Raw genomic sequence first — 144179 nt, forward strand, 5'->3', positions numbered from 1 at the left:
GGAAAAGACTTTAAAGATCATCAACTCCAATTGTACCTATATTACCACTTCATGTCCCCAAGCACCTCATCTACTCGCCTTTTAAACACCTCCAGGGATGGTGTCTCAATCACCTCCCTGGGCAGCCTCTTGGTGAACAAATTTTTCCTAAAGTCCAATCTAAACTTGAAATCAAAGTAATAGTAATAGTATCTACTTCTTGTATCAAAGTATTAGGGAAGATGCAGATAGGAAAAACCAAACCAAACCAAAACCAAAACAAACAAAAAACTAAACCAAACAAAAAACTAAACCAAACAAAAAAACTAAACCAAACAAAAAACTAAAAACACCCTTCCTGGAGGTGTTCAAGGCTAGGTTGGATGGGGCCCTGGGTAACCTGATCTAGTGGGATGTCCCTGCCCATGGCAGGGAGGTTGGAACTAGATGATCTTTAAGGTCCCTTCCAACCCTAAGTTTTCTATGTTTCTATGAAACACAAAACTCCATCAAAAACACCCCAAAACAAACAAAGAAAAAAAAACCAAAAAACCAAAACCAAGTCCTATTTGGTGTATATATAAAGGAAGAAATCCAAATGTGCTAAAGGGCCGCTTTTCCAAAATGCCACCTAAGGCTGGGAGATGCAATCAATATTCACGTCCTGGGCGTCTTCCCAGTTCGCTTTGGGGCATTTCTCGCTACGTAGCGGAAAAGCAAAGGCTTTAATGCACATCTTACCCTCCTCCCCAGGGAATGAGGCATCCCTGACCGGGCGCGGGGCTCGCCCCGAGGGGAGCATCCCCTCCCGCATCCCTCCCCGGGGGGAGCATCCCCTCCCGCATCCCCCCCGGGGGGAGCATCCCCGCCCGCATCCCTCCCCGGGGCGAGCCCCACGCCCGTTCGGAGGCGTCCCCCGGCTTCCCCCCGTTCTGCCTGGTCCCCCCCCCTTCTCCAAACTCCGCCTCTGCGGGCAGTGCGCATGCATGGGGCGGCAGCTCCGCTCCTGACTCACCCTTTCTTCACCCGGCCGCTCCCGCGAGGAATCCCCCACCCCCGCCTCCCCCTTTCTCCTTCCCCTCCCTTCTCCCACCTCGGGCGAGGAAGAGAGGAGAAAAGCCAACGCCATGAATCGGTTGGGGAAGAAAGGGAATGAGACCCTTATCGAGATGGCTTTGTCCGCGGATGGTAGGAGGCAAAGACGCGGGGGGAGAAGGGGCAGAGCCGCTTTGTTCCGCTTGGTCCCGGGGAGGACGGGGTTGGGTGCGGCGGGGATTCCTGCCTGGTGGCGACCTGGAACCCGTGGAAGCGTTGCGGGTGGGAGGCAGAGGGGTGTCCCAGGGGTCGGGAGGTGGTCGGGGGTCCCGCACCCTTCTAGGGTTCCTCAGGCAGGCGTCTGGGACGGGGGGTGGATCCCTGGCACCTCCCGAGCCCGGCTGGAGTCGTCCGGCTTCTACTGAAAACGGCGAGCACCGAGCGCGTTTGAGTTACCCTGAGCGCTGTTTGTTGACGTCTTTATAAACCCCAAATAAACCTTGGGAAAAATGGCTCCTGCGTGAGCACACAGCTCAGAACAAAAACTAGAGCTACCACTTTTTTCTTACGTCTGAACAGACTTCAAGTGCAAAGGGTTCCTTAGCCCAACAGCAAACTTTTAGCCTTGCCCCAAGCCCTAGCTGGGTTCAGGGGGTGAAAAACCATAGCCTTCCATCAGCCGAGACTGTCATTACAAGGAGGTTCAGTGCAAAGGGAGCCTTAGCCCTACAGCAAACTTTTAGCCATGCCCCAAGCCCTAGCTGGGTTCAGGCGGTGCTAAACTGCAGCCTTGCATGAGCAGAGACTGTCATCACAAGGAGGTTCAGAGCAGTCGAGGTCACCCCACTTTGGAAGGTGGGAGCATCCCCTCTCCTGCCTCGCTCCATCCAAGATGCCCCGGTACCCGGTGGGTTTGTGTTGGGGCCGTGCCTGTTTGTAATAGCCAGGTTACTGTTTCCAGTTCATGTCAATATGTAATGGAATTACTTATAATAAATGTGGTAATAGGATGATTTTGTAAACCAGCATGATGCAAGTGCTAAGTCTGTGTTTATCAGTGGCTCAGCTGGCAACGTGAATCAACAGTCAGATGCGAGATTGTGTGATGGTATCTTCAGAAAGAACGTACAGACATTTAAAAAGAAAAAAAAAACACTGACCTAGAAACGTATCTTCGTGGAAATCGTGCTTCACCATCAGTCTTGGAAGATCTTGGGCCCCTCACCACAGGAAGGGTGTTGAGGCTCTGGAGCGAGTCCAGAGAAGAGCAATGAAGCTGGTGAAGGGGCTGGAGAACAGGCCTTATGAGGAACAGCTGAGAGAGCTGGGGGTGTTTAGCCTGGAGAAGAGGAGGCTGAGGGGAGACCTCATTGCTCTCTACAACTACCTGAAAGGAGGTTGTAGAGAGGAGGGTGGTGGCCTCTTCTCCCAAGTGACAGGGGACAGGACAAGAGGGAATGGCCTCAAGCTCTGCCAGGGGAGGTTTAGACTGGACATTAGGAAAAAAATTTTCACAGAAGGGGTCATTGGGCACTGGAACAGGCTGCCCAGGGAGGTGGTTGAGTCACCTTCCCTGGAGGCGTTTAAGGCACGGGTGGACAAGGTGCTGAGGGGCATGGTTTAGTGTTTGATAGGAATGGTTGGACTCGATGATCTGGTGGGTCTCTTCCAACCTGGTTATTCTATGATTCTATATATGATTCTATCTTAAAGCAGGAAAGGACCACTTAGAGCTGCTGGGTTGGCCTCTTGGGTTGTGTGTTTTCCTTCACAGCTTGACTACACTGACTCTTTTTAGAAAAAACATGTAATACCATATTAAACACCTTGAGCACTAGTGCAAATTCATAATTTTCAGTGTCTTTGACAGTCTTGTTTCAAAGAAATAGGATAGCAGCTAATGACTATGGAAAGTATGGAAAAGAGGCTGTTTGCAGTGACAGCAAGGAGCACCCGCAGCAAGGCAGACGTCCAGGGCAAGTGTCAGACAAGCATTTGCCCTCTTGGAGAAAGCCGGGCAGAGCTGGCAGCGCCGCTCAGGAGCAGATGGATGTCAGAGGCTTTTGGCTGGCAAGGCATTTCCAGTCTTGTGGGGAGGCCTGAGTCACTGCCCGTCCTGCTGCCTGTGGGCGATGAAAAGGGCTTTGGGCTGAGCTCCTGCTCTAACTGGTGGTTGTTCTGAAGTAACTTGAGACTAAAAAATATTTATGGATAACGCAATAACCGTTTAGGGGATGATGTTAGAAGTCAGGTTTGTAAACTTCATTCCGCAGCATTCAGGTTTTTTACAGATGGGTTATTTCGTAGTTGTAAACATCAAATATAAGGTGATTTGAGGGGTTTCAGTGAATGAAGATGAGCACGTAACTGTCCATACAAAGTCTTGCACCGGTTCAATTAATTTTTTTTTAATCAACCACTTTTCTAAAACAGAAACAAATGGAATATGAGGAAAAGTGAGTAGACATTTTAAAGTTTATGTTAAATTGTTGTCCAGAATCTCTAAAGGTTAAGAAAAAAAAAAAATGTTTCTTAAATACTTGAACCATTCTTAAGATGGTTTAGAAAACTTAACAGCCTGCATAAATTGCCACTGAGACTTCCCATAGATCTAAACATCTGCTTTGTGCTTTTAAGGAAAAGATAGCCTCTTAAGGGGGCTCCAAGTTATAGATGTTTGACATGCACCAGCAGAGACTGTGTGAGTCAGTAGGAACAAGACAGAAGAAAAAAAGTCTGCTAACTTATTTCCCTTAAAGACTTGTTCGTATTTAGACGGTATGTTTGTATTTAATTCCAGTTTACCGCTGCATTTCATTAAACTTGAATGCTGAGGAACAGGTTGGGGGGGGTTAAAAACTGCTTAGCAGTATTAGAAAGTTTAGCTTGCAATCTGTGTTTAGAGACCGTGTGCAAAACTTCTACCTTGAAGGAAGCTTTCTGGCTTCCTGTTGAATTACACCCATGTGAAGTAGTAACTTCCATTTTTGTGTGCATGATTTTTACTTTCTTTTGGAAGATGCACGGCTCTTACCTCAGTTATTAAAAACTAAGAGAAGTGAACTTGCAAAATTGGAGTGTAAGTATCAGAGAAATAAGATGACAGTATGTTGTTAGGAATGTTTCTTTATGTCTACGCTGTCTTTCAGCATTTTTTTTCTGGCATGAAATGTTAGTGCTCCAGTAGCTACGTTGTGGGATACATCCCCAGGACTCTGGATCTTCTGGGAATTCATATTTGGCACCATGCTATAGTTTTAAATATGCTGCCTTTGTACACATGGTTCCTTTTTCAAAACTTGCAGGAGTGTGATTCGAATTCAAAATGCTCTAAGATTGATCTAAACTGAAATTCTTACTTCAGTTGGCTGTCATCTTGCTCATATTCCGTCTGAGAAAAGCAGCAAAACACTGGGAAAAGCTGATGGCGTGGCTTGCAAACGGTGCTTGTGCCAGTGGGTTGCCTTCTCGTAATTCCTCAACATTCAGGGCCAAATACTGCTGTTTAATAGAGTGATACTTCCCTTATTTCATCAGAATTGTTGATTCATACTAATATCATAAATTACAGGCCTCTGTTCAAATCTACATCCGTCTCTAATTACTGGAGCAATGTATGTAGTAATTTCTGATCTATTTGTGGAAACACTGAATGGGGTATCAAGTTCCCACAGGGCTAAAGCAAAGGGTTTGTTGACGTGAAAGCATTTTTTAAAGATTATTCCTAGGCAATAAAATAAAAGCTCCAAGAAATTTAGACAGTTTGGAGTATACAAGCCAGGGGAAAAAATATTGCCTTAGACCAACCAACGTGTAGTTCCTGAGTGGAATTTCTTTGCTGGCAGCGATGCGTCACTGTGGGAACACAGTGGAAATAGAGGGTGGTTATCGGAAGGTAAACCTGCTTTTTAGTGGAAAACTCCAGTTTGAAGTAGAAAAGCCTGCTTTTGGGAACTGATCCCAACAACATGATAGTATCGCCTTATATATTTTCTTTGTATACTTGCTGTGGTGCTTTTAATGAGAAAATTAAAATATTGAGCCTGTTGTACCACAGCTGTTAAATATGGATTTTATCCAGAAGTTGTGTCAGTTTTTAAGAAAAAGAAGTTGCCCTTGGACTAGTGACTGAGACTTAAAACACTTAGATGAGGAGGCTGCCTGTAAGGTTCAAGTCACTTTTATACCCTCTCACTGCAGCCTGGTGAGTGGCAAAGGGGAGCAGCTTCAAAGAAGGGATTAAGAGTCTCTTGTGTGCCTTTCACCCAGTGGTAATTGTGTGGGAAGTTTAGGTCATGCTTCAGAAAGCTGGGAAATAACAGCTGAATTCCCTCGGGTAAAGAACCAAGAGACTATCCTGCCCGTTGCAGGTGAACACTGTTTGGCCTCTGTTTCAAAAAAGCATCATGTTTTTGCTGAGAAAATGAAAGAAAATGCTCTGCAGTTGTTTATTCCTTGGAGGGCTTCCTTGGAGGAAGGGCTTGGTTCCAGCTATGGGTAGAGGTTCTGGGCTGGGAATGCCAAATAAACACTAAGGAAGCAAATGAAACTCTAGTGCAGTGTAAGGCAGAGAGATGTTCTCTCAGTCTTTGCCTCCCAGGCGTGTTCCAGCTGAGCTGCTGTCTGGTGTGGGGTCCCGTTCTGAGGTGCCTTATAGGACTGATGGGAGGACAAGTTTCCAGTGCATAGGGGTTTAATTTTCTTTTTTTTTCTTTTTTTTCCTAACTAAAAATTTGACTTTGGATCTGAGTAAAATTCCGTTTTGAAAACATACCTGCAGCTGGAAACTTTCCAGGCTTTGCTGCTGGCCAGTGAAGTTGTGTCCTAAGTATGATGTCACACCCTGGGTGGTTTTTGTAAGTAGTTCTTCTCAAATTACAAACAAAATTCAAAGTTCCTTTGCTTTTCAGGCTTTTATATAGCGGGTGCCTTAGTGGCACATGTTGAGAGCTGAAAGCTGTGTTGAAATGTGAGGTTTTGCACTTCGGAAAAGTCCCTGTGGAAAGGAGATAACCGGATCATAAAATAGAAGTGCACTTTGACATCTGTACAGAGATGATTAATAATTATTATGATGCAAGGAAAAACTATGATAAGATACTGAAAATGTGCTCTTAAAATTATTCTAAGAACTTTTGGCATATACTTTGTAAAGGAAAGACTGACCATACACCATTGTCTTCCTATTTAGTATCCTTAAAATAATTAATGATTTGTACATACACATGGAGAAGAACTGCAGTCACCTAATGAAAACACGTCATTAAGAAGCTATAGGTAATGTAAAAATGTGGTGAGGGTTGGTGTGTCAGATGCCAAGTGGCAAGGTAATAATGCAGTGAACTTTTCCACTGCTTTTTTTACTGTTATCTTGACATTGAACTGAGGAGCAATGTAGTTGCCAAGTTATGCTTCATTATGTAGCAGTATTTTTGTTCTGTTTTCACATGCACAACTGTATAAATGCGCAAAGGAGAAAGAAGATCCTTGTGTCCTATTGGTAGAAATAGTTCTTGCAATTCTAATGTAGTTCTGGAAGGCTTTTGAGGTGTTGGCTATCTGCAGAAAGCAGAGTAATACATCAGGAATAATTTGTAGATTAAACATTGTGCGTAGCAGGAGTCGGTTCTGGGTTAGGACTTAGTTACTTGAATTATACTACAGAGATAGGTGTTTTTGTTTGAAGGGCCTCTTGCAAGAACCTGCAGCTGTTAAACCTATGGTGTTCATTGCTTTGGTCTGATGATTGCCAAGAGAGGGTGTGCTTGCGGGCTAGTTGGCTGCTGCTGCTAATAAGGCAGGATGCCTGAACTGATGGTAGAAACTGCAAGTCTTGTGCAACTGTGCTGACATGCATTGTAAGCACTAATTACCTCCCTTAATGTAACATAATACAGCTCTTAACTTACCTGAGTAGGCTAAGGCTTGTAAGTATAGTTCTCCAGAACAGCTGAGAGAATATCTTGATTCCATATCTGCAATACTCATGCTGTGATAACCCAGCAGAGGCTTCAGGATTGATTTGTATGTATTTAGCCCACATCCACGTGTAAATTTGGATCACTTTTCACACCACGTCAACGCAGAACTAGCGTGAATTCTCACACATTGCGGGCCTGCCTTCAGTCTGTCTCTTTAGCCCCTGCTTTCATCATTTCTGCTAATGCAGGGTTTCTGTTTTAGTTGTAACTGGCGCTCAAGAAATAAGGAGAGAAATTTTCTTAGATCCTGTTTGCACAGTTGTAATCTGGAGTTTTCAATAGATCCCGTGGATTAAAGAGTTACAGGACTTACTCTGTTTTTTTTTCCTTTGTCGTATAGATTTCTGTCACAGATATGACCATTAAGAGTAGACTTTTGATGTTTCTTGTGTTGAAATTTTTCTTTCTAGGCTTCTGTTTCAAATCAGACTTTTTTTTTGGAGCGCACATGGATTGTTCATTTACACATAACAGTATAGTATAGGCACCTTATTGTTTCATCTTGTTAATTTGTTTGGGTCTTTTGGTACAGTCGGAGCCATTCCCCACTGGCTCTCAGTGAGGACCAATAGAGGTAGTAAAGTTCCAAATGCTGTTCTGTAGGAAGTGAGAATATCTTTGGGTGAAGTGCAGTCTTATAATTGGAAATCCCAGGTGATTCCCATGTCTTCCTTAGCAGGCTCCCAAGGGTAAATGTGAAATTTGTGGCCTTTTGCAAGATAGCAGAACCCCAACAAGCCATGTGGGTAGGGCTCATGATGCAGATGTCTGGCCTCTAATTTTCTGCACTAGCCCTAAATTAGAAAAGGCCTTGTGGTCTGTTATTCAAAGCACTTTTCTTAACTATCAGGTAGGCAATCAGCGAGCCTATTTTTGCACAATTTATACTGTGCTAGAAATATACCATGCTAACGAGTAGGGACTAGCAGATGTGGTTTTGAGGCCATTGGCAAGTTGGATGCCTTTGGATACTCCAGTCCCGTTAATCGACTGAAGCTGACATGAAAGACTCTTAAGTGATGGGAGCCATGGTCTGTTGCCCTGCTCATTTTCTTGATTGTTGGGAACTGTTTTTTATATGACTTCCAGAGTTATCCCACCATCTTAAAAGTAGTCTGGGCAGAAAACATCAAGTCTTGCAAACTCATACTTCAGGAAAAAAGAATTTGATGTATTTGTTTATAAAAAGTCTTTCTGTAGTGGGATAATTTTATGTTATTTAATATGAGAAAATGAAGTGCTTGTCCTGGGGAATACACTAGCAAAATTCTCAGTGGCACTTTTTCTTGGAAGCATAACCAAAATAGTATTGAACGAGGTAGAGCCTGACGACCAGGAGGAATAAAAAATTACGGATGAACTTGGCCGTCTGAAATTACATGTCCAGATAGCATGAAACTGTGGAATACTTCCAGAGAGCAGTAAATTCAAGATGTAGTTTTTTATATACTGCTTTTTACTTTCTTAATTAGCATACGAGACATACATGTTCCTGTTCACACTGAACATCTTCCCACCATTTTCTGCTATTTTCATATTGTTAGTTCCCTGTTCATGTATGGCTTTTCTCTTACCGTATCTGCAGAAGAACTCATACCAGGATTGGAATGTGCTGTTTATCCATTGAATAGTGCGTTGTGCCCTCCACAGCTGTTGAAAACTTATGTATTGCACATGCTGAAAGAAATCAGAGATTGTGTTGCTTCAGGTTACGTCAGTGGTTTCGGTGGAAGTTGGAGAAATGTATTAATGAATGATGCTGTAAGATTTTAAGTGCTCCTTTGGGAACACTAGGAAATTGAGCCTATACCTAACACTTTTTGAAGTGCTCTTAATTCCCTCGGGCTGTGATGAAGAGCAGTACTGTGGTTCCGCTTCCTTCATCTTTTCTCGAAGAATGTGTGGATGCACCAGGCTCTTCCACATACCCACAAGACCATTGCTCCTCTGCACCCAGGTAATGCTGATGAAGTCTGCCCCTGCATATACAAGCAGTCGAAGCCCAAACAAGCACAGCTACAGTGCTTCATGAGTTGTAAGGATTCCTGCAGTCTGGTATTTTACCACACTGCTCTTCTGAGGTTCATTTGCCATCCTGTTCCCCCTTATTTGTGTGCATCTACACAGTTTAAAAATACCTGACTTCATCCAGTTATCGCTAGTCTGGGCTTTCTTTTTTAATTGCATTTGAACCTGTTAATCAGTTTACATCTGTCATTCTGCAGAGTGATACCCAAAAGGTATAAATAGTAACTTCAGTGCTCACAGCATGCTTTAAGTCTTGTCTGTGCTAGTACATACAATATGACAATGATTATTGCATGAACCACATCAAAATGCTGTTCAAGTTCTGTGTTACAACACTATGCTTGTGGCTTTTTGCTAAAAACAGATTTACACAACTTTTTTTTCTCTCTCCTTTTTTTAACCCAGTGCCTTATAATCAAAAGGGGAGTTTTCATGGTTCTTTAAAAGGAAGGCAGCTAAGGGTAAACCTCAAGTTCTGATTTAAAATACCCATTTATGTACTGGAGATTAGAACTGAGGACTTAATGTCTTTTCCAAATGCTAAATGAGATTTTTTTAGGAGCAGATTTCTCTTCCATATATTTATGCCTAAATAAAATAGTTGCTTTGCCTTTTACTTCTTATGTGTGATAAATACTTCTTCTCTACAATTGCTTGTTTAAAAATAAAACACATACTGAAAATTAGTATATCCGTGGAGCAGCCTATATTTGAATGCAATCTTTTCTTTAAGAGAATCCTAACATTCTTTTTAAATGTTCTCAATAGATTATCTTAGAGTAACTGAGAATTTAACGTTTTCATTATTAAGAAATGGTTTAAAATTTTAGGAGCACTACTGAATGTGCATAAACCACCACTTCAGGCATAATCTTGAGGTTGTGTCTTTGGCTCAGCAGTGCTGTTATTACCCTTCAGATGATGACAGGCGAAGTAATAGCGCGTATTTTACTTGTGCAGGAGCCATCAGACTAGGTGGGTCCTTGGTTTCCCTAGGCAACTCGGTCATCCGGCTCTGGGAGGATACGGTCAATATACAGATAATTTTAGTTAATAAGTCATTTTAAAGCTGTGTTTTTCTTAGATATGGAAGCACTCACAATAGTTATTATGAAGCTTACTTGGAATGGGTGACCTTATTCTGGAGAGGTCTTTGTTCAGTATGCATTTTTGTTAAGTGACTCAGTATTGACTCAGACTCTTCAGCAAAGATGCAAATCAGTTAAGAGTAGATTTCACTACAGCAGGAATCCCCTGGTGATCTTTTGTGAGCAAAGGACTGTAAATAGCTCATTGATTTAGTGGTAAATAATCATGTTTTAAACCAGATTATTTTTCCTGTCAGGCAGGCCAGGTTATTGAATAATTAAGATGGTAACTTCAGCATATCCAGGAATAAAATTTTCTTTCATTACTTGGTCAGGATGAATATTAGGAAGTTTCTTCGTAGCGTGAAGTAGCTGTCTAATAACAATTACAATGTGAGTTTGAGTTTTCTTTTCATTTTACCTGGACTATGAAAATTTTGCTCTAAGGATATGTATGGAATCATAGAGTCATAGAATCCCTGTGTTGGAAAAGACATTTAAGATCATCAAGTCCAACCATATTTGTCCACTACTAAGTCATATCCCTAAGCAATATATATTAATTATATATACCTATACCATATATATGTATAAACTGGTATGCTGAAGGCATTGGACATACACAGTATGACAGGTTTCAAAGTTGTTTTTAACTGCTTGATTTTGTTGACTGAAAGGGTTGCTGTTACTGTGTTTAAGAAAATCGTGGAAATAAATGGAAGCAATGTTTTGGAAACAATACTGAAAGCAGTAGCAGGACCGGTAGTAATACTGTCTTATTGCTGCGAAATGATAAACAGTTTATCAATATCTGCCTGAGAATCCTGTCTCTGACTTGGCATTTGGAATAGCTCTGTCAAAGGTCTTAGGTGTGCAAATACAGATGATGTTTAATAGCAGGATGGAAAATTTTGATCCCTGAAATTGTTTATTCAGCTGCCGCTTGGCTTTAGAAGCACCTAATATGCTAACATTTTTACTAGTAGAAGTACATCTGACAAGAACTCTACTTGATGCAGATGAATGAGGATGAAAGAAAGGAAAACTTAAGTGCTTTCTCTGTCTCTGTTTTCTGATGCAGAGCTGCTCTGAAGTGTGCCAGAGTGCAGCATCTCCATACCAGCTGCTGTGTACCTGGCTGCAGCTTGAGTGCAGCGTCATCAGCCAGGCTTTTTGACTGCAGACCCTGCATTACTGAGGGTGCTGAAGTGAATAGATCACCATCTCGCAGAGAAATTGCTGTCTAGGTACTGCTCAAAATGCTGGAGCATCCCTGGCTGTGCCTGTGCTAGTAATTAAAAAAAGCCAAGGATTTTTCATTGGCCTCTGAGGACAAGTAGCACGCTCCAGCCATGTCCATGTGGCTGAGCTCCTTTCCTCCTCACGCGGGGCAGACTTCTCCATGCTTTTCTGGAGAGCAAAACTTGGCCTGTGGTGTCCTCCAGGGTGTGTTTCTGTTCGGTCTGGCAGAGGGCTAGAAGCCAAAAACTGTTTGTGAATTGAACTAAGTTGAGTGAGCAGTTCTGTGGTTACACCCAGGTTGTGGACCTTTTCCAAGTTGAGGCACAGCTTTGTGACCTGTGGTGGGTTGCATTTATATCCCAGAGAACCAGCAGCTCATTTTTGGTGCAGAGGTGTACATTGCTAATCCAGTGGTGTCACTGAGCCATGCTGCTTTACTTGTACCAGCCATCAGAAAACAGGGTGCTACTGGAAGCCTTGATTTGCAAAGACATCATTACATTATTTTCAACAGTACTGAATACACTTACTCGTGTTTTATGAGATTTTATAAATGAAGGTAAACAGAACTTGTCAAAATAAGCAGGATTTATTTTGTTCTGCATGTTTTCTTGCAGATGACTTTAATTTTTAATTTTATAAAGACTGTATTACCACTGTAGTCATCAAAGAGAGTTGATAGGTAGATTGCACATGTTGTCTCCAATCCATTTATCTTAGTTTAAATACATGATGGCCAGTGCTGCTTGAATAGCTTGTGTGCTGATTCTATAAGTGGCAGATACAGTAGTGTCTTGGAAAGACTATAAGCATGTTGGTGTCTAGACCACTAAATGTTTTTGTCCTTCATTGTGGGAAGTACAGGGAGTTGTTGAACTTTTTGGTTCTCGAAATATTAATCATATTGAAGCACTTCTTTCAACCAGTGAATCCAGATGTTGAATGAAGTTCCTTTAATCTTTTCCAAAACTGTCATTTTTCCCATGTAGAAAAAGAAAGTGATTCAGGCACTGTGAATAAAGTTAAACTGTTGTTACATGACTGATCATTTTATTACACAAGAAGCTATTTTTCATGGTTGTTACAGAACTCATAGCATTGCATTAATAGAAGGACATTTTTTATGGGGCAAACTGCTTATATTCTAAGAGAAAGAAAACAGTCTTGATTGTATTCTTCAGCCTTCAGTTCTGAATGTTGGTTTCTTTGGGCTCTTTTAGATTCCTGTTGATCCAATCAGCCTGGTCTATAATTGAAATAGAAATGGTCTGTAATTCTTAGGGGTGGCCTACTGAAATCTTATAAGCAGGTTGCCCTGCAGTAGATTATAGTTTGGGACAGTGTACGTTAATATTGCAGAACTATAGGCTTACTTCTTTCCAATCATGTGCAAACTCCCAAAGATGCGTGTGTTTAAGGAGTTACAAGTAGCTGTGTGCAGAGCTGTAAGGCTATTGGGAATGATGGCTGCATTGGAAAAGAGGCCTTTATTTCAGCTAGGAGATGTGTGTGCCCATGAAGGACCAATGATTTGAATAAATATTAAAATTACATGTCTGAAACATTTTTAATGATTTTTTTATAGTCATACTGGAATTAATGTTGAACAAATAATTTGCAAGGGGTGATTACAATTTGTACAAATGAATTCTGTATTGAAGGGTCGCATGTGTTTAGTATATGTCCTCATTCTTTCATCTTGGTGTGTAGATTTTTTTCTCGATCTCTTTATGTACAGTAAAACATGTAGTGTTGAAGAAATAAAGCCGTTCCCTTGAATGTGATGGTTTTATCAGAATTATTGGGTTTTTTCCATATTTAGATATGAAGTTGTAATTTCTTGAGGAATCTTAATCAAGTGCTCTTGGCTAGCAGAAGGTTGGCGGTTGGACTTGATGTTGTTAGAGGTCTTTTCCAACCTTAATGATTCTATGATAAAGGATCATGTTCTCTCTGCTGCTGATGCAGGAAAGTGGCGTCCTTGGTTTTATTGCCGAATAAGATGCCTGGACAAAAGGGTGAATGTTGGTATTTCAAGAGGAACCTGCTCTGTGCTTTTTGTCCAGGTCACAGTCTCTGGTTGCCAGGACTTGTTCTTTTGTTGGGTATTTTGTGGCTGTACTGTGAAGGACAGAGAAGAATTATTAAATGAGTTCATGTTAAAGGTGGATTTTACTTCTGGTTCTTAGTGAAGTGTTTTTTCCTTTTAAAGATGACACGGCGATTCTCACCGAGTTCAAGCGATCGCGGTCAGAAGGTATTGTACTAACTGGTGTTACATCTTCCTCCCTTTTGTTTGTGTCCTCTGTCCTTTTTTTTTCCTGCTGAGAGCCTTTTGGAAATCAGACATAAGTTTATGTGAGTTATTGATAACGACAAATGAGCCAGGCTTTTTTGCAATGTGATTTGCACGTCAATTCTTCGAAATCTGTGGGCAGCTCTCTTGGTCAAAAACTAATTGGGCTTGTTGCCCAATTGTTGTGTCTTCTCTGTACCTTCCTACATGACTTGGATATGGATTTCCCATACAGCTCCTGCTTAGGAACCTGTTTATGTGTGTTTCAAGGAGTTGAGTGTATTTAGTATGTTGTAGTTCTCATTTAATAAATGTTTTGCATTGTCTTTTTGCCTTCCTGTGTGCTGCTCTAGGGTTATTCCTCCTGATCAGAAATACACAAATTGCATAAGTAATCAGTTATGGTACTGGAAGAGCATTTAAAATGTAGCACTCTGAATCGTGCTTGTTCCCAAGATTAAACTTTCACCACTACAGAAGAGGTAATACAGGAAAACATCAAGGCTGTTGTTGGCTGTGAGGTGAGTTCATGTCCTCTCAGCTGCATAGACAGGAATGTCACTGCTCCAGGGACAAGGTGCCAGGCTGCTCCTGCTGTGGAGGGCTGTGTGACCAAATGTTTGGACTTTCTGCTCCTGGACTTCCTACATTCGGACAAAGGTGTAGCAGCCACATGCTTCTTAGGGTGGTAGGCAGAGTAGGGAGCAGAGTGTGATGGTCATGGACTCTCATCAGGCAGCGAGTTGTCTGCTGTCCTGGGCAGCTGCCAGGTTTGCATGTGCTTAGAGCCAGTCCTGTATGAAACTAGACACTCTCTTTAGGAATATTCTTGCAAAAACTGTTTCTCAACTAAGTTAATCTGAATATTTTGATAGCTGTGTTTTGAGTTAAGACTTCTGTGTTCTTATTATCTTGTTCTCCCATTATGTGCCATTTGTTTCTCGTACATGTTGAACACTTGTGCTGTGCAAGGCAGTGGAGTGAATTCAGTTCTGTGCTGAAGTTGTTTTTGTAAACGTTTTGTATGTTTGGTGGTCTGTTTTACAGCACAGTCTCTGTAGCATTTATGATATATTCAGGTAGGCAGAACGATCCCAAATTATTTACTTCCATGCTAGCTTTTTAGAGATCTCTTAACACTGGTCTCATAGCTTGTATCAGCATATGCAAATGGCTTCCTACAGGTGCATAAATAAAGTATTCATATCATAACAACTAATACAGAACTTGCAGGCATCATTTGCTTTAGCAAAATAGTATGTAAAAACTTTGGATGTCTTAGCTTTCAGAACCTTAATTATATGTTATATACCATTATATTCTATTGCCTGGCTCATCATCACATCATATTACAGTTATAAATCACAGAGACTGTTTTCTTTAAGTGAACATAGACACAGCTTGAGAACATTTTGTTTCCTCTATTTTTGTTCTTTTCTTTAAGTAACTTATTATAGATTTTAGAAAAAAAACAGTTTAGATGCTGCCTCAATGCAGTTTTAATATCAAACTTTTGCAGGTTACCAAAAAAGAGAAAGAGCAGATTGGTTTTATTGGTAGGACTAATCTAACCATAGTTGTCTGACAGGGGTACGGTCTAAGCTGTGATAATCAGTCAGTCCAGTCTAAGCTATACCCATCAATACTTCCTTGCTGTTTGATGAAGAAAGGGGTGTGATGAACCCTCTTTTTGGAAGAAAGAGGCAACTTTATTAGATTCCTGCTCTGAATTGTGAGGAGCTGTTTACAAAACTATTTATCCTTTCCATTGGTGGGAGAGTTACTTAGATGCCTGGTTTAGGAGACTGGTCTGTCTGTCTAATCAGCAGAGTTGGTAGCAAGCATCTCAGTATCGTTTATGGATCCAAAGATACTCAATGCGATTTTTCCCTATAATGTTACCATTGAAGTTTCACTGTCCTTGTTGGACTGAGTATTTTTGCAGGAAAGTCATGTCAGAGTTCAATACTGTTGTTAAACTGAAGGTGGTTTTTTTTTTTTCTTTCTTAACAACCAGAGGGCTGATAATGTAAGTTGACATTGCTATTCTGGATCTGTCATCATATCTCCATTGATGTGGGCATGTGTAATCTAGAGGTTATGAACCATTAATCCTTTAGCAACAAAAAAATAAATTTCTAGCAAGCAATCCCAATGATAATTGAACTTCCATAACTGAAGCAGCAAAGCTCCAGATGTGAGGCTCCCATAGACAGTCATTTATCAGACATTTGGGACAAGAAAGAATTTTATCTCACTAAATATGTAATGCTGACAGATATTTGTCTGTCACATTTAAAGATGTGTTTCTGTGACTGCAAGGTTACAACCAGGTAGTAGACTGAGTATATTGTGTCTCACTGTTTTTTTCCTCATAAGAACCATTCTTAAAGATTTTGTGCAGCTGAGTATAATTTTCCAGCTTTTGCTTTGGCTTGTTCATATTTCCATGCCTTCAAGGTTCACTTCATTTTCAGATGCATTCCTTATTTTAAAACATGATTTTACTTACGTGAATCTTTCTTTGAATCTTCCTCAGGGGAAGACTGCCATGGACCTTTATGTGAAACTGTTTCAACTGAAGGATCAGAAATCCCAAGCAGCTCTGAGGTGAGGTCCAAGATGATGCTAACATACTACTGGCAAGAAGAAAGAGGAACAGTAGCTGTGAAAGAGAGAATTAGTTTTAAAAGTATTTCTTTAAGATTGTCTTTTACTTCCTTTTTTGTCGATGTAAACATTTTTTTTCCTCTAGTGTTCTGAATGAGCAAAACCATGAAAGTCGCACTGGTACTCATTGAGTCTTATAAGAAAGAGACTTGGAAATGTTAGTGCTGCAACACAGTAATAGTAGAAAACAGTATGGGCTTGACAGTATTTACAGTATGAGTCTTGAAATGAGAATCACTTAACGTTTTGGCAATTGAAAACATATAATGCATTTGCACAAATACAAAACTTCCTTTTATGCTGCCTATTATATTGCCGTCTTGATAGGGAAATCAAGGTACTCTTATCATTGCTTTGCTTTAGGAGCTTTTTTACAGTGCAGCAGGATTTATGAGAAAGCAAATGAAGATTTGAGTTTCAAATCCTCTTCTTTCCAACATGTGCAATCCAAATAGCATCATCAGCTGTTCATTATTTTACAGTACCTCATTGCTTAATAAGTACAGTAGCTTAGATAGTGGTGTGTGGTTACACTTCAGTTAAGAAATAGATTAAAAAAGAATATTGAAAATATGCATAATTGAAATGGGTACTTTATTTTAATTTCTATTGTCTGATTTCTTTATTATGGTTATTATAAACTTAGAGGAAGATAGGAAGAGTTTCAGACATGATAAACATCAGGGTCTGAAGTTCATTTGGTGATGTTTTTGAGTGTCTCTGAGTAGATGGAGATGAGCTATTTCACCAAAGCCTGAAAGAATTCACTTCATGGCTTAGGAGTTATGAAAGGAAAGGAAACATAGGAGAAAGGATGCAACACACGTCTTATGTATGTAGAGGTATGGGATATGAACCTTGTTTGAAGGATGAAAGATTCTTGATAGCGTAAAAAAAAAAGAGGCTTTGATCTTCAGCTTTATGTTGTCTGGGAGGTAGTCTCCTTATGAAAAATGTATCTGGTTACCCTCTCAAAAATCTCTCCTTGGTAACTTCATGCTGCTTTTTCTTATGTTTTCTATTTATGCATGTTCCTGACATTATTATTCTTCATAATTTGTTCATAAATATCACAAAGTGCTGTCATACTAGCAACATTAGTCTGCCATTGACTTGACAGCTCTGCATGTTTTATTCTATTTTTCTCTTACCCTCTAAGAAGAGACAGCTTTGTTGGTTTTAGATATTATATATCTTCATATCAGCCAGTTATCTGATGCTTCCTTACATTTAAGTTGGTATTTTTCTGTGCTTTGCTTTATCCTACCCCATGTCCCCTAACACAGTTGCATTTATCCGGTATTTGCTTTCTATGCCAGACAAAGTTACACAGTTGTTCTTAATCTTCTTGCCCAGTTTCACACTCTTATCAGCCGTGACAGTCTTAGTTCTTGATGATTAATGCCTTAGATATTCAGGTTAAGTCTGTCCTTAAAGTTTTTTCCATTAATTCATTCCAGCATTAAGGTAGCCTTGATTATTTCTTTTTATTATTATATCAAGCTGATCCTTTATCTTGATGTGTTGTCACAACTTCAGTTTTCTTCTCGATAAACTGGAAGGATTTCTTTTCCCTCAGTTCTTTGCTAAGCTGCCTTTTGTCATCCTTGATGCATTCCCATAGGAATTGAGCAGGGTCATCTGTCCCCATATGAAAGACAATCCATGGTTTCTCCTCTTTTCACCAAGACCCTTTTCAGCTCAGGTCAACATGATTTGCTGTTGTTTTGACAGCTAACGCTTTTCTGTTTTATAGTTTTATTCTACTGATGGGTTTGTAATTTTTGTGTTACTTAATTTTGTTTCTGCAGTTGGAAAATATGAACATTTGCAAGTCTTAATTCTAAAACAGAAATGGAATTAATTCTTAAAAGACTGTTGGGAATGAGTTATATGAATTTACATTCAGGTCACAACTTCTTTATATTTGGGCTGTTTCTTCTTTTGGAAGGGAGGAATCATAACATACAATAACAACATCCTTCTGCTCAGCAGTAGGGAGAGAAAAACTATGGTATTACTGTTGATTTAGCAACGGGGTGGGGGTGATCTAGATCCAAGTATGGAGAGCAGAAAGCATTACCTATCCATAATTCATTTGCATTATTTTCTTTTGTAATCTATAAAGGAATATCTGATTTTTACATAAGAAGCAAAGCAACTAAAACAAAAATGAAGGTGGAAAAACAGTCTACAGTGAAGCCTGCCAATGTATATACAAAAGCTGGACGAGGTCCAGGACTGAAAAAGCAATTGAGTCTCCAGTCAGTGCTGCATTTGGTCCTTCCTAATGTCTCTGCATTTGTCCTCCAATACAGTGCTTTTTCCCTATTACTTTTCATGCTTGTTCTTTTTTTCAGCTCAGACTGGTGAGTTTTAGAGTAGAGAGAAACATAGAATCATGGAATGGTTTGGGTCAGAAGGGACCTTAAAGACCACCTAGTTCCAACACCCCAGCGTGGGCAGGGGCACCTTGCACTACATCAGGATGCTCAAAGCCTCATCCAGCCTGGCTTTGAACACCTCCAGGTATGGGGCATCCATGACAACCTGTTCCAGTGCCTCACAGTACCCTCACAGTAAAAAATTTCTTCCTACTATCTAATCTAAATATCCCCTCTTTCAGCTTAAAACCATTCTACCTCATCCCATCCCTGCACTCCCTGATAAAAAGCCCCTCCCCATCTTTCCTGTAGGCCCCGTTAAAATACTGGAAGGCTGCTATAAGTTGTCCCTGGAGCCATTATTAAAATTATGAAGACATACCAAATTGGTCCCTAAGTCTAGCAGGAAATACCAAAAAGGCTTCTTACAGGTGTAGCTACAAAACACAATCTGAAGAATATTTTGGTGAGAGAGTGTGTTAAAGACTTCATAGTGGATTTCAAAGTACTAAAGAGCAGCCCACCACTGCCTCCACCACTGCCAACCTTCCTTATTCTTGGTTTTCATCTCAACAAATTTGGTCTGTTGGAATGTTTCTGAAAAATACTGCTTGATTCTTGTTTTGGGGGCCACATCTTATCAAGATGGGAGCCTCTTTGTGCCGTACATACATGGACTTTGGCATATAATGAAAAAGCGTCTCTCTACCAATGTTTTTGCATTTTAAATGTGCAGAAGAAGATTTGACCAATTTTACTCTAATTAAACCCCATGCCTTAAGCCAGTTAATTTCTGACAGTTGTATTGAGAGCAGGCTAAGTTTCCTAGATTAACAGGAAAGCATTTCACAAAGCGCATAGGAATGCACAAAGGACTCTGCCAGTCGTGTGTCTCCATCTCATGGTTTAGTGTTTCACTTGATGTATTAAAATTTTGTCTCTGAGTGAAGCAGTGTAGGCAGCATATGGTGGCTAAACCCTATATTTACATCTAATCATGGAGGAAATGGGGAGGTGTGGGTGGGAGGATTGTGAGATAGAGAGGTGGAGGAAATGTAGATGGACAGGGGCCAGCTTGGACAGGGGTGGGGGTGTGTGAAATGTAGAGGTCAGGAGCCATAGGGCAGCAATGAAAAGCAAGGAGGCACTTTCATTCGTGTCAAATTTGTACAGTACTTTACATGGCAGGTATTTTCAGTGTATAATTGTAGGAAAACGTAAGCTTAAGTGTCTCAGCCTGTAGTTCTCTACAAATAGTGCAGGTTTTTCCACTCGCATCGGTGACGTGAGGATTAAACTTCTAAACCCAGTTTAGACTATCTTAGGGTAAGAGCACAGTGCGGCTATTTATATTTGCACAGTTTCTCATGTGGATTCCTTGCCAAAAACCAGATCGATCTTTGTGTTTATGGGACTGAATTCTCAAAAGGACATTTTTATCTTATTTAGATAAGCAAGTACTCAGAGATGGCATCATTAAGAAAGAATGTAAAGATGTGTGGATGTATTATTGGCAATGTAAACAGAACAAAAATAATGTGTATGTATCACAAAATTACAGGAGTGGACCTAAGTGGTTTCTCTCAAGAAAAATTGTAATAAAAATGAAAAATATTGATTTCTAATTTAAAAAAAACATGGGCAGTACCTTATGAAAATTGGATTTTGGGAAATACAGGTTTTGACATATTACAGCTCTAAACCAATAAATAATGATACAATAATGAAAAGAAGACAATATTCTGCTTCCGTTTAAAGTTGATTACATGGAGAACTGACATATTTTTATAATGCACTCACTATTTGTTTGCATTGTTTAAACCTGTCTGTGGTTTGTTTTCAGAAGCAAAATAAAAGATGACTGAGAAATTTCTGACTAACAGAATTCAATACTGCAAACCCGCTTGGGTATTGGAAACCATTATTATTTTCAATAGCAAAGCCTGATCTCAAAAACCCTTTCTTATGCACTCACACGGTTGTGGGCAAGGACTGCCGAGAGCTTATGGACATGTCTTTGTGGGACAGCTGTGCTCTGCAGTCCTCTGCTATTGGTAATCCTGTCATCTGTGTGTGGAGTCTGGCCAGAGGACATTGCAGCACCCTCCAGGCCAACAAACAGGAGAATAATGAGCACCCAGATCTTGTACAATTAAAATCAGGGAAGAGCCTCAGCATGCATGGATCAGAACTGGATGCTGGGAAGCCCTCACTAGTCTCATTAGGCATAACAACTGCAATTAACCAGCTTGTCTTGTCTACAGTATGAGATTAATTATTTGTCTCCTTGCGTTTGTTTTCATTCAGTGCACATGGTATAATTTCAGTTTGTATTGAAAAAATAGCTAAGGAAAGGGCGTCACGTTTGTTCTGAATGCAAGCACAGCCACCTATGCTCTGTCTGTTTATTCATTCTAAAAATAAGTACTGTTAAAGGTTGTTCTTCATCTGCTTATAAATGGTAATTTGTGCCAAGCTGTTTAGACTTTATTTTTTATAATAGAAATACTGAGGAATACTGTGTAGTTCTTATTAAAAGTTGATATTATTAATATTTAGAAGTCAATGTAGACCATGTAAAAGTCAGTGCCATGGACTAGAGACCCAGCTCATCTGAGGAAGTTCGTTTAACTATCCAGACTGAAAATCCAGCTATCAGTGAGAATAGCTTTCCAACAACTTAAACCAGAAGCTACTCTGTTTCTTCTAAAATAGCCTTTTATTTTAAAGCATCCTTTGCATCATCGCTAACAACATTATGTTTTTCCCGTGATGCCACTGGCAGGGCCTAAACAGCACTGAGACTACTTTACTCATCCCTGATCATCAAGTGGTAAGCAGTAAGCAATATTCATGCTTCCTTGCATGAATTTGTGTGGCGTCTTCTGTACCGTATGCCAAAAAGTCCCTCACCTGAAAATTTTCCAGTTTCAAGTAAGCCGTCCTTCCAAAATGAATTGTTTTTCTAGCATATAAGCATGCATGTGGTTTTTTTAGTCGATTAAGTGATGGCTTAGATGATAAATTCAAGCAAATCAAAAGGACAATGGATGAAATTGAAAAGTTAAGTATTGGTGGAGTAAACTGGAAAGTTTGCTTTTCTATCATTGTTTTGGTTTGATGGGATGTAGAGTGTATTCTCCCTATGGCGTTATTAACAGATGTGGGGTTCCTTTTTATCGTAATAATCTGGAGGGCTCTCTGAGTCAGCATGATACTTCAACATGTTTTGAAGTGTAAGAAACAAACACTTCCATTTTAAATGCTACCTTTTTTTTCCTATTGTAGTAAGTAATAAGGAAAGGTACAAAATATCTTCTCACTGAAATTCACAGACAAGATAATTGTATTAATTGTCAAATTAAAAGTAATGGTTATTCTTTTATGGAGAAAAAAATTACAAAAACTCATTTAAGATAACCGAAGAAGTACATGCTGAGGTATAATAAAACTGTCTGCTTGCTTACATTGGGCTCTGGTGTCTTACATTAACATGTATGCTCTCCTGGCATATTTTTTATTTTCCTTTGTTCTATTTTTTAATGTGTTCTTTTATCCAGAGAGGCTTTTTTCCTCTACACTCAAATTTCAATGCAAACATCTTGGTGTCTTAAACTGCTTTGAAATGCATGTTTTCAAGCTTCCAGGGTTTAATGTGGTTCAAAATTGAAACCCAAGTGTGGTGAAGGTGCTAACGTAGCTTGCAAGTTTTAGCTATAAGAAATCTGCGGAGTTTTGTGCTTCTTTGAATGGGAAAGGTTATAGCTTTGTATGCAACCTTTAAGCCTGCACGAAGCATAACTGAATATCGGGATGTGTGATGTTAAGAGCGTTGTTAATATACTGCTTTGAAGTGGGTGAGCACTTCAGTTGTGTGGATTCCTCCAAGGAAGAATAATGAAGAGAATGTTGTGGAAAGGAGATCTGTGGTATAATGGGAACTGAGCTTACTGAGCATAAACCAGGAATTTGTCTTTTGGATTTTCAGTAGGGTGCCTGTATATTTTCATATGTTGTGGAAATGCATTTTCAGGAGCTTTTTGCTTTTGGAAATGAATTTTGTCAAATGTTTATATTTAGCACAGCAGCACTTTAATCAGCATATTTTTCCTGTAGCTGTAAGCAATTATGAAGGCTTTTATTGTGTTTTGATTCAGCTTTCAAACCCTGATATCTTCGTCCACTCTTGTACTCTGAAAAGTTTTCTGCAGGGGATACATAAATTAACTAATTGCTTTATAATATAGTTATTTTGGTTAGTTACACTGTGAAAAAAACTAATTTACCTGTATGATTATGAAAGTTATGCAGTAATACAATAAATATTTGATTTCTAGACTGTATCTTGAAGGTAAGACAATGGTTTCAAATGAATTTTACTTGGTAATTTCAAGCAGTTTTCTCATCTGGTAATTCAAGGCTATGGTAACATAGATGTGCTGATGGGGGATCATGCTACTGACCTAACTTCTCAGCATACCTGTTAATCATAGCCAGAGATTTTTATTGTGCTTTAACTGTTCTGAAGCTTATCTCTTGGGTTGTTCCATCTCGGATTAGTGCTCGTTACTGCTTTGTTACTGAAGTTGCTGTGCTAAACCACCTTCCCACTCTGAGATACAAAAAGCAGAAGTTGAAGGCCACTGAGGTCTGAACCTACGGTCCCAGCTCTGCAAGGTTTGACCCTTGTGAAACCTCGAACTCTGGGAAGCTGAATTTGGGAAGGGTGTTTCTGAATGTCCCCCTAAGAAACTTGCAGTTTTCCGGCTGAGTATTAATCTGAAAGGTATTGCTCTAAGCCAAGTTCCTCTCTCTTTGAATTATGAACATGGGGAGGGCTGAGATATTTAGTAGCAAGGTGTATTTGGAGGAAGCTCCCTTGCCTGCAAGGAGTGAGCTGTGCTAAGTGGCCTGTAAGGATATAAATTTCCTGTTAGGTGAAGGATCAGAAATAGAAATCCCTCCGAGTCCTGTGAAAATATACAGGACTGAGTCATTCAGGCTTAGTATAAACTGCAAAATATATTTGCTTTTCAGGCACTGTGATATCATTAGCCCACCAAGGACTAGCTGACTGTGTTGACCGTGGTCAGCTGTCTGTGTGCTTTGGTGGATGAGCAAGGCCACAGAAATGCTTAGTGCAGCCTCTGTCCCTCAGCCTCAGCTCTAAGTTGTTTCTCTGAAGTGCTTTCTGCTGCAGTGTTCAGTGGTTGATGCCACATCCCGGAGCTCGGTTTCCCCTTTCCTTTTGGCGGTGACTGGCTTGTTTGCTTTGGCCCTGGGGAAGGTGTCTGAGCCACCTCTGGGAGCAAGGTGCCCTGCTCTTGGAGTAATTAACAGTGCAGGAGAGTTTTGATGGATTTGAATGTTATGTGCCACCACCAGCCAGCATTTACATGCTTTACTCAAACCATTTTGGGCTGAACTTAAAGTGGGATGTTGCAGCCTTGTTTCATCTTGAGCGGTGCTTTGTTTATTTCCATAGTGACATCTTGGTCCTTCCTGGAACCTGTTTTGTTTGACTCAGGATTTCCTGCTGTAGGGCTTTAGTCCCTTTCTAACGTGAGGGTTGCAAGTTTAGGTACATGGAGAGTTATTTGAGCATAGTCCAATACTCTGACCTCTGCTGGCTGTCTAAACAGGAGTTAACAATTATAGGGTAACTAGAAATGCTAATATGATTCCATTTGAATCCAGCAAGTTTTCACTTATGTAGCCACGTGAAAAGAAAATGTATGTCTTCATGACAGACCATTACAGTGTTCAATTAACACATCTGTCCGCAGGCTAGGAAGTCGCTTAGTTCTTACAGAGGTAATGAGGCTATTAAAACTAGGACATTGCTACAGGAGAGAAGGAGGCAGTATTTAGTTTTGAACAAGTAGTTTTGGTAAAGTTGCTTTGTAGCTGGTGGGTTTATTCAGCTTTTTGGCAGCGTTGGTAAATGCAGTAACACCGTTTCTTAGAATCATATGGTTACTTGGATTGGAAGGGACCTCTAGAGGTCATCTTGGCCAGCCTCTTCCTCAGGGCAAGGCCAACTTCAAACTTGGATCAGGTCGCTCAGTCGGGGCCTTGCTTGGTCAAACTGTGCGATCTTGGAGGATGGAGATTACGCAGTCTCTCTGTGCAGCCTGTTTTACTGGTTCCTGCTCAACCACACCTTCACATCCAGTAGGAATTTCCATTGTTGTAACTTGTGGATGTTGCCTCATGAGTTTTCACCGTACGCCTTGGGGCTTCATCTCGTCTGTAATTCGTCAGTGGGTACTATTTAATAATTCAAAAGCTTCTGCCTGCTCTCTGTGCTGCATTGGGAAGTTTAATTCAGTTGCTTATGTTCCAGAAGTTACACGTCAGAGGATATCTGCTCTGATGAGGTGCTATTTCATTTAGTAACTACAGGTTGTCTAAGATCAATTAATTTGAATACAGTTCTGGAACAAACTGTTAAGAAATAAGATGTACTAATTTGTAATGTTTTATGGTTAACTGATGCAAACAATGCAAATTAGTAACATTTTATCCTGTAAGCATACATGTATGAACAGAATTGCATGAAATTGCACGACTGAGCTTGTTTTTTGTAGAGAAATCCAAATGCAGCAAAGTGGAAAGGAATAATTTATGGGTTTAATAAGTAGGCCTGTCACTATTTGTGATGAATAATCCTATTTACAGAAGGAGAGGGAAGTGATAAGTACTCCCCTTCTCAAAGCAGATCCAGTGATGACTACTGCATCTTCTTAAATTGGTAGTCAGACCTTTAATGACTGAGCAGGTTCCTGATACATCTTAGAAAATGAGCAAGCTTTGATGGTGCTAAAGATGAAGTATTACTTCAAGTGTATTGAATAACTTAATCATAACTGTTCTCCAAAGAATTTCGGACACTCCTCTGGCAGAAGCTTCTTTTGAAATAAATATTATTTATTGGTTTTTATTTTTATTGTGTATATGGGTTTTCTTAGTTCACTACAAAAACATCTGTGCTTGCACAATCTATTTTTTTAATTAGTGATTGGGGTGGCCTGTTTTTAGGCCAGTTCCCAATATTGTAAGTTGTTAGAATGCACTTTGGGGTTCACTTACTGTAATGCTGAATCATGCAGTTGTTGCTGTGTAAATATTGGTATGGTTCTATGCACTATGTTAGTTTGGTTAAATTAACATCTAAACAAATGCAATTTGCTTGTAGTCACAATTATATTGACAGAAATCCCAACCTGTAAGCACAAAATAGAATGGGGAAAATGAAAGAAATTTCTTTTATTTGCTTCTGCTCGATTCCATGATTTTTGCGAGCCCCTCAGTCTTGCATGATTATGTACTGCATTTGGAATCAGAAGTATTTTATGAGGAAGCTGCCCTGATTTCAACAGTCTAATTTATTTGCCCTAAGTATTTCTCGGGCATTAAAACAACAACAAAAAAACCCCAAACCAGCAGAATTGCCAAAGAGGGAAGGGGAAGAGGGGATTGTAGCATTTTCAGGAAATAATTTCTTTTAGCTTTTTTTGTGTTACTTTGATTTGCAACACTGTGCTTTGTAGCTCCCTGCGTGCTAGGATAATTTCAGAAATACAAGAGTTCTCCATAATGCATGGATGTTCCAAGTAGGCTACTGTCTCACCAGCAGTTACCAGTGTGCCTTGTTAAGGTACATAAAGTTGTACACCACTATGGGACAACAGGGGTTTTAATTGGGATTTTTTTTTAGCTAAATTTGGGCTAAATTTGAAGATAAACGCATCCTGGATTATGTGGGTATTGTTGTTTGTAATTTTGTCAGCTCTGAAGTTATGTGGTTGCTGTTTGTCTTTTTATGTTGCAGTGAGTGCAACTTACCATGAGCATAACAGAAACACACGTGCGCTATTCAGTAGCCAGAGCTTTTTTTTATTACCTTTGCATTACATTTAAAGAAACTTTTTATTGTTCTGTTTTTAAATCTGCTTAAGTGTCCAGATGATGTCAATTAGCATTATAGCAGTCATTTATAAAACACTTGAGTTTGTTATCGAAATGGATGACAGCACAGCTTTGCCTTTAATAAAAAGCCATTGCATAAAAATAAAAAGCATAATGCTTGTGGGTGCTTGTGTTTTTCCAATAGTTGGAAGCTCTTCCTGGCTTTTTTAAGGACACGAATTTCTTGCAAACTTCATTTGGGGGGGAATGTGCTCAAAGCAGTTGATTTGGGTCTTGGAGAGGAACAGTGGACTTGCTAACTACTTGTTGGTTATTCCAGCAGAGTGTAAGGAGATATAATCTGTTCCTGAAGCGACGTCTCAGGGTAAAACAGTGATGAATGATATTGCAAGTGGCTTGGATGGCTGCAGTAATAACATGCTTCACTGTGTGATGCCTTTTGTTAACTGGGAGCAAGGCTCACGGTTATAAATATCTGTGCTTTCTCAGAACTGTGTCACGTGCATCCTTGCATGGTTTAAGAGGGAGAAGACAGAGACATAACGCTATGACTTATTCTTTTTGCTTCCTACTTTAATGAAATGGAAATCTGGTTCAGTCTTATGCAAATATGCTGTTGCTAATGGTTGTGTTTAAAAAAAACCCCAACTTTGTTTGGCATAGAGTTGGATTTAGAACAGAGTATTAGCTTCTATGGAGAGCGCTTTGCTGTATGAACCTCTAGTCTTGTAAACAATTTGGTAGAGCTGAATACCAATAGGATAATAAGTAATATTACCTACTATTATGATAACTTCCCTAGAAGAGTGAGGTAATAGTCTTACTTGCTTAACATTAATTGCTGTAGCCTAATCAGTGAAAAAGATGAATGCTGTTAATATGACATTCTGGCATGCTGAGAAATGAAAATATGACCTTTAAGAGACCAATTAGAATACCAATTACCCTGCTGAATTGATACCTTTAATTAGGTAATTCCCCATCCCACCCCAGGAAAGTAAATACTCAGTTTTGAAATGTCACCCCGGTATTGTTTATGTGCTGTTTTCATATGTGGTCATTGTTGGAACATATGTCTCTGTGATGGTTGTTTTAGTGAATCTTTTTATGTAAAAGAAAATGCATGGTATTTAGTTTGCTACCGGCTTTAAGTTGTTGAACTGTGCCTCAGCTGCCTGTTGTGTAGAGTGGTGCTCTAACTGCAGAAAAATATCATGCTGTAAAATAACACTTGTGTTCCTCATATATGACACACTGTAAAGACTGGAAGAACAAATGGTAGCACTGTTCACACGTATTGCTACACTAACATACATTTATTCTTCATGTGTTATTTACATTTAGTGTTTGTGGATGTAAGCAGTTAATTTTGGAATTATTGTAATGTTATATAGGCCTTATTAAAACCAAGTTTATCTTCAGCTATGAAGAAACTGAAGGATTGAGGCAATTTGAGGAAACTTCTTTGATTTCTGGTATGTTTTAGAGCAACAACAATACTTGTTTCTTTTAATCATATGCCTATATCTTCCACAGATTGATAAAAGACATCAAAGCAAAGATTCTATTTTCTTCAGGGATGGTGTCAGGAGAATTGATTTTGTTCTCTCCTATGTGGATGATTTGAATAAGGAATGGGAAAAAAAGTGGGTAAGTTTGTCTTCACGAGGTCCTCTTAATTCTTATCTATCATAACCTGAATATCGGTTACTGAGCCTTTCTAATCACTACGCTCCACTGGAATAGGGCTTATCTAAAAATTTATAGCTTGTGAAAATGCCAGTCTATGTACTGAACTTCCTGTGTAATTCTCTGTTGTGTGTCAGACACAATTTTATTAGGTTTTTGGGGCTTTGTTTACTGAATTGATCACCCTCCCTTACTTAGGCTGGTCAATATGTTATACAGTCAGTGCAAAGTAATCCAAATTATTTGCTTTCTTTGTTTAACAGTCTTATAGTTACCTGTAGCTTTGGTGAAAGATCTGTAAATACTGTTAAATGAAGGAGTGTTCTTAAAGCAAAGCATTATCCAAATGAGATTTAACAATAACCTTTTTTTTTCCTGCCCTTTGACTTCAGATGGAGCAGAAATAGATCCTTAGATCCAATAATCCATGCAATTTTCCATTTAACACTTTTTTTAAAACATGTACTGAGTAAAACAAACCCACTCTTTGAACTTTTCCGTGTACTTGACATGCTTACTACATATATATTCATTCCTCTAGAAGAATATTTAAAGTGCCTTTGATAAGAGACCTCTACATAACAGAGCATGAAGTACAAACTGTCTTTGAAATGCCAGTTAGTCAGAATCCCTGAACTTTCCAGTAAGACCTGGTTGCCTGAATGGTAGCAATAGGTTAGATGGAATCAGTAAATGATTTGTATTTGTTCCTTGCTCATACTGACACTCGAGGTCTAACTTAACTAACATGTAAGTTCAAGCTATTTAAAAAATCCAGTATTATGCGATGCAGTCAAGACAATCTAAAGCGCGATATTTTTAAAAAAGAATAATTGTAGGGATTTTAATTATTTTGTATTTTCTTTATTCACTGCTGTCTTTTGAAGTCAGGAGAGGTTACGTTTACGAACTAGTCTCTCCAGCATGTATCTCCAAAGTTTGTTCATAATAAAAAACATTTTTAAAAGGAGAGCAACACCAAAAAAACTTCATTCTCATGTAATCATATTATTCTGAAAGATAAGGATATCTGAAGAAAACTAATTATACCAAAGCTTATGACAAAGTCGTGATAAATACTAAAGGTCTGTGAAGCAGAGAACATTTCTCATCTATATCTTGTCATATTAAAGTGTTTCCTAATTAAAAACTAGTATTTTCTTTGAACGAAAACTACAAGATCAGGCTGTTCAAAACATTGCTTGTGCTTTCTTTCCTTTAGGAAGGAAATACTGTTTTCGGAAAGGGTTTATGCTGCCTATTCTTGCATCCAAATGTGATCCAGTATACAATACAGCCCCTGCTTCTTATTTTTGTTGACATAAAAAAGCAAGAATATCTGTTATTGTATCTGTTTGTTCTTTTTCCCAGCTTAAGCATCTGACAGGCAGCTTTGCTCAATGAGCCGTGTTCAAGAGATTCGATTGGGTGACACGGGTTGTATTATAGTTGTGCTATCATAGGTTTATATAAAAGCACACTTTTTCAAACCGACACTGAGTCTTTGTCAGACTGTAAGAAAAGGGACAACTTTCCATGATGGTCAACTCTCTGCGGGACAGCTCTCTGTGGGACATCCTACATGGCCAACTCTCTGTGAAGACAACTGCACGGGGAGCCCTGAGTGCCTGGCTAGAGCCCCAGCCAATGTTCAAGAGGTTTGAGGAGCAAAAAGTTTGCCGGGGAAAGACTGGACTGATTCCTGCCAGGCGTTCGGGGTTCCCTGGGAAGATTTGTCTCCATGGAGAGTCAGCCATGTAGAGGTGTCCTAGACCCCAGCCTGTAATCCTAGCTGGATTCTTTCTCTCATAAAACAAAACACAATTTTTTTTTTTTAAAAAAAAAGGAAGAGGAGACCAGTCAGTGCAGAGAAGAAAGAAGCCCGTACAAAATATGTGAAAGCAACTCTTAAAATAAACTTTTCCATTAGTCATACTGCAATAACATAAGGAAAGAAATGGAGACTATTTAGGTAGTGTTCTAAGTGGGAAGGAAAACGACCTAGATGCTCAGTCTATTCACTTATTTGTATTGTTTGCAGCAGTTTTCTTGTGATTGCTTATATGGGTCATTAGAGGGTAGCAGGAGTCTTTGCCAGACCAGAGACCACATACACGGTTGTCCTTACTGACTAAAGGATTCATGTGGGGAAGAACCCAAGAGCTAGCTGGTAGCTAATATTGCAGTAGTTCTTGGAAGTGAAAATGCATTTAGTTTGGAAACATCTCTGTTCTGCAAAAGGATACATCATCTGCATCAAGTTTCATGAGACTTAATTCTGTATATGTCTATTACTTGCGAAAGAGTTTATGGCCTCGTGGAAGAAGGTGTTTGGTCTGTGGCCCTGAAGATTAGCTCTGTGGTTGCAGAACAGACTGTCATAAAGACATGACAGTTATAGCGCATCAATTTTCACACAGTTCCTGGGGAATCTGCTAAGAAAATGAAATTTGCCCTATATTTAGGTCCAGTATAGACCTTTATGCAATGACTATGCCTGTAAATTAATGCAGACTCCTTGGCATGGAAGCACCATGCTGCTGTCTTTCTGGGAAAAAGATTTAAATAATGATGCACTGCAGCCCTTGGAATTCATCTGACATACTGGACTTGCTATCATACAGTTGTCACAGGAAAGAAATGCGCATTTCTTTTACTGTAGTACAATGAGACGGCGAAATATAACAGCTAAGAATAGAAATATTCATGAGAAGAGAATAATGGTTATAACAAAGGGAGTTGTTTCCTTGTCTCAAGGAAACAGCTTTATTCTGCAATTCTAAGAAAGAGATGAATAACTTCTTTGTGTGTTTCAACATAGCCCTGATACAGATGTAAGAGGCAGTCTGTTCATCTTCTCCCTTTAGCATTGTGCAGAACAAATATTTTAACTTCTTTGATGTTCCCCAGAAACTTTCTAGCTTAAACTCTGTTTTAAACTCTTGCCTCCTATAAGCTACATGAATAAATCGTAACCACAAAGTCTGGGTAAACAAAAGTTTGGATTATATTTTTGTGAGACAGTACTTTATATTTTTCCTCAAAGCCTCCAGCAGATAAGTGGAAATATTTAGCCACATATGAAATGCATGTGAACGTGGAAAAATCAATATAATTTTAAAAAATATCTAACAGATTATTCATGTATGGCCAGGACATGATCTTTGTTGTCCGTAAGTGCGTTTCTTCACAAGAACCCCCAGAGCATTAGAACTCTGGGATGTCTGTGCAAAGTAACCTGTTCCTATGTTTACTGGAAGCAAGTGGCCACCATCCCCAGTTGAGTGTGGAGATACAGAAACCCACTGTCCATCATCTCCGACAGGAAATTCTGCTTTCTCACAAGCACTGGAGAACCCAAAGTGAGGGACCCAGGGACAGCAAAAAACTGGATGCTTATTTCTCCTGCTACACTCTACTTGGCTGCTGACCACGAGGAGCCATGTCCCCAGCTCTGCAGGAGCAGCTGAGCACTGGGCTTGATCCAGACTGGGCTCCTGTCCATGCTGCTGTATGGCAGCCTAGCTGGTACTTGCTGCAGGAAGGCATTTGGGTCTCCTGCACTTTGGAGGGCAGACAGAGCCCCTTTCCCAGCCATGTGGGCAGCCCCTGCAGTGGGGCCGGTCATGTCAGCCCCCTGCTGTCTTGGCTGTAGGTGGGGGAGAGGTTGAGGGGCCTTCCCTAAATGGGCTCCTTCTCACCTGAAATATTCTTACTAGGAAGCTACGTGGGCAGCCTGAGCTCAGACTGAGCCTGTTAGTCTTTTGAAGGGAATTCTGTTTTCTCAGGGTACAACTAAGTGTTCTTATATGCTTTATGCTTTTATGTGGTTGTTCCTAAGGGCCATATTTATTTCTCAGTAACCTACACATGACTGTAGTTAAAATAAGCCTGAACATCCTGATCATAGAATCACCAGGTTGGAAGAGACCCTCCGGATCATCGAGTCCAACCATTCCTATCAAACACTAAACCATGCCCCTCAGCACCTCGTCCACCTGTGCCTTAAACACCTCCAGGGAAGGTGAATCAACCACCTCCCTGGGCAGCCTGTTCCAGTGCCCAATTACCCTTTCTGTGAAAATTTTTTTCCTAATGTCCAGTCTGAACCTCCCCTCGTGGAGCTTGAGGCCATTCCCTCTTGTCCTGTCCTGTCACTTGGGAGAAGATACGTAAAAGGCTTTTGTAAGCTAGGAGGTCTTTGCCCAAAGGAAGTGGAAAAGTGAGGAGAAGGAGCGTGGTTAAAGAATACTGTGTTGTTATCTCAAAACTATTTTATTCCCCTGTTTATTGATTGTTGTTACTAGCAGTAACAACATAATAACATTGTTATCAAAAAACAGGTTTATAACAGTTATCTGTCTTCCTTAGATACCTAATCGTGCAGTGTTGCATCCGCATTGGGCATATTAGTACCTCTGGACTTTGGATCTTGCGTTTTTAATCTTATCAGGATGGTTCATTACAGCCACACAAATGTTAGATGGTAGTCACCGTGTATGAATATGTGGGATATCCACAGCAGTGTTTGGAGAGGTGAATGCTGTACTGGACTCTCAGCTATATAGGCCACAGAAAATGTCTCAGAAAATGTAGTTTCATGTTTTTTGCAGATGCTTTGGAGAGACTTAAGAACTGTACTTAAGATGTAAAGAAGGGCATTAGCCTACTATTAATGGTCTTTGCTAATGTGAGTATTTCTGTTGCTTCCCTCTGTGAGTCCAGAGTGGCATCTATAGCAGATTCCCAGATATATGCACTACGTCTAGCATTTTAGATTTGGGACAGGAAGCTTAAAATTGTTACAAATGCATATTAAAACAAAACAGCACTGGTCCGAGCGTGCATTTTGTCTATTTGAAGCCTTTGACAGCAACATGAAAAAGTTTAGTATTTGTCTAAAAAGGGAGGGACATGGGGTATTTTTGCAGCAGATAGATTGATTCCTTTTTAGGTCGGTCGTTTCAAGTAACTGGAAAGTACAGTACATTCACATGGTTTTCAGACAAAGTGGCTTATGGGAAGAGAGCAAAGGCAGTGGAAAGAGTGTAATTGCTGTTAGAGCACTGCAATTTATCACACTAAATATACAGTAAGGAATGATCAGTAAGGTGGGACCCTTTGGCTCTGGCTGTTATTAAGCTGCACAGCTGGAGCTGACTGGTGTCTGGTGGCAGAGAATCCTCTGAGCTGACTCGCTTGGCTCTCTTCCAGTGTCTTCTGGAAAAAGAAAGCACACCATCCACCTCGGGAGAAAATGTAATCCAGAGCAGCACATAGCTTTGGATACCAGGCTTGAATGTCAACTTCTATACAGCACTTCCAAATGTAATCATAAATCACCTTTTAGTTGTATTGTTCTCTGGTGTGTTTGTACAGGTGCATGGAGGCAGATGTGTGGGGTATATTAATTTAAAAATAGTGCATGGAATTGCACCACTATCTGCTAGAACTCAGGAGTTATCGTAGTTGAAAGTTTGTTTAGGCCAGTGCTTAACATAATATCTAAGAATATTTGGCAAAATCGGATGTAAGAGGTAAAAGTGAAAAGCCCTTAACACAGGAGAATATATCCATACATCTTAACATAGATTTGAGGGCCATCAAAACATTATTCTGTCTGTACTTGTAGGTTATGCAAACTGAAATGCAAATAGGGCAGACTGCTCCTCACAGATGCTCAGGAAAAGGAAACCAGATGAGAACTGTGGTGGGTTTTTTCCTTAAGTGTGTTTGAAAAATGTCATTTCAGACCTTTCAATAGAGAAAACATCAGACAGCATTGCAGATTTTTGCTAGAGATAAATTGGGAGACTGGCTAATGCTTTCTAAGGAGGCTAGGGCTCATTGTTTAGCTTAACATGTTGTTGTTCTAGCAGTTCTTCAGCAAATTTTATATCACTAAAAGGAAATTAATTCAGTCCCCCAAGAGGGACAAAAATTCTATAGAGAAGGACGGGAAGAAAATGGTCTTGTCTAAAGATATGACCTAGGAATTACTTGACAAAATAAAATGTCCAAGAAAGGTTCAGGGTCACAAACTCAGCTGTGCTGCACTGCTACAGGCAGGTTAGTTTATCTCTGCACAAAGTCCATGCTGGCTTTATGCAAGGTAAGTGTATGTAAGCTTACGTGTGATGATTTCTTAGTCCTATCTACTTTTACAGTTCTGTTTTTTGTGAAGTGTACTGTTTGAATAGTCTGTAATCAGTACTTTAACATCAAACAAATAAGTAGATCTCACTGTAAGCAATCAATTTTCTGCATGCTTCCAAAATTTTTCTTTTCATCTAGTTTTAGCATTCTCTTAGAAACATAGCTAAACTTGAACAATAACACACCGCACACACTACCCGCCCAAAGAGTCAGAAGGGCTCAAGGCGCATGACTTCATTGAATTCTCTGGTTAACAAGACTGGACAGTTAATGAGCCTATTCCTAGTTAATAAATAGGCTTCATGTTGCTGGTCCTAACTAGCTTCATGTTGCTAGCCTAACTAGCCATCACTTAGAATTGCTCAGGTATCCATCAGCTGGTTTCTTTCTCTTGATCTGTCTTTTACAAAGGTCCTATAGGGCTAAGGGGGTGTCATCAGGGCAGTAATGAGGAGTGAAGCTCAGTGAAGTCATCAGTAAGCAATCAGATAGTTGCTAATTTCATCAGTTAATGAAGTGTGCTTATTTCTGTTCAGGAAAGAAGAAAAGAATTCGAGAGCAATCTGCAAAAGGCTGGTTTGGAACTAGAAACAGAAGACAAGAAGGTAAAAAAAAAGGAAGAAAATTAGGACCAAAGTAATAGGCCTGCAAATTACTAATTAATGTATAATGCTTTGTTTCTTTGTTACGAATTCTAAATTATTCTACTGGGTTCCAGTGGAGTATGACTAATTGAAGTGAAACAGGCTTAATGTGTCTGTTGAGTTATTTTTTCAGATAAGCTCATAAGAATCATAAAAGCAAAGTGATTTTGATTCAGGAGGAAGTGATGGCTTTTGCTTTCACAACCAAAAGAAAGTAGTTCCAAAATAGCAGTGACTTCATTTAAGCCCTTTTAAATGGGAAGTATGCTCACAGCTGGATTTAATCCCATCCAGCTACTAGTAACATATTTGAAAGTCAGTGAATGGATTAGCATGTGCCCACTGGATGTCGCAATTATGATGAGGAACGACCCTGGTGTAACAACAACCTGAGGATATTCGATGAGTGTTACTCTTGTTTAATAAACCGAGAACATGGGATGCTGACTTCTTCAGTCAGCATGCTCTTTGGTTTTTTTCTGCCAGAGATTGAGCAGGGCAAAATAACATTTGATGAAGATCAGACTCTGTAATAGATGGGTATTGAGCAACATGTTAAAAAGTACCTTCTGATTGCCATTTTCTCCAGTATATGCAGAGGAATGCTAGGACATATACTGTGGGGCGAGGCCTGTGATAAGATTAGCCCTTATCATAGCTGAGAGGCTGTAACATCTTAGCTCTGGTTGGCAACTCCTTTTTGTGAGGAGACCTGCATGCACTTCTCTGCTGTGTGAAAGCTGCCACCTCCAGGAAAGGGAAGAGCTTGACAGTCCAGCACAGTGGCCTGCAGGACGAGCGGACTGCCAGGTGTCCAGCTCTTCACAACAAACCCTTGCATTTCCAATGATCTTCATCCCTCAATGTAGAAAATTAGTGTACTTCAAAAGTTCACAAAGGCTTTTCAGTATTGCAAAGATTATTTTCATGAACAACTAACCACTCAGATAAGCTTTTCAGTTAAAAAAATATATATTTAAAAAAAAAAAAACAACCAAACCTACCTTCCCCTCTTTTTTTTTTTTCAAAAATATGTAAAAGGCAATAAATTTCATCTAGCAACTATTCTTTTAAAGCGTGCAATGTAAGACAGTTTAGTCTGATATCTGATTTAACTTTCTCGGGGCAGGAATCTGAAGATGGCAAGATTTATTTTGTGAAGATCCATGCCCCATGGGAGGTTCTGATCACATATGCAGAAGTGCTGAATATTAAAGTTCCCATCAAGGAAAATGACATTCCTTCAATGGTGGAAAACCCCCTGGACTGTATGCTTACGCCATTCAGGCTTCCCGAGAATGTGATGCACCCTGAACCGGATTATTTCACAGCCCCATTCAGCAAGGATAAGCAGGAATTGTACCTCATTAATGATGAGAACACTTTCTTCTCACCGTCCATGAGAAACAGAATAGTACGTATGTTAATTTGTCTATTTTTATTTACACGTAGAATTACACAGTCCTGTAGGAATATTCATGAAAGGAAGGAGTGATATCTGTGGGTAAATGCAAGGAAACCTGAATGCCTGTGCATCTTTCTTACAAATCTGGAATAATATTTGTTGAAGTGGATCTTCTGGATGTCTACAAGGCAAGCATGCCCTCAGTGGTTTCATACAGGAGACTTCTCAAGAAACACCTTTTCCTTTGTGTGTTGTTCCTGCAGGTTATACACAGTGCACAGCCATTAAAAGTTTACGTTAAATCGCCTTAGAGTAGGAGAGGTCTGAAATTCTTGTGTTTGAATCTCAGGTTAATTATATTCTTACACGTTGCCCATACGGAACGGAAGAAGGGAAGAAAAAGTTTGGGATAAAGAGACTGCTAAATAATGGCACCTATTCAGCTGCATATCCTCTTCATGATGTAAGTATTTTACTTTTCTGCTTCTTTGAGCATTTCCCAGTGTTTTTACTCTTTTACCTGCTGTGACATTTGCTGTTTCCAGCAGAAATGAAAATGTACTCAAACCCTTCCATTTGTCCCAGTAATTGATTCTGTTTTATAACACACAAGACACATCTGCCAGCCCTACTATTTGGCTTTTATGTGCTGAAACGTTTCTTCCTACAGACGAGTTTCTAGGATATACTTATGTGTCAGCCACATAACAGTATGTTCCTGTAGTGTCTATGATACAGATTATGCGATAGTATGTTAGAAAGGTTATAACCAGGAAGGAATAGTTACTTTAGATGCATACGTTCAGCAGTGTGTGTGTGTGCAGGGTGTATACATGCACGTACTGTAGTCATACACCTGTGTGTACTACCTGCAAGGATGTTAATACTCCTGGGATCACACCTTGTTAGAACTGAAGGCAGATGAGTTGCCTCAGCCCTACGGTTCAGTATGGGGTTGTCACTTGTCTATTTCCTAAGAAGCTTTGGTGACCAACTGCAATACTAGAAGTGTGGCAAGCATGGGAAATACTGGTGTTTAGTTTTTCTGTAGGGTCAGTTTTTAATACAAAATATGTGGATTTAACCCTGGAATCAGGGAATCATGGAGTAGTTTGGGTTGGAAGGGACCTTAAAGACCATCCAGTTCCAAAAGCTCCTGTGATGGGCTCCCACTAGATCAGGCTGCCCAAGGCTCCATCCAGCCGGGCCTTGAACACCTCCAGGGATGGGGCAGCCAGAGCTTCCCTGGGCAACCTGTTCCAGTGCCTCACCACTCCCATGGTGAAGAAATGTTACTTATTTTACTATGTTACTATATTTTATTTATTATTATGTTACTATATTTTACATGGGTTGGGGTTTTTTTTGATTCTTTTTCCCTTCTGAATGTTACGTTCAATTCATTGCTTAAACCTGAAATTCTCTTTGTGTTTATAATAGTTACTTCAAATTTGTCACAACATTTTAGTGAATTTTAATTGCTTATTTATATCTGTGAATTCTACCACAAAAATATTTTCAAATACTTCATATCGATTGATATTTTTAAATGTTTTAAAATATTTTTTCCTTCCTTAGAAAATGAAAAGAAATGGATGTATGGGCATTCTTTAGGTTTTCAGAGGGAAAGTTTAGCTGATCAGAGTCTAGACTGTAGGAGACAAGTCTTGGCTGTGAAGCAATTTTTACTGTTGGGACTACCAAACGCATAGAAAGTGGTTGCACAAGAATCTCTTCTATACAAGTACAACCAACTTTAAGTGCTCAGAAATTATATGAAAATAATCCAAAAGCATGAGGCGCTCAGAAATCATTGTCTAAGAAATAGCTATTTAACCTTTTTAAACTATTTAAAAGATGAGACCTTTAGGTTGTTTAACTTCCTTGGTTTCCATTTAGAAACCAATTTTCATGCTTTTCTTTGTGATGGAGAGCCATTGAGGAAAAAAAAAAGGAAAACCATGATCACAAACTGTATATTCGACATAGCCAAATATTTCTAAAGGCAGAGTTCTGCAACACAATAAAATTACAAGAGCTGTCAGGAGCTCTGGTTATTTTATGCTGTTTAATTTCTAGAAAACTGATGGAGTTTGAAAAATTTCTCAGTACTTGACAAGCGGGTACATGATAGTGATTAACACCACTGAAGTTAATTAGTGTCAGAATTTCATTTTGCATGTTCCTGCGTTACAGCTGAGAAATCACAGCACAGAGTACGTTATAGTGCAGTGGCTGGAGGCAGGAAACAGCTTTAATTTATATCCTGTAGTTTACATGTCTGGGTGAAATGCTTTTTTAATGGGCAATGAGAACTTGATTCAGAAGTACAGGAGAGGATTTCAATTTGCGTTGTTTTTAATGAAGCTAGAGTATAATGGTGGTTTTCCTCTTTAAGGAAGCTTGAACTTCTGCAGTTAACTTCTGCAATGGCATATGCTACACCCCAGTATAAAGGAACAAACCAGTCACTGCAGAAATCTGCCAGTGCAGATGAGTATGTCATACCAGCACCAACACTGCTGCAACGTGACATGATGTGGTTACAGTATAATTGATTGAATGTCAAAGATGGATAATTTTTTTCTGAAAATGTTTGTTATCTTAAAATATTACATATATAAAAAGAATTCTGCTTAAATAAAGTGTTGAAGTAGAGTGCTAAGTTTAGATTTTGGATGAGTTTAATTGGCATAATCTTAAGAGGGGTGTGCGTTGTCATCGTTATTGATGTTCGTTTATTTCAATGTAGTATTTGAATCTGTTACTGAGGTGTTTTCCTTTACTTTGATTTGCTCACAGTGCCAGTATTGGAAAAAAGCAAATGATCCAAACTGTGACAATGAGAGATACACGCTGTACATGGAGTGGGCCCGTTTCTTGCGGTTCTACAAAGAGCAGCCTTTGGACCTCATCAGGTAAAATACTTCCTGTGTTTTATTATATTTATTTAGTGCCCATTCATTTGTAGTTTGATCATGTTGGAAGATTTTTAAGTAGTTATAAGATCTGATGAAAATTAGATACTTAATTGGGCACTAGGTCCTTGGAGGACATGACAAAGGGAAAAATGTTTTATGTCATATCAAGCCTCTTTCAATCTAGCCAGTGCTCCCGGGGTCGGGTATGGAACAGATAATTTGGCTGTAGAGGAACACATATGAGGAATACTTTGCATTTTGTTACCAATATCTGCCGCAATTTTTAAAGACTGATTTGAAATTTGGAAATTGCAATAGAGACTTGAAAAACTACTGATAAAATCAGTTTCTGAAGCTTGACTCTCAATGCAGTACTAAACCCAAATTTGAACTAACCTTACCCAAGATTTCTTTGATTCAGGCCATATGTCATTTAAAAAAACATTATTTTATTCACAAGTTACAGTTGTCTGTAAATTCTGTGAATTACCCTGTGTAATTCTGTCATTCTCTTAATAACCATGGGATCAGAACTGTTGTGCCCGCTTCTTTTGTATAATTCCTTGGAAAATTGAAGAAGTTGATCTTCATTTACATTATCCTGTGGGAAGGGGACAGAGTGATTTTTAAAGCTTCTACTGAAAGGAAAAAAGGGTGAAAAGAGGCCATATATTTTGTTCATTCAGCTTGCTTAATTTTCTCAGCCGCCTTCAAATCTCACCTTTCCAGTGTACATCAATGCATTTACTCTTCTGTTAAGTAAGAATTTTGCCAGCTGTTTCATTTTGACTCTGGCCAATTTTCTGTATTGCAGTCTCAAACTTTGTTTTGTATTCCTATTAATTCCTTCTTTTTTTGTATTCAGGAAGTACTATGGTGAGAAAATTGGAATCTATTTTGCCTGGCTAGGATTTTACACCGAGATGCTATTCCTTGCAGCAGTTGTTGGCTTAATCTGTTTTCTTTATGGCTTGTTTACAATGGATGAAAATATGAGCAGGTGAGTGTAATGTTGAATATCTTCTGGGCTTACAATGGGGAAAGCTAAGCAATGTGAAAATTTTGTTCTTGCAAAAAAACTGTTAATAAGCTTTTAAAGCTTGTCAGAGCAGGCAAATTTGTTCTTCAGCTGTCTTTATTGACAGAAATGCTGGCAGACAACTAATGCGAAACTTGTTGCTATTAATTACTAAGACTCAATTTGTAGATGAAAAGCAATATTTTATTGCCTTTTGGCAATAGCTTTTTATATTGGAATACCCTTAGGACATAAAGTCCTAAGATGACCAAAATTGTTTGTTTCAATTGTTTATTGTTACCTCATCTTTTCTATTTTAATCTATCTTGCGGAGTAGTTTGTTGACCTTTTTGGTTAGGTCATCATTTGCACTAACTACCAAAAGCATGAGTGCAGTACAGATTCCCTGTCAAAGAGGGGTCCAGTATCTCATTAACCAGAGTTTGCTTTTTTTTAAAGAAGCGTTGTATTTGATTCTTCAAAGATCCCAAGATTTATCATATTCAGGGATTTGTGGAGGTTGGAGTGGGGAGTGGTAAGAAGGTTGACACTTAATTTTTCATTCTTTCTTATGAGAAGTCTTCCAAAATATATTAAGCTTTAAATATAGAAGATGAATAGCAGGTTAAAATTCTCAGCCATTCTACTGAATGATGTCATTATGGGATTACATTTTAGCTGGGTTCAGAATTTACCTGGGAACACTGCTATACATGTTCAGATTTCTCGATTTACTGAATGACTGGATTTAAAATTTTGCCCACTGTAATGGCTAGACTGAAGTAGCAAATTTTACTGTAGACAGCAAAGCTGAATTGATATGTCTGCTATTAGAAAAGGTGTAATGAGCGCATTAATAACCTGAGGAGAAATAACATGGTTTATATCTCACCTGAAAGCTGGGCATATGCAGTACAGCTCCTTGAAGGCTTCTGATTTATTACTGATAGAATCAGAAAGCCCAGACCAAGTGAATTGCTAGTTCTCCTCCTTGTGGTAGCTGCTACATGAGCTTCCCCTCACTAACTACAGATTAACTCCAGTGAACATAACAAGACTTAGCATCTTCCCTGTGAAGCTGGAAATGTTGAGCTTTGAACAAAGGAAGCTTTTAATTTGTTTTATTTTAAAAATAAACTTCTTATAGCAGCTCCTAAGACTTTATGAAAACAGATACTGTACAATGGTTTTTTCCTCAGCAAAGAAATCTGTGATCCTGCAATTGGAGGAGAGATCATCATGTGTCCTCTTTGTGACCGAGAGTGTGACTACTGGAGGCTAAACACCACTTGTGAGTCCTCACAGGTCTGTATTTGGTTCTCCAGCCACATCATTGTTATTCATACTGAAAACTATTTTGGTACTGACCTGTTCCTGTCTATTCTGTTGCAGTATTCGCATTTGTTTGACAACGTGGCAACTGTCTTTTTTGCCATTTTCATGGGCATATGGGGTGAGTACGGTTCATAAGTTTTATGTCAAACAATAAGGAGATCTTGGCAAAGCTGCTAAGGGACTCTGGAGGTTGGAAGAAGGGGAATAATGGCTTTGCTTTAATATCCTGCCTCTGATGCAAACGGGGTGAGAGAATAAAAGTAATCTAAAGCTGCAGAGGAATTGGGCTTAACCAAAACTGAACAAAATCTAGCAGGTTTCTAGAATATCGTAAGCATTGTGTTCTCTATCTTTATTTATTTCTTCCCTTAGTAACCTAAGATAGATTGCAGCCTTATGCAGTCCTTGTGAAAGACCTCTCTCTACTTAGCACTGCAAGTTATCAGTACCACATGAGGGTGGTGCAGCTGATGGTGCAGCACTACCACTTTATTAGCATTTTTAGGATGAAAATTAGTTGGCCTCTACTGCCATGAACTTCTTACTTTATATTATGTTTTGGCGATGCAGGAATAGGTGGATTTATTGACTCTGTCTACAAGCATGGTTTCACACCAAGTGATACTTGTTCAGACTTTAAGATGGTATTGTCTTGAATACACGTTCTTTTCTTAAATTCTGTGAGGGTTTATAGACGTAAGATAGTGTAGTTATCGCTTATTTCCTTAAATACCTTGTCTCCTGTTTCATACTGTTTATATGAAATATCATAATTAAACCTTTGATTTGAACATAGATATTTCATTAACATGCAAAGATCTCTGTGTTGATAGAAAAATCTGTGTATATGTTATCAAAGGATCTGGCCACTAACTTTTTCATGGAGAATTCTCAAAAAACATTTTAATAAAATAATGCTGCATGGCTGTTTTCCTAAGCTTTTCTTGGTTTCAAGCACTAGTATTTGAGTGAGATGGATTAGTCATTCAGGAAGGACCAGCAAAAGATTTTAGAACTGTAGAAGATAAGGTTTCCTGTGTTTGTGCAAACCATAAAGCCTCTCCAATTCAAATAAGAACAATCGGATTACTAAAGTTTTACACTTTAAAGTAGTTTATAGAGGGCTTTTAAGATGTTATATGGTATTATACCTTTTATTATTGTTTATTTCATATATGAAATCAGTTCTAGTGTCTTATAACTTCCTAAGCCAGCCTCACTCTTGATCATATGAAAAGCAGCAGACGTTCACTGTCTTTAAAATGACCATGATATCAAATGAATTATCACATTGCTTTGTTAATTCTGTATTGCTACGTGCATATGAAAAGTAGTTAAACTGTCACTGAGCATGGTTGCTGTAACCATAGAAATACCAATGTCCTGTCTTGGCATCTTCCTTGTCATCCACTTCTGGAATTCAATTAGCTAAAATATTACTTAATCCACATTACGGTCTTAGCTGTGAACTTTAATAGGTAGTCAATAAAAATAGACTACCCCATTGTGAGGGTAAATAGCAGACCGCAGAACAGGAGCCAGCACAGAAACAAGTTTAACTTTGTTCATTAACTTGTTCGTTTCTCCCTTAACTGTGTTTTAACATGTCCAAATTGCAGTTACACTTTTCTTGGAGTTTTGGAAGAGGCGGCAGGCTAGGCTGAAGTATGAGTGGGATTTGGTTGATTTTGAAGAGGAACAGCAGCAACTGCAGCTGAGGCCCGAATATGAAGCAAAATGTACCCAAAAGAAGAAGAATCCTGTAACTCAGGTAATGAGCCTGCTGGGTTTACCTGCATGCAAATCCAGTTGTTAGCTGACAGATAGTTTGCTAATGTGCAAGTTCTGCCTCAGGAGCAAGTCTGTATGTCATTGTTAGGTAAAGATCTGTGTGACACACATAAGCGATGCCATGTTTATATTGGAGCAGGGCAGGCCCTCGGCTATTATGTCTCCACAGAACAGTGCTTATGGTAGCAGTGAGTTTGGCTTGAATATGTAGAACATGATGCCAACCACACCCTCAGAAACACAATAGATTGCATCAAATATCAAAGCAGAATTTTGTACATAGTTTTCTTGCTAAAGACATCCAGTTGATGAGTGTTGAGATTTGTTCTCTTTCGTTGACCAGCATTAGAGATAAACACTTTAACTGCTGAAAGCAGCCTGGCTCTGTTAGTGTTGCTAAGTTCTGAAGTCTATAGCGTTGCCTTCTAAGGGTCTGTTTACCCTGGTGCGGGCCCAGTGTGGTGTGACTGTCCTGCTTTTCACTCTTAGAGTGAGTGAGAGTTCTCAGCACTTCAGCCTCCTCTTGCACATGCCAAGCACACCCTATCTCTTAGACCACGGCTTTTCCTGCCTAAGTCTTTTGTTTTCTGGGCTTTTGACACAGGATAAATTTGAAGGTGGGGTTTTTGCCTGTGGAGTGTGTGCCTAACTTTCATAATCATAGAATCGTAGAATAAACAGGTTGGAAGAGACCCACCGGATCCTTGAGTCCAACCATTCCTATCAAACACTAAACCATGTCCCTTAGCACCTCGTCCACTCGTGCCTTAAACACCTCCAGGGAAGGTGACTCAACCACCTCCCTGGGCAGCCCGTTCCAGTGCCCAATGACCCTTTCTGTGAAAAATTTTTTCCTAATGTCCAGCCTAAATCTTCCCTCAGCCTCCTCTTCTCTAGGCTAAACACCCCCAGCTCTCTCAGCTGTTCCTCATAAGGCCTGTTCTCCAGCCCCTTCACCAGCTTCGTTGCTCTTCTCTGGACTCGCTCCAGAGCCTCAACATCCTTCTTGTGGTGAGGGGCCCAGAACTGAACACAGGATTCGAGGAGCGGTCTCACCAGTGCCGAGTACAGAGGGAGAATAACCTCCCTGGACCTGCTGGTCACGCAGTTATTAAGTATCCTGTGCTGATTTAATTTCCACAGGGAACTGATACATTAAATAGGGGAATACGAAAGCAATGTTCGTAGTTGGCTAAAACTATCTTTAGTGTCCTTCACATTTCAAAGTAGCAGTCTTTGAAGTCTTCACACCTTTTAAAACACTTTCTCATCTCTGCACAACATATGAAGGAGCAGTCATCTTGACCTAAGCTACATAAGTGGGACTAGCTGTAGTTTTGCTTCTGATATTCAAGCCCTTTGTTTAGGGAACGCTAGAGAGATGAAGTCTGCTGAAGCCCTTCATCTGAAATCTAATTGAGGTACAATTAAGCATGCTATTTAACTCTGTTAAATGGTCTATATAAATACTTGGTAGGTGTTAATTGTCTTCATTTAAATTTAATTTAGGTAGGTATTATTTGACAAATTTAGGGATTGGATGGTTGCATTCCAGTAAGAAAACCTACCACCTCAGTTTGATGTATTTTAAAATCACCCTTCCTCTTCATAGGTAACACAGTCTAGAGAAATGAAATAGCATCTTAGCCAGAACATGACGAGAAGCATTGTTATATGAACAGTAGCCCTGTCTTTTGGGGATTGTCTTCTTAATTATTAGGATATATACACCCTAATCTTATTTCTCATGACAGAGTTTTTCTGCCTCTCCTTCCCCTTCTGTATATGCAACATTAAAGCTGCTCTTCTTACACCTATAGCTTACACTGTACAAGTTACAGAGAGATCTTTGATAACCATGGACTATGATTTTGAGTGTAGATCTGCTGAGGCATCAATTTCTGCATGCTCAGGAAAACAGTTTCAGGTAAAGCAATTTTCGGCTAGCTAGTTCAGCTAATTGAAAACACATACCAGCCTGTTGTGTGTTACTTACTAGTTCACGTCCCTGTGTCTGCTTAAGCTAAAACTTTCCACTTTCTTACATAACTGCACAATGACCAAAACCAGCTGAAACACTGATTCTGCTGCAGTTAGAGGAAAGAGCAAGGGGAAATCACACAGGCAGTTTCTGGCCCTTAGGTGCTGTGAAGTACCAGCTGCAGCAGATGGTAATCGTGAGGATGAGGGAGTGATGGGCTGACTTACAGGCAGTGGTTGCAGACAGCATGGACCAAAGCCTGTAGTCTGGTGAGGTGAACCAGCCGCAGCAGACTGCAGCCAAAGATGACAGGGGTGAGATGCATTTGTATAACTATCCCGAGGGAGAAGACGGTTCTCTCTAAATTCATGCAGATCTCTTGGGTAGGATGGTTTATTTGGACTTTTATTTTGGAAACAGAAATTGGGCCATAATATAATTTTCTTATCTCAGAGTGAGATACTGCACTGTTCTGTGCTTTCTAAATATGCATTAACAATTACCATAAAATTCTATGACTGTACAATCCTTTATTTTACCACACATCACTACCTTGGTGAATCTTTAGAAGCTTTTGTGCAGCAGGGTTTAGCAGTGGTCCTTATCAATACCCAGTTATAGCAAACCATGCAGGTTAGCCACACTGTAGTGTAATTTCCTTTCATTAATTAATGTGCAATACTGAACATGTGAAAGGACAGCGGTTTCAAATAAGTTAATTCTGCAGACTGATAAGATAGTATGGATACAGGTCACTGAGTTTTTTGCATCCCAAGGCTAGTTTTGCTTTGCTTAGAAAATTATTTCTTCATTATTCCTGGCCATGATTCAAATTATAGGTGCACTGAAACAGAAATTGCCCATCTTGAGGCTTTAATTAACACCTCATTTGGTCATAGTGCTAAACTATCTAGGTAGATCATAGCTAAAATATGGCTTTGCTGATTAAAGTAGAATCTTAATTTACATAAATAATGAAGCGTTCCCTTCAAACTTAGGCTCTTTCATTGCACGTTATTGCCTACATTTTATTCCAAAGTGGAAGACTTGTTGAATAGCTTAGAGTATGCAAAACATTTGTTCTTAGTATAGAATATACGTATTATTTATTACTACAAAATAGGTATAAAATGTTATAAGCCTATATAAAGTCACCTGATATCTGTGCTCTTATCTTTTCCTCAGAAATTTTTATAGTTCTGTTTATAGTGCCTTTAACTGTTATCATCGTCAAAACACTTGTTGTGACTTGACACTACAGTATTGGTAATTGTGTTCAGTAAGTATATTTAGGCAGATACAGGCAGTATATCTCTCCTGAGAGAGCAGCGCATTAGACTTCAAATAGAATCACGTTGGTATGAGTGTGCTGATGTACTGAAGAATATCACCATCACCAAGCAAGGCTTGTAGAACAACTACAGCTGCTTGGTTGTCTCAGGGATAAATGTGCAGCTCAGTTCTGGCCGTTGTATTCAGCATAATTACACCACATTATGCCAGTGTGTTGGGCACATTCCGGGTTTTTGTATAACAGAAAATAACCTCTTTCCAGCTACATTTTACAGGTTCAATTATTCTGTTGTCAAAATAAGCATTTCCTGGTTCAATATACTTATTGATAATATATTTAATATTGCACTCACCTATGGTAATCACTGCCCCTTTGTCCAAGAGGAGTGTAAATGTACTACCATGCCTTGCTCAAAGATTTATCAAGTCTAGTTTATTTTTTCTAAATCTTTTCCACTGGCATTAGTTCTTAAATGAACCTTTCTTAACACATGTAATCTGATATTTTAGGAATTAGAATTGGTTGCAAAAAAGAGAACTTTACACGAACGTGGAAAATTGTTCATGTGCTATATGGGGATACTCACTTGGGTAAGACCAAGCTGCCTGCTGCTGCAGCAGAGATTGTCAACTAATGAATGTAGCCATCCCATTTCTTTGATTAAAGAAAGAGTAAATTGAAGGAGTGGAGGAAAATACTCTCTGGCTGTGTGGAAAAACATGGCACATCCAAGTAAATGACCATTTTAAGAATCCCTGACATGAAGAATTTAAAATTCAGTCCCATTTTGGACTCGGAGCTCTATGGCAGCTGACCTTGCACTACAGTAGAAGTTCTGTCGGGCCCATCTAATGAAGGAGGTGATCTTTTTCCTTCGGCTGCTGATTGATTTTTTGAAAGGTCTAACCATTCTTTCCAGTGCTGTCTTCACTTTTAGTGTCGTTATGGCCACTTCTGTCCTGATCTGTTTTCCCCCTCCAGCACACTCATAATCCTGTATTATCTGCCCATTTAGAGAGGCGCATTCTGAATGGTTTTACTTGGATGTGAGCACCTCCACATGGCTGATGAGAGCTCTGTGTGCTGTTTGGTGTTAGAATAAGATTATGAATTTGTGAACAGTGCTGTGCTTGCTTTGACTGTTTCAGGAGATGGAGCCTTATTTGCCTTTAACTAGCCAGGCTGTGCGGTTCTGCATCTCGGGAACTACAGTGTTGTTCTGGGTGAGCATCTTTTTTAATCATAATTTTTAACAAATATCAGAATTGCAGGTCATCACTAATGACATTAACACGTGCTGGTTTCACCCAGGATACTAACACATGCCTTTATTATTGTCCCACAGATTTCCTGCTGTCACGCCAAATACACTTCAATTCAGATATAAAAAAAACAACCTGGAAATCTGTCATTAATTGATGTTTTGATTGGATATTTGAGCACAGGAGTAACTCTCTGGCATATGTGCTGTTAACAGACCATACTGAAAAAAATGGTAGTAAAAGAAAAAAAAAAAGTACTCACTACAATGAAATATCTTTATATTCCTCTGTAGAAATACCTGCAGAGTGAATTTCAGAGTGGACAATATAATCTAATTTGTCCCTTCCATCTCCATTTCTATGAGTCTGTAACCTTCTGCACTATTTATTTTTTTGAATGTTGGTATTAGATTATCTGGTTTGTTTGTGTTAACAAAATAATTTTGTTTGGTTTAATGTATCTAAAAGAATTGGAACGGTTTGGGTTGGAAAGGTCATTAAAGATCAACCTGCTCCAAACCCTTGCCATGGACAGGGACACCATCCACTGTACCAGGTTGCTCAAAAGCCCCATCCAGCCTGGCCTGGAACACCTCCAGGGATGGGGCATCCATGACTTCTCTGGGCAACCTGCTCCAGTGCTTCACCATCTTCAAGGTGAAGGATTTGTTCTTTACATCTAAGCTAAATCTACCCTCTTTCCATTTAAAGCCATTACCCTTTGTTCTATCACTACATATCCTTGGAAAAAATATAACAATGTATTTTGCCTCTGTGCTTTCCATTTCAGTGCAACTGAACTCATTCCCATAAAGAATAAAATTTAAAAGGTATAATGTATGTTGTGTTACACCTTATTTCTAAAGTTGCATGCATGTTGCTGTAGTGAGCTATAAGTATATTGGAAATCTCTGTCCTTTTCTTAGGTGTCACTGATTATAGCTAGCATGATAGCTGTGATCGTGTATCGCCTTGCGGTGTATGCTGCCTTCGCCAGCCTCATGGAGAACACAGAAACTTTACAGCCCATCAGAGGATTACTGACCCCACAGCTTGCAACATCAGTTACAGCCTCATGCCTGAATTTTGTCATCATCATGATACTGAATTTCATATATGAAAGGATAGCTATCTGGATTACTGATATGGGTAAGAACTGTACTTAAAGACAAAACTTCCAAGGATTCAGTAAAGGTAGAACCCATCTAGAGGTGCTTGACAGATTTATTCTTGCCTCAAGCACAGTGGGAACACTAGAATGTTAGTCTGTAGTTTGCAGCAAGGACTCAGTTGTATCCGTGGCCATACTGAACCTTTTCTCTGCATTTGAATATCGTAAGCTGGTTTCTCTTAGTATTATGTTTGCTTATATTACTGCTAGTCTATGGAGACAATTGTAGTTCTGAACATAATGTAGTTCTGAACACAATGTAGTTCTGAACACGTATTATGTGTTATATGAGAGTCACCAAAGCAAGATCAAACTTTGTTAATTTAGCAGTATTTCAATTAGAAATCCTGAAGATCTGTTTGTAAAAATAGATCACAGCTTTCAAATCCATCTTTACAGGAAAAAGACTAAATAATAATGTCTCGTGTTGGAGGGGAAAGGTAGGAGGCTGGCGAATAGGATAGGACAGTATATTTTCCAGTATGTTATTCATGGCACTGTTTCCCTTAGCTGTGGATTGGCAAATTTGGAGTTAATACAGACTGAAGGCAAAGATTGAGCAGGCTGAGAAGTTAAGTCCAAGATGTGTTATTGTGGCTGCAGCCCTTGACAGCACTACCTGCAGGAGGCCCACTCCAGAACTGGAGGAGCCTGCAGGCAGGCAGGCCCAGAAAGATCTGTTGGTTTTGTAGCAGATTTTAGGTTTGACTATTGCTTACTTGCTGGAAATGTGCTTCCCTAGAGCCCTTCTTACGTATTTCTCCTTGTTTGCCTTTAATGATTTACATGAAGAAGTCCCTGCAGGTGCTTTATAGAAAGAAATAATAGCTGACTATTCAGCTGTGGGGGAGAGCTGAAAGTATTTGTATTTGTAATTTGTATAGCTGTCATAAATGCAGTTGGGTGATTTGTTTTTTATGAGGTCTTACAGGTGGAATCAAGAATTGAAAGGTGCTTGTTGCAGAAACTTAATGGGATGCTGCATTTGGTTTATTTTGGTTTATTATGGACCATCTTTAGTCTCAGGCATCTGTACTGTTTCTTTCTCTTGGCCAAATTAGACTAAAGAAAGACATAACAAGTAATAAGTACAATTGCCTCTAGCAAAAAAACCCAAAAACCCCAACAAAACAAAACAATAAACCAACCCAAGCAAACTAGAAGACTATCATTTTTTAATCCTTCTTGAAGGGCATGAAGTATAAGCATGAAGGCTCAGCAATGTCATTTTGCTGCTTGCAAGTATGGAGGATTAATTTCTTAAGTGTCAGCACTACCTGTGGTTCTCAGTTACAGAGGAGAAAATAAATCTGCTTACTTTTATGGGACTGCTGCCCTCCTCTGGCAGCTGCGATGGCTGCACTCAGCCCAGGCTTAGAGTCCAGAGTATGAAATGTTGACTGCAGCTGTCAGGAGTGTCTGTTCTAACTCCCTTCACTCTCGAACTTCTTAAATGTTTAGGCCAAATTTTGTTTACAGAGGTGCAGGTACAGCCTTTCTCTGGTGCTGTAGACACTGGGTGTGTGACATCAACCTGTGAGCTGCTCACTGCCAATAGATGTATTTTAATGAGCTGCATCCTAGGCAGACAACCTCAGCTGAGAACTGCCTGCTCTGTAGTAAACTCTGATGTCAGGTTCCCTGTAAATACCCTCTGTCAGGCAAACATTTGTCATGCTTAGAATCATTAGGTTATTCGGATATAAAATAACTGCCCTGTAGGGCAGGTGAGTTCAACATGTCTGCCAGGTCCCAACCAATTTAGAGAGACTTGAATGCTTGTGATGTATTTTCTTCCCCTTTCTCCCGGGTCATATTGGTTATGTGATAACATTTAACAGCACATTTTAACAATAATGTGCTTAGGGCTTCCTGCTACCTTTAAAATGTAAACATGGTGGAGAACATCATTACAAAGGCAGCAAAATCTTAAGCAAAGGCTTGGTGATGTTCAGTGCCACCAAAACACCTGCATCCTTTTCTGTTCTTCCCCCTGCAATGAGTCTCATCTTTCAGAGGCACAAGACCCATCCAGTTTCTGCTGATTTCAATATAAATTAAACACACACAGCATACTGAAAAAATCAATACTGTAATGTATGCAAATAAAAAAAACTTTATCATGTACATTGCTAACAGTGGAACTTTCGTAGTCTAGGAGAACCTGGTAGTTAATGTTTGAGTTTGATCGTGAATCTCCTAAAAATAGTGTAAGGTTTGGGGGTGGGCAGTTGCTAGTCGACAGTACAAAGAAGGGGAAGGCAAAGCTTTTACGTGGTTCAAGATTGAATTTCACTTGGTTGCAGAAAGCTGCATTGTAAATTAAGGGTAGGGTGTCATAGAGCCAGAGCTCCATCTGCTGAACTGGTAGTAGGCAGCCTTTTTTTTCTTTTTTTTTTTTTTTTCCCTTTTGGATATAAAGGTACTGTGAGTGATGAATATTTGTGAATTTTATCCTTTTAAAGGGAATAAAGGAAAATAAAATTACTGTGTTCTGGTTTCACAGAGATTCCCAGAACTCATATGGAATACGAGAACAGGCTCACTATGAAAATGTTTCTGTTCCAGTTTGTCAACTACTATTCATCCTGTTTCTACGTGGCCTTCTTCAAAGGGAAGTTTGTTGGTTACCCAGGTGCCTACACATACATGTTTAATAGCTGGCGAAATGAAGAGGTAGGACATTCTTGATGGATATAATAATAATAGTAATAGTAAAACTAGTTTAAAGTCTTTATCCTCTCCAATCTGTGCAATCTTAAATAGACAGCTATAGGTTTGGTCTCGAATGAGCTGGACCTCAGCTGGCCGTCCTGAAGCTGATGAAGGGCTTCTAAGGATCCTTCTTGCCATTGCTAGTCAGGGAAACAGCAGCACTGAAAATCTGTGGCTCACAGTCACAAGGAGGATCCAGTTCTCCTGAAATACCATTGGATCTCACCATAGGTCTTAAACGTGATTCTCTAGGTTGCAGTCTAGTATAAATGGGAATGGTCTCTGGCTTTTTGAGGCACTACATTGTCAGAGAAAAAATTTGGAAAGCAGCTCATCTGTAAGCTTTTGGGGTTTTCCCCCTCATTTCATTACTAATTATGCTGTTGAAATAAGAGATGAAATAAAATATTTAATGTGAAGCATTGCTTGGGTGTCAATAGTGGAGGAAAACCCATGGAAAACACAATGAAGTAACGCAGTGCATTTACTGAGGAAGTATCTCCTAGTACTGAATTGGCTGCTAAACTCATAAGACAGAGTTGAAACTTTAAAACTAATGTTCTTAGCAAACAGCGGAGACCAGATACTGGCAGGTATTTAAATGATCGTTATGTTTCGGTGTGTCTTTTATCAAGCGCGTTGAGCATTGAAAGCCCTTCTGTAACAGCCTTCCCAAGAGAGAATCTTAGCTGGCAGTCCAGGTGATAATTAAGTATTGTCCTAACAAGTTTTAAGATTTCCTTTTCTCTTTCATTTATACAGTAGTAGAATATGATTTATCTGGGTAGTGTCCATTATTCATGTCCTTTAACCCGCAATTTGTCTCTGCCAGTGTGATCCTGCAGGCTGTTTGATAGAACTGACGACACAGCTCACCATAGTCATGGCTGGCAAACAGATCTGGGGAAATATCCAAGAAGCCATTGTACCGTAAGTTCTCTCTTACACTGAGATGCCCATGTTATAGACAGAGGAAATTCTTGGAAGTAGTGATAACAAGGATTGCCATATGAAGAGCTAAGAAAAAAAAATCTGTAAATTAAGCACAGTACTGACAAGTAGAATTATCAGAGGCTTTTGGTGGTAGTATTATATATTGCAACAAGGAGCTTGCTAAGAGAAAGGGATACGTGATCTGCTTCTCTCATGGTAACTTTTTCTGTATATCCAGCTGGATTTGTAACTGGTGGGGACGCCGGAAAGCCAGAAATAATCCAGAAAATTTATACAGTCGCTGGGAGCAGGACCATGATCTGCAGACATTTGGAGCCCTAGGCCTGTTCTATGAATATCTAGAAATGGGTAAGTTTAAAAATACACATTTGAAATTGAGGACATCTTGCACTGACACTTGCAAAAAAATAGCTTCTCAATGAATTGTTATGGATTGATGCCACCGCTTTCATCTGGTAAACAGGAGACGATCAACTACTGGAAATCGTTAAATAGGTCAGCCTAATTAAAAAAAAAAAGCTGTCTTTGCTCGTTAGACTGCAGGGAATTTCACAGAAACACTGCAAAGACTGTTTGTTTCCCTCATTTGAATGGTGAACATTATTCTCAGTGCAGCCAGCTGTCTCTGTGTCTGTTCTGTTCTTGTTCCCAAGCATATTCTCAGCTGATGTCAGTTTAAATTGTAAGTGTGGGATGAGTGCCAAATATCCTGTAAGGATGTGTACTGCAGATATGAGATCTACAAACTGTATCGGAGAGAATCGATTCAGTTTTAGGTTTGCATAGATTAGTGCTTTGATGCAGTCTGATAGAACCAGCAGAGGGAGCATGGGTAACAGAACAGGATTTTTCAAAGGGAACATGAACAGGTCAGCATATGAAATCACTTCACAAAACCTGAGAAGCTAAAACTGGAAGTTGAAGCCAAACTAAATGTAGAAGACACTGTAGAAGTGTTAGTATTGTCTTTTAAAAGAACAAAAATTTTGAGAAGGGATGCCTTGTGTTGTTTAATGTGTTTGCTCCAGAATTTTCTTGGGGCTCCTAAGCTAGTATGAATTTTGTTCCTTGTCTAAGATGAAGAACTGATCACTGACATCATGGAAGAGCTGGTGTATAGGAATTTATTTTTATCCACTGCCTAAACCAGACAAGATGTTCTATTTCCTGTCTTTAAAACATAGTGGCAGTATTGGCTCTGCACCGAGGACTGTCACAATCTGTACCAAGAAACATTTCATTTTGATAATGACTTAAAGGGGTTGTTTATGTATATTATTTGTAATTCTTAAACTAATGTTAAAGACTCCCCAGTGGAACTAGTATATACAGAATTGGTACTAATTTTTTGACTAAAGCAATAACAATAGGTGGAGGTGAGATTGTGATAACAGTAAAAGTATTTCCTCTATTTAATTTAGGAGTGTAGCTGATAAGTAAAAGGAGAATGGGCTTGCTCTGCGCAGGCTGCAGGAGAGAAAAACTAGTCTGGTTTTGGTTTTGTTCCTGTCTCGTAACTCAGAAATGTGATGTATTAGTGCATTCCCTACAGTTCCATTCATGAGAGAACTGCAACATGATGAAAGAATTAATATCCAGCACTGCTGGCAGCATCATTGACAGAACCTGACTGCCCCATTCCTTTGGGTGCTGCCGAACGGCAGCCCTAAGGGACTAGAGGAGTCTTGGGGCTGGGGCAAGCTGTCATTGTCTCGGGCCAGAGCAGGAGGTGACTACTCGTGCAGCCTGGCACAAGTTTGCCATTTGTCTGCCAGTGGCAATTTGAATGTTTCATCATCACCCTGAAGGTAATTTCTAGGGGCAGATTTTGGCACTCTTCTTTTCTCCCTTGCAGTCATTCAGTTTGGATTCATTACTCTCTTCGTGGCATCCTTTCCCCTGGCTCCCCTTCTTGCTCTGATGAATAATATCCTGGAGATTCGAGTAGACTCCTGGAAATTAACCACTCAGTACAGGAGACCCGTGGCTGCAAAAGCACATAGCATAGGGGTTTGGCAAGAAATCCTGAATGGAATGGCCATCTTATCGGTTGTCACTAATGTAAGTATGTTAACTGTGCTGCATCAACTTTGATTCTTTCATTTGCAGATTTAAAAATCAGCTGAGGCTTATCAACAGTGTTTGTTTTATCACATGCTACCCTACAGAGATACCGTCAAACCATTTGCCTTGTTTGGCTTGCCCATTTGTTGACCATTATGGTCCATTTCATTGGACCATAATCTTTCATTCGCTTGTCTGTCTTCTCCAGTGTTTTGAAATGGCATAGTCCATTCTGAAGCTTAGTCAGATGACGGACACTGATTGCCCAGAGGAGCACCAGAGTGGACAGTAGAGGTTGATTAATGCTGTTGGCCAGATGACATTCTTGTTTTATCGTTATGAGGTCTATACTGTGGGAATTCCACTCGTTTAGCGGCTTCTAGATGGCCCCATGGGGACAATGATTCACTGGAAACTAAATGCTATGCTAGTCTTTCATCTTAAGTATACACTGCTGAGCAAAATAGTTGTCTCTTTTTAATGTAGAATAGTAAACAGTATCAAATATGCAAGTGTCTTAGGCAACAAGCCCACTTGCAGGTATCGCCTAATTAGCAAGGTACCTGAGCATCTTAAGCTTCTAAAGTTTCTTGGCAAAACGTGCTGGTAGCCCTTTTTTCATTTTTAAATACAGCAGGAGAAAACAGCTCCCCTTCTTTAATAAAGTGATCTCACATTGGAGTCGAGTTCATCCTTTCTCACGGGAATTCAAACCACATCTCCTCTTAATAAGGAATGCTGTTATCACAGATAGAAGAGTTTGTTATGAAGGAATATTTGGAATTTGGTGCCTTTATTAAGGACTATTCACATATTTTATTCACTGAGGGCTGGTCCTCACAGCAGAGGCCACAGTCAGCATCTTTACCAAGGTGGTACTGCAGCCACAGAGCTGCAGTACCAAAACTGCTCTATGAATCTGCTCACAAGTTTTGTGTGCTACTTCTTTAATTTCTTTTTCCAATTTCCTTTTCAGGCTTTTATTGTTGCATTCACATCAGATATGATTCCTCGCTTAGTTTACTACTATGCTTATTCAGAAAATGAAGACTCACCTATGTCTGGATATATAAACAATAGTTTGTCAGTGTTTCTAATCTCAGATTTTCCCGATAGAAACAAGCCTAAAATGGTTCGAGACAACTTTGTCATATGCAGGTTGGTGTAATAATAAATATTGTATCCCTTTGTTTAGAACACAGCATAAAGAATAAATGCAGATTTAAGAAGACCACTAGAAACTGAATTATGTCATTCTTCCCGTTATGAAGTGTGAGAGGTGGTATTTAAGCTATTAACAAGGCAATGCTTGAGATGGTAAGAGATCATGGCAGTAACGAAAAAAACACCTTTTTGTTATTTTATAGTGTCTCATTGCTAATGTTAGTTTGCTTGTTTTCTTAATTAAACTATTGTTTTCTGAGTAATAGAGGAGATTTATGTCCCTAAGGTTGTAACTTCAGCCTATATTTCAAAAGTTTTTAGGCTGCAATGTCTAATTATGGCCTGAAACTGCACCAGGAAAGGTTCCAATTGGATATTAGGAAAATTTTCTTCACCAAAAGGATTATCAAGCACTGGAACACCTGCCCAGGGCAGTGGTTGAGTCACCATCCCTGGAGGTGTTCAGAGGGCGAGTGAATGAAGTGCTTAGGAATATGTTTTAGTAGTGGACAGGTATGGTTGGGCTTGATGATCTCAAAGATCTTTTCCAGCCTAGTGATTCTATGATTCTGAGTAGATAAGGAAGTATCAGTAGCGGTGGTTTAGATTCCAAAGCTGAAAATGAGGTGTGGTATCTTAAAGGCATCTTATGAGGTGTGCTCAATCATTACTGTGCTAAATATCACTGAGGATCTGGGTCATCCTGCTTTCATTAAAAAAAAAAAAAAAAAAGTCCTTTCTCACTAGAAGAAGCATTGGGGGTTCTAGAAGGACTGAGAAAAAAAACTTCAGAGCAGTCCACAGTAAAAGAAAAGTATTGATTCAATGTGCAAGAAAAAAAACCCAAACAAAAAAACCCAACATTTTAAGAAGCAGCTATGTTTGTATGATATTTTAGCCTTAAAGCCCCAGGAGTCCTTATCCTACTTATACATGGGAGTGTAGAACTCAAGACTGCCCTTCCATTAAGCCCTTCCTCTGTCCAATCCATCATCTGTCAAGGTCTGTTGCATTTATTCAGTACTTGTCCCTTACTGTGTGATACATTCTATCACTCTGTCCTGTAGAATTTGATCATTGCCCTAAAGAAAAGTAACCTCTGTATACAATTTCACTTCTCTCACATCTTCACCCCTGCTCTGTTGCTGTGAATAGGAGAGTGTTTAAGCAAACATAAGAGAGAAACAAATTGAGAGGCAACCTTTTTCTGGAAAAGGAAACAGATCATTTAAAACAAGATGAAGAGGTTCCTTAAGTGACAGCTGTATTTGCCTGTATGTGTCAGTGGGCTTGTAGTCTGTCTCAGACTGAATATGACATTTCACCTTTGCATGTCTTGCTATTCAACAGGTACAGAGACTATCGATATCCTCCAGATCATGAGCGCAGATATTTACACAGTATGCATTTTTGGCACATTCTTGCTGCAAAACTGGCCTTTATAATTATTATGGAGGTATGTTCCCTACAAAATTTCCTTCCAAAATTGATACCTTATAGATTTTGTGGGTAGCTACCAATGTTACAGAAATAGAACTGCTGAGAATATAAAATAGCTAAGTTATACCAAATAATCATGTTGCAAATGTTTATTGTAACTGGGTAATATAACTTCAGGAAGTTAACATCTGAATAAGACTAGTGAAAACAGCTGAGGAGACTGCAAGATTCAATTGAAAGACAACAGCAGAATAAAGAAATTTTTTATGCAGCTGGCAGAGACATGAACCAGCAGGACTAGCACTTTCACTCCTCATTTCATTAAAGTGTTGTATGTGAGGTCACTGTATTCATAGTCCAGGAAGCATTTTGCAGTGCTGTAAATTGGCTAAAAGTAGTTAAATCAATAATTTGGATAATTAGCACTTCAGTATTAAGCCACTGTCTTGCAAGTTTTGAAGGGAAAATAGAGTTTGGAATTAATGTTTCTGCATAAAAGGAAGTGTTTTAATCTTTGTGCATATCTCAGATACATATTAATTTGTTGGGTTGTTTTTTTTCTCAGCATGTTGTGTTCATCGTCAAATTCTTTGTAGCATGGATGATTCCTGATGTCCCTGCAGATGTGAAAGCCAAAATAAAACGTGAGAAATATTTAACACAGAAGATCCTACATGAGTATGAACTTGAAAAACTGAAGGAGAGACTGTGTCAAGGTGATAAACGAGCCACAGAAAAGGAATACATTGCCACCGAAGGAAGAATGGAGTTAACCATACAAATGTAGCTGAAAAAACAGCTGTTTGGGATTTAGCTTATTTTAAATTTTTTATCTGTGATTTGCTCAGTATGCATTGTCCTGAAAGCTATAGGATGGTTTCAACCCTTTGCTTTCATTCCAAAGATTTTAGACTTTTCTTTAAAAGTCTTACTGAGCATTCTAGGTTAAGTAAATCTACTTAAACTGTATGACTTCAGCACTGTTTTCTATTTACCCATCACTTTGAATAATAAGTATAATCTTGTAATCCTAGAATTTGGATTCCCAGTGTAGGGAACATTACCCTCAAAGGGCTCATTGCTACCAAGCCCTCCCCCTGTTGCTAAGTGCAAAGTTCTAGGCTGTATCCCAGCTGAATGAAAGCGATATTATAGAGGACTCCTGTTGTGGAAATTGGTGAGAGTTATATTTTTATGGCGGCATCGTTTAAATAACACTCCTGATAAAAAAGTTAGGGTTTGAGGCTTTTTTGTATCCACTGTGTCTCAGAAAATGTTTGTTTGCAGCTTTGAACTTGTGTACCCTTTCCAGAAGGAATGGGTTTTTGACATACATGGGCTTAATTCTACTTGGAATTATTTATAGGCACAGTCGATACATAGCAGTGAAGAAAAAAAAACCAAACCTATGATTTATTTTTATAAAAATACTGTCTGCTGAAGAAATTGCTCTTTAAATGCAAATATTGGGGAGTCATCTAGTGACAGTGTTCTTTTAAAAAGATGTGTACAATTTGGAGAATTACAGCTAATTTATTTCTTAGTCTAAAATACTGCCATTGGAAGATGGTGTTTGACATTAATTTTGGCCAAAGCTGCTCCTTTCTTTGGTTTGGATTCTCTGTGAACGCCAGCAGAGGGCTAAAGCTGCACGTCTCTACTCAGTGCTGTGGAGGATGACACATGGTGCAGTGGACTGAGAGCTGGGCTGCCACACTAATTGATGTAGCTGGATGGCTTGTACATGGATTTGTATTCAAAAGATTTTAAGCATGCCAAGTAATCTTATGTTTATGTTTTTATTGTCCTTATATGTAAGAGCCGGGGGGAGGTTGGAGCGCATTGTTTTTGGTTTTGTTCTCTTTCTGATCTTCAAAAAGGATTTTTTTCCTGTTTCCTCATGGGTCTTTTCTACAAAGTTTTCAAGTTTATAAATATATAATAGCTACTTGTGCAAAGTAGCTACCAGCTGTTTATGAATATGCCCTCACTTTATAATTTGAAGCAGTTAGGCATTTTTATGATTTTGCTGTATATTTAAAACATATCAACACTTCCATGCTTAGTGCCTTGTTTACTTGCATTTGGCAAAGGATGTGAAGCGGATCACCACAGGGAACTGCGTATTTCCAAAGTGTGCTTGCAGGCATCATGATACTGTGAACCTGCACACCTAGCTGTACAGTGTTAGCCAACCCTGCCTGCCACGGCACACTTTCTGTTCTAGTGCTGTGCGAACTGCTCATGGAGAGCAGTTCATACCTAGACTGCAAAGATAATGTAGCACCAGGCCATTGAGTTTTCTTGTGCTGAAGTATACTGGTTAGAGAGATTAGAAATAGTACTACATTTGCACTTTGAAAGTTATACTTCCTTGCAAGTATGCACAAAAAGATTTAGATTTGTATTCCATATCAGCCAAATGATGTACTGTTTACTAGATCCACGATGTAAGGTTTCCGTGCTTTGTTTAGCAGACCTAGCCTACGTGTTGCAATACTTGGCTAGTGACGTTAATGTTGTCATAGGTTTAAATCCGTGTTTTGGGTGGAACCATCATTATTAGCAAATATTTTAACATTGAAGTGCCTACCTCTAATGAACATCACATGGTTTGGCTGCCAGTCAAGGAGTTGAAGCAGATGTACATTTCTCGTTACTGTAAGTTATTCAGCTTTGTTATCTATTAGCTTGATAAATCAAGCATATTGGCAATTTGTGTTCATGATGAACTGACCATGTTCATGAATATTCAAACATATTTGAAGTAATAGATTTATTGGAGGAATGCATGTATAAATAAATTAGCTCTGCTGCTTAATGTATAAGCCAAAGAAGAGTATCAGTCACCGTAATTTTGTCTGTGACACCGGAATTTACACAATGCAAGCACTTTGCTGCTTCTTACAGAAATACTATTAACTGCTTAGTTTAGATTTCATGGTTTTGTTACTGTTAGCAATGCAAACAATTGCTTCAAACAGTAAGGTGGTGTGATGCAGAGTTGTATTTCTATGCAAACCATGCAATCTGATTGAAGCTGAAAACAGATTTGAAAATTAAGCGTTAGATGCACTGTTCTTGCTTACAGAACGTTAGTTTCTTCAGGTCCTGCAATAAAGTGTCCTAATATACTACACTTGAAAACATGTCAGTAAAATAGATCTAATGTGAATGAAGAATGCTGTTTAAAATCAAGGTGGAGGGAAACAGGGAAATACTTTGGTCTGGGAAACTGCATTGATATGCAGAAGACCCACATGCAGACCCTGAATTTTTGAACTGATGTTTTGACTTCTACTTCTCGCTCCTTTTAAACTTAATTTTTGATATCACTTCCTGTTAAATGCTGTGCAAACAAATGGTTTGCATATGTTGTATCATACAATAGAAAGTTGAAAAGATGTGGGATCAGTTTATTAAAAAATAAATAGATGTATATCTTAAAAATATATCATTACACTTCATAGCATTACTTCATATATAAACTGTTGAAAAGAGAATGTGTTGTCATATTAAGAGCTAATATCACATAACAAAATAAGTCTAACACCTCTTTACATAGTAGTTTGCCTTTACGTGTCATTAAGCAGTATTTTGATAAACAAAAGGTTAATATGATTAGGACTATAATGGTCCACATACATATATGTTTGCTGAAGTGTTCCTGAAAAGTGAGAAAAATAAGAAAAATGAACTGGTTGGTTTGGAGATGTGCTTGTTCTTACTGTTGGAATATTTGATGTTGATGCGTTTAATGCAAATATCTCAAAGTGTCCTTTAATCAAAGTAAAGATAGTTCTGTATTGGAACTGCTATAACTTAAGCAACAAGAGGTTGCTTCATTAGAATGAGTTAGAAAAAGAAAATCAGCCTTTCAAGTGTAATACAATCAGGGATGTTATTTTTTTTCCATTTAAAAGTTAGGTAGGATTTTTACCTTGGAAAGTTTTAGTGTGGTATGTCCTAAGGAAATGACTGCAAAATAAGAGTGCTACTATAAGACACTATACTGTTTTTTTTCTAGAAGATTTTGTTATTATGCTTTTACTTTTTAATGAAATACTACCAGATTGAGACAACAGAAGGGAGTGAAAATAGATGGACTTCCCTACAGTTCTATGTTTACTGCTTGTTTTAAATTGTACTGTTGTGTAATCTGAGTGGTGTTTTTGTCTGCTGAGTTTGTTGCTGATATGTATGATACACTAATGTTGGAATAAATTTTTTAAACGTTGCATTCAGCTAACTTATATGTTTACGTTTAATAAGATCTAAATCTGGCAAATAAAGCAGTGTTTATTTTTAACATGCTGTCAACTTGTTCTTGAAAATTCCAAGAATTCAGAGAGAAGCTGAGGTATTAAAAGTTAAATGCCCAGATCACCTCATGGAGAAAAGTATTCATGCAGGTTTTTTCAGCTCATTGCAGGATATTTAAGATCAGGTTGGATGAGGTTTTGAGCTTCATGATCATGAGGCAACATGATCCAGCAGAACGTGTTCCTGCCCATCGCAGAGGGGTTGGAACTTGGTGATCTTTAAGGTTCCTTCAGACCCAAACCATTCTATGATTCTCTGATATCTGGATATTGTATATGGATTTCCAGTAATCTGACTTAAAGACTTGTGAAGAAAGCTTCCGATTGTCATTTTCCACTTGAAATGATAATTGGATTGTGTAAGGGTTTCTTCTGTCTTCAGGCATTTTCTTAAGAAATTAATTACCAAGGAAAAGCCATACTGAGCTCTGCATGTATTCTAGGCAATGTAGGTGGACCAAGATGGCATGAGTGTACAATACCCCATGAGTGTGTTTAGGTTTGCAAATTTCTTACATTAGAAGGCCACAAATCAGTGAAAAAGACTTAGCGTTTCCATCTGCCTGTCGGTACAGTACACACAGTGTGTTAGCACACACTCATTTGCAGCCAGGCTGCTTTTCCCTTCATTCTCTAGATACAGATTTTATTCTTGTGATGCCAGGACCTGAGATGACTTCTCAAGTTCTCAGTTTCTGCACATGCAGTTTTCACACGTAACACAAGCGGTTCACAAATGTGCACTTAAATAGCTTTGAGCACACTGCAAAACACAGTGGAGCTAAAGCTTTTCCAAGGGACTGGTAAAGTCTTACCATCCCTAGATACATCATATTTTAATCTTTCCTTGCAACTCACTTCTGGCACCGATGTAGGGCTTTAGATTAAATCACAGAGAATCTGGATTTGAGTTTATAACTTGCTGTCAATAGACGGCATCAGCATTTTATCACTCCCGTTACACCACGCTCTCAGAACTCTGGGAACAGCATCACCTGCCAGATGTGGTGGGTCGTTTCCTTTCTAACTTTAGAATGATAAATTAAGAGGGATGCAATAGGGTCAATCAAATGAAAGCAACGTATGAGATTGTTTTGTTAATCTTGTCTATATTTAAAAAAAAATAAAAGACCAAAACAAGCAAGATGTAATTATGCATTTATGCTACTACCACTATGCTGGTTAACGAGGTAGGATAGGTCACTCAATTAGGTATCAAAAGGAAAAACGAAGTGTGAAGAAAGTAGTAGCAAAAGGGAGGTGAGGAAAGAGGGAAAAAGAAAAAGCCAAAGGAAGGTGCTGCTGCTATGCAGGATACAGGGGATATTTATGTATTTTGGAAGTGTTAAAAAGTTTTCAGGTGCATTCAAGCTTTGCTCTTGGAGGCTAAAACTTGCCTCTACCCACAGTAAATGGATAATGAAGTTTAAGTAGGGGTAGAATTTAATCCAAACCCAATTATCTTTTATAGGAGAGAGTAGTATGGTAATGTGGGACATCCACAAATAAGAAATTATAGTCTTCAAGAGTCTTAATCCCTTCTATTTATCATATGCAATAAAGAGGGGCATCAAAATTTTGGTGACTGTACTTTTTGCATTGGAAAAAAGGGTGAGGCATTTCATTTGTTCACTGTCTACACAGATTGAAGAGTCTTTCTACAAATACGTCGTTGTTTATTCTATACAAATATGGTTGGGAGAACTGAAGTAGAAGAGATATTTTGAACATGTGCAGCCCAATCAAACTGGTGTAAAATATGTCCTCTTATAGGAATAGAAAAATATGTAGCTGTTTCCCTAGTAGATCAGTGAAAAAGAATGGCAAGATCTGGAAGAAACGAGTCCCAACATCTGCACATTTCATGTCTGTTTCAGATGTGTGGGCTCTGCAACGGATAAAATCTTGTCTAATGTTTCCCAAAAATGTTCAAAATCAAAAGAAAACTGAGAATAATGGCTTAAACATGGCACTAAAAATACATTGAGGTCAGCACAGCTGAACCAATGGCAGCTCCTGCAGTCCGAGAGCCCAGCTGGTAACTGGGAGGAGTTTGAGAACGACCCATGGCTGAGAGATACAGAGGGTGGGGTCAGGGTTCCTAATGTCTGCTCTGGAAAAGAGATTGAACCAAGACTGGGCAGCCCTCACAAAGGAATTATTTAGACATGAAAAATCTTTCCTTCCCTATACAGATGGAAAGAATTAAAAATGGGGGGTGAATGATGATCATTACCATATGAATGATAACAAGATAATTTCCAGAATATTTGAATTACTTTGTAAACTCACTAAGCCACAGCTACTATTTCTTGTCCATCTTCCTGCATGCTGAGGGTGGTCACAACATCTCTGCAGCAGAGTTTTGGCGTCCTTAAAAAGGGATAGCTAAATTAAACCTTGTTCTGGTTTTAAATAATCAGTTGTCTCTACCCAACACTTACATCATTCAGATGCAGCTCAGGAAGCTTTTTTATGTAAGCATGTGTACTGAGAAATCTGCTGGGAGATGAGTAGGATGTGAAATTCAACAGCCATATCAATTTTTGGAAGACACATATGCACATTCCTCTGCAATAATTAGTGACTATGCTTTCTCAGTCAGAAATGAGTCATTCTGAAACCTTTATAAGGGTATGATTCTTTTTAATTCTTTTTTCAACTGCCCAACAAACCAGTGTGGTGAGCTAGTCAGAAACACGTTTGTATTTAAATTACTGACTGACCTAGCTTTGTCTTTGGGTGTTTTAAACATCCGATGCTATTCAGTTTTGGTACTGGAGGACGTAGAGGACATCATATGTACTTCTATAGTCAAGAGTCATTAAATAAACGAGCCTTTCTTTGTCATATTGTGTCTTCCATGCCACAGTAGGTTTGAAATGCTTTATGTTGCTAGTATATCTGTCTGGACCATACCATCCTCAGCAATGAAAAGCTCTGGTGGAGAAGTTCTGTATCAGATGGCCCCTAGTTCTGTGCGTCTCGCATGCTGATGGCTTTTACTAATTTGTCTCAACTAGCGCATGGTGCAATGTAATAGGAAGCCAATGTTCAAACTGCATATGCTGCACGCTTGCTAGCTGTTTTGATATGCTTTCAGAAAGGAATAAAAATAATCCAGACAGAGTGTTTAGCAGGAAAAACTGATAGGAAGGTTTCATCACAATAGACAGTTTTGCTATTGGAGTCTCTTGAATAAATATTCCTGTTGACATTAGCCCATTAGTAGCGTGACAGCAAACAGTAATGCTACAGTTAAGCTGGTTTTCTGTTTGTGGCATCTTATTCTTCATATAAAATCCTGGCTCTATCCATACTGATGGAAATTTTGATATTATTTTCAGATGTGTCCAAGGTTTCAACATTCCCGTAACAGAAATCTCAGTTAAAAAGAAACAGAACTAGATGGGCCAAGAGATTTCTATGCACCTCACCATTTAGTGGCATTCTATTAATTTCAAGGTGTCTAGACTTCATGCTGCCCTGAGCAAGCTGCTAGTGCATTGCAGTCAGGAAGGATTCCCCACTTTCTCTTTTCAGATAAGGTTGCCTCGGTGTCATGACAGGTTTTTTGGCTCCCTAAGAAGCAGCACAGGAGACAATGTGGCAGCAGCACCAAACATCAAATCCTAGGTGCCAGGTCACACTTCGCTATCTTCTAGCAAAGGCTTCCTTGCATGGGTTTCAGTGTCTCAGCTAGAAGCAAGATTCACATGCCTCCAAAGCATCCTCCCAAGATGCTGCAGAGTGTGAGTGGCACATGCCAGGGAGACAGAGAATTGTGCTGGGGAGAAGGATATTCATGTCGATGCCACATTGCATGAACAGTTCACAAAATACTCCTTGTATCTCAGCCAAAAACACAGAGAATCCTGAGTTAATGATAATTCCTGCCACTTCAACTCCACTGAGGCTGGTGTGTATATGTTCAGGGCAGAGGAACAATGAGAGATGATCCTTTGGGGTGTGTTAGGGATATTTTCTTGGGAAAAGACAAACATTCCAGCTCTCTACTCTTGTTCTTTTTTTTAAAAAAAGGGACACTGATATATCACCATAAAATTCTTCTTTGCTATATTTTTGTGGTTGTGCACTCGTGAAAACAGCAAAATTACTCAGTATCTGAAACCAGCATGTCACAAGGACTCCCATTTTAATTAGAAGATGCCACAACATGCTGAGCGACTACGTACCAATAAGCAACACTCAACTTCTTCATCAAATGAAAGCATCCTCTCTAGAATTGGTAAAAAGGAATGGTCCAGTTAAATGGGATCACTACTGTGATTAGAGCTGAAGGAGGTGACATGGATAGAGGAAAACAATGCAGAAAGAAAACTCTCTCTACTTCTACTGTAGGTTTGAAGTGCTGGTGTTACCCTGCTGAACATGTGGAGGGAACTTAATTCAGCAAGGAACTATGAAATCCTTATTAATGCCTTTCTCTCCAAAAGGAGGAGGGTGAATAAATGCATAAAGGCTCATGAACTCAAGAAAATAAAAACTCTGAAGTACCAGATGAACCTGAAGCCAAACCATGTAGAGAAACTGCTATGGAGACTTGTTAATATTCAGATGTGTAGAAGAAGCCTTTAAAAGTAAATGCTAGTCTGTCAGCAAGTCTCCCCTGCCTCAGAAAGAGGAGCCAGTTTTATTAGCAGTTATGACAGGAATAGAAATGGGACATCCAAGAGGTTAATTCTGTGGGGCAGGGAAAAGCAAGCTTTCTTCTGTTTCCGCACCTGGATGAGATTAAACACAAAGAATGTATTTAGAGCATTTACTTTACTTTCAGTGCTAGGATAAGCTTTGCTTCAAATGCCTATCCAGCATAACCAGCCACCTCCCTGTGCACAGAGCAGCCTCCCCATCTCCTGCGCATATACCACTGCTCATCAGTGATTTATTCATGCATCTGCCATTGCAGGGACCTGACTCATTCCTGGGCACAGAAACAGTCACAGGAATAAGTCTTTTCCAAAGAGCTCAGGATGCCTGATGAGGATGAGGCAAGTGCTGAGCAAGGTCACTTCAGTTTCTTTTCTAGAGAGAAAAAATGCAACTTCCTATAAAGCTGCTTTGATGAGTTTCTTCGTTCTGCAATAAATGCCAAATATTTGGCACACAAATGCACAAAATTCTCATTTGGAAAGTTCATAATTAAACCTCTATGCTGCAAAACAGTATATGTTATTTAAGAAAAGAAAAGCAAATCCTCCCAGTGCTTCAAGGGGGACTACAGGAAAGCTGGTGAGGGCGCATTTATCAAGGAGTGCAGGGACAGGATGAGAGGTAATGGTTTAAAGTTGAAAGAGGGGAGATTTTGATAAGATATTAGGAAGAAATTTTTTGCTGTGAGGGTGATGAGGCACTGGAACAGGTTGCCCAGAGAAGTAGTGGATGCCCCATGCCTGGAGGTGTTCCAAGCCAGGTTGGATGAGGCTTTGAGCAACCTGACGTAGTGGAAGGTGCCCCTGCCCATGGCATAAGGGTTGGAACTGGATGATCTTTAGGGTCGCTTCCAGCCCAAACAAATCATCCTATGACATGGGATCATTGTCTTTGAAGAACATGCTCTTTATCACTTTTTAAAGCATGAAGAAACAGCAGTTGGGCCTGGAGGCATTTTGATAGGGCCAATCTAAAGCAGTAGGTAGGAATATTTTCTGTAGATTTTAACGCCTTTGAGCAGACCATAGTGATTTGTCAGTAAGATGTCAAACACCTAAAAAAATTAATCTCACCATAAATCTTTTCTCAGAACTGGCAACAATGATACAGGAAATCACAAGATGTTCATATTAACTGTAACTCATGGAGGAGAATTCTGTCACATAAAGTGGAAATGTTGTGCTTTATGTCTCTGCATTTGGACAGGAAACAGACAGATTTTTGTGGAAATGCAGATACCACCTTGGACACTGTTAACAGGAGTCTCTTTCCAGGGACTTTTTCTTCATCTCGTCTGTGGATCTGACCGAATATCTCTGTTATCTGGATTTTCATCTTCCAGGGGAAATGCTGGTCTCAGAGAATATGATTTTCCCTTGCAGCCTGGTCATAGCTGAAACCATGTGGCTCTTAATTCTTCCCTTTCTGGTTGTCTGCCATTTGAGCCAACTCCACTGTATCTTTTGAGGGTTTTTTTGCAAGAGAACTGGGACAGTTTACTATGTTTGCTGCTACAGTAATATCTATTTTGTCACACATTAGAGCATGGATTATTATCAGAGCATGGCTCTGATCCATCCACTGAAATCCTTGAGGATGTTAAATTGTGGTGGGTTCTGATTTGCCTCCCCATGTGAGCAATGACTTCCCTGACCGGTGTGCCAGTCAACTCCATCATCAGTGCTCAGGCAGGTCCAACCAGCAACACTGTCTCTTTCATCTATGCAGTTTCAGCTTCACTCTCCAACAATTCCCCTTTCCTTGAGCTGTGCAGCTTCTGGTTGCTTACTGCTCTTTGTTGATATTTGCTACTGTTAACCATACCAGCATCATGATGCTGACAAATGGAGACCTCTTTTTTTTTTTTTTCTTAACAGGAATAAATTCACTGAACTATGGTATTCCATCATGATTACTTTGCCTTCCTTTGTTTTCATTATTTTTCGTTACCAACAAAGGCAAAAAATTTTGTACTTCTTGCAATTCTCCATCTCCCATCTCGTTCCACAAGATTGAGTTACCAATTCCCACATTCAAGTAGCATTTCAGCTACTTGCACGTCGAGGTTGTCGTGTGGCATCAGATATACGATACATGATTTGTAGCCTATTCATATTAACTGGAGAACTAATCTCAGGCCAGCTCATAAATAAAAATCCTGACCAGTATCAGATATTTGAATGTAATCAAGAAGAAAGTTCTTGCATATGCTATGTTTGCTCAGCTTTTCTTCCTGGTGCACGGAGAACAAAGATCTTCTGAGACTGTTTTCTCCTGGGGCAGCTACTAGCAGAAAAAAATGAAGTTTACACTTTGGTCAGGTATTGGTTTAAGTATCAGAGTTGGGACCAAATGTTTAACAACATGATCAACTATTTAGAACTATTTTAATTCTGAAGGTTATCTTTTACTGTTTCTGTCTCTCTAACCTTTTGTGAAATAATATGGATTAAATTAAGAAAAAGATTGGAGAAGAAGGTGATATAGCTGTCCTGCATATTTCCAATCCCACTTCTGCTGATAGAGACATTCCTTTAAACGCTGGGAACTACTAGATCTGTAACCTGCTTCTTACCCTGCTACAGGGAAATGCGGTAGAGGAGGCATAAGATGATGAAGCATAGAGTGTGCTGGAAAAAAGGAATGAGTGAAACAGAAACCCCCTTTGCTCCCCACAAAAGGCCTGGTTATGGTCTACTTTCAGTCTGATAACCTGCCTGTTGTATGGGAAAGCAATTCCAGAACATGAATTATTGTCAGATTTCCTGAAAAATCACAGAATCACAGAATCACAGAATAACCAGGTTGGAAGAGACCCACCGGATCACCGAGTCCAACCGTTCCTACCAAACACTAAACCATATCCCTCAGCACCTCGTCCACCCGTGCCTTAAACACCTCCAGGGAAGGTGACTCAACCACCTCCCTGGGCAGCCTGTTCCAGTGCCCAATGACCCTTTCTGTAAAGAATTTTTTCCTAACGTCTAGCCTAAACCTCCCCTGGCGGAGCTTGAGGCCATTCCCTCTTGTCCTGTCCCCTGTCACTTGGGAGAAGAGGCCAGCACCCTCCTCTCTACAACCCCCTTTCAGGTAGTTGTAGAGAGCAATGAGGTCACCCCTTAGCCTCCTCTTCTCCAGGCTAAACAACCCCAGCTCTCTCAGCCGCTCCTCATAAGGCCTGTTCTCCAGCCCTTTCACCAGCTTTGTTGCTCTTCTCTGTACTCTCTCCAGAGCCTCAACATCCTTCTTGTGGTGAGGGGCCCAGAACTGAACACAGTATTCGAGGAGTGGTCTCACCAGTGCCGAGTACAGAGGGAGGATAACCTCCCTGGACCTGCTGGTCACGCCGTTTCTGATACAAGCCAAGATGCCATTGGCCTTCTTGGCCACCTGGGCACACTGCTGGCTCATATTCAGTCGGCTGTCAACCAACACCCCCAGGTCCCTCTCCTCCAGGCAGCTTTCTAGACAGACTTCTCCCAGTCTGTAGCACTGCATAGGGTTGTTGTGCCCCAAGTGAAGGACCCGGCATTTGGCCTTGTTAAACCTCATGCCATTGGACTCTGCCCAGCGGTCCAGCCTGCTCAGATCCCTTTGCAGAGCCTCCCGACCCTCCAGCAGATCGACAAATGCTACCACTTTTGAGAAAGTCTTTTTGTATTTAAGGCCAAATTCCTTGAGATGGAGTTCTAGTAGATAAACTTGGGCTGTTTTACACTGTCTGACCTCCCCTGTGCCCCACATGGACTTAAAAGAGAATACTGCTCTCTCTTTCACTAGTTATATATCTCCATTAGGCTGTATGACCAGTCATCCATGCTTCTAGAGAAGGATTAATGAGAATAATTTTGAAGTCTATTAGAAGTATTGGAGTGTACAGGGCAGCTTTTGAAAGACAAGCAATCGATTTCTGAAGCCCTTTGCAGAACACAGGTGAAGACGTGAGCAAAGGAAAGATGCCCATGTAGACCAGGAAAGCGTGCACTGCACAAAGCCCTTAGGTGTAATGTTAACCAGATGCGTAAGTACCTCTCAATGATTGATGATGCGCACTGATGATGGAGCACGCACCATTCAGAGAGTGATTAATATTCTTGTCATAAATGGAAAGAAATTGGCAACCTGCCAAGAAAATTTGTCTGTGAAAGCAGAAGACCAACTCAATTCACCAAGAGTGACTCAGTAATATGAGACTCATCGAACTTGTGGATTCAGTGGAGAATATTGTTAAAGATAAGCTACCTCCAGGGAAAGGTGTTTCCATAAACCATTGGGGCCTGGCAGTAAAGGAGCATTTGGAACTGAAAATGTGACTGACAGAATGGATTTTTAGGGACTATTTTTAAGGGATGCTTTCCAGCCATTCAGTTTGGGGATATTTCATAGCTTTGATTATTATATGATTATTCCTGACAGAAAGTAGAAAAAATTGAACCCTATTATTCCAAAGGCCACAAAAATCTAGCCTTTGTAATGCTTCTGATGTGTTCAGTCCTTCATAAAATAGAAGATATCCAGGAAAAAAAGGAATATATAACCACATGTATATGTTATGAATGTGAAAGAATTGATAGTCTCATACCAATTACCGGACACATAGAATAATAGAATCATAGAATAACCAGGTTGGAAGAGACCCACCAGATCACTCCATGTGATCACACCGGATCACATGCATCACTCCAAAACAAAACAAAAATAGGTGCAACAAGTACCTTCCTTACTGAGTTCAAAGTCAGTCTATCATGGTAAAGGGGAAAAAATGATCTGCACAGAAAACATATGGCATGATTCAGATCACTGTAAGAAAACTTAGATCCTTTGTTCTGGAAATAGCCCCGGTGATTTTACTGGAGCTACATACAAAGTAAGACCTACAGTTTGGAACTGTAGGAAAATATTAAGTGAGAGAGAACAAGAAAACAAACAGCTAAATTTAACAAGTTACGTGTTGCAGAAATTAATTACTTAGCTGCAGCCCCCAGGGTGTGATCTCAGGACATCTGGCAAAACAACAATAGAACTGTGCTCATAGCTACCTTTCCTTGCATATTTATACACACCTCAGTCTTGATATTTGCTTGGCTGTAGTGTAGGGTATATTTTTCATGGATAAAACAGGCTTAATATCTAAGAAATACCTTTTCTTTAATAGGGCTTTAGAAAAACAAAATGGTAGGATGATTTTTGAGGAACTGGCATGGCTTCTGAAAGGAGACCATAGAGGAGGTGAAACTGTGTATAGAAGGGTTCTCAGCTAAAGATAGACCACTGGTAAAATGCAATGTGTACATTAAAGTTAGTTCCATACAGAAGGCCAAATCCCAAATCCTTTTCTTGATGTTCTGCAGGGACATGCCTCCTGCTGAGTTAGGCAGGAATATAGCTCAAGCAGAGACTCTGGCATTTGTCTTTTTCCACCTTTAAATTGTAATTTTCTGATGGATTGAGAAGTTTCTGTAGCACTAAAACAAAGAATAAGTATAATTGCCTTCTAAGAGCTTTCTATCTACACTTCAGTATTTGGCTTTGGCAGACAGAGTGGGATTCGTGGATCATACACCACAGCATATAGAGATAGCACTAAAACTGATCATTTCTCCAGCTGTAAGAAAAAAGACAGTTAAGAACTGCCCATGAAATAGTGCTCATTGGGTAGAAAATGGAAGCACCTAGAAAATGTTTGCCACAACGGGAGCCAGAAAATGCCTCAACTACAGAATGAGTTGTAATAAGCAGACATAATACCGTAAAAATCCATGGTGAAGATCCAGTAGATGTTAGCTTTTAAAATGAGGGTTGTAGGGCTAAGAAGCAAAAGGCAGAAAAGCTTGCCTTGGCTTTCACAGTGAAAATGCCACCTTAAGAGACAAACAAGCAAACCCTGAGCCTGGTGAGGGTTGAGCATAAGTCTTTTGAACTGTTAGAACTTCCAAGTCTTGTAATAGAACACTAAATATGTAATGAAATTTCACCTTCCCTGCAGGAGAAGCCCTAGAATAGCTAAAGACATCAGAAATGATCACACCGAGACTGAGTCACAAAAGAACTGATGGTCTCAGTTTGACTCAGGAGGAACTGAATAAGCCAGAGGCATTCCTTGAAACATCTGAATTTCTGGCTAACTATATCCAGAGGAACGGAGAAGGAAGGGGAAGAACAAACTTGGAAGTGAATCAGGACCATGCTCTTAAGTGTGTGAATGTGCCTGTCCTTAATCCGATCTATCTATATATAAAATTAAGACGCTAAATAATGATGTAGAAGCACTCCATCCATTTCAGTTTGTGCCTGTAGAGCCTAATGATGCCCGAGCAGTGCCATTATAGTGTAGCCCCATGGCACTGCACAATGCATTTGGAGCCACAGCTTCCTCTAATGGAATCGAGTAGTTAATCCACCAGATCTGTGATGATTTATTTATAACAAATAATGAGAAAAAAATGCTAAATATTTATTCTTAAACATCAGATTATAGAACGAAATACACACAAAGTCTAGGTGGGAAGGTGTTTGCTGTGAAACTTAGGAAAAGCATCTGGACTAGGCATTCAGCATTTTTAGTTACATCCAGAGATATAGTTTGAAATGGATGAGTAGAGTGCTTCTGTTTAAAGCTAGTTGTGTGACACCCCAATCTTTCTCCGGCCCCATGGAACACAATGTAAGTACCACTGAGCTCATTAGCAGTGCCCTAAAATAAAGCAGAGATTTTTCTGTCATCTTGAATTACGTGTTGCTCTAATGTTTCTGGAGGAGAAAGAACATCTTATGTAGTCAATAAACCAACAGGAATAGCCATGATGTGCTCAGATTCCCACAAAACCTTTTACACTCTTTGTTTTTCCTTTGTATCTTGCGGTAAGAAAAAAGAACATTTGGACTTTTATGCCTTCAAACCCATGGATGTGTTGTCCAAAGAAGGTATCTAGCACTTCTTAAGTATTTATTGTATAAAAGAGGTGAGACTTTTGCGGTTTATAGAAAGCAGAGGAATTGTTTCTCAGAAGGTAGAGTAATACCAAAGATAATATCCACTATTAATGAAACATGACGTCAACAAACCCAACACCTAATGCTGATTATTTCAGCCCAGTTTTCTAATGAAATGAGACACATTTTTGTGTCCATTCCCCCTTCATAACCACATTTGAACTTATTTCAGACAAATTTGCTGGAAACATAAAAGTCCTAGAGTTGGGAGCTCCCTACAATTTTCAGAAAAAATAGTTTATCAAAGGCAGTTTTATAAAGAAAAATGAAAGACATATGATGAGAGAAAGGGAAAAGGCATGCTGATGAGATGACAGGGTGTCAGAATGCTAATAGGAAAGGATTAGGGACCATGCAGGGAAAGACTGGAGTTCTTATAGACCTAAACGGGGCCTGGTGTGAGAAGGGGGTAGTGGGAAGCTAGAGTTACTGAAGACAAGAAGACTAAGAAAGCCAGATACATTCATTCTGATGCTCATGGGACAAGTAATATTTTATTTTATATTATAAATAAAATGATGGGAGTCTTTTGATTAAAATACTAGTCATTTGAGGATATGCTCACATTGCTTGCTTGGAGTTGTGTTATCTGAGGCAGATGCAAATATATGACTTAAAAAAACCAGCCCAGATTCTTGTTCCGGATCCAGATTGGAGACAATTCTATTAGGCTAATTCCAAAGAAGTTTAAGAGATGAAATCTGATCTCTTTCAGTCTTGAACTCATGTGATGGTTGTCAACTTGCCAAGAAATAAGACTAAAGGAAATATGGGATAAATGAAAGGCTCTCAGTGAAAAACACAGTTCGTTCTTGGGAAGGCTTGAGAATCACTTATACTTTTCTACAGACTCCACTAACCCCAAACATCAAATAGAGACATTTGCTTCCTCCTTATTAATTTTTTGCTGCAGTTTTACACACTGTCTCAGAATCCTTCTACACAGGGAAGCTGTGATGTAGGTGCTGAAAATAAACAGGTGTCCTTACACTACTGGAACCTGTTCTGGCAGAGTCTAGTGGTGAAGGTGAAACATGTTTGCTGTCTGTATCGCAAAATACACTTTGTGGATATAGTTTACTACTTATAGTTATATGTATGTGGTTTTCCTTAGAGAAACCAGTTTACATGTAATAGAATCTCTATACATTCTTCCTACACAGCATTTTATGTACTTTGGTTTAATTCAGTCTATTGACAAATCAATATTTGTCCTAAAGGACGATTTTTCTCCCTATTTCATACAAAAAAAAGAATGAAGCTTGGAAAAACTCAGTGACAAATCAGAGGTATAATATCTACCCCAGATCTAATACTGTAGTCCAAGAATCTGCCTGCAAACTCAGATGTCAGTTCCCTGTTGTACTAAGCACAACTATTTTCCAGATATCTGAGTTCTGTTGGGTTGGTTTTCCCCACCAGGAATAGGCTGCTGATCAAATGATGTATCTGAAGTTACCTTTGGTATCTCTTTAACAGCTCTCCTAGCAAATAAACGTTTCTAATGGATTTAAGCCCAGTTCAAGTCAGTGAGACTTGTGATCTGAATCAACAGAAATTCCTCCTCAAACTTCTCTTAATACATTTTAAAATAACGCTAAGAAAAGAGTCAACAAAAAGAAAGGACTGCTGCAGCCTTTAGAAAAGCTGATTCTGATTTTCTGATTCTAGCAACAAGAAGGCACTGTAATACTTGTACACTTCCCTCGAGGTTTTTCGTGCAGTGAAAAGAGACCTGACTATCACTAAGACCAAACTGAGCCTTGCATAAAAGCCTTGGAGAAGCTGTTAAACAGTCCAATAATGGACATCATGAAACAATAAAATAATGATGGATTAGTGGTGTAAAAGATCATTAACCATCATATTAATAAAAGATAGGACAATATGCTGGAATCCTTGGCTAAATTTCGTTGTGGGTAATTGCATCCCATTCACCATGTACTGCACAGCTTGCTTGTGTACTACGAGAATTGTTACTCTGGCTCACCCCCAGAGGCAGGTGCATTTCTGTCTGTGTAACACGACAGATGGCTTGAAGTCCTTCAGGATCCTTTGCATTTAACTCATGGAGCGGTATAGGAATTCAAAGGAACAGATGTTCCTGTAATATCTGGGAAGAAGATAAACATCTCCATTTACTTTTAAGATAAATATATTTGATACTGTCAAATTTCTCCACCGATGCATCAAGAAAATAATTTTAAAAAAAGATTTTTCATATGAATATTATTGCACTCGTGATTTAAAAGGTATTTGCCACTGGGTGGATTTTTATTAGATTTTTGAAAATTCTAATTGCCGACATTAAAAAGAAACTAGATCTGATAGGAAAGGGAGGATGAAGGAAAGAAATAAATAAATCTTTATGTAATGTAATGTAATGGGAAAATTTCCATCCATGGAGCACTCATGTATGGTAACTGCAAATCACTTAGCAGGTTTTGGTTTGTAGATTTTTTTTCACAGTGAAGTCCACTATAACAACATAAAAATTGACTGTACTTCTACTACCTTAATGGCTTTTACCACTAGAGGGCTGAAGCAACAGCTCGAACTCAATAACGAACATGCCCTGTTAGACGAGCCAAACACACATTGGATTATCTGAAAATTAGGCATTGCCATTAGAGTTAGCACTATGAACACATATGCTGAAAAAGTAAGATGTTCCTTTTTTCCCCTTTTTTTTAAAGATGATCGCTGTTACGTACTGAGGAAGAAATAGCAACTTTCCTAATACTGAGTTTTGAAGTAAGTCATTACAGTATTTCGTTATCTATGTTAGCGAAGGGATTTCTGAGCAAGTATCTCCACTTTGACTTAAAGCTAAAAATCACTAGGAAAAATCAGTGTGCAGCTTCTGCCCTCTACAATGTATTATTTCTTGCTTTCATTAGGCTAGTGGAAAAGCCATATAATATAGTTTTAGCGCCTGAGTGGGGGCATATGAAAGAGAATAGCCCAACTGACAAGCTCTAAGCTGTCGTATATCACACTTAGGTGAGATAGTGAGAAATCTGTACAACTTTGCTTGACAAAATCCAAGGCCACAGTTTATTTTCAACTGCAGCCAGCTTCCTGCTATATTTCCCTTTGTGTCCTTGTGGTCTTGGTGCAAAAAATCAGATTTCTATTTCCAAGAAGCATAGGCTGGTTAAGAGTGACCTTCCATGTGAATCTATATGTTCTGCCTGGATGCATGCATTCTTTAGCATGTTTTGGTTCAAGCCTGTTGTCTTTGGGACGCAAAATGTGAAAGTTAAACAGTCTTTGCACTGTTGTAGAGATACAGAGCTGAGACCTGATCCAATAGTTCATCTTCTGCCATGTTAATTTTATAGAGTAGAAATTACCAATCCAGCACACAATTCAGGGAATTAAAATGTCATTCAAGATGTAAGCGACACAGGTCAGAAGGAAATGGAAAGAACTTCCAGCGTTAGAGTACATTACAGCCACTCCTTTCAACGCAGTTTTGTAATAGACATCTCAACAAGTCATAATAATCATGTTGTGCACACAACCTCAGTCTGAAGGTATATGTACAAAAAAGAACAAGGCTGCTTCATAGAGCATATGTTATGGATATACTCCAAAAGGCAAAATCGTCTGTTAAGTATTGTTTACGCAACATTGTGTAGTTTTAGCTGGGATCCAGGAATCTCTACAGGCTGGTGTGCAGGATTCAGCACAGGCATATCTTTAATGCGTCCACACATGGACACTACATCTAAATCCTCCAAGTGTTCAATTGTGTGATTTTTCAAGACACTTGTTCACGTGTTGCTGTAGATAACACTGGAGGATAAAACAAAAGCCCACTGAAGCTGTTCTAAGGAGTGATCTTCACAAACTTTTAGGGAGAATGAGGAAGCTCGTGGTTTGAAACAACCTCTTTGTCCTCCTTTTCTGCTTCATCAGTCCAGGGCTTGGCACATGATTTTATTTCAAAATTTTTAAAAAATTTTAAAATGCTGAACACATATTTTCAAAAAATATTTTACTGAAAAAGAGTTTAAAAAGCTGTTTCTTCTTCCAGACAGCTTTCTTCCTGGTGGTCTGAAAAGAAACATCATTATTTCGGGATTGCTTTGGGATTTTGCAGTTCCATAGTTCCAAAGAATGTGAAGAAATTTCTCCTAAGGTGACATCAGATTCCATTGCATTCAATGGAGAGCTACCATAAAAAGGAGTAAGGAACAGATCGTATTTCTGAGGCATGTTTGTGCTGTCCTCAGTCCCAAATGACTGTTTACAGACATGCTCTTGATGGCATAACTAAGATTTTAAGCACACAATTTATTTCTGAAGATGATACTGTATCAAGAGCAGTATTTTGTCACCTTTGAGTAGATGGGGAAAACAAAAACTCTTAGATTGCATCTGCATGTTCATATGAATTTAAAGTAGCACATATATGTTTATTTTTCAAAATGGACCATAAAACACCTATTCATTTATAAACTCTGCATGCATGACACTTGGGAAAGAGCAAATCCATATTGCAGTGTAACAGCAGTAAAGGCAAGGTAAAAAGAAATGGAATTTAAACAATTTATAGCTTTAAATTGCTGGTATGTATCACTGATGAAAATTTTAACTTAGAGAGTTCTTTGTTCCAGAAAAACTAAAACTTGGAGAAGATAAATGTATATTGCTGTGTTGGCTTTGTAGTCCTTTAAAAGGATTTTACTATATTTAGATGCTATTCTGTTGGTTATTGCAGAAAATGTTGAGATTAGCTATATAGCAATAAGAAAAACTAAGCCAAGAACCACATCTGTAATTCTTCATCTTTTTCAATTAACTTGTTGAAATAGCTCAGTCAGAAACTTGTAAAAAGGAACTATTTATAGAAACAAAAGGGCAGGTAAGGACTCAATCCTTTAGCCTTCACACAAGCAAAAGGGAAAGAAAATCTTATCAGGCGGAGAGAATTGTATTTAATTGCAAGATTTAAGCAATAAATAATAAGCTTTCTGCTCTATGTGAAAAACTGCAAGCTTCTGCATCATCCTGCATCATACCGTGCCATCCCACAGATATTCTTAGTGCTTTTTCAGGGCTGTAGTTTTCACTGGGTGACTTCTGATTGAATCTCTTTCCTTCTCATTAATACTTGAACAGTTAGCAGTGATATCTGGACTAGACTTTTCTGCATACCATCCTATTTCACCTGCCACCAACACCAGTGGAAAGAACTCACAGTGATATCACTGAAGTTTGAATTAGGTGTTCTGTGAGTGTGTTTGTGACAGGTATTCCTTACAGAAATAATTACTGATAACAATTGTGATGACGTATGTTAATCCTATGTGTTGTTTCTTCCAGAAACAACTTGTTCTACTGGGGTTACAAAACTAATATATGATGTTAAAAAAGCTAACAAGTATGTACATATCTTATAGCATGAGCTTTCTATTGCTCTTATTAGCACCTCATGTGAAACCAAAACAGCTGAGCTCTACCAGGGTGTGACTCAGTAATTTCCGAATATAACATGTGATAGACAGAATTTCTACTTTAAACGGCTACAACAGCAGCCTAGTCATTATAGAATTCTACTATACCAGGATTGTTTGCTATTTCACATATTTTATCCAATTAAGGACTAACTAATTCTCCTCTAGTAAGAGTCTACACCCTGGAATGTCTCATCTGGCTTTTAGATTCCTTTTTGTGAGAGATGTTAAATTATTTATCTTTCCCAAATAAGTCATCATTTACTTATTACATGCTACCGTTTTACTAATTATGATAGCTGCTATTAGTAGCTGTAGTATCAAAAACATGCCTGTGCTGAGCTTTCTAAAAAAAAAAAAAAAAAGGCCAGAGCTCCTTGTTCATAGTATGTGAACAAATAACACACCCTTGTCCAGCAGAACTTACAGTCTCAAATTCCAGCTCAGAAAAGTATCGAGTACTTTTCTGAAAGGTTTGTATTATGGAATCCAATCCTATTTCATCCCTGCTAAACTGTTTCGTGTTCCTGCAGCCCCTCAGAAAAAAAATCTAGTAATACAGGTTTCCTTTGAGCATCTGCAGTAGCACGCTGGAGCCATGAAATACTGGGAAGACTTGCTTACATAACAGCACAGCTTTGCGTGTATTGGGAAAAATCTTTTCGGCAGTGCAATGGTAGTAAAGATGCTGTACTGGAACCTATGCTGAAAACCACATTCTGAATGTACCACGATTTAGAAATCATCTCTGTGTTATGATGCTAATTAGCAACATTTTAATCACATATTGTTCTAATTTATTTTCTACTCTAGTATTTTGTAGTTCTTTTACAGTTTCAAATGGAAATATTGAATTTCTGCATGGATTAATCATTATGGGAATCTGAATATTAAAGTAATTGGTCTTGCGTAAACGTGCTTTGCTGCTATAAAACTTCATTAACCCTCCAGCAGAGGGCAACATCAGAAAAAAATATTTATATAAATCCAGAGAGCAGTTTTTTCAGGATATTGCAGCTACAGCATACGTTTTCATCAGGGAGTCTCGCTTTTAAAATATGCTGTTTACATTTTGTCACCAAGCAGGCAAGTGAAGGAGCTTAATAATTATGAAAGGATTTGTTTAGGGCACAAGTTACGTGTTATTTTTTTTAATTGACAAATCTACAGAAACTTTAACATGAAACCTGAGAAAAATATTACAGTTGTGACTTAGAAAGGAATACTACACTTCACATCTTCAATCTTCTTAAAGTCAGAAAATTACTATGAGATTCTGGAACCAAAAATTATTCTGGAAAGAAAAATAATTCTGTTTGGAATGCGCCCAGCTCACTCCAGTGCTGTAAATACCACAAATCAAGTCTAAATGTTATACTGGCCTACTCAGAGGCATGAAAGCAGAGAACACAAAAGAGATGGAAAATATTAAATGCTTAAGAGAAAGCATCCCTAATGGATGTTTAATATGATATAAGCTCTTTGAGTACTATGGATATAGAGATAAATATACCTTTGCAATAGATGTTATCTATTTATAACAAGAGCAGCATTATTTGCAGTTAATGCCCTGTTTCCCCAGAAGTGCGACTGACTGTGCGAAGGCGGCATCCTTTCTTCACGCCAACAGTACAAATGGACCAGAGACACTTGACTGGAAGTGCAGTGAAGCTCCCGAAAAGGGGGCGACGATGGACACACACAGAGACACACACAGAGACACACAGAGACACAGACAGAGACACACAGAGACACACACAGAGACACAGACACGTGTCCCATGGACGCGGGGGGGAGGCGAGGCCGCGTCTCCCCGTGGGCTGCGGAGCCGGGGAGTGGGCGCGGCGCTGTCCGCGGTGCTGAAGGGGAGCGGCGCTGTCCGTGGTGCTGAACGGGGCTCGGCGCCCTGAGGGTGCCGCTCGCCGCCGCCGCCCCGGAGCGCGACCTGCGCGACCGCGCGGGCGGGGGCAGCGCGGGCACGGCAGCGCTTGCAGCCGTCCGGGGGATCTAGCCAGCGGCTCGGGGTACTTCGCATCCGCCTGCCTACGGAGGCGAATCCCACCCCTCCCCCTCCAGCCCTACAGCTGGGGACACCGCCAGCGCCGACCCGAGCTCGCTTTGAAAGGCGAAGAGATCTCCGTCCCCTCCCAGCCGGGCATGGCACTGCCTTTCTCCGCCACCGCTGAACCCTGCGAGGCCGAGGAGACTTTCTAACCGTGCCTGGCAACTCCGCGCTGACGGGAAATCCGGGGGCTGCCTGCAGCGCTCTCAGACTCCCCGCTCGCTGCCGCACACAGGCGCGCTCCCTCGCCCTCTCCCCCCCACCCCCCCCCCCGCCCCGGCTCCGTACGCCGTTTCTCCCTCTCTCTCTCACACACACACACGCTCGCACGCTTGTCTCTCCGTTTCCCTTCACCCGGAGGTTAACTGACAGCCATTTAATGAGGGGGGGAAAGTTAAGAAATTGAACCAATATGAATCATCGTTGCCCGTAGCAGTGTCCTATCCAGAGCAGAGCAGAATCCAGCGAGCATCCCTGCAAGAATGGAGTCGGTAAAACAAAGGATTTTGACCCCTGGTAAGGAGGGATTGAAGAATTTTGCTGGAAAATCGCTTGGTCAACTCTACAGGTAAGACTGAGATCTCTTATAGGACTCTACTTCCTAGAAACAATTGGAACCTTTCCTTAACCGCCAGCTGCTGAAGGAGGTCGAAGGCTTTGGGGAGGCTGGTGGTGGAGGGGATGGGAGCTGTTGAGATACTGCTGATATAATCTGAATCCTGGAAAATAGTGTTGAAGCCTCTCAATATGGCACCCTAGGAACTTCCCTATCTGATTCGTAGATGGTGTTAGTCAATATATAGCGAAAGATTACCCCATCTTTCTCCCACAAAACCAGGATCCCATCGTGAAATCATTATCAGGAGAGAGCTGCTCACTGTATTTTTGTTTTCTGTTAATTTTGCAATTCTGTCACAAGGTCTTTCCTCTCGCCCTTACCAATCATTAAATAATAATAATAATAATCTTTCCTGGTTTCAGTTAGTCTTTTCCCTTGCGTAATTCATCGTCAGAGGAAGATAAACATGGAGATGTATAAATAATTGATACCTGAACGATTTTTTTTCTCCTGAAGCTGAAACATGTAGAGCGATGTGTTTAATTATTTATCCGTCTCCACTGAGAAACATCCACTTGTCTTATAAGTAATATACATCTGCAATTGCTAAACTCAAAGCATCACTCAACAGTATGTATCTGTGCATACAGAACATTCCTATCGTCTCTGAGCTCTGTACACACAGACAAACAAGCACAAATTCTCACATACTTGAAGTATACGCGCTGAAGTTGACACATGGTGCTCTATCCATCTATCTGGCTACTTTAGTGACCTCCAGGACGTTTGTGAATAGTCTGTGAAATTACAACGTATTTCCCATTGTCTCCTCTGCCAGAAATTACCTCGAAGATTGGTTTCGGTTTTTTTGTTTCCCCTCCCGGAATTACGTTTTAAAGGTAACTGCGGATTTATTTGCCTAGGGCAGGTCACGTAAAAGTCTTTTTTTTTCTATACCTATGCGGCAGTTTTGGGCACAGACACAAGGGTGTTCCATGGCATGAGTCACAACTTCTGGTGCCATTTTCAGGGAAGGGGACGTATCAGGGAAGTGGTAAAGACGAAATTAAGGTTTCCATTTCAGTGGGAAGCGTACAATTTAAGAAAGACAAAAGTACAACCAGAGCCATCAACAACGCAGTGAATATTCTACAGGTTTGGGGTTAGGGGGGTGGTTGGGGTTTTTTTTTTCCTTTTTTTCCATATTTTAGTAATTTTCAATAGTCAGGAAAAGAGAAAAGGTATAACTGATAATCAAAAGTAACTGCTTAAAATATTATTAAGGAAATAAATCTCTTTCTCGCCCTAAAAGACTCTACACTATAGAAACAAAACGATTGTGTCTACTTTTTTTTAATATAACCACATAGTGAACAGAGGAGAAATAGTGCTCGTATTTTTAAGCAAAACTCCATTCGAACTTGCCCCTTCAGTAACAAATGCGAGATTTACTAATCTTCTTCAGCGTACGGAACTGAACTATTTCGTTTCCGATAAGAATTGAAGTAGTTTTTCTATCCCTCATACCTTAGTGTCTTCCCCAAGACAAGAAGCCCATTCAGGAAGAAAACAATTCTACTTCATTTTTTATTCTCACGAACGAATTGTGAACGCAAACCCACACCATTTTATTTTATTCACAACTTTAAGACATTTCATAATGCTGCGGTCTTGAATTATGGAAATAATTCTTCCAGCAACGAAAAATCGGGAGGATTTAAACTGAAAAATATTAGAGAAAATCCCTGTATTTTCTCCAAAGCGCAGAGAACCGTTTAAGTCTAATTCTGCTAATTGTTACTGCCCCATTAACCGGATGAGTTAACCTCAAAGGGATGCACCTCAGAGGAGGATTTCTGACGTGAGAAAACACTCCTAAAGCCGGGTTGAGTGCGGCTGTAGGAGAGTTCAGAGTGCTGGGAAATGGTCACATATTTGCTCCTCAAGATGAAGGAGCTGGGATGAAAGCGGTTAGTTCTTCTGTCTTTCAAACAACTCAGTGACTGTAAAAAGATGATGAAGAAATTCAACATAAGACACTTTTTTTTTCAATAAACCCGATCTTTCTTACTACCGACACGGCATTTTTAAAGCCTGTCCAGTAAAGAAGAAATAAAACGAAATGCTCTAAGTCGCTTTTTGCACATGGATTTTTTTTTTTTCGGTGTTTTTATGTTGATTCGAAATAGCTGCAAATAACCATTCCCATTCAGATTCCTCCACATTGTTTTCTAGGAGATAGGATTGTGATGTAAAAACAAGGGAGTGGGGGCAATGAGTTCGAGTTTAAAGCCGATCTGGGAAGGTTAAACCTGCGAAGCCGGGTAGCTGAGCAGCGCGATCTTCTGGAAAGGCTTCTCCGGAGATGCCAGTTCTTTAAAGACGATCGTGTTTTCTTCCACTGCCTGTGACAGCCATTTTGCAAATCTAAAATAAGTAGCAATATCACCTCCCCCACCCCCTCTTTCTGTTCACGTTTGTTTTGTTCCCACAGCAGAAGCGAGATGCACCCCAAGATCATCTCCCTTGTTGTTTCTAATACAGCAAGGAGGGAATAAAACCTTCTCCTCAAGACTTGTTTCCTTTTCCATCCTGTGTCTCTTGGGCTACTCAACATGGCGCCTCTGCAGTGGTTACAGATGATGTCTTCTTAATGCGTCCTACATATTTAAGCACAAGTCTTTAATGATAGATGAGCAATTCTCAGCTAGAGCTCCTCCCTGGGCTTCTGCGGCGGGGCGGGGGGGGGAGCTGGGGATGACTAATCGTGACTCCCACAGGTCACTGCCAAAGAACAGTTGAAGGTGAAAGGAAAGCAAGGAATAAATCCTCAAATCAATCCAAAGCAAACCAAAGGGGCCGGGGACGTGGTGAACTTGAGGCTTCGGCTCTCCGAGGTGGCCAGGGCTTGACTCTTCCTTCTTGTGTCGAGCAGAGTCCTAGAGAAGAGGCAGAAGCCCGGGGACACCATCGAGCTGACAGAAGATGGAAAGCCCGTGGAAATGCCCGAGAAGAAAGCCCCGTTGTGCGACTGTACCTGCTTCGGGCTGCCCCGGAGGTACATCATTGCCATCATGAGCGGACTGGGATTCTGCATTTCCTTCGGGATCCGATGTAACTTGGGAGTGGCCATCGTGGATATGGTCAATAACAGCACCATACACCGAGGAGGAAAAATTATTAAAGAGGTGGGAACCCTTCCCTCGTAAATCCCATCTCCTCCCAGTACAACTCCCAGGTCAAGCACCTTAATGCAGGCGAGGTGGGCTCTGGCGCTTTCGCAGCTTTCCCCTCCCCACTTCAGCTCACGATTCTCCTGGCCCTTTGTAGGACAGAAACCCCATTCCTGAAGGAGAAACAATTTCTACCGATAATTTCCTATTTTTCAGGTTCCCAGCGCAACGCCTTTCTATGGTATTAATTTGCGGGCAGGTGCCGACCCCTCCCCGTCTCCCCCCCGCCTACTCCACACCCCCTTTTTTAGACAATCGTGAAAAACGGAGATATCTCGTAAAAGAAAACAGGGGATGAAGGATGGAGGGCGCCGAATGAACGCCTGGCAGCGGCAGGAGACGGGGAGGTGGCGCAGGGATGTCTGAAAATACCTGGGTGAAAGAATTCGCGTTGATAAAAGGCGTTAAACGCTAAGATCCGTTTTAAAGCGGGTTGTAGGCTAGAGAAAAACAGGTGAATGCTGAATATGCGGAGACAAACCCCTTATTCCTAGCACAAGGCAAGAGAGGTAGGTGCTTACAGCCACGGCCAACCCCTCCAGCCCTGCCCGCGCAGGGGTGTATCTGCAAGCCCAAGAGATGTGGTGGTAGCCCCAGGAGATGTATTTGCAAGCCCAGAGGAGCCGGCAGCAGCAGCCGGGGGTGGCCACGGGCTCTCCGGGGCTGCGCTGCCCCGGCCGAGCATCTCCGGCCACTCGTGAGCGACCCTGTGCCACGGAGGCCCGGGCGATGCTGTTTTGATTGCTGCTCTCGATTGGGTTATTGATCCGGCGGGCAGCCGGGGTGTTTAAGGGAGGGGGCTAAGGCAAAGCGAGCGGCTCTGCACCCCGCGTCCTTGCCCCTGTGCCACCGCTAGAATCCTGCCTCGACTGCCCTCTGTGAAGTTACGCTGGGTGAATGCTTTAATCTGGCACGATTACAGCCTTCCTCTTCTTTTTCTCTCCTTCTCTGCCGGTTCCTTGCGCTGGAAGAAAGCGAAGTTTAATTGGGATCCTGAAACGGTTGGCATGATCCACGGCTCTTTTTTCTGGGGGTACATAATCACCCAAATCCCCGGCGGGTATATCTCGTCCCGGCTGGCAGCTAACAGGTAAAACCGACCTAAACCAGCCCCAGAGCCCTGTCCGAGTCCGAGGGGGAGGTGGGAGGGGAGCCCTGGCCCCCCAGCTCGGAGCCGGGGGGTCCCCACCTCGAGGGGCGCAGCGTTAAGTAAAGAAGCAACGATTGCTTGAAATGTGGAAACGCGGATGTGATGGGGCATTGATCGCTCCTCTCCCAGCTCCCTTCTGGTTTTGCGGGGGATATCTCGCTCTGTTTTCTTTTTCCTTTAAAAAAGTCCTTGAAGGAGGTTGTGGCAATGATAATCAAACAACCCGCATTCAGAGGCAAATTCAAAGATTCATTATTTCTTCAAAGCTTGAGAGATCTTTTTCCGTGATCGAATGGAAGAATTTTATGATTTTTGTTTTAATGAAAAAGAAAATAACATCAGCAGGAATTTTCCATTAACGCACAAATGAATTTAGAATGGTCGAAAAACATGTTTCAATGAGGCTTCCACAATGAAAAGAAAGTGCAGATGGTGAGGCGACTTAAGGACTCGTTTCTATGGTGTCTGGCAATTTTTCAAGCACCCAGGGTGCGATTCTACCTGTTAATTAGATCCACTGAGTATTCAAGACACATGAGGCTTTCACATCCATGCTTAACGCCACAGGCTCTGCTGCAGAAGCAGCAAAGGTCCTAGTGCCACTCTTCAAAACAATAACAAACTAGGTGCAAATGGATGCTCAAATCGGCAATATACGCCTTTAACTCTTCTCAGGAGTTTGCAACTTGAAAGATAGGCCTGGATAGGCAGAGAGGCTTGAGCGAGCTTACTTGTGTTTGAGAAAGGGGGAGGAGAGAGGGAGGGTACAGGAAAAATGCTCTCTCCAAGGTAAATACCTTTTAGACAAAGACCTACATTAAAAATAATGAGTATTTCCTAATGGAGATACGCTCTGTAATTGAGATAACGCTAATATCTCTCCTGTTCAAGAAAATAAAATAGAATACAGCCTTTTTTAAATGGAAGTATCCATTGCCTATTCGTTTACTAGTGCCATCCTTCTGACAGTGGTTCAGAAATGCAAAAGGTTATTTCAAATAACAATTAAAATCCAGTTAAAGGACTCTTATTCTTTTCTTCCTCCTTTGCATCTTTACACATCCTGTAACTCCTCAGGATTAATTAGAGTTTTGCTTGAATTAAGAGTGAAGGTTTTGCCTCAGAGAATCAAAAATCTGCCTTCATTCACCTGAGCAACATTAGTAAAAATATTTGAATCAATACAAATTTAAAGCGATGCAATTACAAAGATTTGCAAGACAATGGGAGAGCCATTCCCAGGAAAACTCAGCAGTGGAAACACACAACCTGGCATACATGAACCAAATATTTCTCCTTTTCCTAAACATTTACTGCAGTTCCAGTTATTAACCTGGGTATATTTTAACTCAGCAGTTTTCACAGATTAGTGGTTAGTTATTACTATTGTGGAAGCCTCTGAGACAACTCTGAAATGAGGCAAATGACTATGTAAATCATAGATTTAATTAAGGAACTGGCTATGGCATACATGCCAGTAATTGCAAATAGTAAATAAGGAGAATGGGTGTGATTTACATTCAGTTTGTAGATAAAAATGGCAGGGAACAGAGCTCTGTATTGTGGCTGGAATAACAGGGCCCTGAGGAGGCCAAAACCCAACTTAGTTCCCGAATGCAACAAATAGATTATGACATCTACATGTTCCACTTGAAATGAACAGGGTGATTGTAGAGTAAAGTGGCACCCGAAATAGGGTGCAAGCCTTAAGTTCCATACCCTTTCCAAGCAACTGCATGAGAAAAAGTCAGACAAGTGAGTACACAGGCCTAAAGGCCTACAGATGCAACAGAATATGAGCTACTGTGAAAGTCTCTGCTGATTTACATGTCTCACACTATCACACTACAGCCACAACAGGTCCCTTCACACTCTGGTTAATGACTGCAAAGCAATTTTTTTTTTTTTTTACAAACCTCACTGAATATCTTTGTGGCATCACTGGTTTCCTTTGTGTTCAAAACAAGTCTTAACTTTTACAGAAAAAACAAAATGTAGGTGTGCGATGCATAGAAAATTATAGGCTCTAGAATAGCATCACCAGATTCAAGATGATCTATATAAAAATCAGTCAAGCTCCAGAAAAGGGGAGATTTTTTAGAGATTCATTGCCAGGGAGGGAAGGAGATAATGGTTACATGGAAAAGAGCGTGAATGGGAAACCGGCTCTGAACTGCTAGAAGTGTCATAGAATGGTTTGGAATGGAGGGAACCCTAAAGACCATCCAGTTCCAACCCCCACTAGATCAGGCTGCTCAAGGCCCCATCCAGCCTGCCCTGGAACACTTCCAGGGAGGGGGCATCCACAGCTTCCCTAGGCAACTTGTGCCAGTGTTTCAACATCCTCATTCTGAAGAATTTCTTCCTAAAATCGAATCTAAATCTTCCCTCTTCCAAATTAAAGTCATTCCCCTTTGTCCTATCACTACATGCCCTTATAAAGAGTTCCTCCACAGCATTCTTGTAGGCCCTCTTCAGGTGCTGGAAGACTGCTCTAAGGTCTCCTCAGAGCCTTCTCTTCTCCAGGCTGAACAATCCCAACTCTCTCAGCCTGTCCTAATAACACAGGTGCTCCAGCCCTCTGATCATCTTTGTGGCCCTCCTTTGGACCCATTCCACCAGTTCAATACCCTTCTTATGTTGGGGATTCCAGCACTGGACAAAGTGAATCACATGAGAGCAGAGCAGAGGGGGAGAATCACCTCCCTCGACTTGCTGTGTCAAGGAAGGAAACTGGGAGAAGGGTTAAGGCATGCTTTGTAAGCTTAATTCGTTATTGACAGGGAGGAGCTGAGTATATGACACTGAGTTTGCTTGACATTAAACTTCAGTCTAGCAACCAATTATAGAGATTGTGTTGACATAATTTAGAAGTTTCTCTAAGGTATAACACATGGAAGAAACGACCCTTCTGTGCTAACAAGAAAACATTTCTACACACAATGCATTAATTTCAACCTGGGTTGAAACCCTTTATTTTGATTTTGACCCTGTTTTAAAATGCTTACTGGCAATCAAGAATTAGCAACCCTGATCTCTGAACTTTCTAATATATTTTTTTCAACTGAGTCTGTCAAAGGGCAGCATTTTACTGAGATCCTTTGCTAATTGTAGAATTCAAGGCTGCTGCTGCATGGCTGTTGTGTTGTGCCTTGACCCACTGTTCTTATCACACAGAGCTACCCATTACTTCTGACAGATCAAATTTATTGATTTACAGATTTACAAGTAGTAAATGGAGTTTCTTGGGAATTTGCAATTGATAGCTTGGATCTCAATTTATGTCATATTGCATCACCAAGAATTTTATGTTATAGTGTATTTTCAAGCCAGCATTAAGAATAATTCTTTATTAAAGAGAGGTGTATTTACACTGCTATGGTACCATCAAGGTCATAGAAAACTGTGTTCAAATACTACAGAGAATATTCAGCAACAACACATCTCCTGAGCACTCTTACGTGGTCAATGCAGGTTAGACTAGTATGTTACAGAAGTCAGCGCTCCTGAAAGTTTTCAACCTCTGTTGACTTCTGTAGGAACAAAGAACCTTCAGAGAACCTTCAGTACATTGCAAGACAACATAATTTTTCAAAAGATACATACTGGGCCTCAGGTTTCCCCCTATTTGCAATCAATGAAGCTTTAAATGTGCATCCCTTGAGCAGTGTGTGAGGAGAGGATTCCCTTTTGCTACAAGGCTAGAGACCTCTTCTCCCAGAGGAGGATCCACCTCTGGAAGATGTTGGTATGAAACCACTATGCAACGAATCACGGCAGACAGAGGGAACAAAGGAAACACAATGTGGAGTCCCATGGGTAGTGTTCATTACAGTCATACCTTTTCTCAGGGTTAAGTTCTCAATGAACAATGAGCAATTAACCTTCGATAAAGCATGTCATGATGATAGTAGAGACTATTGAGCGTGTTCCTGTGGTTCAGAGGAGGCATATTGGCACATGGATGTCCAGACTTGCAGCTAATCTGGGTTACTTCTCCTATTTTGAACATTGCACTAAAAAAGTGCCCTTCTCTCTAGGCTGCAGTGCAGCGGGACTAGAATTCATCGTCCCTGCAGAGATATTTATGTAACTATATTTATTGAGAGAAAATCAGCTATGATTCAGAGCTTTTGAGAACATAGGGGCAAGAATAGACAAGTAGATTCCAGAGACAAGTCCAAAATAACATAAATATTTACTGGTTACAGCCCTTCCTGTTTAGTAATAGCAAAGATTTCTACAAAAACAGCAAATAAAGAGTGAAACTTTTTTATCTTTTTGTCATTTTTGGGGATTCAGTGCTATGTTTTTCATGAAATCAGAGTGGATTTTGACTAGTGTGGACAAAGTTTTCAGGAGGGAGGAGCTGAATTGCTTTTGGATTGTTTAAGAGTATTTTTCTTTCAAAAATATAAGAAAACATGAAAATTCAAGTATGATGCTCTAATACCATACATCCACAGTACTTAATCAGCTGAGCTATTACTCATAATGACAGTTAATGTCATTTAAAAGCTCATAAATCTCATTTGAGTGCTTTCCAACTACAGATTTTAATGCCAGCATTACAGAGGCTGCCACCATAGGGGTTGTCATTATACGATTACGATGCAATGTGAACAGAAAGGGTATGAAATACTGACAGTCCCTTAATCACACCTAGTCTTAATTCCTACTTAATCCATGAAATGAACTTTGAATAGGGCTAATCAGGATTCATCTCATCTTTACAAATTTTAAAAAACAATCGCCATTTTCAGAGACTGAAATCTTATTACAGGGAAGAAAAAGAAATTTGTGGTATGGTAGTTCTTCAGCTCCATCATTCAAAGTTTTACTTAAATGGGATGCAATGGCCAAGGTGTTTAAATGTCCCGAAAGAAAACAAGGAGTGCAATATTCCAATATGTATTGTAAGGGTCTTTGGACACTGGAACAGGCTACCAATCCCTGGAGGTATTTAAAAGATGAGTGGATGAGGTGCTGAGTGGCATGGTTTAGTGGCTGATAGGAATGGTTGGACTCGGTGATCCTGGGGGTCTTTTCCAACCTAGTGATTCTGTAATTCATAAATTTTGTGTGTAAGGACCCCAGGTTACTTGGGGTATTTGTGCAGGTTGTCACATGCTGTGATGACACCCCTTCTTTTTGTGTTTACATAACCAAATGAGTGCCTGTAACTGGACTGGTGATATTTATCACAGTGGGAGACTGATGATTAATTGGCTAGTGTTTATGAATATTTCTAAGTCATGATACTGCTGCATAGCCCTTAAGCAGTATCAACTGTGAACTTCACGTTGCTTGAGCCATTTTTGGGATATTTATAAATGTTTATAAAATTGTGGGTACAAAAAGGACCAGACAATCAGATGATATTTTAAAATATCATTTGGTAAACTGGGTTCTGTTCAATACATAAGACACTCAAGTGCAAAGTGACATGAAGGAGTTGGGAACCACATTGGAAAGAACTCATGCCGAGAGGGATCTTCAGCCATGGTGAAATAGAAACCCATCATGAACTTCCAACATGATGCTTTAATAAGGAAGTCAATGCAGTCCTAGGATATTTATTTTTCTGGTTTTACTGCAGTTGTATTTAGGTCAATAACATTGACCTTGGACTGTTACAGGTAATTTGGGTACATGCATATTAATATGAGTGCTGAAAAATTAGAGATACTATTAGAGATCTTTAATCACTTAAAAGATGATGGTACACAATGCCATATAGCAAAAGAAATAGCAAGAACTATGTATTCAGTGTACCAGTACATTAAAAAAAAATTACAGGATGTAATTTGATTACAAAGTATGCATGTAAGACCTTTGGAGGAAATTGCTGGGTATAAATATGCTTTTTAATCCCATAGAAAGATAGAGTGACAATCAGTAAATGAAAGCCAGACACATTAAAAAAGCATAAACACTGAATAGTCACTAGAGAAATTGCATGCTAGATTATTCTTTGGGTGTTAAAGTCCTGTATTGGAAGTCATACTTCAGCTATTATAAACAAATAATTTCAGTACAGGGATAGTTATGCAAAATATGAGGGATAATCAAGTGTGAATGAGGGTTACTGCCATCATGAATATCAGTTTAGATGGCCCTAAAACTGGGCACTTGTTTTATCTTCAACCCAGTAATAGCATAGTTTTATTTAAATTAATATTTCTTATTCCACATTCATACTATTGCAAAGCTGCAGCTGTCTGTGAATAGAATACCAGCTGTGCTGCCACACGAACATGGGAAGGTGTGAAGCTGTACTATTTTTTACCACCTCATCTCAGGATAATTTAGATATTGTTATATTTTAGCTTCTGGTGCACTCTTTAAATGTTCTTATAAAACATGCTGGAAATCTGTAATAAAACCCTTGCCCTATTCAAAATCTTACAAAAATGCCATGGCAGTATTTTTTCACTGATTTCCTAAGTAAACAGCTTGAATGCTTGCTGTAAATCACGAAAGATTCTCTGAAATCAATGCCTCATTGTTCAATTACATAAAATAGGAAATTAATTCCCAGGTTTGCAGTTATGTATTTAGAATAGAAATGCAGGTATTGACTGTACAAGCCAAGTACTGTTTCAAAAATTGATCTGCAATAGTCACAGACTTTATCTGGTAAAACAAAGCTGAGTGACCACTTTAGCTCATTTGTGTGTACTCAAATATTAAAATGTTCTTACACAAAGAAATATAAAGGGTAGAATGGAGTGATACCTTTAAAGAAATTAAAGTCACCGTATAATTCTGTGAATGGCATATATTTCTCATTATCCATTAAACCACAAATCCTGACACTATTCACATTAAGAAATGTCACTACGTAAGTATACTAAATTTCTCTACAATGCAATTATCTCTCATCTATGTTGAACTCTTCATCACTGTCACATTCCAATCTGAACGAAAATATATAAATCAACCTTTCACTCCAAATTTGTCTTTTTTTTTTAAAGTGCCATTCATCTTGTTATTAAGGGCTAAATCCTTCCCAACAAGTAATCGGATAGTTTTATTTCGTGAATAAAGTGAATGATATTTCAGATGAGTGCACGGGTGGACGAGGTGCTAAGGGGCATAGTTTAGTGTTTGATAGGAATGGTTGGACTCGATGACCCGGTGGGTCTCTTCCAACCTGGTTATTCTATGATTCTATGATTCTATGATCAGTGCCCCTCATCTCAGAGTTCCAAAGACATTAGTGTGTCAGTGAAATCAGAATATTTCTCCCTGACTCAGCCTTATGACAATAAGCATAAAAAAAATGTAAGGCAACTTATTGGTTTAGAAATACAAGTTCAAAGATTTCCCGGAACTTTATATTCTTCCCGTTTTCTGTTTTAAAAAGAGAAATTATTCACTCTCCTTTAGCAAGTAGATGTATTGTATGTTTTTCTGATTTGCAAACAGTGTATATTTCATAGCATCACCATGGCATTTATAAATAGTTAGACAAGAGCCAACTTCTGAACTTCTGAACACATAAACTGACCTTGCACTGTAAGAAAGAACCCTCAAAGATGTACTTGCCAATCCCACCTTCCACATTCAGTTCAAAATCATGCAGATTAAATTGGGCTTTGATCCCAGTGCTGGTGTTGGGTTTGTCTGCTTCTGGGCAAAGAAGCGTACATCGTACAAAAAGCCCAATATGATTTTGCCACCTTACTGCATTGCAGGGTCTTATAAGCACCAGTCACTGCAAGGAGAGGACTGGGGATACATCTCAGGGTGGCTGGTACTGCTGCTCCCTCTGCCATATGGCTCAGGGTCTTTCCATTTTTCTGTCATGAATGATGAAGCTGTTTTCACAATTTAATGATGCACCAAGGGATTTAGACGAGGGTTTTGGTTGATAAAAGGGGGCTCAGATGTGTGACAAAAATTAATAATGTATCCAAGCCCTTATTATACTAGATTAGATGGCGGGAGGTCGGCTTTTACATATTAATGCTTCATGAAGGGCTTATAATAGGGTTTAGTATGAAGGACACACAGACACGACCCCCCCTCCTCCCTTGTACACATATAAATGAAAATAACGTACTTAATCACATTTTAAAAAAGCCAAATAAAGGTGCTATGCTGTGGCTTCTGGCCACAGACCATTATTAAAGAGGATCAGTTTTAAGCAATCCTCTCATGAAGCACGTTCAACCTAAGACTGGCACTTGGGAATAAGTGTTTCTCCCTGATGTCCAAGGTAGCTTGAGCTATCTGTTCTGCTAGGCAGCTGAGTTCATCAACAACTCTTACATTCATGGCATAATCCCAGCTTTGTTAGCCCTATGCCATTTTATGCAAATTCTGATTCAGATAAAACTGATTCAGATAAAGCCACTACATTCTGTCTATCGTTTATGAAGCCATAAACTGTCAGGGTGGGCATTGCACAGGAAAATGTCTGTAGTAAAGGAGTCAACAGAGTTATAAGGAAATTAGCTTACACTAGAGAAAAATCAGGATGATGATATATCGTCCCAAAATAACTAGAGTGTCTCCCCACACTGGATTCATTTTCACTTAGTCCATTTCAAATGCATAAACAGAAACATGAATTGTCTCAAGAAGAGTTATCAGCATGATTACAAACTGAAAAAATAACTAGAGTAAGAAAAAGATTATCAGGATTATTTAGATTACAAAGGTGATGGACAGGTGATGTAATAAATACATATGTAATAAACTTCAGTACTGATAATGTAAATACTCCAAATGAGTGACTACTCACAGTTCACAGGCAAGGAGGCAACCATTGATGCACAGCAGAACAGCTGAAAAACATGCAAAAAATTGTCACAATGAGTTATCTAGCAAAAATAATCTTTTCAGAAGTCAGGAACAGCACTGTTCACATTTACATAAATTAAAAGCAAGTAAACCATTATTAAAGGTGGTAAACTTACAGCTTCCAAGCAAACCTCAAGCCAGTACATTATAGGGTAAAATATTATTTTCCGTGTTACTGAGAAACACCTATATTACTCTCAGTTGACAAATGGACTTTTCTAACTACTTGGATAAGAAGGGCGGTGATCCTCAAGACATGAGATGCAGAGAACTACATTCACTCTTGATGAGTTTTTTCAGGATTAAATATGAAAATGTCAGAATTTATCTGCTTGTTCAGATAAAATTAACACGAGTAGCATTATGTATGAAATTTGGACTTTTTTAATAATCAATTCTGAACAGATCCCAATCCTTTCTGTACTAAAATTGCCACATCAGATACTTTCAGGCCAAGCTTATAAAGAAATATATTATTTATTGGGATTATGTCATCCAGATATGTCAATACTTTCAAACAACTTTGCTCCCAGTTCTCTCCCAGGTCCTGAACTTCTGTGAATCTGTCCTGCATATATCATACCACATAACCAGTGTCCTTTTCAGAGGAGAAAAATCTAATCCTCTGAAGCAAAGCTCACATATGCTTCTGGCATATACAGACAGGTATCCTTAATCATCTCTACCTGCTTTGACACTCCACCTCAATACAATGTGCACACTGGATTTCATGCAAGAAAATGCTCTTTGGATTGGTTGCATATAAACACTAATGTTACTGTCACTTTGCTCTGAGGGAACCTACATTTACCCTGAGCATTCCAGATGCAATCAGCTGTAACATGTGGCCTGCATGTCAGAAAATACTCCACAAAGAAGTGCAGACGTAGCTGTTGAATCCAACACACAGCAATTACGCTCCTAATCAGCTCCACAAAATATTTTAAAGCTAAACCCACAGGATTTATTTGATAACTATATTATAACTCTAACTCAACAAAGGCATTTGGATCACAGTCTAAGAACCTGGAACTCAGTAAGTTAATTTGAATGAGATGGTCTTAGTTTGAAACACGATCTAGCAGATTACATATTTAAAGAGCAAGCCATCCCAAAGCTAATGAGCTAGATGGAATGAGTCAGAGTTTTATCAAGACATATGCAGATATAATGAGTTGTAAAATGAAACCACAGGTTTGAGAGATTCCCCAGCTGAATTCAAACAGGAGACACAGAGGGTTGGTAGTAGGGTGATCAAATGACTGAAGAACAAAGAAGATGGGATGATGAGCGCCTGGCTTGCATAGTGATGCAAAATTAAGAAGATAGGTTTGCTATTGGGGTAAACTGCAGAGATTAAAACTGCTAAAATAAAACACCATGGGTACAGGATATATACTGGATCTAAGGAGTAAAAAGCTGGAAAGACCTCCAAAACAAGTAGGGCAAGTGCTAATCACTTATGAGATGGTACCTTATCTGCTTATGAAAGAATGATGTAATGCACTTGCTGGTAAGAGCAACAATCAGAATCTAATGGCCCAGGAGCCTTCTAAATCCAGCATCTATTGTCACAATGCTGTCATCATACGGTGCCCAAATTCTTCATAAAATACACTCTGACACATCAAAAATAGGTCTGTGAACAGGCAATGGAAGGCATAGAGTGAAAACTAAGATGTTGGTTAGATTTGTATGAGTCTGTGGCATTAGTGGGTCTTGGAGCAAGCAGAAGGCTAAAGGGACTTTGTGTCACTGATGTACACTGGCTTAGTCCCTGCTTGGCATTTCACCCTGGTGCTTGATCCAGTCTTTGTGTGGTATGTTTTGTGAAAAGCTTTGCGAATATTCTGGGATCTATTTATCTTCAAAGCTGGAAGATCAAACCACAGCAAATTCATGTCATCAGAAGGTTCATGATCTGTATCAAAGTCTTAGGAGGCCTTCATCACACCTGATCTGGGTAGATACACACTTTGTAAGAAAGGAAGTGTTAACTGGCAGCTAAACCCCTGAATTTTCTATGCATTCAGACCATGCTTAACTCAAAGAAAAAAAGATGTTAAAAATGATGATCGCAAACTGTTGTTGCTAGCAACATTTGCAGAAGGAAAAGAACATGCCAAGAGGCATTCAAGCTAGCTTCCACCCTGTTTATCCCTAGGCATTACATTTTACTCCAAAAATTAAGCATTTAATCCAGCATTCAGTTTGTAGTTCTCTCAGATGAGAAATCTTTGGGTTGCATAAAATATAACGTAATCAGTTCTATGTTGCACTGTTGGCCTTTTGCAGGAGGAGGTGCATCAAAAATGAATGACAGTAGGTAGAGTCAGAGTAAGCGATAATAAATTTTAGAAATCTTGAGCTGACAGAATAGTCTAAAATGTCACTTTGTGTGATGCATATTCAGCTGCTCAGAGCTGCTGTTGCTCAGAAACTCTTCCAAATAGGCACTGTTCAATAAAAAAATCCATAGTATAGTCAAGACCCAGTTTATTTTTTGTATACATTTGAAAAAGTCTTCATTCAACATATTCTGTGTGTTTTCTGTAAAGAAAAGGAATGGTAATAACCCACTTACCAACCTGAATCCAAATAAATGTCTATTTTTTTATAATCAAATTTTCATCTCATCTGTAGTCTACGTTGGGAAAACTTTGCAAGAAAACTTATATTCTCACTCCTCTTTAGCTCCCACCCTTACCTAACAGAAGAATCTCCTCTAAGACTAGGAAAAAGTATTTTATCTTTGTTTACAAGTAAATTATTTGTTCAATACAGATACTTTGCCCAATGAAAACAATATCTTCTATAAATATGATCAGTATGACAGCAAAATTGTCAAGTACAGGGGTTGTAAGCCCCAGAAAAGAGCGTAGACTACACTTTCTATAGGCTTCTGTTTACAGTCAGGATAAGCCACATTGTAATATTTTTATTTAATTTATTGTTTCAGTATGAAATGCTTTCACAGACACACAGAGTTCCCTCTAACTCCCTAGAAAACTAACAGAATAGCCAGACTTCCCTATTCTGTAGATAGGTCTTCCATGAAAAGATGATCAGTGACTTTTTGGAGGTAAAAACTATTCAATCAGAGGTCTGAATGTATTTTCTGTTGAGGCCATTGAAAACTTTTTTACTTGACATGAACAGTGATATGAAACCTTCTATGCCTTCTCAGTTGTTAGTGTAAATCCATTAAAATATCTGCAACCTTGTTTTGTAGTTGTCAGTGACCAGCACTCACAGTTGTTTAATTATTTTGGATTTCACCAAAATGGCATTTATAATTGATCAGTACAGCATATATTTACACATCTTAAACCTACAGTATTTTGTCTTTTAAATAAATACTTAAAATGCTATTTTATCCATACAGAGCTAGTCTTTGATTTTTATTTTTTTAAAGGATGAACTTCAGTTAAGGTACTTCATATGCTTTAGAACAGATATATGGTTTGATTTCCATAACAGTTTCATTTTCACACAGTTGGATCATTTATTTAGAGAATAAAGATATAGATAATTGTGGAATTCGTCAATTATATTAAAAATGGCATAAATAGAAATACACAAGATTAAGACTGCTGAGGAATTGATTCTTCTTTATACATATATGAAAGGGATTTTAGCTTTATGGAGTAATCATAGCCCTTTTCAGTCACTGGGGTGAAAGGATGCTTCAAACCAGGACCCCTTACTTTCAAATATCATATGTGTAACCCAGTATGTCACCCATCTGGCACTCAGCATTTGGCTTGCATCTGGCTCCCACTGTTCTCAGCTCAGTTTTTGAGCTGGCACTTCTTCCAACCGAGTAACAATATCCATAAAGCACTTCCATGTGGAATGCTCATGTAATATGAATTGCCTGGAAAAGTAGATGAGAACAGTGGGGCTGTACAGATACAGAGATTAGAAATCCAGAGATGAAAATAAATATATTTCTTTCACTTTAGTTTGTACCCAAAGAGAAAAGTGAGCCAATTGGCTTGAAATCCAAAAAGATTAATTCCTCCTGCAAACTCACTCTATTCTAAGCATTTTTCCTGGATTGTCAGAGTCATTTCCTTCCTCAGCTCCCATCCCAAGTGTCTCTTAGTCAAATATGATTTTGCTATTATTACTACTTGTATTACAGGAGGACAAGTCACAGCTCATGACCTTCATATAATGCCAATGTCAGTAAAACACTAGGATCAATGTTAGATTTTGTCTTTTGGGACTGAGTCAACCAAGTCTAGAAATAGAATTAGATAAGCAAAGCATAATTCTTTGTTTCAGGGCTTCTTCTGGTCAGTTCTGAGGGCCAGGATTTGTCCCTTTTCCCCACTCCTTGACATGCTGCTACTGTATTCGTTCAGAAGTTGTCTTCTGTATATGGCTATTTTTTAGTTGTTTGGTTATACCAGTTGCTAATTTGAGGTCAGAAAGGATTTTTCCTCAAAGTCTAGGGACTGCTGGAGGCCTATAAGGGCATTTTAATTTTCTCTTAATACCAGGGACGAGAATACCAGCAATGTCATTGGCCTCTCCTGCTCCGTCTCTGTGGTATTCTGTAATTTTCCCAGATCTTACCTTCAACCTGCCAAAGCTCTCCAATTTCTGCCACCACATTAAAATACATTTTGTGGAGTTTGGAGTGTGCCCTGCATGCAATGGATCTTCAGGGATAACTTCAACAGTACAGCTACACAGATTTCCTAGGCTGGGCTCAACCCAAGGAGCAGCATGCAGCAAGGCTTGGCTCACTCTGTAAGAGATATGAGCTCAGATGACATTTGTACTTGAGATATAAAGCCTTCTTCACAAGCCCATGCCCCTACAGAAGTCATGACCAAAGAAATGCACAACAGGGCATGGCAGCTTTAAGACTCTATATCCCATAAGGACTAAAATTGTCTGTTTAGGATGATATCATAATATCAAAAGGACAAACAAATATATGTGTAAAATAATGCAGTGGGGAGTGGGATAGGAATGAACACTCCTAAATAGGATGAAAGTCTTATTTTAAAGAGGGAATCATGATTGTTTGAGGCCAAACATAAAATATCTTCAACTGCAGTAAGTTCAGCTACGGAATCCAACCACCATACTGTCAATTTGTCATGGAAACATAAGGATCTTAAAGAAACACATGGTTTCTAACCTATGATTAGAATTAACATTGCAGCAAAATTGATCAAATGAGAATTGTTTGAGAAGTAGAAATGAAAGTAAAGAGCATAACAGATCATAAAATCACTAGGTTAATAAAGAGAAAAAAAATGTAAACAAAACCAAAATGACACAACTTGTGTTTTGATGTATAAGTCACCAAAACAGCTTATAAATGGTTTAGTAGAAATTAGAATGTTCTATTTCACAATTAAATACATTAGAAAGTGAGCAGCATTCAAATATAGTTAGGTTTATTGTAGCAGAAAATTATCCTTCTTTGACCTAAATCACAATAAATGCAGTTAGTTGAAATATTTAAAACAATAAAATAGGAAGTTTGTACAAAACCCAGAACTATATCATAATATTCTGTCAGGAAGAAGAATTTAGAATTTAGTGTTTATGGAGGTAAAATAAATGTAACAAGATAAAAGATCAAAGGCAAAATACTGATTATATTTATGGATGTGCATTGAGAGATGCAAATCAAATGTAGGAAGATGCATTTAGTCTTGACTGCAAGTTATAGAGGAAACTGACTCACTGGAATAGTCATCCACTAAATTCATGGTGCTGTTTTTAATATGCATCCAAGAAAATAATAAAAAAAGCATTTCTGACAAGAATCATAATTTAACTCTAATTTATTCTACCCTTAAATCCATAGATAGGGTAGAATAAATGTATGAATTTAAGGGTAAAGACTGATCTCTTTTTGAAAAGGCTGTTCCTATAAAGTACAGTTCTGACAGAGAATTGGCTTACAAGTGACACTGGAATTATTTCATTATCTGCTACTTCCTATAACTATATATTCACTGGTACTTGTGTGTCTAAGTACAAACAAGATTTTCATTTGGAAGATGCGTGTCTATGATAATTCCTTAGATTACAGTTTTCTTTTGTAGAAGGAACAGACTCAAGGAAACTTCTTCTCTTTAGTGAACATGAGAATAAAGGCAATCTGGAAAACAAAGCTTCCAGTTGTAAATAGAAGCTGATTTCAGATACAGAGCTGAAAAGCTAGAACAGATTTCCTTGAAGAAACACATACCATAACAATTCTGTAAATCTCATCTTTATAATGAGACGATATTTCTTAGTATTCGATCTTAGCATGATTTTAACAGGAATAGTAATGTAGAAAGAGCTGCACTGATTCACACTAGCTAAGAATCTCCTCCAGCAAGTTTACGTACAATGACAAATTTAAAACTGTATTTCTGCATTAGGCATTTAGCTAGATATCTACTCAGAAAAGAAACAGGAAAGGCTACAAACCAAACCGTCCTTTCTTCCTGCTTAGAAACAAATAAGGATTTTCTCAATGAACCTTTAGAACATTTACAGTCTATTGCTCTCCAACTATTGCTAACAGGAACACCTAACTTTTTAAAAGAAGCTAAGCTCCTATGAGTCCCAAACTCTTATCATTAATAAATAAAGAAAGAAAGCAAATTAAAACCAAGACACCATTGTGGATTATGGGAACATATGGAGGTACTAGATTGTAAGGAAATGACCTTGCATGTAAAGAAATTATGAGTAAAGACAGAATTTAGGCCACACTACTTCACATGGTGCAGCATAAACACACATACCAGTCAGTTCCAGTAAAAGTCTTGAACATGCTGCCAAGCAAAACCAGAAATGTGCTGCACAGCCAGCTAGACGTTGCTGAACGCAAGATGGGGATCACAGGGAACACAATGAGGATACCAGATCTAGAGATATTTAACAAAGCTCCCGTACTGTGCCAAGAAGCTTTTTGTCTGTTGCCCTTTATTATTTGTCAAATAGAAGTGGAGTATACTCAGAGAGCAATTTAAAGATTCATTTCAGGCTGTAATACTAAATAGAGAATGTGAAACATAACTGTCTTTGAGGAGAATTTTTGTCTTCAAACTTATCACTTCTTCCTGCTTTTTTAGCCAAGGTCTGTTTCTCACTAGCTTCTGGCACTGTACCAGTTTCTGAAGAACACACGCTAAGGTTAAATATTTCTGTCAAATGAGTTTCACATCAGATACCATGATGTCATATGTTAAGACATCTCCAGGATTTATCTTTTAGCATACAGAGTTTTGTATAAAGAAAGTGGCCAGTCATTGCTACTGGCTTCATCCCTTTGTGTCGCTCCACTGAGAGGAAAATGGGGGAAAAAAAATTTATTTCCACAATAAAGGAATGAATGAACATGAAAAAATGATGAAATAATGCTTGAGAAAAGGCTTCCTCCTTCAAGGGGTAGATATTAATTAAATCAAATTAAAATTCAGCCAAAGCAGTGGCATTTTGAAAATGAATCATCACTTCACACATTTATTTAGGCCTTGTGATGTGCCTTATTTGAAGCAATTCCTAGGATGCTGTTGGAGTCAAAATCAGCACTATTCAATGAGCAGCCTCTAAAAACACAGCAGAAAGAATGATCTGTTTTCTATGGATATGTGTTTTCACATTGATCAACTCTTGTGTCCAAGAAAATCCCAGCTCTGTTTGAAATTCTTCCTGCTGCTTTGGCATTTGTAAAAGTGGGTTCTCTTCTGCTTTATAAGTAGTGAATGAATGATGCCACTTTCTTATAATTAAAGGACTAATGAGAATCTCTCCATTACTTGGCCACCTGTTTTAGTAAACCATTTGGAGTCTTAATTTCAAATTTCTCTAGAGGGTGGTGAATTCAATCAGATTCAGTTGAAACAGATGTGAAAATTAAGGAAGAATTAAAAAGCAGGGATTTATTGGGAGAGTAAGATCAATATCTGTGATCGCATAAGATGTATTTCTTTAGGAAACGATGCTAAATAGATGTGTATGTCCCTGTTTGGTCTGAGTCTTATCAGCCAGGTTATCACAGTAGATGGAAATAGACACTAATCCACTCCAGCAGATATTATTAGCCCCTACTATATGTTTAAATACATCTACATTGATATGCAAGCATATGTGGAATAAATCAGTTGGGACAACAGTGAACGTTACTTCATTTCCTTTTTTCTTCCCACCTTTGCAGAGTATTTGGTGCTGCTATACTCCTGACATCCTCCCTCAACATGTTAATACCGTCTGCAGCCAGGGTGCACTATGGGTGTGTCATCTTTGTTAGGATCTTGCAAGGCCTTGTAGAGGTATGGGACAATTACAAAGTAACCAGTAAATGCAATAGATGCTTGCTAGGTTTAAATCAGCAATTTTCGGGTTTCACTCTCAGTTTATTACTGATTTTCAGTGTAATGGATTTCAGTGTATGAATTACAGTTCTTTGATTTTCCTTCATCTGTAAAATTACATAGCAAATTCTTCCCCTGCTGAGAAGCCAAGGCAATACATGTCTGACACTGAAGTTTTGCTGAAATATTGTACTGCATAGGGCTTATACTGGTGCCTTTCTCAACAGTTACTTGCTGTCCAGCCTCACAGGCTTATGATAAAGAATTAAGCTTCTATGACAGCCCCTAACCATGGTCTTGGTGTGAATGAGAGATTTACTTCGATTTAAGAGAGAAAAAAGAAGAGCCTGCCCTCTGAATTTGTTTGTTTGTTCACCAAGCAACGGATTTTTAAGGCTGTGATTGCTGGTTCTTTGTTCCTTAGGGCTACACCTTCTGTTGCATGAGCTGATTTTAACTCATGCACTTTATCGTACAAAAAGTCTCCAAAACAGGGTGCAGAATGTGCATGGAAGTTAGATAACTGTCAATGAAGCTTTTAAGGTGTGCATGTATGAATATGGCTCCATTACTGAGAAGTGATCTGCTTGTACAGAGGTGTGTGCTTGGCTACAAAGAGCATGGGAACAGAAGCAAGTGGGTAATTATGAAATTAAATAGCTGGTTTAAACCCATTCATTTCTGTGATACTTTTCAAAGGAATTGTGAATGCAAACCATCTCAACCAGGATCATTTGAAGATGGTTTAGAATAAATTATGACAATCTTAATATTATGTCTCCCTAGTTTTTATAAAATTTGACCAAAAGACTGGAACGAACACAAAATTGGTTATAGGATCTCCTTTCAAAACAGAAGAATGTATTTTACAACTTTTTGCATATTGAGACTGATAATCTCAAGATTTACGATAACCTTAATATTTGTAAAAAGTTATCAATGTTTTTCTGCTTTTTGCATAGGAAATAAAACATGAGATTAAGAGAAGAGTGACTCTATATAATTATGCATACATCATAATAATTCCTAAGCAGGAATTTTGCAGAAAAGTACTGTACATTTCATATTAGATATTCTAAAATTTCAGCACTGCAGAATGTAATTATTTTTGTTTGCTTGTTTTTGTTTTTCTAGTATTAAGTTAAAAGTTCATTTTGAAGATAGATCTAAGCAGTAACTGGTTTAATATCAAACTGACTAACATCATTCAATCATTTGCTTTAAGTGCTCAGGAGATTCACTAAAGGCAAAGGCAGTGAAAAACTTCTCTCTTAACATTATATTTTTAAGCTCTTATTGATCTTATTTTCTAGGTTTAGAGAAGTGGAAGAGTAATCTATGTTTCCTAAATTATACTTAAAATGTTGGATAAAAAAATGACAGGACAACAAAGCTAAGGGTTGAGGAAATGAGCCCAGCATTAGAAAGACTCCAGAGTGTTTGTGTTTTCATCCTTTCCTTGACTCTGGTATTTGTGCATTAAGATAGTCTCTTTCTAATCCTTCACAAATTTTCCTGGAAGGAAGAAGGGGAGTAATAGGAAATAATTATGTTTTCTATCTGTTTCATAAGGCTTCTTTAATGATTTGGAGGGGTACAAAAAACCCATTACAACTTTAGTAGGAACTGAAGTTTTTCTGTGGCTGTGCTCAGACTTGACTACAGAAATGCAAATTCTAACCTTGTTTGTAGCATGCAAAGACAATGAACTGAGTGGCTGATCAGCGTTAACTAATTTGTGGCACATCTATTCCCCAGGGGGTCACCTACCCTGCCTGCCACGGTATTTGGAGCAAGTGGGCCCCTCCATTAGAAAGAAGTAGGTTAGCGACCACTTCCTTTTGTGGTAAGTAACCTTGCATTTTCTTTTTACTTTTATTTGTAACTTAGAAGTATTTTGAGACAGAATTTTGCTTTCTTTTCATCCGCACATGTCTTGTTTTGTAGGTTCCTACGCAGGAGCTGTTATTGCAATGCCTTTAGCTGGAATTCTAGTGCAATATACTGGGTGGTCATCTGTGTTCTATGTGTATGGTATGCATCATTTATCTACCTTTTCTAAAAATGTAAAAGCTATTATTAAGAGGCAAAAAAAAAAAAAGTTAAGTGGATCTGTAGAGCTATAAATACAGTCTAGGGAAAAGGACAATGAAGGAACAGGGTTTAAAGGAGACAGTAGACAAGCAACGTCATTAATTAGGAACAGAAGCTAGTTTAGATTGAAACCTTCATCATTTCTAATACAAGTAGTGCAAACTGCCATGCAGATCTATAGGCTCTCAGATCATGTAACACTTCTCTTTTATTTATACAACTGTAAGTTTCGAGTGCATGACCTAAGATGTTTTGATTTTTATTTAAAGAACTACATAACTTCATTCACTCTAGTTGTGCTACCTTTAAATTTGACTGATGAAAAAAAAAATGTCTCAAAGGAGTTCATTCTGCAGCCTACCACTGATGTGAATTAAGGGGAAAGGTAGAAATTTAATAAACTACTCAGGAAACACATTGCTGTGTTGAAAACAATGCCACAATCTTGTATTTTGCAGGTATAAAAACCCCAGTGCAGTAATCAAACAACAGTGGCTTAAAGCAGAATGGAACTTCATTTAGAATCTGGTGAAATGGAAGCTATTTCATTGCATTGCATTGTACGAACTGATGTTAAAATATCACTGAATATTCACTTGCAGCGAAATCCTTCTGTAAATGAAACAAAGAAGACTTCACTGCGGTCCATCTTTCCATGTATTTTGCATAAATATTGTTATTTTTTGCAAGATCCAAGTCTTTGTTAGAACAACTCAGAAGAGAAGCAGTAACAACAATTGTTATTTAACGTTGTTAGAATTATTCACAGATTTTTTTCATTGTTTGATGCTTTATTGTGCATTCCTTTTAAAAACCTTTCTTTCCATTCCAAAGGGAGCTTTGGCATAGTCTGGTATATGTTTTGGCTTTTGGTTTCATATGAGAGTCCTGCAAAGCATCCTACGATCACAGATGAAGAAAGGAGATACATAGAAGAAAGCATTGGAGAGAGTGCCAACCTCCTAGGTGCAATGGAAGTAAGAATATTACTCACACACTTTTTTCCTACAACGTAGTAATAAAAAAAACAAACAAAAGAACTCAAATAGAAACAACAACAACAAAAAAAAAAGACCAGTCTTCTTTAAGACAGAAAAGCGTGATATGGAACTATGTTGCTTTTTATACTCCAAAGTATAAAACAAGCCTACAGCTACCTTTGAAATTGTAGCTTTTTTGAGACTTAAATAGTACCTTGAGTTCAAAGGGGTTCATTTCCTTCCTGTGTAATACCTTCTGGAAGGTCTTCCTCTTCCTAAAAGTGAACTGGAGGTAAAATACTACTCAGTGTCTCTTGAGGTCCTCAGAAGATCAGGAAAATAGCAAATCCTGAGTATTCTGTTTCATTTGCAAGAGAGACTGCAAGTTGCAGTGGCGTATGCTAGGACGTCAGGACATTTTACATTATCATGGTAATTTTGCTAGAAATGTGTTATCAAGCTTCTCATAATCTCACTGTGTTCTGTACTTATTTAGTTCTGAAGATCTAAAAAAGAGCTATGAAATCAGAGAATTCTCAAACCACTTAATAATCCTATCATGTCAAATCACAATTCTCTTATTTCTCTAACTATTTAAAAGTTTGAAAGGAACTACTACCATGCTTACTAACTCAAGCATTCTAACAATTTTGGTTCTGAAGCCTCACTTAATCTGCTCAAATTTTCACACCATCCATTCCCAGTTGGCCCTCACTAACACTGTTCATCATGTTTTCTAATTGGTCAGATCCTTGGTTCCTGACTGAATTCAGGAATAAACCATTTTTCTCTTCATAAAAATCTTTGATCCAAATTAAATACAGAACTGGAATTATTACAGAGTCATTTCTTTGATAGCTGACATTCTTAAGTGTTCTTGAGGTAGTGTCTGAGTTGATATTTAATGGCATTCAGCAGTGTTCATAGCTTCTTACACCTGTAAGTGCTTTTAAAAATCTTATGTGAAATGAGATATTTCAAAGGCTGTTCATATAATTCTAAATTGGGTTGGATATTTTCTATCTACTTTTATTGTTGCTTTTTAATTAACCATTTTTGGGAAGTGATTAGTTTCTTCCCATAGTATCAAGTTACCTTTTCTGGCTGACTTCTCATTAATTAGGTCACACTCAATCCTCAGCTCTTGCTTAAGCATACTTTAATAGGTATACAAGGTATTGCATATATCTATCTATGGGCTGGTTTTCTTTGAAGAAGAAATAATATCCAAGTCAACAGCAGACCAAACTCAGTCTGAAACCTTGCTGAAGTGATTTTCAAGCACTCATCTGGGTCTAGATACTGTATTTGGATCAACACAGATGGGCATAATCAAGGGCTCATGGAGAGGTGCTGGGACTCAGCAGGATTGTAGTTCTGTCCATCTGTCATCTTTTTTTTCATTATGCATCTCATTTTAAAAATACAATAAAACAAACAAAAAAATCTATTGACCAAGCAGTTTCAGCTGACGCTTGATAAAAAAAATTCAGAATGCTTAGACTAAGATTTAGATGTGAAAATACATGCTTAAAGTAAATATAGATGAAATAATGCCCTTACAGTGTAAAATCTGACTGCTGCCTTAGATACAGCAACATTGTCATTTAAAGGCACGTTAGTATTTTGGACTTAGTATATTCATGTTTACATGATCAAGGTAATGGCACAGATAAGTGTTGTGATACAGCTAAGTATCATTGAGATTCTCCATTTGTGAATTTTGTAGTAATTTTTACTTGCCTACATTTTTAAATTCTATTTCGATCATCCAAACCTGTATGCAGGTACTTTAGGATAATTGAAGTCATTGGAATTTGAATACATAAAGTTGTGCTTATATAAGCTTGACAAAGAATAGGTAAAAATAACAGATAGGAAAAGGCAAGATATACAGATGATGCTGGTCAAAATAATGACTGGATCCCTCTTTCTATGTTTCAGAAATATAAAACTCCATGGAGAAAATTTTTTACATCTATGCCAGTCTATGCAATAATTGTTGCAAACTTCTGTAGAAGCTGGACTTTTTACTTGCTGCTCATTAGCCAGCCTGCTTACTTTGAGGAAGTGTTTGGATTTGAAATTAGCAAGGTATGTAAGAATAATGTAAAGCTTTCATCTTACCTAAGAAAATATCAGAGTCACAGTTGTGGTATTTATTAGGGAAGGAAAGCTCACTGTTCTGTGTCTTTACCATAGGTTTGCAAGTCTTAAATCTTCTCCCTCCCAGTTACTGGTCCCTCGACCAGCACATACGAGTGAAGTAACGACAGTGACAAAGGATCGGAGAGGGGAAGGTCAAGCAGGATGAGATCTAGTGATGGGTCCATCTTGCAAAAAGTCCTTTAGTTAAGTGCTTGAAACCAGATCATGCAAGATATTAGAAAGGTATTGAAAGACCCATTACGCTTCCGTCCCTGACACTCCAGGGGCACCACCAAAGCTACAAGGAAATCATTGGCATGTGGTTCTACTTTTCCAGGTGCACTTTGCAAAGCAGGGACATCTGATTTTAGGAAGGTGAAATTTTTTGTGAAATAGATCTAGCAGTAACATACAATAATAGTTGCCATACATATAAACTTCAATGAGACACATGGTTTCACGATTTTAATTGAAGAGTAGAGAGAACTTGGGTTGTGCATGTGAGGATGATCCCTAGGGAATCTGTCTAGTCAGGTTAGGTTTGCTAGGCAATGCTACACCAAACACATCAAAGATAGAAATGTAACAATTCAGTTTGACGTATTTAGTAACAAATTTTCTGAAAACGTAGGGCAGAGGGGCTGTAGACTGGGAAAGAAAAGCCATTACCTTAAATGTATACTGTGAAAACAATCAATAAACAAGAAGTGTCACAGCATCAGAGATTCTTGAGAACTCTGGCTGTCCTTCATAAAATACAATGATAACTCAACATCACCAGTTTTATCTGTTTAGTAAACCAAGATAAGATTTTTAGTTGTAGCTCACAGTCTGAAATGGAAAGGAAACCATTAATTACCTGCTGAATGCTTCAGAAAAATGGAAAATCAACATTTTCTTACACTTTCTTATACTTTGCTACTTCTAATGATTATTTTAGGTGGGTATCTTATCTGCTGTGCCGCATTTAGTGATGACAATTATTGTTCCTATTGGGGGACAAATTGCAGACTTTCTAAGAAGCAGGCAGATTCTTTCAACCACTACTGTGAGAAAGATAATGAACTGTGGAGGTAAGTCTTCATATTTTATTAAAAACCTGCTTGTACAGATTCAATGGCCATATCGTATGCTGTATACAGTAAACAAAGAGATTGCATGATTTTACGCACCTGTGAAGCAATACTTTGTGCATTTTCCTGTATTGTAGATGTGATTGCTAAAGAAAAGTAAACATAGGTGCTCTTAGTCCCAATTTCATTCCAGATGTTTGATATTTTAAATACCATTTAGACTGTTAAAGCAGATGAGCTTTTGGAGGGTAATTTGCCTACCCTTACTGACTGAGCCTTAGCTCCTCGTGTGAACACTCTTTGCACTAAGAAAGTCCAGACAACTACTTGAATTTACATATCTGACTTCTGAGAGGCTGAAGTCATGTGAGCTGAATCCTGGATTTGGTAAGAGCTACAAAATTCATAAGCAGGTTAAGTGTATATTCCCAGTCAGGCTGGCTGGAATGACCTAACCAGGTCACAAGTACCTATTTTATTCTTAAAACTGACGGGAAATAACAATACATTAGCACAAAATAAGGATTATTTGAGATAGCAAGAGCAGGTGTTTTTTAGGGCTGGAAGAAATACCTGAATACATCCCATGTGGAGGTAATATTTTGACTCTGTCTTCTATGAAATGTTACCACATCCCAAGGCCTGCAATATTTGGGAGGGAATGAAATCTGATGCTGGGTTTTCTTTATGATTTCCCCAGGTTTTGGTATGGAAGCAACTCTTCTTCTCGTTGTGGGATATTCTCACAGTAAAGGAGTGGCTATTTCATTCTTAGTACTAGCTGTAGGCTTTAGTGGATTTGCCATATCTGGTAAGATTATATTATTGTTCTTAATAAATTACTTCAGTTTAACAGGTGTTAGGCAATCTTATTTGGTTTTTTATTCACTGACAGTAATTGAAACAAACCTCTGAATTTCAAATGGTGTTATTTATGATCATTACAAAGAAAAGTACAATGGGTACCACATCTTCCATATTAGATCATTTCTGTTCAAATGCTTCAGTCTTTTCCATACTCATTGCAGTAAATTAGCCTTTCTTTTCAGTGTGGTACTAGTGTACACCACAGTTTTTTCTTGAAATTAAGCATATAGCACAAATGGTCTCATATTAGACAATGCTACCTAAATTTACATGTCTTTGTTCAAATATAGGCCTTTAAGTACTTTTTTCCCCAGAGTGTGTTAGCTAATGTTTTTTCAGTGTTGCATTTTTTTAATTACTTTGGAGCTTTATTACTGGCAATTTTTCTCTGATTTAAAATTCAGCATTCAACTCTTGCCCTTTCCTCCTGATATATCACCCCTTCGCCTTTGCCTTTCTCAAACACAAGTCACCTGGCCTTTCCTTGTTTTCCTGCTGTGATTCTAGTATCCTCCCCCATGCTGGTTGCTTATGTCTAAAACAGGCTCTCTTTTCTTTTGTGCCAAACATCTAAATTCTCCTTAATCAAATGTGTCCTTAATCTCATGTATTTTGCAAGGCATCATGCTTGTTTTTATAACACTAATCCATATCATACTCCCTGCCTTTTCCATTTTATCACCTTTCCTTATCTGAATTTGGTTTCTGTTTTCACTTATTTAAGTGCTTGTTTGGAGGACAATGAGTTCTGCCACTTCTGAAAAACACGTGTTTTTTTCCTAAGAATTTTTAAATAATTACTCCATAAATTTGAGCAGAATTAAGAATTAAGTTGCTGGAACTGCGAGAGGACAAATAAATATTTTTTAAAATAACTAATAAATAATTTATGGCTACTGTTGTTTTATTCCCTTTCACTTTACCTCTCAAGAAGGAAACTCCCTTCTGCTGCTCTCTATGACAAAAAAATGTGGCCAATAGGAAAGAAAAGTGGTACAATCTGGAAGAAGAAATGACATGCTATTTAGAGCACAAAATGGTCATGAATGACACAGCAGAAATACAAAATTTCTCCCTGTCTAAATATGTTCTCTGTTCTCTACTCCACCCAGTCACTACTGGGTAGCTTTTATTTAAACAGCAATTTTGTGAAGAAAATACGTTTTATGTCATTTTGTAATGTATTTTTGAAAGAAAATGAAATTCCAGAGTCTTTAAAAGAATATTTAACCATCATTAACCTTTTAGAGAAGAAGAAATGCAGTTAAACAGCCCAAATATGTCATAGTAAAATTGTCAAGCGATAGCATTACTTTCCAGAACTGAAGTAATGCTCTGCTTTTGCTGTGAATGTCTGCTGACCTTTGTATTGCAGGATTCAATGTCAACCATTTAGACATTGCCCCGAGGTATGCCAGCATCTTAATGGGAATTTCTAATGGAGTCGGGACCTTGTCTGGAATGGTTTGCCCTATAATTGTCGGAGCAATGACAAAGAACAAGGTAAATGGTGATACAGTTTTCAAATCTTCCAGTTTAATACTATTAGTTTCAAGAAAAAGACCTTTCCACCATACACCTTGCCAGGATATCCCTATTAGTCTGGGACCTCTAGGGGATAGCATCCAGGAACTTGCAGATTTGAAGCATGCTTCACAATCACTATGTCAGTGCTCTAGGAGGCTAATGAATAATGATTTTTCAAAGGAAGATGGATATAAATAATAGGAAACTGGACATGTAAATATTTTAGTTGTGATGACTATCACAACCTCAACCCCTAATTTAAAACTTCAGGCTCAGAAGAGTCAGGTAAGTCTATGCATTGGTCTGATTTAGTAAAATTCTTCTTTACAGACACGTGAAGAGTGGCAGTATGTCTTCCTCATTGCTGCTTTAGTTCATTATGGAGGTGTTATCTTCTATGGCATATTTGCTTCAGGAGAGAAACAGCCTTGGGCAGACCCTGAACAGACAAGTGAAGAGAAATGTGGCTTTATTCATGAAGACGAACTTGCTGAAGAGACAGGGGACATTACTCAGAATTATGTAAATTATGGTACCACCAAGTCTTATGGTGCTACAACCCAAGTCAATGGTGGCTGGCCTAGCGGATGGGAGAAAAAAGAGGAATTTGTACAAGAAGAAGTACAAGACTCATACAATTACAAGGAAGGAGATTATTCATAACAAACCTAAATATTGGTTATATTTTGTAGTGTTTGTGATTAAATCCATTGTGATTGTTTGCACACAGAAATAAAATGTGGTATAAACATGTAAACACATATCAAACAGGAAGGTCTTACTGTAAAAAAAATCCATTAAAGTGCAACCTGTATGAGTTGTGACATGTCATCACTTTCATTAGGTTATATTTGTTCTATAAACATTAGAGTTTTAAGGGTTTACTGGTCAAAACTATAGAGGCAATTAGATACTTACAATATACAAGAGCTAAAACTCATAACTATGGATTAAAGCACAACTAAGCAACTGAGCTGGCACATCTAATGCTCTTTTTAGAAAGCCAAAATTACTTGACCATTAAAAATGCACTTATATATTTGTTACACTGTATTGAAAGAGATTGTGTTAAATACACGTTTACTCAGTGCAATGTAGGAATTGTGTGTTTAGTCTAAGACAAGAGCTTTCTTAAAGAAGAAAGCTTGTCCTAGGCATTTACAGAGGATTGATCCAGTTCCTTTAGTGGTAATTGTATCAAGCCTAAAGAACCAATAGGGCATATTGTATGTTTATCGTGATTACATGCTGCAGGCTACTCTGTGATGAATAAAGGAATTATTTAGGAGTTTTATACTGAATGTTTGGGCACAAATTCTTATTTCTATTCTTTACAGAATCTAATGTAATTATAGGCATTGTTTTGTTCTTCCCTTCATTTATTAATGAATACAAAACCAGTATATAATGTTAAGTCTGACTTTTCATGCAGATTGTCAAATCCCTTTATCAAAAAATGAGCTTTATTATAGTGCAACTTTCTACTGGTGTCTTTAGAGAGATATTAAAAAAACAATATAATCTAGAAAAAGATATAGTCTTTTACAAAATTCCAAAGAAAAATTTACTATGAGGACTAGCCCTATGAAAAGGATGTATTTCTTTTGCAGAATATTTTGAAGCCAATAGAAGAAACAGAGAATAATTTAACCCTTATCCTTCCCTTAATAGCTTTCATATTTTTACACATCGTGCCACAGTTGTATACATAGATATAAGTTTATTGAAGATACTGTAATTATAGAAAATGTTGCTATTTTAGAAATCCCTGAAATAAAAAAAGATGTATTTGTCTTTCGATTAAACCTAATAATAATGGACACTGAATACGAGTAACGTATAAACTCACAATAAACCAAAGTGGCAAATAACTAGTGTTGGGTTGAATGAAGCCAACAAGCATCATGCTTGTCTTTTTAGCATAACTCAACAGTGACTGCAACATTAGTGTACCAAGCAATAAGTGCAATGCATTACAAAGTGCATAATCTTCTAGACTACATATTAACCTTCATTTAGCTTGTTGTATGTATTTGGGGTTGTTGGGATTAAACCAAACTGAACCAACCTGAAGTTAGCAACACCAGACCACTTCTTAATACTCTAAAATGACAACAGCGATCCATTTCTTAATTCAATCAAATGATTATTATTGTATGTAATAATCCATTCTGGATTCTTGGTCTGTTCATTGTATTGTGCTAGTGATTGGAAACCCTGCTACCGCAATATACAACTTGAGGATTGTTTCTTCTCCTTTTTTTTTTAATGCAAATCATACCTTGACCTTAAGAAAAAAAAATATTTTGCTTTGTGCCTCAAAGTGATGTAAAATGTGACCATAGCTTTTGCTGTGTTTAATGAAAAAGATGTGGACTGTGTCACTTTTGTTGCTGCAAAAAGTGTTAATAAAATGCTCTATTTATCCTTTTGTATAAAAAAGGACCATTGTAGCTTCTTGTAATTTTTTTTTAGGTTCACTTTGATATAGATATCTAAAATTACGGTCACTGCAGAACAAATTGTACTGCTGACATGGAGTTAATAAATTTATGTCCCATCCCAGAGGTATGCTGAGTACCCAGCATCCAGCATTGTCTACTCTCTCCTCTTGCCATGCACCGATGTGTGGTGGGAGAGGCACCTCAATCTAAATTGCTGTTCCTCCTCTCATAAGGATGTCTGGAACAGGCATGGAAGGGAAAGGAGTAGGAGGACCAATGTGCCAGCCAATGCACTGAAACTTGGAAAGACAAAGTAATCTGTGTTAGCTTAAGAGCTGGTGAAGATGAGCATTCTCTAAAGCAGATGAAAAGCATCACAGACTGCTGTTCTTGGAATTGGTTTCCTTTCTTGATCCTGCAACACAACTCCTTAACTGAAACATAATGTTACTTACTATTCACCTTTGGACAGATCCTATAGGAAAAACAAATACTATATTAAAAGTAAGGATTTTGTCTAACAAATTTTTTAGTCTTCAATAATTTTCTTGCACCAAATAGAAGAATGTAGAAACAGTGAACTGAACAAAAGGCTGCAAAACACTAGACAGACCAGTAAAGGGCCCAGTGTTTCTCACCAACAGGCTAGCTCTCATGAGATGCTGAGTCAGGTAACACACAAAGCTCCTGCTAATTATTTTGATGGACTGTTGTGGTGTTGCTGTGGAAACATCCTGAAAGGTTCAAAAGTGGGATAAATAGGGTCTGTAAAAGTATTGTTGTATTTATTGTGGTAAGTGGACAGCTCAGAAAATGAAAGCTAATTAACAAAATTAAAATAAATTCTTAGTTTTCAGTCTAATCTTACAGATTCTCCATCTTTTGAAACTGTTCCAATAAATTCCTTTCATTGAGTATAGGTAATTCTTTTTCTTATTAGCCTGACACCTTTTAATTATTTGGAACAAAGGAGAGACTTTAATCCAGTCATGTGATGTTGCACTGTTCAGTTGTGCGCAACTCAGTGGGAACTCAACAATTGCCTTTAAATGCTACACAGCTCTAAAATCCTGCACATTCTTTTTCTAGCTCTCTGGTTCTGCTTGACTCCTTTACTTCCTCTTTAAATGGCATTGCAGAGGAATCCGTACTATGTGGAAGGAAATGGAGCTTGATATGTATTAAGATTTTTACTTCTTCACAGACTCCTGTTCACAGGAAAACACAGGAACCAATCATCAGGAACATGACTGAGAAAGAAGGGGAAAGGGAAAACATCATTGGGTTCTTGCAATAGATGATTAAGGGAAGACAAGTGGCAACAGTTGGATCTGTTTTAAGGAAAGGAGAGTTGAGGGATAATGACCCTTAATCTAAATGCCTATATTTCTTCTCAATAGATACATCTAGATTTCTTCTGTGCTACTTCATAGTGTTGCTCTTCAGTCTCTTCTGAACTGTGCCCTTTTTTGCCCAGAGACTTCTCTTCTGCACTGAGATTCAAAGACATGCTCTGCAGACGTGTTGCATTTGCATGGTGCAGTGTTCCTCTTTGGGAACTCTTAGCAGCTCAAATCATCCCCGTTTAATAACTTGACTGTACTTGCGGGCACTTGATGGTTTTGTCCCGTCCTATTTCTGTTCTATTCCCCAGCTGGTACTCCCTGCTCACGTACTGTGTTGAAAAAAAAAAGGAAAGGAATGGTTATTCACGTTTTTATTTATCAGTTACTTATCTTTTCGGTGAAGAAGAATAAGTAAAAGGAAGCAACGGAATCCAGGCTCCATTAAAATAATTAGAAGAGCTTTGAGTTCAGATGGGCTAGAATATTGCCTCAAATTTTCACCTCTATGTCCTCAAATGATTTCATATAGATAATATCACTCAACCAGTGACAATTTTTTAAATATTTGAATCTCTATCAGTCAGATCCCTTCTGTTAACACACACTCGATTGCAGAGATAAAGCTATCAAATCATATCTTTGCCTTCAGATGTGATCATGAAATTCAGTGGATGAAATTTCATAAAAACACTTTTATATGGAGGAGAAGAAAGCCTCAAGTTAAAGGTTGGATAACAGTGACAAAAGAATATCTGCAAATATGAATGAAGCTCTATTTCAGCAAGAAGTAAGGAATAGGAATGAATGTGGAAGTCAGAATAAATGTCACAGTTCAAAGCCATACGGTTAGGAAGATAACATCACAGTCTTAGTTGTTGCCTCAGAAAGATGAAAAGTTTTACTCCTTTCAGGATAAGCTGCGAAGGAGTTTGAAGGCTAGTCTAAGTCCAGATTAACTATTTAACAGCAGCATCTTTTGTACTTATTTTGAACTCGCCTGTGTTTTTTGCTCGAGTGATTTTTCATTGCACTGGGCAATTTAATAGTAAATAATAAATATAGTAAATAATAAATAATCAAAGGAAGCCTGTGTATCACTCTTGGCAGTAGTGAGAAGAAAAAAACTGAACATGAAGAGCTAAATATCTTGTCCACCCTACCCTGAGTCTGAGGTATTATCAAAGGTTGGCTTGGAAGCTTATTATAATGTATTCTGGCTGCACCCTGCCTTGTCCTAACCTAGTTTCTAACACTTTTCTCTATCAGGGCCAAGAGGGCACTTAAAGGCCTTAATTGCCCTGAGCATCCTGCCCTGGGTCCTCCACTTGTACCCCCGTCCATGATCCAGGAGCCCCATTTCAGCTCAGGCCTGGGCTTCCATGTCCCTGCTCTGTCTCCTGAATAGAAATTGAATCTATGTTTTGCCCTTGTCTCCAGTCCTGCCTCTGGCCCAAGTTGTACTGCTACTGAGAGGGCTCTCTAGATGGACCCTGGACCCGAATCTTTTCTTGCTCTCTCTGGGACCGTCAGTCAAGCTAGCATCCTGCTCTGCCCACACTGGTCTGGTCCCGTGGGACTGCACCCTGGTCAATAATGGCACAGCCAGCAGCTGGGTTATCCTTGGTTGTTGGCTCATTTTCCTGATACGCTGGCTTCCTTGCTCCCTGTTGGACACCTTCCATGTAGCAGTGGTAACAGTTCAAACAGACTTGCTGGACTTCACATGTGGCCAATCCGCAATCCTAAAATTAAGTGCCATTGTCAGTCCCTGAAGAAGTAGAACTGTGCGTTAATGATCCCACCGTTCTTTTCTTAAAATACAATGAAATATATTGACATGCTGGACATGAGATTTAACCTGTTATATACCACAGCATAGAGCTTCTTTAGTAGTAGGTTTTGGATTCCTACTTCAAGTCTGCCCCTCTCACAGATGTACTTTGCCATCGTGGATGTACTCATGGTGCCAATTTCCTTTTCCAGGAGGAGCTTTGTTTCATTCATCCGTGTGTCTTGATGGAACTGAATGAAGTTTTCATCCTTGCACCCACTAAAGGCTTTCTTGACTGTGTACAGGAAGCTGCTATGACTGCTAGAGATGATCAGATTTCTCTTGTACTTTAACTAGCTTTTCAAAACTGATCTATCTTCACACTAGTTCTGGCTGAGCACTGTTGCACGATGGCATACTGTCTGCTCACTGAAGTATATAAGCAAATGGTGTTCTTGATCTTTGTGCTAACAAGCTCAGAAGCTAAAACTGATGGTTCACAAAATTGACAAGGCATTGTAAAGAGTGACACAACCTTGTACAACTGACAAGCAGTTAATGACAAGGTGTTGTTGTACCCTGAGGATCAAAAGGTAGGTTCTGTGCACTAAGACTAGTGAATGAGATGGACATTTGACATGGACAAACAGTACAGTTCTATCTCATATAACAAGATCCTCATTCATACTAAGCGGGGTGAATTCATCCACAGCTACTCTGACTGTGCCACCTTGAACACTCAATATATAATTTACATGTGCAAATTCTTTTTCTCTACTGCTTTGAGAAAATAGAGATTATATGTGTTATTAGCAACTTTACAAAATAAACTGGTTAACTTAATCAGCACAGGAAGAATTTTATTTCAAATCATATACACTTCTAACATGAGAAAGATAACAGCCATCCACAAAAAAAGATGTTTACTAAAAGTAATCCAACTGTAAATCTTCACCTAAAATTTAACATGAGCTGTGCTAGAGTATTCTTCTAGGTCTGTATATACATACAGTACACATACATACAATACGAATGTATATATGTATACAATATACAGATATTTGGAGGAGTAATAGGAGAGAAATAATAATCTACAAAGAAAGATTTTAATCCTCTTTTCACCTGATAAAAATTCAAACGCATCACAGTAAGTTCAAATAGCACTTACGTAAGTCTCCTCTCAAAATCATTACAATCTATAATGAACATTGACATCAGCAAAAAGTAACTAAAAACTTAAATCACACCTAAGAAGTCTGGTTGTTTTACTTCTCGCTGAGAAGACCTTAAGTCTGATAGCTTAAGGGAACTTCAGAACAGAAATCTGAAAAAGGTCTGTAAAACTGAACGGGGATATTGGCAAGAAACACTTAGTGGTGTGTTACTTATCTCAAAATTTCCACGATTACATTTTCTGGGTCACAGCTGTAGAATAATCTGTTCTTTAGTTTCCTCATGGCAGGAACTTAGTATTTTGTACTTACTTAAGTTGATATAATTAAAGCTTATAATAGTTCTAGAGGTATGAAAAGCCTAATAATATATCCCAATTTAAGCAATCTCCTTGAATTAAGAATGTAATTTTCAGATCATTTCTGTTCTCTCTTGAAAAAGAAATATGAAAAAGAGCTTTCATTAAGGAACGGAATTTCTTTCACTTATTCAAACAGTTACATTCCTCCTGTCAGGGTTTTCAAGCTTCTTGTACATCACACTTACTGAGAAATCTGAACTGATTAAGTGAGACATGCACAGTAAAAATGATACCAGGAAATGTTGGATTTATTATTTCCATGCCATACAGATGAATAGCACATGCACTTAAAAATGTGTCAAAGTCCACACAAACAGTGTCTGGTTTAATGCAGTGTTCAGAAGATGTGAGTGGATGGCTGGATGTCCAAGGATACAGAGGGAGGAAAAAATTCTTCACATTTTGAAAAATATTTCTGTGCAATATAAAGGGTGGTATCTAGAAGAATCCAGATACGTGTATGATAGCCCTGTTCACTTGTTTGCATCTCTCCACCTTCGTGTGGCACCTGGGAAGGTCAACAAATCAAAGAGAAGGGCCACTATGATGCCAAAACCAGATGTATGAAAAAAGCAGAAATGATACTTGGAAGCAGAAACTGAACTAGATAAGAAAAAAATACAAAAACATAGGATAGCAGTGTTAAAATTGGAAGATTTCCATTTAATTAGACTTTGTCTTGTATAATCAATTTAATGTGTCAGCACTGAATAGTCGCCATAGATGGCCATGAACTAAATAAGTTTGTGAGGAAGCTAAGATAATTTTCTTCAAGGTAAATAACAGAACAATTAACAGAACTAACAGAACACTTTCCCAATCTAGAAAGTGTCAATGCTCTTTTATTCTTTGTAAATGTTGCTTTATGGAATTAAAATTGAATCACACAAAGACAAGGTCAACAAGCTTAACTTTTTCCTTGGCTGTGTTTTTCTGTGCAGTTATGTCTGATCATAAGATCAATAAAGCACAAAATGTTTACCCAGTAAAGATGAAGAACCAAATGAAATGTGATGTATGGAAAGATATTTGTTGGCATGTACAATCTTACACAGAAAATCACAAGGCAGCACTGTAAGGTAAAGACTGACCATCTAGCTCTTCTTTAGGAATCTTGAAGACAATGGTCTACAGTTATTTTTTGACTGGTAGTGTGATGGTATATAAGAGGATGGGACAATGAAGAAGTGGGCTGGCTGTGCTTTGTGTGTTAGTGTTCTCCATTGCATGAACATAAGGTTCCCAATTACAGTTGACATATGCTCTTTAATAATAAAAATATGAGAATAATCTCAGCCTAAATTCTACAAGAAGAGCTTTTGTGTGTATGTGCCTATGTTTCATATTAATTAAAAGAAAGTGTATATATTTAAAAAGCATTTTATAGTTCATTTATTTTCTTGTCTTAGAATATCTTTATTAGCCTAGAAACTTGTTTGTACAACACCAGGCTTATTCCAACCATCATTTACTGTTTGTATTACAAAATGTAATTATTCTGTGTTTTATTTAGAATATATTCCTTTGGGCTATCAGTGGTTTATTTGTTCTTGTGTATTAATTTGATGTGAGAGGATACAAAAACTACATATCAGAAAATATACAAGCTGAAATTATTACCATGGAATTGGAATACCAGCACTATTTACCATTTAGGTATTGACACACATTGAAGTTCTATTTCCTAACTGATACTTCCATGTACAGACCATTAAGATTTGGAGAATTTGGCCCTATCCTCCATTGAAATACCCGGTTCTGCTCCCTATGGAGGCAACCTGTTTCAAAGACATTGACTTCAATACAAGGAAGATAAACAAAATTTCTCAAAATGAGTAAAAAACTGGCTGGATAGCCAGGCCCAAAGAATGGTGGTAAATGGAATTAAATCCAGTTAGAGGCTGATTACAAGTGATGTTCCCCAGGGCTCAGCGCTGGGTCCAATTCTGCTCAATATCTTTATCAATGACCTGGGTGAGGGAATTTAGTGCACCCTTAGTAAATCTGCAGATGACGCTAAGTTAGGCGGAAGCATCGATCTGCTTGAGGGTAAGAAGGGATCTACAGAGGGATCTGAACAGGCTGGATTTATAGGCTGAGACCAACACTATGAGGTTCAACAGGGCCAAGTGCTGAGTCCTGCACTTGGGACACAACAACCCCATGCAGTACTACAGGCTTGGGGAAATGTGGCTAGAAAGCTGACTGGCAGAGAAGATCTGGGGGTAGTGGGTGACAGCCAGCTAAATATGAGTTGGCAGTAGCCCAACTGGCCAAGAAAAATAGTAGCACCTTGGCCTGCATCAGGAACAGGATGGCCAGCAGGACCAGGAAATTGCATTGGTGAGGCTGCACCTTGAATACTATGTTCAGTTTTGGGCTCCTCACTGCAAGAAAGATAATGAGGTGATGGAACTTGCCCAGAGAATGGCAACAAAGCTGTCAAAGGGGCTGGAGAACAAGCCTTATGAGAGGTGGCTGAGGGAACTGGGGTTGTTTAGCCTAGAGAAAAGGAGGCTGAGGGAAGGCCTTTTCACCACCTACAAAAACCTGAAAGAAAGTTGTAGTGAGGTGGGTGTCGGACTCTTCTCCCAAGTAACAAGCTATAGGATGAGAGAAAATGGTCTCAAGTTGCACCAGGGGAGGTTCAAATTGGACATCAGGAAAAACTTCTTCACCAAAAGGGTTATCAGGCACTGGAAGAGGCTGTCAAGGAAGTGGTTGAGTCACCATCACTGTAGATATTTAAAGGATGGGTAGATGAAGTGCTGATGGATATGGTTACGTAGTAGACAGGTACAGTTGGACTCAATGATCTCAAAGGTCTTTCCCAACCAAGTGATTCTGTGATTCTATGAAAACTGCCACTGCCATGCCCATGACTGAACACTGTGCTATGTTAGAGCCACACTGCAAGCACTAAGTTCTGTTCTGGAACAGCCACCATAGAGCAAGAGATGATCTGCAGTGCTGCTTCTCATTACATTTCGGTCTATGTTTCAAATTAACAGAATGGAAGAACTGAACAGAAAGAAAGTCCTGTTTTCCTCAGATTCAGAGCTCCTGGTGTTTGTTAGTTCTCTGTCACAAAAAAAGCTTTATCTTCACAGGATTTTGCAATGAAAGTGGATCGGCTTCGGAGTGGTCCTGGGCTACAACTGCTGCTGCAGTGAATCAGAGCCTCAAATGTAAGCCTCTTATATTCCAAGCAAATGTTTAAATCTTTCTGTCACTAAGCTGATCTTCCATAATATCCTGAACTCTTCTGTTTACTTAGCATGTGTTGGTAAGAGTATTTGAAGCAAAGAGAAAAGGTGTGTTTGTGACACAGAGTAGAATTGGGGAAGTTATAGCTTCTGGTCACCAAGTGATGTATCCGTGTCCACCTGCCATGATGCCTAAATGGCAGATGTTCCAGAGCTTCTGATTCCAGCATCAGCTAGGAAATACACTTTAATGCACACCTAGCTTTCTGTCAGTAGAGACAATGGTAAGTCACACAAGAAAGACAGTTCCATAAAACAAATGAAACAACCTAGTGCCATTATGTCATTATACAAAGCCTCCCAGTTGACTAACAAATTAATCTGGAGGTATTGCCTGGAAATGCTTGTCTTCTCTTTCATTATTGATTCACTTAATCTTGGGAAATCATCACTTACAAATATGATATAAAAATGAAAGGGTCGATCATATGTAAACTGATTAACAGCAACACTTTGACAGCATGTCTTAATAATTCCCTGTGACATTATTTCCTTTCTTATTTCTTTCATTTTGAGTAAATTTAGCTTTCTTTTTTTCTATAATGAAATTACAAATTATGTGATTCATCCTGTATTAATCTCATGAAAATAACCAAAAAGGTGTTCAGAAAGAGGAAAGTGAGAAAGAATGAAACAAACAAGAATCCTACAGCTGACTAAGGAGAGAGATTTAAAGGTCACCATCAAAACAGACTGCAAAACCAAACATCAGAAAAGACAATAGAATCAATTAGCAAAATTTTATTGTTGATGCCTGAAAGTTAGCTGTCTTAATAAAAGAGTATAGACATGTTATGTATTCACTTTTGGGAAACATCAATCACTTCCAAAATAAAAGGTCTGTGTATTTTTTATTAGAAACTGAAGTTCTTTTAAAAATGTTTTTGATGTGCATATGTTAGAGTTTATATGGACAAAAAGTGTTTATAGAGTAGCTTGAAGTCTGACATCCCATTGTGACCTCACTTCTGTTGCCTGAATAAACAGTGTAGGACCCAGTGAGATCCAGTGTCATCTGTACTGAAATGGTGTTGATCTCCCAGAATAAAATTTTGGAGCCTGTCATTTCATTTGTTGTGGGTGGCCATTAATTTAATTTCTGATTACTTGCAAAGTACAGGAAGATGAATTATTGATCTGGTTTTGGGCACTAATTACAACAGGTTTGCAGTTAATCTCTAAAGCACTCTTTATCTCATATGCAATAAAAAGAAAGACAAATTTAATTTGTCTTCTGTCATTCTTGTGGTTAATTGAATGTATGAGAACAAATCAACAGTATATTCCTAATAAGGCACTTGCAAATGAACATTTTGGTTTGCAGACATCATCCTCCTTATTCTATTCTGTAGAAAGAACAGAGATTGTCAGTAACAACTTTGACAAAAGGCAGGGGGTGGGGTAAATTTAGCTACCTGCTAATATTTGATTTGCAGTGGGTAAAATGCTTTACTAAGAAAATATTGTAAAAATGAAAAACCCTTACATTTTATAGTAGTAAAATAGTAATTTAGCATATGATTATACACTGACAATGTCTTTCTCCTTTTCATTTTCTTCCTTCACCTTTCTGAGCCTGGAATATGACATTTACTATCTTATGGCAACAAAGCTCCATTGAAGTCTTCCTCTGAGACCAGGCTGTTGTTAGCTGTGTGGGCAGTGCTGCCACAGCACTGCTCCTTTCCTCCCTTCTGCATGAGAAACAACAGTCTCAAAGAACAGCTTCGTCTATAGAGAGTTTAAAATAAGGAATCTGATTGCCCATGCTGCCAGCACAGATTACTTCACTATTAGGGTTTGATCTCAGGTTTTGAGCAACCTGTAATGGTGCCATACACCCAGGTAAGCAAAATCACACTTTACAAAGTGTTATCTCTTAGCAGGGTCCTCTCTTACTAATTCATTTTATATTGCTTTTAAAGGCAACATGTTTCAGATGATTCTCCACTGTACTATGACACAAAAAATGTGAATTAATCTCTATATTAAATGGAAGAAATGAAGAAGTCTAGATGAAATAACAGTTCTAATCTGTTTGCCTTTGTTACTTTTAAAACTCTATTAATTCTAGTTAAATTCACATTACATTTTTTGTATTAACATTCACAATTACCTCATTACTCAGTGTTATTAGATTTCTTATGTCTCAAAGAATAGAAAATCAGAAAACCACATCTCCTTTCTCTTGAGGCTAAAGAGCAGGTTTAAGTCCACAAACAGAAGAATAAACCCTTCTTGTAATTTCTCTTGCCTCTTATCACCTCCAGATGATGCTCAGACATCAAACTGAGCATGTGCAACATACAATTGCTGAAAATGATGGTTGCTACGCTGTATTTTAATATGTATGTGCCTATAAAGATTAAAGATTGCTAAGATAGGTATTAACAGGAGACAGAAGAAGGAGAATTTGCATGTACATCCCTAATCGGCTCCTTTTCCACATATATTTTGAAACAAAGCATGATGAACTAATGTATTTTTCCACAAGACCTCCGTGTCACTCAGTACACAAATTAAAAACAAACTAATGAGCAGCTATTGAATACACTGTTTTCTCCTCCTTGTTTGATCTTATCACCCCATTTAAATCCTGATTGGAAGACAGAATGATTAATTTGCTTATTTACTCTTCAGTAATACTCATCACTAGAGTGTCCTAGTGTTTCAGATATTGATCCACATTTCCTCAGCACCTACGTAATCTAAGAGGGCCTTGATTACATGCTTAGCTAGAGAACTAAATAAAAAAAAAGGAAATAATAACTAATTTATAGGTCACTAATTTGAGAGTTTTTAATTCTAATGTTTCAGAACAATTTCTCATAAATCAAATTACCTAAGTTTATAATAAAGCTTCCTATATTGGCTGCAGTTACAAATGCTCTAACGCTGTCAATCAGAGGTATCTTCTGACCATAATCAGACTGTATCATCTCACACTAGACAGAAACATGATCTATAGGTATTTAATATCTACAAGAAGTTGTGTCTGTTTTGTTTGATAACTTGTTTAGTTTCAGTCTAGATGTTTTGGAATAAGAAATATGGAAGTTGGATCATTGGGAGACCATTCAACAAACTCAAATAAAACATCTCCTTTTGCTAGGAATTTGCCAGAAGTCCTTTGCCTCAGTCAAACACATTTTTCAAATAATGCAACAAGTTATTTTTATTAATCTATACTGTTTTCGATATAGTGAATTAACCAATGATTTATGAGAACTGTAGTGCCCAACCTCCCACCGCACTCTCCATCAGCGTAAATCTACATATTGTAATTTCCAATCCCAATCTATAATCTCAATTTAATTTGATTCCTTAGTCGAGAGGACCATTTGAATAGCAAAAATTATTGTACCTAATCTACCCACATGCCAACTCTTTTAAGGAGTTGATAAGAGCAGCCATAACATTCTACATCACCCATGAAATCATTTTCACAGGGATCCTCCAGGAGCTGGGACCCCATATGGAATTTATTTCAGTGCAGGTAGAGAAATATTTGTGCATTTTAATACAATGAATTGGTGCATCTTTTGCTAAATTGCCATGGACAAATACAATGATTGTATGTTCTACTCTAGCACTCAAATATTCAACAGAATGCTTTCAAAAAATTCAGTGTTTAAAGTATTGCATGCTGCTTTAATTGTCGAAGTAAGTAATTATCACTTTCTGGGAGGTTTGCTTCTTCCTTTGTGAAAGAATATTTTCAATTTGTCAGGTACATTCCAGAAATGGACAGAGATGGATGGGATATGTTGATAGTAATAAAGCAACAGGGTTGCAGATAGACAATTTTTCAACTTTTGTAGAGTAGCTCTACTGTCTTCAGATTATTCAGGCCAGTTCAATATGAGTAAAAACATCTCCCATACATCTGCCATTTAGATTCTGGAAGACTTCATTATGTGCATTTTATATGAGTTAACACACATTGAAAAAAAAATTCAGGCAAAATTCCAAGAAGCAAATCAATTTGAAAGTGAATATAATGAAACTGCTGAACTACTTTATAAAGGAGTTCTGTCTTCAAATATCTGGGCTATTTTTCATAGCTATTTACTTAAGAATCAAAAGCTGTATGCACATTAAAGCAAATGTAGAAGAAAATCCTTCAACAAACAGTGAATGCTGTGCAGGCATTCAGTCTAAAAAAGGCAACTCCACAAGGAGCCACTAGAGTATAAGAAATTTCACTTATTTGTAAATTCATGAGAAATATAGTTAGTCAAATCCAGACAATGAATTTTGAATAGTTCTGAGAAAAGGGGGAAAATCGTACATACTGTACAACTGACAAAGAACATTTTGGCATCCAAATACTGAGAAAAAATACTGAATATAAAATAAATAGGAAATGACAATATGAAAACATTTTTCTATCTCAAAGCTGCCAACTTAGTGATGAGTTATATCATTTGAAGATGTTGTCCTTTATTTACATAAAGAATGAAATGCTAGAGGCACGATTTATATCATCTCTCTGTTTCTGGTGTTCCTGAGTTGTGTCCCCATCTTTTAGTTAGCAGTATCTGTTTCTCCAAACAGCTATTTCTAAAGAGAAAAAAATGGCACTAGCCACATTTTTTTCAGTATGCAAAAACCAGCATTGTGGCTTAACAGCAAAGAAGAGCTGGCACACCATGTGCCAAAGGTCTTAGTCTCAAAATGTAATAGTGTACTTCTAGCTACTCCTACTTTTGTAGAGTACTGACAGGTGTCTCTCATCCCTCATTTCTCATTCCTGGAAGATGTTGGTGTACCCAATCTATGTCAAGTTGATTAGGTATAAAGCCATATACACTAAGGACAGGAGCTTAACATGACGACTATTATGATTTTCCTTTCAGCAAGCTCAATTCCTTTCAAGATTTTCAGATAGACTACATTCTCATGAAGAGAAATAATTATCTGATCTAAATTTTTAAACACAAGTCAATATCAAATATGGCAAATGTGTTGAGTTTCACTTGTACTCTCTCAGAAGCACACATCCCTCCTGCATCCTAAAAGCTTATTGAACCAAATCTTTCTCCTTTTTCTCCATTTCAAAATCTTACTGCCAGGAATTTGGCATGAAAAGAGCTTGCAAATCCATAGCAAACTAATTTGTGATCTTCATCACCAAAAATAAGTGTGCACGTGTGGCTTCCTCCCCCTGGTCATATGCTCTCCTGACAAATGCAGCATTTGGAAGGAAGGAATTAGTCACTGGAGCAGCAAGGGAGGACTAAGGATTCCTTACAAAAGAAGGAACTTCAAACCGTGTGTCTGCTACTCATCACTCCCTTCACGTGAGAATTCAAAAAATATTTGGCATGTTTTATGGCAAGTTGCCTTTTTAGAAATAAAATGATAATAATGGGACCTCTCTGACTGCTGCTTCGTGGTTTGGAATAAGAATGCTAGTCCCAGTGGAGACAGATTAAGGGGCAAAGTGCAGATGAAATGGGGAGAGGTGAGAGGTTATCAGCTTGAGACATGTGTCTCCAAAATGTATCTTACAGTTCTTCACCACATAGCTATGCTGTTAAATTTACATCGTGTTTTAGCTTTTGGTTGACACTCTTTAAAACAGAGTATATATGAAAATATATATTACATGCTCATTATACACATGATATATCTGAAATAACATTTACCAGTCTCTAGAAAAGATTACAAATCATAATAATAAAGGAAACTTTATGAACATTATGCATTATAATTAGGTAGTGCATTAATTACATGAAGAGGAAAATCTTTAGATCATTTTTTTTTGTTTCGTTCATAAATTATTTACATGTTTACCCAAAGCATGCAGTGTTCCCAAATCTTCATTTTTTTGCCGTAGTGTTTGCTATTCAGGAACAACTAGTGACAACTACCAGTATTAATTAACCAACTAATTTTATGACATGGACAGCCTAGGAATAGATACACACTGTTCCTGGTATCGTTCAGAGAACCTGTGGAAACTGCTGGAAGCAGCTATCGAGACTGGGAAATAGGATATGTCATGAGATCATCAAGAAATGTTTCTACAGTTTCATAGTGTGATGTAGCACGTATGCAAAGCAGCCCTTTTCTTACTTAGCCTAACAGAACACCGTTCCTTTACTGACAGAAAAAGAAAGCTGAACATCTCTTTGTTCAGGCTGAGCCCCTTTTAGGATGACAACATGTAGGATATGCTACCATATAATTTTTGGAGGCAGTTATATACTGTCTAAGGATTTCCACACCATTGACACTGTACAAGGACAGGTCTAAAATCTCACACAATATCATTTGCCTTAATTTTACCTTTTAAAGATACCTGACACCAAAGAATAATACAAAAAATCATTCTTAAAAAATATTTTAATTAAGCATCTCATGCTTGGGAAATATATGAGTTATAGATGCTTCTGAAATGTCAGTTTGTGTACCATTCTGTACCTGTACAGTAACACTTTTCAGGGACCATTTGAAACATTTTGTTCTCATTGCTCACACATGATGTACACAAGGGCAACATCATTAAGAGCTCTAATGCAATTTTAAATGTCACTTTTTCAAATATTTGAAGTACTAACATTTGCATTTTTTAAAATATATCTTAGCATAGTTTTTGGCAGTATGTTTTACTGATATTCATTAAAAGGTTTTATATCCAGAGAAACATTCTTTTACCACTCTGAACCTGCCAAGAGGTCCCTGCAGGACTCAGAGAATGATCAATACCATAGAAAACATCAGACACATCCAACTTCCTTTTTCTTCTTAAAGCATTGGCATGTAGGACATGTAACTAGATGCTCAAAAATTTCGAATAATATCATGGCCCCTGATGATTTGGTTTCATATCTGGTGACTTTCAAAAGCTATATGAAAGGCTACTTCCCTGGTTGGAAAATATAAACACTAGATTAATAGTAGTGTCTTTTTCTCCAAACAAAATTCAGTGCAATTTTGGGAAAAGAAATATACATTGGTAAGTATTAGAGGCTTGAGTAGAGCCAGTTACTGTGTACAGCAGACACTGTCAATGTAAGTAATTTAATCACTGGAACTAACTCAAGAGAAAACTCAGTTAATTGTGTCTTATATAAGGAGTGACGTAAGTTCATGTCTCAGTACTGGAAAATAATGCAGCCTTGTGGGGCTTTTAAATCTGGCAGCTGGCAGACTGCGATGCTGACAAGGAGAAAGACTAGAAGCAAGAGCTATTTTACTTTTCAAGTCAGAACTCTCTCTTCAAAATTGGGAGAAATCTAATATTTTCTTTTTCCTTTTGTTTGCCCTTTGCCACTTCGGAATTTACATGGAGACAATTGTTCCGGGCTCAGGTGTGCCAGCTCTGGGACCCGGGCAATTTAAATTTAATTATAATTTCTTTCAAGTTGTAAATATGAAATTGTGATAATCCTAATACAAGCACAAATCAATGTGAAGGCAGCACTTATAATAATGTTTTTTCCTCAAAGCAATTCTTAAGGAAAATGTCAGTAGTCTGTATTTCTTTATGCTGCTTTTGGAAAATGTTCCTTGTTGTTCTTTTCCATAATGCAAGTTGCCCTTTTATAATAAATGGTTGGTTACCTGGCACACGTTTTGGACATACGATGTGGAATGTTCTGGCCTGAGAACCAGCAAAGGTACTGGTCCAGTGATCTCACTTCATGAACAGTTGATTCATTTGTGTCCATGAAGGAAGGAAGAAGAGTAGGTAGCAAAGAAGAAAGATGTGGCTACAATAGAACTGATCTAATATTTTGTTTCATGATGGTGACAACAAAGCTACTGATTGCTTGTATGTTACCTGAGTGATTTCAAAGAGAACTTCACAGAGAAAGAAAATATTATGCTTTCTTACAGGTAGGAAAATCCAAATAAAGCAAACTGAAAGGACCTCGATATGTTTGCCCTCTAGGCTATTGGCAGCACTAGGACAGAACCCAGTTTCCAGCTCTAATATACTACTGAATTATGTTGCCTTTTTTGGTGAAGAAGAAAAAGACAGACACATACAGAAATATTTGAATTAATTGGATTGGACTCAGATTTGATTCCAAAAGACCACTGAATCATCAGAGTCTGGAAACTGTGACTGAACTGGGAATGACATTTAACAATCCTTTACTCTCAGTTCTTAAAATGAGACTTCTGTAACATCAAGATGTGGGCACGGAAGATCTTCAGCAACTCACAGAATTTAAAACTAAGCCATCATGTTGAGATCCAAATAATTTGATGGGAAAAAGTATTTATCTCCTTTTGGAGGCTCCCTTCAAGGGCACAGACTCATTTTTCCACTTATAAAGTTTCTATTGTTCTCCTTTAAGCAGTGAATTGCAAGAAACAAAATTTTACTGGGCACTTCAGTAAACCACTTGGAGCTTCTTGGCTTTGCAGACCTGCAAGGAATGAGTAATAAACGTTCCTTGAAGGATCAGAGCAATTGCCAGTGAATGAGATTACATGCCACATCCTGCTGCCTGTCTTGGCAGCACTCAGACATAGGAACTCTAAAGAAACATATTAGAATTACATTACTAGAGGCATATACATTTCTAAATACAATTATTATCTCCTAAAGACCAACATCTACATTTCAGGTTCTGCCTCTCAAAATGTAGCATTTCAAAGAAAAAATTGTGAGCAAGCACAGTAATCCCAAGTAAGGAAATTAAATTTTATGGTATTTTCTGCATTCATATTTCTGAAAAAGCTATAAACACTGCTTATATATTGCCCTCAATGAATAACAGTCTGTGAATTCCTTTCTTTGAGAAATATGTTCATTTCTGCACAGATGTTACAGAAGAATACAGAATGCCTAATAGTTCATCATTAAGATAATTGAGCAAAAGATGTCTTTACTTTCTCATTCCTAAGCATAAGCAAGCATATTCCTCTTTGCCATAAATTACAAATACATAAGAAGTCCAACCAATTTTCCAGTAAAATATGACTCCTTTGGATCTAATGTCTAAAATACAACCATTGTATTCTACGATGATGATGTTTTTACACAATGAGCGACAGAGCTGCACAAACCAAGGGCAGCTGTAACTCATGTTGCCAGCAACTTACGCAGCTTTTCTTACCTTCTCATTGTGCAGCTCAGTAAAAAATGCATATAGGTAGTTACCATGGCAATTTCTGTGTCACATGATAACCATAAACTGTTGCAGAGCGCATCTTCCTAAAGAAGCATGCATGAATGCACATAGATATTAAATAATAAACATTAGATAAACTTTCTTGTTCTGTACATCTTAAATTAGATCAGGTGTGAAAACATTAGCACAGCAAAGATCATGTCAAGACTTCCCAAGCTAGGAAACTGTAACAGTGAAAATATTTGCTTGTATCTATCTCAGTGGACACAAAAGTTTGATTTGATTAGAACTTGCATTACTTTCTAGCACAGTGCAAACCATAGTGTATAGCCATTATATATAATCATAAAAAACCAATTGATTGTTTCATTTGAAAAACAGTCTTATGCTAAGAAGGGATCTGTATGCATTAAACTAAACTCATGCAGTCACACAGAAACAGCAGAATTAATCAGATTTTGCAACTCTGGATTTTTTTCAACCATGGAAGTAACAACTTCCATTAGTTAAGCTTGTATTTTAGTCTTTGGTCACAACCTAAACATCAATACCTGAAGAAAATATTCCACTTATTCAAAGAGAAAAAAGCATTCCGAGCATAGGAATATGCCCTTGCCATAGCTTCTGCATCTGAGAACAGAGCTCTTCTTGCTTTTGAACCAGCTTGTCTGTCTGTGAAGCAATCTCTCTCTTGTCAGAAAATCTAAAGTCCTCATTTAGGTTGATCTAAAGCACTGCCCGGTGTGTGACTAGGGAAGGACATGAAAGGATGGACAAAATACAAAAGCGCTTCATTAAAAGATGTTTGCTTACATATGTGGGGGTAACAAGGAGAGGAGATGGAGGAGGTAGTGCACCTATCTCATCACTTTTCCCGTCTTGCTAATGCAACTACTGAGTTTTTGTGCAGCTCACAACACATAAAGCAGAGAAGCCCATTAGGCAGCCTTGTTGCTGTTCTCTGCACAATAGAAGCAAACAGAGCTTCTTTTTCTATTTCACTTCAATTACAACCTGCAACAGTGGTTTTTCACAGAATCTTTCTGCACATTGGGCTTGACATACAATAAAGTATAGAAAGACGGGCTTGGTACAAAAGCCTGGCCTCTTCTCACTTACCAGCCATACAGAAATAATTAAATACAAAAACCTAAAATGATTTTACCCCTATTGTCTATCATCAAGATTGATTATAAATGTAAAAGTAATGAAAATGGAAGTGATCTGGCAGATTTCTTCTGATGATCCAGTGGTTGCCTTTTAAACCCAAAGACATTGGCTCCTCAGCCAAATTAACTAAATTTTCCTCTTGTCTCTCCATCTGACGTTTGAAACCATCCCTGAAATTTGCATCCTAAACCTCTCAAAGTCTAGTAACATCTCTATAGCAATTCTGAATGTATTTTTAAAAGGAAGACTATTTAAATGATTTTAAAATCTACTAAAATCTTACACACTCAGTTGCAACACGGCACACAGCCTTTGTGCATTCCACATGAATCTACTGCATTGTCAGTACTTACCCTACATCATCTGGTGAAAAACAATGGTGATGAGATCCCATCACCATGAAAGCCCAAGAAAACTGTTTATCTCTCTAAGTGGAACCAACATAGTCTGATAGACACCCTGCTTTCGACTCTTAAGGCTTTGCTTGTGCGGGAGAACTCCTCCACTTGGTGCCAGAGCCAAGGGAGGAAGTAACTAGACTGAGGACCGTTAGGGAATGTGAGATGGAGATAGACCAGTGGATCAACACCCTGTGCTGCCTCTCACAAACCAAACAGGCAGCCAGAGCGGGCACAGCTGAGAAATCCCCATCCACTAAATGCAAGACTGAGGAGAAAAAAGATGGGGAATGGCTGCAAGTTCCTGCCTGGCGCAGAAAGCGTGTTATCCCCATTCAGACAAGAAACCCCCAGATTTCCTTGCAGAATAGATACGAAGCGCTGCAAGTGGAATCCAACTCCAAAGAGGAGGAGAATGTCTCCTGCAGCCTAGAAATATTACCTAGGCTACGCCATTCCCAAATGACCATCAAAATAACCTCTGAGAAAAAGAAGAGTGATTGTCTTGGGGGATTCCCTTCTGAAGGGAACAGAGGCCCCTATCTGCAGACCGGACTCTCTGCACAGGGAGGTCTGCAGCCTGCTTGGGGCCTCTGTGAAGGATGCATAAGAAAGCTTCCTTCCCTGGTAAAGCCTGCAGGTTATTACCCTCTGTTAGTGCACCAAGTGGGCAATAATGATATCCAGAGCAGGAAGCTGAGGGCAATTAAGAGGGACTTCAGGGCTCTGAGGAGAATGGTGAAGGGCTCCTGGGCAGAAGTAGTGTTTACCTCCACCATTCTGACAACAAGGAATGAAGAGGGAGAGAGCAAGAGAAATCAGTCAATTAATACCTGGCTCCAAACCTGGCGTGAGGAGCAAAACTTTGGGTTCTTTGATCATGGACTTGTCTATACACCTACAGGCTTCCTTACCAGGGATGGCGCACGCTTGTCTCCTAGGGTATGAAATTCCCATTGTCTTCCAGTGGTCCTGGCTGACCGGGGAAGTTCCACTGGACTGGAGGCTGGCTGATGTTATACCCATTTACAAGAAGGGTTGGAGGGAGGATCCAGGAAACTACAGGCCTGTCAGTCTGACCTCAGTGCTGGGAAAAGTCATGGAACAGGTGATCTTGAGTGTTGTCATACAGCACATGCAAGATAACTGGGTGATCAGGCCCAGTTAACACAGGTTCATGAAATGTCTTGCCAAACTAACCTGATCGCCTTCTATGACAAGTTGACCTGCTTACTGGATGAGGGAAAGGCTGTGGATGTATCTTCTTGGACTTCAGTAAAGCCTTTGACACAGTTTCTCACATCATTCTGCTTAGGAAACTGGCTGCCACTGGCCTGGACAGGTGCACACCCTCCTGGGTGGAAAACCAGTTGGATGTCCGGGCCCAGAGAGTTGTGGTAAGCACTACTGAGTAATACATTTTTTCACTTATTCTTTGTTTTTAGTTATTTTTTGAGGAAAAAACTTATGAAATATATTGCCGAGATTGTAGTAGAGTCCAGCTAAGAGGGTGTAGGTAATTTCTAACTTGAAAGCCAAGACTGGTACCCTTTTTCAAGTGAAGTAAGAAAGGGAAAAACAAACTCGCTCTAATTATGGATAAAAATTAATGACATTTGATTCTATATATAAGCAGCTGTGCCAGGAATGGAGAACTTCAGCTCTGCCGGCATCTTAAGACAAGGAAGGATCACAAGCACTTCATAAACACTTTTTTCCAAGATTTTTTTTCATATTTTCTTTGTCTACTTTCCATATCACAGCAGACCCTATTTCTCCTGTTCATTGCCATAAGCTACTTACAGTTACCCAAACTTAGTCTCAGGAAAATGTCAAATATAATGAAAAAGAAAGAGGAAAAGTTATAAAACAGAGAAAGTTGGCAACAAGTTCTCCTATGGGTCACATTCTCACAGGTTCGGCAAGTTCTTCTGTTTCATCCACTAAAAAATATGCTACCACCTCAGCTACTTCTGCTGCTGCCATTGCTGCTCTGGTTTATGTCACCAGGGTATTGTCCATAAAAAGAACACTTCCTAAAGCATTGTGTAATGTCAGTGCTGGGTGACAAGGTGGAAAAAGAGCTTTACTCTTGAAAAACACCAAAAATTAACCACTGCAAGTTTACCTCTTCTCTTTCTTTACCATGAAGCAGATTGTGAAAGAAATGGAGTATAACAATGTTGAAAGAATAAACTATTTATTATCATAATGTGATGTTGGAGGCTAATTTTGAGAATTAGAATTTAATTAGAGCATATGATGGAGGCAACACCTGAGTAGAGTCTAGAAAAAAAGGTTTTGAGGTCCTTTAATATGAACTCCAGCACTAAGAAACCAGAAGAAAGACAAAATGCCACTGATTAAGATAGTTAGATTTAATCAGCAGAAGGGACTTTGTTCAGCAATTGAAAAGATGGAGAGCCACAACTTACCAGAATAAAAATTAAGGTTATGATTAAAGTAGGAGCTATTTGGCAAGTGATAAAAAGTAACAGAAGGCATGTCAGAAAGTTTAAAATATTTTTTCTTAAATTGCCTGTTGATTCTCTATGTTGACAGCAATTGGTTTACACCTAGAGTAAAAATAATTTTTAAAATGGAAAAAAATCACCAATCAGCCAGACCCCTACACAGACATATCTGAAAAACTACACAGAGATCCCAAAGACGCTATAGATTATCGTGACCATGCTGAGACTTTAAAATGAGTCGTAGGTACTGATGGTCACAGGTACATCAAGGTACTGATGACTGTGGGGAGAAAGTGATGATCCGGTGGGTCTCTTCCAACCTGGTTATTCTGTGATTCTGTGATTCTGTGAAATATTTCTGTTAAAAATGAGCATAAATGGGACTCTCCATCCATCACTTACTGAAGTATATGGATATATTCTATAGTTGTAGAAATCTGCAAATCTGATTAATTTCATCATCCTTCAGTGGTAACAGGAATCTGGAGACAGTGTCAGATAAGGACTAAAGTACAAACTAATTTATAATTTATGAAAGTTAGATCATCAATTGTCTGACCATCTGATCAATGAAGTCCTGGACCACATTTCTGCATGGATGTTGGGGAGAAAAATACTTAATTCTTTTAAGATGAAGCTCGATCATTTTATGGAACAGTGTATGTGACATGGTTGTCTGAATAGCAGCAGGGTACATATGAGGATTCATGAGTTTATGTCTAGTCCTTGCAACATGTAAGATTATTTTTAAAGGACGAAAGAGTACCTATGGAAAATATTCTTGATGCAGGTCTCTCAACACCATGTCCGTAAGATGCTATTCTTACTTATTTTAGTAAGTTGGATTTTGTAGTACAGATAATAATCTTTGGTTTTCTTTTTATAGTGCATTCCTGAGAATTGTTAAGAATGAATGCAAATGAATTGTTAATTCATTAGGCTGAATAAACATTGCTCCAAATGTTACTGACCAAGTGATCATTATAATGCTGTTAACTCAGCCTGCTAGTGCTTTGGAGCTAAAAAATATCTCTGGCTTTTGGGTCTAAAACAAATACAGCAATATCAGGCAGTTTTCCATAAATGCTGTTTCAGACTGACAGGTACAACAGTATCTGTTCTCTTTTTCACCCGTATGTTTTTTGGTTGTCAAAAAAAGTTTTCATTCTGTAAATAACCAAATGCATCTTCTAACTTTCCAGAATAGCAAAAAGTCTGTGAGGATCAAGATGAATCATTTGACGCACACATATTTCAATGAACATGTGGGTGGATGCCAGAATGTTTTACCCGTAATGCTGTTAACTTTCAGGCTACAAAATTAACAGGTATCAAAATCATGTCATTGATTCCATGGAGTCTTCACGAACAAAATCTGCTAGGCAATGACTAAAGAATTACTCTGAGATTTGGAAGATTTAAATCGAACTCAGTGTTAGGGCATAGGCTTCCCGTGTGATCTTGTGCCTGTTACTAAGATCATTCAAACATGATGCAGAAAATCTGTGCATTTCCTCTGCATGAGGGTATTTGTTTCCAATGGTCTCAGAACAGTTTTATCATCAGGGAATAATATTTGGTTTGGGCACAACCTTTAAACCCATCTTTACTGCTTATGCAAGGAAGAATTACAGAACAGAAGAATAGCTATAATTGTCCAGACCACAGCTTATTGCTTTGAATCCAATGACAAACAACAGTGAGCACTTATGGAAGAGTACAAACAAGGTAGGTATACAAAATATTTCTCATCTTAATGGTCTTCTGGCCTCCAACAATTTTCAGGTTGGAAAATGCCTGCAGTCCGCTGTTATTTATCTATTAAGTAATCCTCAATGAATCTCTCTTCTAAATACTTACTAGTCCCATCTTGACACACTATATTTTATCATCCAGAATGTCCAAAAGCAAAGAAATTCACAGGACTAATACAACTTCCTTTTTAGTTTGTTTTTTTTGTGTGTCTGGGGTGAGGGTGGGAGATTGTTTTGGTTTTGTCAGGCCCTACTGCCCTAATTTGATGGTCTTTATTTCTTCTGCTGGAAAAGACAAACAACAGCTCACCATACTACTCATGATTTTGACTTCTATCTTGATTAAGTTGTTTTATATTTCCATTGCTAGCCTACACAGTCATTCTCTATGTGGAAGTCATTCTATTATTTTGAATTCCTTTTCCAGCTTTAGTATATATTTCGTGTGGTCAGAGGAATGTAACTGTCAACAGTATTTCTGGTGTCAGCAAACCATGGATGTATTCAATGGCTTAATGCAGTTTTCTCTTCATTATCTCTTCCTATTCTAGTCATTCCTAATGTTTGGTTTTCTTTTTGACTTTTGCTGAGCACTGAGCATAGCGTGTGTCTCTGTATGGTGATTTTGATGCCTTGTTCCTAAATGGTAATGGTGTTCTCAGCACCCATCACATTAGACATGAAGGTAGGACAATCCTCCCCATGTGCAACACTGCAAAACAAACTATGTTTCTAATACATCATTTTTACATAAATAATTTACTCTAGAAATAAGAACCAGAAATAGTAACACAATCAGTGTCACATGAAAAAGATCAGATTCCTAACACTTCCTCTGCTGAATAATTAATATTTTATATTACTTATTGATTGGATATAAAAAGCGTATCTCACCCTTCCTAACACAATGGTATCACTAGGCTGTAGGCTGTCTCCCTTGTCTCAAACATGCTTTCTCTCTCTTGCAGATCTCCATAAATATTTAATCATTCAACTCAGTGTGGGATGGCTTCAGGCAGGAGGGACTGGCAATGTATTATTCTACAGTGTTTTACTGGCTGGTGACTAAAACCAGAAGGAAGAGAGGGAGAGAGGAATGGAAGGGGAAGGAAGGCAAGGAAGATGAAGTGGGGAGAGAGGGAAAAGAAAGGGAAAGGAGGGAGAAGGAAGGAGGGAAGAAGTTATCACTTGGTAGACAAAAGACGGAACTGAATTCAAATCTATAGCCCATGTTAGTCCTGGAGCACCTGCCTCTGCTGTATTTTGAAAGACTGTGTTCACCTCAGAAAAAAAGCTGAAATGCTTGATTCTCAGGGAGAGTTCAGAAAAATAACTGATCAGTATTCCTGACAAATTTTTTATTCCTGGAAAGGAGATGAGTTCAAGCTATGCCTGTCTCATCGTGATTTCCTCATAGCATTTTACAGTTCCTCGGTTGGTACTCTAGCCTTTGCACAGCATATTATCACTGAGTCTGACTTTTTTTTTGTGGTTTCAATGCAGTGGCAAAGCAAATGAGTTAGGATCTGCCAGGCATGTCATTATGAGACTCAAGGTCCTCTTGCCACTGTAGCCTCTAACTCAAAATCAAATGGATTTAGGTTCAACAGAGTTTGAAGACTGATCTTCAGAGTTATTAGACTGCTATTAAATAGAAATAAAATGACTAATTAGGTTTTAAGATCTTGGAGTAAATAATTTTTTTAACCTGATTCTTAAGTTCCCAAATGAAGTAGATATTAAAAGAAAGGATGAAGCCATAATAATGCATTTTTAATATATAACACTTTAAGAGCCTCCACATCAATTCATTCAGTTTCCCACATGTATAATCATAGAATTACAGAATGGTTTGGGTTGGAAGGGACCTTAAAGATCACCCAGTTCCAACACCTCAGCCATTGGCAGGGACACCTTTCATCCATGCTTCCTTTCTATGTGGATTTTATGGTTTTTTTTCTGGGTTATGCATTATTTTACACTGTATGTGGAAGACCTAGTATAGTGGGGTCCTAATGACTGTTATGGGCTACAGTGACTTTGGCTATATAGTGATAACCTGTTTCATTTACATATGAGTCTTTTTAGTCACCATTACCCACTTTTCTGATGTCTTTGTCTTTCACAGCAAGAAAAACACTTTCAAAATGGTTGTGTGGACACCACTGCTGGCATGCTGATTTAAAATATTCTCTTCCCTAAACATGAAGAAGAAATCTGAATAAAATCAGAAGTCTTTCAAAGTGCTTTGGAAATCCAGACCTGTGGGATTTCTATGTTCATTTCCCATTGAAATAAAAAGGAAATACTTAAATACCCTGTGCAACTCTGAAAACTGTATCTGAAGATTTATGACAATATCTAAAAAGCTAAAAAGGAAATTATTTTCCCTGCTAAACATGCATTATTAATCTCCATATTTAGATGTATTTTAATTCTTCAGTAAAGAAGAAAATGTTAGTAAGCCTACTGTTTTTATTTTTTAATATTCTTGGCAAACATGGGATTGTTTTCCTTAATGGCAAAACTACTTTTGCTCGGCTATGCACTGTGCATTCTGTGCTAAGCTGTAATGCAAGTTAAAAGCTTTTCTTGGGTATGCAAAGTAGTTTATTATTACTAACAGTTACACACACACAACCAGGTTTAGTTAAAGAAATATGGCTGGATTTAAAGGGCACTAATACTCCAAAGACCTAAAAATAATAAATTCTTTAGGGGGTTCTGGAGTTTTTAAGTATGTTTCTACAGTACAGAAATCTGATGCAGATTATAAAAAGAAAACAGTGCCCTAATAGCTCAGAGTATTATTTTACATCACAAAATTGTACAATTCAATGTGTACACTCCATAACACAGGGACCCTTCTCTGCATCCCCATTGATTTGAATGTTACTTAACTTGTTCAAAACTGGAAGAAAGCTATTGTAAACATTTTAAGACTGTAACATACTTTAATGTAATGACATGTATAGTATTAATGTAGTCTGTGTAACACAGCAGAGTTTCCACATGGGCCAAGTCTACCTCTGGCTCCAGAGGTGTAGAGGTCTCCTGGCAGTGAACCAGGGCAGTTCTACTAAATGAGAGATTACTGTATTCAAGCACATCCACCAAATTAAGAATCACTATATTCCAGTGCAATGTTTGAGTGCATGGAATCTGAGAATAGAGAATTTAATATCTAAACTTTAATATTCACAAAGCATTAGTCAGGCATTAAAACTTAAAGGTTATGGAAGAAAATAAACATCATTTTCATGACTTAAAATTTAATTTAATCAGCTGTTTGCCTGTGCTTTCTGGATCATAACAATGTCATTACATTCTGCTGTTCAGCTTTCTTCCATATGTATGAGAAATTGAAATCGGCCTTTTATTTTTTAAACTAAAGTTTGTAATTCTCACTGAACTGTCTGAATTAGGAGGCTTGTTCTTGAGCAAAACTGCTAAGCATTTGCTGAAATACTGACAGCTCAGTTATAGTTACCTCAGTGGTGCCTTTCACAGTTTCCTAAGGAGATTGTGCTCAGGCCATATTGGCTAAATACATTAGGGTTCCACCTTCTCTTTGCTACACGAAAACCAGAACTGAACCCCATCCAGTTTAGTTGTTCACAGAGCTGAGTTTAAAGCCTGCGATATATTATCAAGCCTGCCACCAGCGTGGATGTCTAATACATGGTAATCTGTAAAAATGCTACGACTGTTAAAATAATTTTTGCAAAGGAAAATTTCACTATTTGCTAAGAGTTATGCACAGATGCTTCAGCACTACAGCTTTGCGTTTGCAGGGAAGCAGAAGGAATACAGAGAAATAAATGCCCTCCAGTGAAGACATCTTCCATGGAGCCTTTCTGTGGAGTCAGAGCCAAAGGTTTTTCAGCTTGCTTCCAACACTTCCAAGAGTCCTGATACTAAAGAGAAGGGAATTTTTGGCAAGGAGAACTAAAGTAAATAAAAATGAAACCATTATTTAGAAAGTATCTAATTGAAATATTTTGTGTAACAATGCACTTCTCCGCCAAAAGCTGAAACACTCTGATTTCAGTGAAGTCATTTATTTGAAAAATCAAAAGATGTGTCAAGAATTAAGCACCTTTTTTTGGCACTTCTGTACTGAAAGCCCATAGTTTTTCTTATGTACAGAGTAGAAACAAAACATGAAAACATCTTAAATTGTTTTTCAGAATTTGTGTTTTAGAAATTCCAAAATGAAGATGATTTTCTCCTAAGCAGAATAGGAATAACTACTGAAATCTTGTTTTTTTCCACAGGCTGTAATTTCTGTCTTCTGTGTAGCATTCAAAGTGTTCCACCTTCTCAGAAAAGAACAACCAGCTTTGGTCTATATCATCAGTGAAGTCGTGTGTTGAACAGCAATTAAAAACCTGTATTATAAAGCGGCAATTTCCACTCTCCTGGGAAAATTAAAAAAAACAAGTGCCGTGTGAAGGCAATGACATATCCATGACATGACTTTAAATTTCTAGAAGAGTTTTAATAGTGCTTTGAAAAATACAGTCACATAAGGTAGCCATAAGATCTGTGCTAGGTTATAGTAGATTACCATTTATTGTTTGGCTGTCACAAGCCCAGAGAATAAAAACAAATAATGTCTTGAGCTACTTTAAAATAACAAGACAGACTCAGCAACCTGAAAAAAAATCATTATATATCTTCATGATAGCCTCATACTTAGTTCTTGTATTCTTCTAAGTTATTTAGCTTGCTCATGTAATTAAAGGTAGTTAGCATAAGGTGAAGAAAGTAAATATTTTTCTCGATGTTCAAAATAAATACTGATTACATGCACATTTATTAAATCAGCTGGTTTGGCCACACCTATGACTTCATGCTACTTCCTACAAATGTATAACACATGTAAGGAGAACGAAGACATATGGATGTGTACACACTGCATGGTCATATAGCTAATAAAAAGAGATTTGTGGTTCAACACATTTGCTACAACTTTCCTAAAAATAAATGTAAATTATTCTACAAACATAGTCTACAAATTTATAAATAATTGTAGGTTTTCCTTTTTAAGTAAGCTGTTTACTAACTGGAGAAATGTAGCATTGTATAAAGGCACATGAGTAAAAAGGCAGATGAATGCATAAAATGCATAGTATGCGAATGCATAAAATGCATGACATACATATTCATAAAAAGGCAGATTAATATTAAACAACCTCTTTTTCTGGCTGAATATTTAAAACGTTGCGGTTTTTTCCAGTAGACAGAGAGATTCTGGCAATGTTTACTTATCCTGTGTTTCCCACTTCCGTGCAGGCAGGGTAGGTACGATGTATTAAGGCCCTTAATATTTACACTTCTAAGTAAACTCATAGATGCTGGCAAGCTTTGCTCATTTGTGAGAATGCTCTTTGCTTGATTTCACAGTAGCTGTGAAACTGGTCTCCAAAGCCTATGCACACCACTGATATTTATGCATATAAAGGGATGGAAGCAGGAGAAAGCTTTCAAAGACAGGGCTGGCTGTTCCCATCTGGAGCTCTAAACAGGGAGCTTTAGCCTCCCTCTGCCCCACAGGGGGCTTGCACACCAGTGTAATAAGGTTTCCCATACATCTTGTTAAGCCAGCATTAGATTGAAAAATGCCAGTTTTCATCCACACGCCACCATCTCCTGAGCCTTCAAGCTTGTCCTCAGGTCTCATAAAATACTTGCTTCCACCTGTTTCCACCAGTATCCCCCCGAGTTTACCATGAATTTAATTGCCTGCCAGTTTTTATGTCTGCTTAAACTACAAGACCTTTAAATTATTTATGTCCTAATTACAGTTCATCATTTTTTAACTAGAAAGCTCAATTCCATTCACACAAAAGAAAATTCATGGGATTCAACCTGAGGAAATACTTTCATGGAGCCATATAAAAATCGCAAGTGTGATCATAGTTTTGAAAAATGAACTTAAACTTACTCTAATAAAATGCCATAAAAACATTAATCATTCCCTTCTGATATGGATCATAGTCATTTTAGCACAGTTTCTATTAAATAAGTTCGTAGTTCGTGTGAAATTAATGCTTCAGATTTCTGGGATAGCTTATGTATTGATCATCTCATTCAGGGCTACTCGTCTGTTTTGCAATTTATATTCCTTTCTCCCAAACAGCAGGATTAAACCTGACTGATGTTTCAATCAATCTCAACTAACACAACCTCAGGCTATCAAATTCATCTACAATAATTTGGAGCAGAAGCCTGCAGTGCCTCTGGGCCACAACTCAGAATTAAACTTCTGTTTTTTGAGAGAGAGAGTGACTTTTTTTTTTTTTCAAGGACTACAGTACTTTCAGATACAAGCAACTAATGCTTAAAGCTGCTCTATGATTTGTGCCAGGGTATCTTAGGGAGAGGGGAAATCATTCTAATGGAGTGTTAGAAGTTTTTTGAGTTCAACAAGTTAATAGAAGACACATGTCTGGAACGATTTTGCTGTTAGCGTTTTGTCTGAGAAATATACACAAAGGAAAAACAGAAGATGAAATTGTAGGACAAGGGTAGACTAAACGTTTTTGAAGTTTTACTGTCGCTACCAGGAATAGCTGTAACTTTTTACAGGTTTATGGTATTTCTGTTAAGCGTATCCTGGCCAATACTTAAAAAAACCTGATTGTGTATCCATGCATGATTGCTTCTCTGCTTTTGCCCAACTGGGTCTATTTAACTGAGATGGAGCCAAAAATTCCAACGGTCTATGCATCCAGAAGTTCAAAAAACGAATTCCTTGTGAATTTGAAATAGATGTAATTTTGTAGGCAGAATTAAGAATTATAGGAGACACTGATTATTAAAATGTTTACTTAAAAATTAAAATGTTAGATGTTGAACAATGTAGAAAACAAGAACAAAATTAATATGACTGCTCAGACCTATTTTTGCATAACTTTACTTAAATGAGGAGTGCAGCATTTATGAGTAAATTTGTCAGTATACGAATGTCCAGCCTCTGACT

The 144179-nt window shown here is 38.6% G+C and overlaps 2 protein-coding genes across 7 annotated transcripts; both read left to right on the top strand.

Moving 5' to 3' along the window:
* The first annotated feature begins 1047 nt into the window (after positions 1 to 1047).
* On the top strand, positions 1048 to 61948 carry ANO5 (anoctamin 5). Of its 6 annotated transcripts, none has more exons than XM_069857443.1 (23): positions 1048 to 1167; positions 13566 to 13610; positions 16189 to 16259; positions 21489 to 21536; positions 26955 to 26999; positions 28172 to 28285; positions 35017 to 35085; positions 36254 to 36538; positions 36879 to 36992; positions 39332 to 39447; positions 40316 to 40450; positions 41668 to 41773; positions 41861 to 41921; positions 43423 to 43574; positions 48018 to 48092; positions 49058 to 49280; positions 51809 to 51978; positions 52850 to 52947; positions 53189 to 53319; positions 54827 to 55032; positions 56012 to 56193; positions 57550 to 57655; positions 58205 to 61948. In XM_069857443.1, exons 1-23 carry the CDS (start codon positions 1107 to 1109, stop codon positions 58424 to 58426), a joined length of 2835 nt encoding a protein of 944 aa, XP_069713544.1. In that variant the 5' UTR covers positions 1048 to 1106; the 3' UTR covers positions 58427 to 61948. The 6 variants fall into 6 exon arrangements, with proteins under 6 accessions (XP_069713544.1, XP_069713545.1, XP_069713546.1 ...); XM_069857444.1 differs by having other exon boundaries at positions 26958 to 26999; XM_069857445.1 differs by lacking the exon at positions 26955 to 26999 and having other exon boundaries at positions 1049 to 1167.
* Positions 61949 to 81109: 19161 nt separating this feature from the next.
* On the top strand, positions 81110 to 113291 carry SLC17A6 (solute carrier family 17 member 6). Its single transcript, XM_069857449.1, has 12 exons — positions 81110 to 81723; positions 84650 to 84902; positions 85919 to 86037; positions 103094 to 103208; positions 105009 to 105096; positions 105198 to 105284; positions 106179 to 106321; positions 108269 to 108418; positions 109413 to 109545; positions 110246 to 110356; positions 111788 to 111915; positions 112270 to 113291. Exons 1-12 carry the CDS (start codon positions 81638 to 81640, stop codon positions 112600 to 112602), a joined length of 1746 nt encoding a protein of 581 aa, XP_069713550.1. The 5' UTR covers positions 81110 to 81637; the 3' UTR covers positions 112603 to 113291.
* The last annotated feature ends 30888 nt before the right edge of the window (positions 113292 to 144179 follow it).

The sequence above is a fragment of the Phaenicophaeus curvirostris genome, chromosome 5 (genome assembly GCF_032191515.1).
Source record: "Phaenicophaeus curvirostris isolate KB17595 chromosome 5, BPBGC_Pcur_1.0, whole genome shotgun sequence".
Classification (NCBI taxonomy): Eukaryota; Metazoa; Chordata; class Aves; order Cuculiformes; family Cuculidae; genus Phaenicophaeus; species Phaenicophaeus curvirostris.

Excerpts from the sequence above, each read along its gene's own strand:
- ANO5 (XM_069857443.1), top strand. The coding sequence starts at position 1,107 with ATGAATCGGTTGGGGAAGAAAGGGAATGAGACCCTTATCGAGATGGCT. Across the intron at positions 21,537-26,954 it reads TCATCCCTGATCATCAAGTG|CAGAGTGTAAGGAGATATAA; the intron begins GTAAGCAGTAAG and ends TGGTTATTCCAG. Across the intron at positions 48,093-49,057 it reads GAACTACAGTGTTGTTCTGG|GTGTCACTGATTATAGCTAG; the intron begins GTGAGCATCTTT and ends TCCTTTTCTTAG.
- SLC17A6 (XM_069857449.1), top strand. The coding sequence starts at position 81,638 with ATGGAGTCGGTAAAACAAAGGATTTTGACCCCTGGTAAGGAGGGATTG. Across the intron at positions 86,038-103,093 it reads TCCCGGCTGGCAGCTAACAG|AGTATTTGGTGCTGCTATAC; the intron begins GTAAAACCGACC and ends CCACCTTTGCAG. Across the intron at positions 105,097-105,197 it reads AGCGACCACTTCCTTTTGTG|GTTCCTACGCAGGAGCTGTT; the intron begins GTAAGTAACCTT and ends CTTGTTTTGTAG.